This window comes from Sapajus apella, unplaced genomic scaffold (assembly GCF_009761245.1).
Source record: "Sapajus apella isolate SASKATOON/1434 unplaced genomic scaffold, GSC_monkey_1.0 scaffold30, whole genome shotgun sequence".
Classification (NCBI taxonomy): domain Eukaryota; kingdom Metazoa; phylum Chordata; class Mammalia; order Primates; family Cebidae; genus Sapajus; species Sapajus apella.
This window is the reverse complement of record NW_022436970.1, coordinates 4,576,981-4,700,591: the sequence shown is the minus strand read 5'-3', so window position 1 is coordinate 4,700,591 and position 123,611 is coordinate 4,576,981. Positions and strand designations below refer to the sequence as shown.

Here is a 123,611-nt window from a genome sequence, read left to right as displayed (position 1 = left end):
TTTAGTAACTCACCTTTAGAGCTGTTTTGCGGGGTAGATACATAACACAAACAATCGGTATCATTAAATCTGTGTGCTTTTTGAAAAGTGATTCTGGAGTGAATAAAACTCAGCTGCAACTTACTTTAGAAGAGATACACTGCAGGCGGGGGCGGTGGCTCACACCTGTAATCCCAGCACTTTGGGAGGCAGAGGCAGAATGTTCACTCTGAGATCAGGAGTTTGAGAACAGCCTGGCCAACATGGTGAAACCCTGTATCTACTAAAAATAAAAAATTAGCTGGGCGTGGTGGTGTGCATCTGTAAACCCGCCCGGTCTGAGGCATGAGAATTGCTTGAACCTGGGAGGCAGGAGGATCACTTGAAGATGGGTATTTGAGACCAGCATGGGCAACAAAATGAGACCTCACTTCTAATAAAATGAAAAACACAGGAGGAAAAAAAAGCTTATGCCAATATCATAAGCTTATGCTATGTCAATGATCTAAGTTCTGGCTACATAATTGAATTTCTTGAATTTGACAAGTCAAAAATTGCGATTACTTTAGAAGCCACCTCACTGTTGCTTCATGTGCAAGTCAGAGATTTGAAAAGTAAGAGGCATTAGAGATGGGGGAAGAAGGCAGTGTCTAAATACACCTCTTCTGTGCCAGTATTCTTCTTGAAAGACTTTCTTTCCTGAAACGTCTTTTGACTTCATCATCACTGAATAAGGAACAATCCAGTGTCTTATACTCAAATTATCCCATGAGTTGAGATTTCATTTATTAGAAAACGTATCATTAATTTATTATTTGAGATGGAATTCCATGTTTGTTGCCCAGGCTGGAGTGCAATGGCGTGATCTCAGCTCACTGCAACCTCTGCCTCCCGGGTTCAAATGATTCTCCTGCCTCAGCCTCCCGAGTAGCTGGGATTACAGGCATGTGCCACCGCCCCCGGCTAATTTTGTATTTTTAGTAGAGATGGGGTTTCTCCGTGTTGGTCAGGCTGGTCTCAAACTCTTGACCTCAGGTGATTCGCCCTCCTCAGCCTCCTAAAGCGCTAGGATTTCAGGAGTAAGCCACTGCTCCCAGTCTGAAAATGTATAATTGTGACTTTAATTTTCAAAAATTACCTTCAGAAAATATCCCCTCTCAGCATGAGGTATTGGCTTTGGATTTAGGTGACCCTTTAATTGCTCAAACCTCTGCTATCCTAATTTATTACATTTTAATTGGTATTGATAATTACTTTTTTTTTCTAATAGATTACCTTTTCTGAATTCCACTCGTGTAAATCCAACCCTAATATTAAAAAGCAATTGGCATGAGAGATTCAAGTAAAATAAAAACATCGTTGATAAAAAAGACCAAAACTATGCCATTCTTCTTTAAAGACAGTTTTAAAATTATAAAGTTTAGACTTTAAAAAAATCATGCGATTCTCCTGTCTCAGCCTCTGCAGAGGCTGCAGTGAGCCAGGATTGTGCCACTGCACTCAAGACTCTGTCTAAAATAAAATAAAATTCTAATATACATAAGAATATAAAGGGGAAGGTAAAAATGTCCTCTACTCTATCTGACCTCTAGTCTCATTCTCTGTCACTGCATAGTCCAATATGGAAGCCAATAGCTACATGTGACTATTCAAACAAAAAAAAATGTTTTTTTGTGAGATGGCATCTCACTGTTGCCCAGGCTGGAGTGCAGTGGATAATCTCAGCTCACTGCAACCTCCATCTCCTAGGTTCAAACAATTCCCCTGTCTCAGCCTCCCTAGTAGCTGGGATTACAGGTGTGTGCCACCAGACCCATCTAATTTTTTTGTATTTTTAGTAGAGGCAGGGTTTTGCTATCTTGGCCAGGGTGGTCTCAAACTCCTGGGTTCAAATGATCCACCTGCCTTGGCCTCCCAAACTGCATTACAGACTTGAGCCACCACACCCAGTGTGAAACTGCAATTTTAAATTCAGTTCCTCACACTAGCTATTATTTCAATTGCTCAACACCCCCACGAGGCTAAAGTCTATCACACCGATAGTGTAGATACCAAGCATCCCATCACAGGAAGTTCACTGGATAGTGCTGCTCTGTAGTAACCACAGCTGGGCACCTGCATGTTTATTATGAGATCTCTCTATTCTAGAGGCAAACTCCTTATCAGATACATGATTCTTCAAAAATTTTTCTCCCATTCTGAGGATATCTTCACCTTCTTAATGGTGTCCTTTAAGGTGCTCAAGTTAGTTTTGATGAAGTCCCATTTATCTATTGTTTTCCTTTGTTGCTTGTGCTTTTGGTGTTGTATCTAAGAAACCATTCCTAAGCCCAACACCACAAAGATCTACTTCTGTTTTTGCTCTTATACTCAGGTCTATGATCCATTCTGAATTAGAATTTGTAACGGGGTAGGAGGTAGGGATCCTTTTGCTATGCATGTAGCTACCAGTTGTCCCAGCACTGCTTATTGAAAAGACAACTCTTTCTCTATTGAATGGTATTAGCATCCTTGTTGAAAAGAAAATGATCAGAAATATACAAGTTTATTTCTGGATGTTCAGTTCCACTCCTTTGATCAATATGTCTATCCATATGCCTACATTGTCTTACTGTAGTTTTGTAGCACATTTTGAAATTGTCAAGTCTTCCAACTTTGTTCTTTTCCAAGATTTTTTGGCTATTCTGGGTCCCCTGCATTTCCATATCAACTTTATCAGTTTGTCAATTTCTGCAAAAAATACAGTTAGGATTTTGATAGGAATTGTGTTGAATCTGTAGACTAATTTGGGCAGCACTGCCATCTTACCTATATTAACTCTTTCAATCCATAAACATGGGTGTCATTCCATTTATGGATCTTAATTTCTCTAAACATTTTGTAATTTTATTCTTCTTGATGCTACTGTATATAGGATGTCCTTATTCTCGTTTTCAGAATGTTTGTTGTTAGTATAGCTATAAAACTGATTTTTGTATATTTGATCTTGTATTCTGCAACCTGTTGAACTCATTTATTACTTTACGGGTTCCTTAGCATTTTCTATGTACAAATATTTATGAACTGTGAATACATATAGTTTCACCTCTTTTGCAGTATAGACAGCTTTTCTTTTTCTTGCCTAATTGCTCTGGCTAGAACCTCAAGTACAATACTGAATAGAAGTAGTGTGAGTGAGCATCCTTGTTCTTATTCCCAATCTTAAGGGGAAAACATGGAGCGTTTAGTCTATCACCATGAAGTATGATGTTAGGTGTGGGCTTTTCATAGATGTTGTATTTATCATATCTAGGAAGATTCCTTTTATTCCTAGTTTGTTGAGTGTTTTTATCTTGAAAGGGTTTTGGATTTTATCCAGTGCTGTTTCTGTCTCTCTTAAGACAATCTATGTGGGGTTTGTGCTTGATTAAATCTGGTACAGTTGATCCTCATTATTCACGGTTATGTATTCGTCAATTTACCAACTTGCTTAAATTTATTTATAACCCTCAAATTGATATTTGTGACACTTTTGTGGTCATTTGTGGATATGTGTAAATAGGTGAAAAAATTGAGTCACTCAATTCACACGTTCCCAGCTGAGGATGAACAAGATGATGCTCTGCCTTCCTGTTTCAGCCTCATAGAGAAATAACTGGAGGATGGAAATGGCAGGGGTAATTCAGTGTAGTATAAGAAGCTCTGGTTCTGGGGTCAGCTGGACAGGGTTTGAATTTCAGTTCTGGCACATGTTTTAGTGGGGTGTGTCAGGTATGTCACTTAACACTTCTGATACCTCACTGTGACTTCTGTAAAACAGAATCTGCTAGAATGAAGCGTTTTAAGAATTCAAGCTCATAATTTGCATTACATAAGCATATGTATACACACACAAACACACATTCTCCTAAAAGCAGTCGTTCCATATTTAATTCAGTGTTGGAGAATATTTTGTAGAACATAATTACTGTGAATGAGAACTGACTGTATATTAGCTTATTATTATTATTATTTTTTTTTACATGTTGAACCAACCTTGAATTCCTGGGATAAATTCCACTTGGTCATGATGTATAATCCTTTTTATATGTTGCTAGATTCAGTTTGCTAGTATTTTGTTAATGTTTTTATGTTTGTATTAATAAGGAATATTGGCTTATAGTTTTCTTGTGATGTCTAGTCTGGTATCAGGGTAATACTGATCTCATAGAATAAGTTGGGAAGTGTTCTACTTTAGAAAGACTTTGTAAAAAAAAAAAAAATTAGTACTAATTTTAATGTTTGGTAGAATTCAGCAGGGAAGCCATCTAGGCCTGGGATTTTCTTTGTGAGACTTCTAACATTACAAATTCAGTATTTTTCCTTGTTAGTGCCAATTGTATTTTTAACCAACTTTTCGGGAAAACCAGAAATGATAAGAATATTATCTCATTAGGCCAGTAAATTTCAAGAAGAAAACACATATTATCAAGGAAGATGCTAAATATCTGGAAAATTCAGCGAGGCTGCTATGAAAATTAACCATTATATCTTGATTCTTAGCCTCTGCTAGATCTAGCTTTAACAAACATTTTGTTATTTCTCATGTGGTTTCATAATCTTATGAACAAGAAATTTCAGCCTGTTCTACATCAGATTTATATACAAACCTCTTAAGTAAAACTTGCAGCAAACTCCTATAATCCAAAACTAAAGTTTGTACATTCCTTAATACATAGATATGTATCTCTCTCTACTTATATATATATATATATATATATAAATATATTTCACTCTATCTACAAAAATAACACTTATCTCAGAAGCTGTCAGGAAGGCAGTGTGTAGTGGAAACAGTGGAATAGAATTCTGGTGCCAGCTCTAACTTAGATAAAATGCCTTTATGTGTTTCTCCCATTGAAGAAATTAGGTTATGCCTGGTGATCAGCAAGGTTCTTTTTGGTATTAAAAATACAATGACTTATTCTACAATAATGCTATTCCCATTGCTCTTACTTCAGAGTGGTCACAATGAAAATATTTTGCATATACATATAAACATACCCCCGAACTTCAATTGTACAGAACTAATCAACCCATTCACAAAATCTTAGAAGAGGAAGTCTGTGATTAAATAATATAATTCCAACATTTCAAAGTCCTGAAGTTTGCTATGAAACAGTTTCTACTATTCTTTCTCTACATATACAGATTTGCCTTTTCACAATGTCTCACTTTATGTTAAGTACAGTACTATTTCACATGAGGCATCTATAATTATGTAAACCTTCAAAAATGAGGTCATTTTTCAGAAATTCTGAGCCTGTCAGAGAAACTAAATGGTATTTCATCAGTTGTCTCTACTGGCACATTACTTCTACTAAAATGACATGCAGAATGGTGAGCAAAACTTGAAATAAATGCATCTGGAGTCCGGCTGCAGTGACAGCTATCTGCTGGCGTAACATTACTTGGATCACCAGGATGTGAATGGTAAACACCATGGAATGGGTCTTGCAATGAGTGATAATGCCCTGCTCCTCCTGAGGTGGTGGCAGAACTCTGGTAAGGACCATTAGACATAAGACAAGTTTGAAAGCAAGTCTTCCTTCCCAAACCTCGATGCATGTCTAATTTAGCAATGAGAGGTTTCCCAACATTCACCTCCTGCTTGTCCTCTACAGTATCTTCCAATCCTGAGTACTGATACGATAAACATACTGTGAAGACTAGATGTTCCTGCAAAGGCAAAAAAAAATCTGGTTTATTATTGGCATCAACAGGAAATATATAGTAATCTGAAAAAATATTATTCATTCCCCCACACCACACATCCACTTGCTCTCCTATCCCAGGTTCCACATCCTCAAGGCATCCTTTTTATCTCCCCTAAACTGAGAAACACCAGCTCTCATCACCTTCCTCTTCCTTCATGCAATACTTACAACAAATTTAGTAGAATTTCTAATTCTTACTATTGTTGGTAGTCAAAATGAAGGAGACCTGATATTCCAGATGAACAGTGAAAACATATTTTCCAAGCAGTGTGGCTTAGGAAACTTATCCTTCCCTATTATTAGAGATGGGGAATTATCCTTTAATTAAAAAAATGAACTGGGCCGGGTGTGGTGGCTCAAGCCTATAATCTATAATTCCACCACTTTGGGAGGACGAGGCAGGTGGATCATTTGAAGTTAGTTAGGAGTTCAAGACCAGGCTGGCCAATGTGGTGAAACCCCGTCGCTACTAAAAGTACAAAAAATTAACTGGGCATGGTAGTGTGTACCTGTAGTCCCAGCTACTTGGGAGGCTGAGGCGTAAGAGTCGCTTGAGTCCAGGAGGTAGAGGTTGCAGTGAGCCAAGACGCCACTGCTGCACTCAAGCCTAGTGACAGAGTGAGACACCATCTAAAAACAACTTTTTATTTTTTGAGACAGAGTCTTGCTCTGTCACCAGGTTGGAGTGCAGTGGTACAATCTCAGCTCACTGCAACCTCTGCCTCCCGGGTTCAAGCGATTCTCCTGCCTCAGCCTCCCGAGTAGCTGGGACTACGGGCTTCGCCAACATGGCAGGCTAATTTTTTGTATTTTTAGTAGAGACGGGATTTCACCATGTAGGCCAGGATGGTCTCGATCTCTTGACCTCGTGATCCACCTGCCTCAGCCTCCCAAAGTGCTGGGATTAAAGGCATGAGCCACTGTGCCTGGCCCCAAAACAACTGGTCTTATGCCAGTTTTATAAAAAAAAAAAAAGCTTAAGCTGTTTTTAAAGTATTATAATCTGTAATCATAGGTGGAAAATATAACTGAATCAGATAACGGGCTAACTTTTTAAGAGAAGAAAGGATTTTAAGTAGATGAGCTCTAAACAGCATTACAACAGGTTTATGTGTGTAATTCTTAATCATGCCCATTCCATTTCCTGAGTTTTGGCTGATACAGTTGTAAACAAATTAAAATCTCAATTTTTGCAAAGAAAAGCTTTCATTACAACATTCAACATGCAGAACTAGCTTCTCATTTGTAAGTCAACTAGAAATAAAAAAATTGAAATTCCAATTCTAATTTGCTATATATTTAGTTATAGAACTAGGAAATGATTACTTGAAAATCTCAACATATTTAAAAGTAGAATATGGAGCCGGGCATAGTGGCTCACATCTGTAACCTGAGTGCTTTGGGAGTCCAAGAAGGGAGGATTCCTGAGGCCAGGAGTTCAAGTTTGGCTTGGGCACCATAGTGAGAGCCCTTCTTTACGAAAAATTTAAAAAAATTAGTGTGGTGGCTCATGCCTGCAGACTCAGCTGCTTGAAAACCTAGGGTGGCAGGATTGTCTGAGACCAGGAGTCTGCAGTTACAGTATGCTATCTTCGTGCCACTGCACTCCAGACTGGGTGACAGAGTAAGACCCTGTCTCTAAAAAAAGAAGAATATGCTTTAGGCTGGTTGCAGTGGCTCACGCCTGTAATCCCAGCACTTTGGGAGGCTGAGGCAGGCGGACCACCAAGTCAGGAGTTCGAGAGCAGCCTGACCAACATGGTGAAACCCCGTCTCTACTAAAAATACAAAAATTAGCTGGGGCTTGTGGTGCACGCCTGTAATCCCAGCTACTTGGGAGGCTGAGGCAGGAGAATCACTTGAACCCAGGAGGCGGAGGTTTCAGTGGGTTGAGATCGCGCCACTGCGCTCCACCCTGGGCAACAGAGCAAGACTCTGTCTTAAAAAAAAGAAAAAGAATATGCTCTATGTTCCTAATTTTTCAGCAATATGGAGGGTAAGCACGAATAAAGTCCTCTGCCCACCGTCAGAAACAGAATATAAAAAGGGTCACTGATAGGACCTTCAGTAGATTGGTTATCTCTAGTTTAATACTCGATAAGGCAGCATATCTATGGTCTATGCCAAAATAAATTTCCAGTTTTGTAAAGTTCTCCATTAGAAGCTATCAACAGAAAAGGTAGTAACCTTTAATTTTTGCAGTGAACTGAGTCTGGTATAGAGGCAATGCTTGGGAAGATCCTTTGATACCAAGTAGCTGCCAGTTTCTTCAGGAGTGCCTTTATTTGCATCTTTTGGATCAATATCTAGGTCCTGTAAAAGAAAAATCAGTGACAGTTAATAAAATCAGTGAAAGCCACAATATAATCTAGCACATATGACGTCTTAACTGATACTGTTCTCTCATGAATTTTGGCCTCTTGTGAATTTTGGTAAGCCCAAAATTATTTATCCAAGACTAAATGAAAACAACAATCTATGGTTATAATAGGAATTCTCAACTCTGTACTAAGCCATTTAAAAAGTAAAAGTGAGCTCTGAAAGAGTTTCAAATGACTCCTAGAAATGCTTCTTGGGCTACTCAAGTTTCCTCTTAAGCAGAGAGTGTCCCATTATTGTTTGATGCTTGGATTCTCTCCTCTTAATCATCACTTTTGGGAAGGTGCAGAGAAATTTATATAATTAGAATATTTAAGAAAGATAAATAAGCAGACTTTTCCTTTTCCTTTTTTTTTTTTTTGAGATGGAGTTTCACTCATGTTACCCAGGCTGGAGTGCAATGGCGCAATCTCAGCTCACCGCAACCTCCACCTCCTGGGTTCAGGCAATTCTCCTGCCTCAGCCTCCTGAGTAGCTGGGATTACAGGCACGCACCACCATGTCCAGCTAATTTTTTGTATTTTTAGTAGAGACGGAGTTTCACCATGTTGACCAGGATGGTCTCGATCTCTTGACCTGGTGATCCACCCGCCTCGGCCTCCCAAAGTGCTGGGATTACAGGCTTGAGCCACCGCGCCCGGCCGACTTTTCCTTTTTCTTTAGAGCCAACCCCAAGGCCAAGAGGGTTCTGCTCCTCTTGTGAGAAGCCCACAGGGCTCCCCCTTGCTCAACACCCCAGGAAGCCTATCTGGGCTCTGTGCTGCTGAGGCTAGAGGTGTAGGGTGGCCACTGAATTCTGGGGTTTGGTGCTAGACCATGTACTCTCACATGAAGCAATACCCTCCACAAAGCCTCTATCAGTAATAAAAGTGATATTCTGGGTTTCTGCGGGTCTTACTCCTTGCTTGCATCTCAGTTTGTCACACTCATGTAGGAAACAGGGGTACTATTTACTGGCTTCTTTAGACTAATGTAAAATAAATATCATACCTAAATGTTTGAAAAGAATAGAACTAGATTTCTATTATTCCAGTGATCATAACTTGACAAGACTTAAAAACTATTGTTTCCAATATAAGTTATAACTGTTTAAAAGGAAGTTATTCTTGACATATTTATAGCACATTTTATTCCTTCACATTTGTTATCCTGTTTAAGATATGAGAAATTAAAGGCATCTTTCTTAAGTAAACTTTAGACATTTCTAAATCTGATAAGCTTTTTGGCCATTAGTAAATATTATGACCAGTGTTACTAAACTATGAACAAATATACACACTTATATATCAATATGCATATTTCCTATATGTTTAATAAGTGAATTTGTCACTGTATTTTAAATAAGAGAAAAAGAGAGACTCACAAGTGGGAAATCAGTAACGTAGGCATCACACATTATTATCTCCGGTGGTCTGTAAACTATACTTGTATAGATTATCATGACATTGGAAAACTCAGCTGCAAATCCTAATTGAATCTGAACACCACAGTCAAACTTAAGACACATACTTTCTGGAAGTTCTGAAAAAGAACAAATAAGAATAACTTTGGTAGATTTCCTGATAAGAGGCACATATTTATGAAAGAGAATATGGTTAGCCTTTCTTTTGCTTAAAAACATGAATCATATTGTTTAAACACACATTTTTAAACACACATTTAAAAAAAATAAAGCTCAATACTCTGCTGGCCAAACAAAATCTTTCATTTACCATTTGCTCATAGTTCTTACCCATCTGTATATATAATTTTTATTGTGGCAATCAAAAATATGCATACAATTATAGACATATTTTCACTGTTGCCTCAGTTTGTATGACCAGACTACATTTTTTTGAGATGGAGTCTCGCTCTGTTGCCAGGCTGAAGTGCAGTGGTGTGATCTTGGTTCATGGCAACCTCTGACTCCCTGGCTCAAGCGATTCTCCTGCCTCAGCCTCCCTAATAGCTGGGATTACAGGCACATGGCACCAGGCCCAGCTAATTTTTGTATTTTTAGTAGAGATGGGGTTTCACCATGCTGGCCAGGATGGTCTCGAACTCCTGACCTTGTGATCTGCCTGCACTGGCCTCCCAAAGTGCTGGGATTATAGGTGTGAGCCACCACGCCTGGCCCAGGACCAGAATTTTTAATAAAGCACAATGTCACTGAAAGGCCACACTGTAGTTTAACAATTCTGTTAACTCTTGAATTATAATACTTCCAGGTTTTATTGTTTTTCTATCATAGTTAATATTTGTTTGTGTATATGTAATGCTTTAAGATTGTTAGATATAGCTATGTGATTGTTCCTTTACATATGGGACAAATTATTTTCAATTTACAGGGAATATAAAGTTTTACCATAACACATCCAAAACAGTATTAATAACTTTTAAAATATTTGTCTAACTTGATGGGATTAAAAAGTAGAAAGATATAGTTTTAATTATTCCATAATTACTTAAATTAGCCATTTTTAAGATTTTTCTCAGTATACTTCTAGGAGTGTGGATTATTGAATTTGCATCATTTGCTTGCTTACTGAGGAGAGTCTTAATGTTTTTTCCTCTTACCTTTTTGTATGAGCTCTTTATTATTAAAAAATATTTAAAAACTACCTACTTAATTAAATTTGTTACAAATACTTTTTTTTTTTTTTTTTTTTTGAGATGGAGTCTCGCTCTGTCACCAAGCTGGAGTGTGGTGCTGTGATCTCAGCTCACTGCAACCTCTGTCTCTTGGGTTCAAGTGATTCTCCTGCCTCAGCTGCCTTGGTAGCTGCAACTACAGGTGCATGTCACCACATCCAGCTAATTTTTTTGTATTTTTAGTAGAGATAGTGTTTTACTATGTTGGCCAGGATGGTCTTGATCTTCTGACCTCGTGATCCTCCCACCTCAGCCCCACAAAGTGCTGGGATTACACCATGCCTGACCTGTTACAAATACTTTCTCTGACCTTTTCGTTTCATGAGGTTTTGTTTACTGTTGATCTTTACCGCTATAATTTTGTTATTGTTTGTTGTTTAGATCTTTTATAGAGAAAAGACAATTTCAATTAATTCTCCAGTTATCTGGAATGGTGAGATATTTATAGCATTTTACATTTTAATGTGCTTTAATATGTTAATTTACCAAAAATATATATTGGAGAACAATTTCTTTTCTTTTTTTTTTTTAAGACAGTTTTGCTCTTGCTGCCCAGGCTGGAGTGCAATGGTGCGAGCTTGGCTTACTGTAACCTCTAACTCCTGTGTTCAAGCGATTCTCCTGGCTCAGTAACCAGAGTAACTGCAATTACAGGTGCTCAGCTAATTTTTCTGTTTTTAGTAGACAGGGAGTTTCACCATGTTGGCCAGGCTGGTCTCGAACCCCTGACCTCAGGTGATGCACCCATCTCGGCCTCCCAAAGTGCTGGGATTACAGGTGTGAGCCACCAAGCCTGGCCAAGAACAAAAATTATTGTAAAAATAAAGATATTTTATGGAACTTCAATAAATACAATTATAAGAGACTCACAGAATAGATACTTGGACTCAGAAAATCCAAAATATTTCAATCAGTAATTTAAACATATTTTTTCAGTAAGCCATATACAGTTACCCAGAGGTAATTAAGCTACAGATTGATTTTCACCTCATTTTCTCTGTTGATCAACCTACTGATCAAGTGTCCAAGAAAGGATGCTGAGTTATATTAATAATCACAAGTACAGAGGACTTGCTGAGTGCCATGCTCATTTCTACCTGTGCACTCATTCAATCCCAATAACCTCTGAAGCAGGTACTATTTACTTTCTTTTTGAGATGGAGTCATGTTCTGTTACCCAGACTGGAGTGCAGTGGCACAGTCTCTGCTCACTGCACTGCAACCTCTACCTCCAAGGTTCAAGTGATTCTCTTGCATCAGTGCCTAGTAGCTGGGATTATAGGAACAAACCACCAAGCCCTGCTAACTTTTTGTGTTTTTAGTAGAGACAAGGTTTTGCCATGTTGCCCAGGCTGGTCTTGAACTCCTGACCTCAGGTGATCCACCTGCCTCAGCCTCCCAAAGTGCTAGGATTACAGGTGTGAGTCACCACACCCGGTCTGAAGCAGATACTATTTCTTATTCACATGTTATAGATAACACATTCATAGAGTGGTAGAGACTGGGTCAGAACCCAAATCCATGATTTTTGACAGCTACACACTTTAACAGGTCACAATACAGGAGAATCTAAGGGATTGTGTATTAGACAAATGGAAAATTAACCTATTTTTAAAATAGAAAAATTTTTAAATGGTCATTTTAATTTTACCAATAATGAAAATAATGGCCTAAAGAATTTGATATTTCCAACATCAAATAAACCAGTGTAATATCCATAATTGAAACATCTGTTTGGTTTGAGATTTGCCTAGCAGGCCAAAATATTTTCACTGTAAAACTGGGAGGAAAGTTAGTTATTCAGAAGAAAAAAAACTATACGATTTAACATAAGTATATTATAGATGAAACAAAAAACAGACTTTACCATACCATGAGCCTTGGCCCACTGTAGATTCCGCACCAGAGATTCTGCAGAATATTCTGTTCCCTGTATTGGATCAGTAAGTGCTCTCTTCTCAGATAAACTACTTCGAATCTCTAGAGCCTGTTTGCCTTTGGTAAGGTGACACTTACCCATATCTAAAAGATATGAAAAGAAATATTATTTTTTTGAGATGGAATCTCGCTCTGTCACCCAACCCAATCTGGAGTGCAGTGGTATGATCTCAGCTCACTGCAACCTCTGCCTCCTGGGTTCAGGCAATTCTCTGCCTCAGCCTCCCAAATAGCTGGGATTACAGGTGCCTGCCACCATGCCTGCCTAGTTTTTTGTATTTTTAGTCTTAAACTCCTGACCTCATGATCCACCTGCCTCTGCCTCCCAAAGTGTTGGAAACACCATGTTTGGCCAATACTATTTTTAAGACCACCAATTCTTATGTTTTAAATATTTAGGCTAAGAACTATCCTATGTTATCAGGTTACATTCTCAGTATCATTTATTCACTCAACAAATATTTCCTGAGCACCTACTATGTGCTAGACATAGCAGGCATGTTTTAATTTTTACTTGTGTAGGTATTCCTAAATAGTATATGCCAATGTTTTACATTTTTGAATTCAACAAAAATGTTACATGTATGTCTTTGTAATGTGCCATTTTCCTTCAACATGTTTTAGATACAGACTAATGTATATGGATACACATCAGTTTAAATTTAGAACTATCATTCTTTGTTATAGTTTATCTTACTTCTGTCTACTATGTTATAAATTAACAATAGTAAGGTTCTTTTAAAAAAAGAGAGACAAAAATATACAGTGATCCAGAACAAAGTCTAAGTTAAATCAACCTGTTAGGGGTTAAAAGGAGACACCAAGTATTGTAAAAGTACATTAAAATTAGTATTTGTTGGAGAAGAAAAGACATAAAAAGGAAAATGAGCCAAATCAAAAAATTAGATGGTAAAAACAAATACAAAAAAATAACAAATGCAAATGAACTTAATTTACTCATTAAAAGACTCAGATTGGATTTTAAACAATTTGCTATATGATGCCTCCAAAAGCTACAGTAAAGCAGAATGATGACATGAAACGTTTGAAAGCAAAAGTGTAAAAAATAACATATTAGGTCAGCAAAAAGGAAGCTGGTATGGCTCCATTATGATACAAAAAGACAAAAAGCATTATTTGGAATGGAGGCATCACTACATAATAATAAAATGTTCAATGCAGTAAGAAAATATAAGCATTTAAAGCACAATAAGATAGTCATGTATGAAGTAAAAATTGCCATAATTACAAGAAAAATTCAGTAAATTGAGAGATTTCAACATCTCTCTCAATTATTGATCAAAAAGAGAATCAGCAGAAATACAGAACTGAACAAAACAAAAATTAATACGCCAAACGTAATGGGCATACATAGAACTCTACAATCAGTTACTATAAAAAATATCAATTTTTCTCAAGTACACATGCAAAATTGACAAAATTTCATCTTTTACTTGGCCATAATGAAAACTCATAAATTTCAAAGCATGGCAACTAGACAGACTTTATTCGATCACAAAGCAATTAAGGTAGAAATAAAAACCAAAAAGCTAAATAAAAATTCCTGCCATGTTTGAAAATTAAAGACAGTATTATATAACTTAAAGGTCAAGGAAAAAGTAGAAATTAAAAAATCTAAACTTGTAGGATGTGATGAAAGTGATGTTTGAAGAGAGGCCTAGAAACTTAAATTGGAAAAAACAGGCTAAAAGTGAACGAACTATTTATGATGTTAGAAAAAGATTAAATACAAGGCAAGACACAAATAAACAGAAGTTAATGATACAGAAAACAATAAAAAAGTAGAAATCAACAGAGCCGAAGATTGGCTCTTCAATACAAAATAGCACAATGGGCCAAAGCTGGCAATAAAGGAAAAAGGAAAGCAGGTACAAGTAACGCTGATGAAAAGGGGTGCATAACTACAGAGAAAGCGGACATTGAAGAATACCATTAGAAATAGGGGCAACTAAATGACAACAAATCTGAAAACTGCCCAAATTCCTAGGAAAATATAACTTATCAAAATTGACTCAAAAAGGAAATGAAAAGCCTACATGGTAAAAGAAATATTCAAGATATTAAAGCAGTAGTTAAAAATCTTCTACCAAAAACAAAACAAAACAAAAATCCTAAACTGGTTTATGGGCAAGTTCTCCCATAAACGTTAGGAAACAGATCATAATTTACACAAAATTTCCCAGTAAACAACAGGGTATACTTCTGTATGAGACTTCTCCAGAGAAGCAGTGTGTGTCTACGTGCGTGTGTGTGTGTGTGTGTGTGTGTGTGTGTGTGTGTGTGTGTACACATAGAGGGAGAGTGAGAAGAGGAGATTCACTTAAGGTATTGGTTCATGAAATTGTGGCGGTGCAAGTCTGAAATCTGCAGGGCAGGCAGGCAGGGTGGGGAGCAGAGAAGAGTTGTAGTCTGAGCCCTAAAGGCAGGCTGCTGGCAATCTCCTTGCTTGTGGGAGGTCAGTCTTTGCTCCAGTAAGGCCTTCAGCTAACTGGATGATGCCCATCCACACTATGGAGGGCAATCTGCTTTACTCAAAGTCCATCAATTTAAACTTTAATCTCGTCCAGAATAACGGTGGATCCATCACATCTTGAATAATCTAAATAACTAAATAAATGAAATATCTAAATAACTAAATAATTTAAATAAATAAACTAAATACCTTGGCACTGAGGCCTGGCAAAAGTTGACATAAAATCAACCATCACAACCTCCATCTCATTCTACAAGGCCAGCATAACAATGATACTCCATATGCCACTGATACTGCTAACACTGATACCACTAAATACTAATTTTTTTTTCTCATAAAATTAAACCAAATACTATAAGAAAGTAAAATTACAGGCCCATTTCCCATATGAAAATTCTAAACAAAATGATAGCAAATTAAATCTAGTAGTGTATTAAAAATATATCCCAATGAAAATGATTTATCTCAAGTTGGATTAATGTTAGACTATCCATTAATTTAACTCACCACATTAAGAAACTGAAAAAGAAACATCCTATCATCTTCTTCATAGCTGCAGAAAAACCATTTAATCTTGTTCAACATTTATTCATAATAAAAATTTTCAAAAAAATTAGGTGAAGACAACTTCCCAAACTCAATAAACAGTATTAATAAAAAACTTACAATATTATTCCAAATGTGAAAATATTAGCAGTATTCCCTTTAAAGTCAGAAACAAGACAAGGATGCCCACAACTACCACTTCTATTTCCATAGTGTCTTAGAGGTCCTAGCTAGTATCATATTAAGAACCCAGATAACATTCCTCTAAATCAATAGGCCAAAAAAAAAAAAAAAAAAAAAAAAAGAATCCCACACAGTAGAAAAATGGACAAATGACATGAACAGATGTTTCACATAAGATATACATATAGCTATTAAAAATAACAATGTTCAGTATCACTAGTGGTTAGGGAAAACCAAATCAAGACCACATGAGAAACTATTTAACATGTGACTGGCAAAAATATAAAAGTCTGACTTTCAAGTGATGGATAGAGTACAGATTCACGTTATCTTTTGCTGGCTGAGGGGAGTGGGGTAAATGTGAACTCGGCAACCACTTTACAAAACTGTCTGGCATTCCCTCTTAAAATTGAATACTGTCACACCCTATGACCCAGCAATTCCAAGTCCTAGAATTACACTGCAAAGAAATTCTTGCATACATATTCCAGGAGACATATACAAGACTGTTACAATAGCACTGTTCACAACAGCAAAAACCCGCAACTAGCTCAAATGCTCACCAACAGGTGAGTAGTTGAAAAAAACTGTAGTATGTTTGCATAATAGAATATTACATAGTAGATAAAATGAAAAAACTACAGTCATGCAACAATGTGGATCAATCTTAGCAAAATAATAACTAGAAAAATTCTAGTCCCAAAAGACTACATACAGCATAATACTGTTTTATAAAGTTAAAAGCAAACTTTTTTGGGGTGTATATATAAACTCAAAAAAACTAAGAAGAAAAAGGAATGTAAGTTTAGAATGGTGGTTATCATGCAGTGGGAGAAGGGAAGAGGGTTTCTATAATTAAATGTAGATTACTATCAAGGTCCTATATTCATACTGAATATCCACACACAATAAAAACAAAAGTATATTCAATACTTCTAATAATGCTGTCCTGTATAACACAAAATAAAAATCGGGGGTTACAGACTGATGGCTGCAGCTTTATAACAACCAATTTATCTCATATTTTGTTTTCCTAGCACACAGTTGAAATTGGTAAAAGGGCTGGCCAATGGTGGGTCACACCTCTAATCCCAGCATTTTGGGAAGCTGAGTTGGGTGGATCAGTTGAGGCCAGGAGTTCAAGATAAGCCTGGCCAACATGGCGAAACCCTGTCTCTACCAAAAATACAAAAAATTAGCTAGGCATGGTGGTGCATGCTGAGAGTCCCAGTTACTGGACTTGGGAGGTTGAGGCCAAAGAATCATTTGAACCTGGGAGGCAGAGGCTGCAGTAAGCCAAGGTTGTGCCACTGCACTCTAGCCCGAGTGACAGAGTGAGACTGTCTCAAAAAAACTAAAAAGAAATCAATAACATGTTTATTTTCCCCTTCGACTGCTTGGCTTATAAACTCTGAATACATTTTTCCCTCTTTTTTTTTGAGACAAGGGTTTGCTCTGTCGCACATGCTGGAGAGCAGTGGCATGATCATACTTACTACTGTCTCAAACTCCCAGGCTCAAGCAATCCCACCTAAGCCTGGCTAATTTTTAAAATTTTTATAGAGATGGGAGTCTCACAATGTTGCCTAGGCTGGTCTCAAACTTCTGTGCTCGTGATTCTCCTGCCTCAGCCTCCCCAACTGCTGGAATTACAGGCATGAGCCACTGCACCTGGCCCGAATTTAATTGAGATGGGGTCTTGCTGTGTTGCCCAGACTGGTCTTGAACTCCTGGGCTCAAATAATCCTCCTACCTCGACCTCCAAAAGTGCTGGGATTACAGGTGTGAGCCACATGCCCAGCCACAGAATAATTTTTAACTAATCCAGAAGATCCAAAGGGAGAAGCAGCGAAGTTTTGTTTCAAAGTTGAATGACTTGTGAAAAATTTTGCACAACTACTTTTTGCTCTTTGCTACTAAGACAGGGGTCAGACATAAAGCACACAAAACTTAAAATAAGGCCTGGATTTAACCATATTATTTATCATGATATATCATTGCACAAAAGAAGTAAGTAAATCATGATATTATTAGGCCTTTACTTATTTTGTACGATGAGTTGGCCATTCCCCACGAAGGGCACAGTGTGGACAGCACTAACTGAGTGTGCTCTGTGTACACTGCAGTGTGGTCTTGCCTGGGCAACTGCAGTTAAGCAGACATGGTGGAACTGAAAAAGATCAGCAAAAAGCAAAATTTTCCTAAGACTATAAGAAGTTCAAATATCCTCACAGCATATATCAAGATGCCATTCATTGCTATGACAATTTAGTAAATATCATATATGGGTGAGCATGGGGCTTACAGTTAAAATTATACTTAAAAATGAAATTGAAATAAAATACTTTAGAGTTTCTGGAGCACCTTACTGGATCTCAGTTTGAATATAACTGACATAATCCAAAAGTTTTCTTTTTAAGCAGCAGAACTTTTTCTTCAAATGTGAACTTAAGCAGCCCAACGTATAAACAAAAGTAGAACTTCTCTGGCTGAAGCAGGAGGGTGGCAGGAAGTCCAATATTATGTTGGTTATGTTAAATGCAAAGGCGGCTAAGTCAAGTGATATAACTAAAATAGCTACACAGATAAAAACATGAACATAAATATGGCTGACAGTGGTCAAACAACTTATACCCAAACTGCCATCACTGGGAACATCCATGAAAACTCCATTTTCTAGTGGTGCTAGTTTGTAAAAGAATTACCTTCTTAATGTTTTTTATTTTATTTTGGAGACAGAGTCTCGCTATGTTGCCCAGATGGCTCGTCTTGAATTCCTGGCCTTAAGTGATCTTCCTGCCATGGCTTCCCAAAGTGCTGAAATTACAGCTTGAGGACCATGCCTGGCCAAGGTACCTTCTTTTTGCTATGGCTTATAAAATGTTTTTTTTTCAAAAAACACAGTCCAATCTGTCGATATAATAGGTACTTATTCAGCATCTGACATGTTCATAGCATTATACCAGCAAGCAGGGAAAGAACAGATAGAAGATGTGGCATTAGACTCCCCTAGGATCACATCCTTAAATCATGATTTTAAAACTACTAAGTTCATAAAGGATAAAAATGAACTCAGCTTTTCCCAGCAGTGTGTAAACATTTCTGCAAAGTGTTCTCTCCCTCATCCTGGGAGAGACTGATCACTGGACAACTCTTCACCACCCCTCCACACCCCCTACCCAAAATAAGATTTGCTAGCACCAAGGTACTGGGCATAGAAACAAAGTAGAGCTCTAAGGGTTCAACTTCATTTCGTGACTGTGCTTGGGCTTAGCCTTGTAGTCTACATAATGCTGCACAGATGGTGGAGAGCTATGTCAACACGGAAGGAAAGACGACATCAAATAGCAAGAGTGTTGTGGAAAGTTATATTAATATAAAAATTGTTGTATAAAGTAGATACTAATTCTAAATCCACACAACAACAGTAAGAATAAAACAATCACCAGAGAGGGAACCCTGAATAGGTATATCTCCTCCTTTTTCTGAGTAGTTTTCTCTTTTTATTTACCTTCTGCAACTTCATCCAGTAACACGGTAATTTTCTTCTCTTCTAATAATCTATCTTTTAAAAATTTCATAAAAATTCCATTTGCCAATCCAGAATGCTGGATTTCAAAAGCTTCTGCTCCTTGACACCTTAAAAACAGAAAAAGACATTAAACCAGGCACAGAAAGGCAGATACTGTATGTTCTTGATTATATGTGGATGCTAATAAAAATGAACTCGGAGAAGCAGCCAGCAGAATTGTTACCAGAGGCTGGGGCGTGGGAACAGTGGGGGGAATGTTTCTCAGGAGGAAAAAATGGTAAGTATTTGAGGTGATATGTTAACTAACTTGATTCAATCATTCCACATTGAATATGTACATCACAGCATATCTTTGTATCCCATAAACATATACAATTATAACTTGTCAATATCAAAAATCATTTTTAAATAAGAAAACATTAGAAAACACTTGCCACATGGAACTTCTGTATACACTGATGAGCCTCATTTTCTCTTCTGTCTCTCACATGACATCGGTAATTGAATAATTAAGCTTTAAGCAGGAACTATATGCTTTTGGCTAAATAGTAAGATACCAAGATATGGAATGCAAAGTCAACGATTTAAAATTTTCTACAAAGAATATCGAGGAGGTAAATTTATGCCTACATGTTGATAGGTATTTTCTAGGCCTCTAATCTATAATCAAAAAGACCTCGGGAGCCAGGCACAGTGGCAAATGCCTGTAGTCCCTGCAACTCAGAAGTCTGAGACAGGAGGATCATTTGAGCCCAGGAGCAGCGAGCTATGACTGTGCCTCTGCACTCCAGCCTGGGTGACAGGGTAAGATCCCTGCTCCTAAAAAGCAACAACAAACAAAAAGACATCAAAGAATGAAGGAATCTTTAACATAAATATAAAAGTTTCTTACGTGGCATATCCAAACACAATATTGGCAGTGACTTTTAGTGCATCCAAGATTGGAATAGTATCATCGTAGTCATTTCTGTTTAAGGGAGGCAGAGAAGAACAGAAATATGAAAAGTTAAAGGGCGTTCTTAAAAGTATAAATAATGAGAAAATACAACACTATTTTAGAATACATAATTTAAAATTATAGATCTAAAATTTTTCATCTAGGTAGCCATGTATCTACCAAAAATAACCCAGGACTCCTAAACTATTAAGACAGCAGACAGTCATATTTTTTCTTATTAGCTTTAAAACGAGTTGCATTTGAACTCTGGCACTGAATTTTGATTGGTAAATGCTGAGCAAGCAAAAAATAGTTAAATCTAGAAGAACAGTCATTGGTTCTATTCCTTAGTAAGGCAATGGCAGACAAATGGGATCCAAACCTCCAAACATCTGCTTCAGCTACTCATTCTGTGTCTGCAAGACCAGAAGTCCTAACTCCATGGGTGTTGGTTTCATTAATTCCTATTTTAGTATATGTGCTGCCAAAGCAAGCACGGTTTCATTAATTCCTGAGGGAATAACTATAGTGATTATTAAAGACATTTGAAGACATTCTGGAGCGTTGAATCCCCTGTAGTATGAGTAAATGCCCATGCCAGTTAGTTCATTTGTATTCTATAGCAATAGGAAGAATTAAAAAAATTAGATCTACATGGAGTAAATGAACATATTTTCCTTTAGTTTTGTTCTTCCAGTTTCAATGTACAAACCAAAATTCATAAAGGCAAATGGCTGTTAGCATTTCACAGGTTTCTCTAGTTTGTCAACGTTGATATTTAACTCCCAACAATTATTAATAAAGATTAGAAAATTTACCTTTTCCTACACATATCCAACAAGAACACATTAAGTCCAGTTTCTTTTTCTTGCATCAATTTTAGTATATTTTGCACACACAGACAATTTTCAGACCTATATGGATTTGGAGCATCAACAGGGACCATGAAACTGTTCCCAAAATTTTCATAACCATGTCCTGCATAATACAACAACCCTAAAAAGAGGAAAAATAAGAGAGGTGGATGTCAATTCTAAATGTACTCTGAACATACAGACTACTTAACTTTTTGAAAAACCCATGATTTTGATTTTCTTCAAGTTGACGTGAGCATATGTAAGAAATATCCAATTATAAATAGACAATGTTTAAAATTATTGGCAAAGAGCCAGGTGCAATGGCTCACACCTATAATCCCAGCACTTTGGGAGGCCCAGGCGGGCAGATAACCTGAGGTCAAGGGTTTGAGATCAGCCTGGCCAACATGGTGAAACCCCATCTCTCCTAAAAACACAAAAATTGGCTAGGCGTGGTGGCGGGCACCTGTAATCCCAGCTACTAGGGTGGCTGAGGCAGGAGAATTACTTGAACCTGGGAGGCGGAGGTTGCTGTGAGCCAAGATCATGCCGCTGCACTCCAGCCTGGGTGACAGGGCAAGACTCTGTCTCAAAAAAAAAAATAAAATAAAAAAAATAAAAAATAAAAAAATTATCACCAATAGTCTGCCCTTAAACTTTGTGTTTTAAGACAATATTAGAATGCTGTCTGAAGTATATCCTAATTTATAAAATATATTTGTAACCAACGGTATAATATAAAATACAATTTTATTTCATGATATATAAAAAAGAATGCAGCTAGGATTTCTGTCCTGACGCCATGAAGCTAGGGTTCTGTTAGGGCAGACACAGTCTTAGGTTTATTTGTGAATTCCTGGCACACAGCAGGAGCTTAGTAAGCATTAAATGGAGGAACACACACAATTCAGATGAACAACAACTGCAATATAAAGTCAAGAAACTCTGCAGGTATTACCATCAACGTTAGTTAAGCATTATAAAAATATAAATGTAGATTTATAACCAGAGATGGGAAATCTGATTTCACAGATTACTATTTTTTCTTTTTGCTATGAGATATAAATATCATTAATCTTCCATCTAGAGTCTTTTGAATTAATCTAAAATTTGGGACAGTTTAAGGACTCAATAGACGAATCAGATTTCCTGAGAATTGATACTATAAAAACTAACCCAAACAACTCAATGTGTTCTTCAAAAGAAATTTGTTTTGGCTGTAACAAATAACAAAAATCAGTCTGAACTTCTTTATAAAAATACCGGACAGAAATACCTTTGAAGATATACTCCTCTCTGCTTATAATCTCTAGAGCTCATTAATTTTACTCTCTCAATATGCCGGATATGATGATTTCTTTACACGGTATTTTAAAGCAAATAGTAAAAGGCATTTAGATAGGGAACCAGAAATAGCTAATCCGTTGTAATTACAGCCCCAACTCCTAGCAGAGAATGTGGCTTTGAGAATTAAACACCATTTGCTTCATGTGGTCCTAGAGGACAAAATCCAGGTCTACTTTTTTCGAATTTCTATTAAAATAGGAAAAATGGTTCTTTGAAATACACCATTTCAGCTAAAATGAGAAAATGGATATACCCATTTACCAAGTGTGGATTTATACCATTGCTCATGTGCACACTGGAAGTTATCATGTAGCACTGAGGGAAACAAAGACAAAGATTCATGCATGGACATTCACGCATGCTCATGTTATCAAGCAACAATGAAAGTCATCATATAATTAAATGCCATAAATCATGTTGTGGGACAACAATGTATGTATGAAATGAGTAAAGTACAGAGAGGAGTATCAATATGAAGTGAAACAACAGGGGATGGTCTGAAGGGAGAGAATGGCTAGAATTTAGAAAGGCAGAGAGAGAGAGCAATGTAGATTATGGGCAGGAGAACAGAAATAAACATGGAATGGACCTGGAATGAAAGCTAGCAGAAAAGAGACTAGCCTAGCAAGAAACTACATTACTGCTATGAATGAAAATAAGAGTGCACACATAGGAAATTTTAAAAAGGAGTGCACAGATAGGGTTTTAAAAATAATGACCAAAGGAATGGATTTATTTTAACAAACCAAGAAGATCTGGTAAGTGAAAAGACAACCCACACAAGGAGAAAATATTTGCAAATCATTTATCTGCTAAGGAAAGCTTGTATCCAGAATAAAGAACTCTTCCACTAATCAATAAAAAGACTAATGACTCGATTTAAAACTAGTCAAAGGATCTGATGCTTCTCCAAAGAGGATATACAAATGACAAATATGTATATGAAAAGATGCTCAACATCATTAGCCACTAGTGAGATGCAAATCCAAGCCATTTCACACTCACCAGAATGGCTACAATAAAAAAGACTGACAAGAACAAGTGTTGGCAAGGATGTAGAGAAATTGGAACCCTCATTCATTTCTGGTGGCACAAATGTAAAATGGTGTAGGAACTTTGGAAAGACTCTCGTAGTTCCTCAAAAAGTTAAATATAAAACTGCCATATGACCCCGTAGTTTCACTCCCAGGTACACAGTGAAGAAAACTGGAAACTATGTCCACATAAGAATGTGTATACAAACGTTCATAGCAGTATTATTCATAATGTCCAAAAATATCTGAGATGATAAATGGATAAAATATAGTGGAATCATATAATGTAATATTATCTAGTCCTAAAATAATGAAGTTCTAGTTCATGCTACAATATAAATGAACTTTGAAAACATTATGCAAAGGGAAAGAAGCCAGACATAAAAGGCCACATATTGGGTGATTCCATTTATATGAATGTCCAGAATAGGCAAATCCACAGAAACAAAATAGATTTATGGTTGCCAGGGGCTGCAGTAAGGAGGAATGGGAGCGACTGCTAATGGATACCCCTGTTTCTTTTTGGGGTGATGGAAATCTTCTGAAGTTAGGTAGTGATGACTGATATCCAACTTTGTGAACGTACTGAAATCATTAAATTACACACTTTAAAAAGAGTACAATTTATACTCAAGTATTCAAAATATAACTCTATTTTCCATCAGGCTCTTTACTGCTTCAAGAGCAAGATAAACTTATTTTTAACCTCCACAACATTGCTCAAGTCACTCTATCTATTTTCTATCTACCCAAACCATAACCAGTCCTCAGGGGTTATTTCCAAAGTTCAGAATCCTTGGCAACTTTCTACTTGGTTTGTGGCTTTCTAACACACTTCAATCCCTACCTTGAAATGCTGTAGCAGCACTTTCTGACAATCACATACTGGCTTTTCCTGATATCGTAGAGTCCTAAGTCTACTTAGTTTTTCTGATAAGAAATCATCATAATGACACTCATCTTTTACATTTGTACAGTCTGAGTATCTCTTACCTGAAATGTTTGGGACCAGAAGTGTTTTGGATTTTTAGATTAGAGATAACCCGTATAACATTTTCTTGGTTTTCAAAGGACTTTCATACACACAATCTAATTTTAATCTATATAACAGCTTTAAATACTTTCCACTCTTATAGAAAAAATTATATAGATTAAATGATTTGCTTAAAATCACAGTTGATGTATGTTTCAACTCCATATGTAGTGTTTTTTCTCATAGTAGTAAGGGAGTATAATTTTCTTAGGGGGACAGATCATTATCTTTATGCACTATTATTTCCCTTAGTACATAGCATGCATTCTCCTTATCTGGACTATGGATGTAACAGGAAGAACTCAGTAAATACTTACTGAATTGCATTAAATTAATGCAAACCAATCAAGACAGTGTCTGATCTGGAGTTCTCTTTTCAGGGGTCTGACTTTCAGTAGAAATGGTGTCATTTCAACAACTGGTATTGCTTCGAAACAGCTGACCAGCAAGCCTGGGTGCTGGCTCCCTCGTGTCTGGTAACGTATCTGGCTTTACCAAGACTTGATTGGGTGATGATATAAATGCGGAGAAGCCTTAGTTTCCATTCATCCAGGGAAAAGCTGAATGTTGTTCCCTGACATTAATGCCACATGCCCAGCCCTGCCACTGCTGAATAAAATTACGGCATTTAACACCAAAATATTTTTTTTCTCTTTCCTAAAATGTCTTATGAAAAGTATAACTATTTTGTATTGAAGTCTGCAACCAAATTATATTCAGGGGAATTAAGTACTTCTGTGTAAAATAAACTAGTCCAAATCATTAAAATTTTTTTATTATTTATTTGAGACAGGGTCTTGCTCTGTTACCCAGACTGGAGTGCAGCAGTGTGATCATGGTTCACTGCAGCTTCGACCTCCCAGGCTCAAGCTATCCTCCCACCTTAGCCTCCCAAGTAGCTGGGACCACAGGCATGTGCCACCATGTGTGGCTAATTTTTAAATTTTTTTGTAGAGGTGAAGTCTCACTGTATTGTCTAGGCTGGTCTCGAACTCCTGGGCTCAAGCAACCCTCCCACCTTAGTTTCCCAGAGTGTTAGGGTTATAGGTGTGAGCCACTGTGCCTGGCTCAAATCATTTTTTTTAAAAAAAAAAAACTCCATCCTAGCTAGCACTGCTTATTTAATTAACTATCCCATTAATCAAGAATAGAGAAGAAAATAGGTTTTTTTTTTTTTTTTTTTTTTTTTTTTACAAATGTCAATAACATTGTAGAAATATAACATTGTTAGAAATATAATTCAGCAAGTTGGATCTTTGGGGAGTTTTATTTCTTGGGAGCATGATTCAAGAATACAGTCACAGGTATTTACTTTTGTCTACAGAGAAAATAATCATTTAAATGAAAAAACTTTTCCACTCAAGTGAACACGCGCTCCACCTAGCACAGTGAGTGGTTGATGAGCCACCCCAGCAGGCTTACACAGCACTGATTATGTACCAGGCACGATTCCAAGAAAGCTCACGGGTTATACTGCCCTACACAATCCTCATGACAAGGCAGGTAATATTAACTTTCCTCTTTTACAGATGGGAAAAGTGAGACATGAAGAGGTTTAAAAGCTCACCTAAACTGAAATGCCTAGTAAGTGACAGAACCAAAATACGGATGCAGGCCAGCCTCACCACTGTGCTAGATGATACTGTCTCTAAAATCTACTGCTGGCTTTTTAGGTAACTTTACTCTCAGACAATGTAAAATGTCAGTGTACTGGTTTTTCAATGTTCTGCTACACTATAGTTTTAAACCACCTCCTATTTTTCCTCCAAAAACACACACACACACACACACACACACACCCACCTTAGGTAGACCCTTAATATACAGAAACTGATTAAAGCCGGGTTTCTCTAATTGAGGCCTCAAGTATAATGCTACCTAGTCGAAATCTGCAACCTAAAGATGAAAAGGTGCTTGAATTTCTTTAATAAACTGACAGGAAATGACAATAATAACAGGTACAATACTTTGAGCATTTTTCATGTGCCAGGCACAGGGATAATTATTTTATCCTGTAAAATCTCATTAATTTAGTTCTATCCATTTTGTAGATTCCTTTTGGCTTAGAAAAGTTAAAGAACCACGGTCAACAACTAATCAGCAGAAAGCCAAAGCTTCAAACCAAGGCTAGCTACTCTAAGGCCCACTGCTTAACCACTGAGCTTTGTGAACTGAACAACTGCTCCACTGCAGGCTGCATAACACTTCTGCCATATTCTGAATAGACTCCTTTAATGTTCTTCTGCACAAAAGCACAGCTAAGATGCGGCAAGCAATGAAAACAGAAAGGCATTGGGGGATACATCAGGCCAAAGGGTTACTCTTTATCCTAGCCATCTATACAATGTAACTAGAAATCTTTTTCTTTATATAGCTGTAAGGACATGTAGTGTCAGTCAGTTACTTCTGGTTTTGGTTCCTGTTTTTTATGTTTACATATGTTTAAAATGGAATTATTTTCTGTTCTGTTGCAATTTTTATTTCTTCGACAAACCTGCATGGCAATATAACATAAAAAGGCACGAACTCAAGTTCCTCTGTTCTCCATATCTAAAGCTGTTCGTGCTGAAATTCCTGTTAACTCTGCCTTCCATTTTCCCTCACAGCCCTCAAGTACTGCGTCTCCTGGGAGTATCAACTAGAGGTAAAGGCATAGTCCAAAAGAAAAACTAAAGGTTTCTTAATGACAAGCCCTAAACCCTCAAGTCTCTACCACACTTACATTTAGTGTAGATGTGTCTGATGTTTGGAAAATTAACAATACTTCAAAATATAATGCAGCCACCCTGTTAAGACATGAATCAGTAGGATTTAAAAGTTTTCTAGCTTTCTTAAGCTGACATTTTGCTTTAACATGCCTCTTTATTTTGTACTCCAAGATGATGTTTTTATATTGGGGCAAAGCTTCATCCCAAACTGTAATCTTGTCACAAGTTTTAATATTTCTGGTTCTCTACTTCACAGGGTCAACTAAAGAATTTGTTTTTGTATTTTTGAGACACAGTCTCACTCTGTTGCCCAGGCTGGAGTGCAGTGGTGCGATCTCGGCTCATTGTAACCTCTCCCTCCCAGGTTTGAGTGATTCTCCTGCCTCAGCCTCCTGAGTAGCTGGGATTACAGGCACCCACCACCACGCTGGGCTAATTTTTGTATTTTTAGTAGAGATGGGGTTTTACTATCATGTTGGCCAGGCTGGTCTTAAACTCCTGACCTCAGGTCATCTGTCTGCCTCAACCTCCTAAATTACTGGGATTACAGGTGTGAGCCACCATGCCCTGGCCACAGGATTTGGTTTTAAAAGCCAAACAAAGGGTTTAAAAGCCAAGGTGAAAATATCAGTAAGAAACAAGAATAAACAACCAAGGTAATAATTCTTCATATAATGCTGTCAATCTTTAAATATTTCACCAATCCAGAAATCTAAATTGGTATTTTTTTTACACCTCATACTTCTAGTGAAGTTTTGGAAGCCTTTTGCTAATTTACGTCACGTAGGCACCTTAAAAGCTGAGATTAATTGTATAATATAAAAACAAACAACACACCTGATGCCAGCTTGAAAATATAGATTGAGTTCCTTTATCTGAAAGACTTGGGACCAGCAGTGTTTCAGATTTTTTTCTTCTTCAAATTTTGGAATATTTACATATACATAGTGAGGTATCTTGGGGATGCCACCCAAGTCTAAACACAAATTTCTTTTGTGTTTATTTTTTTCCTTTTTTTTGAGACAGAGTCTTGCTCTGTCTGCAGGCTGGAATGCAGTGGTACGATCTCAGCTCACTGCAATCTCTGACTCCCTGGTTCAAGTGATTCTCCTGCCTCAGCCTCTCAAGTAGCTGGGATTACATGCACATGCCACCATGCCCACTTAATTTTTGTATTTTTAGCAGAGACAGGGTTTTACCATGTTGGCTAGGATGATCTCGATCTCCTGACCTTGTGATCTGCCCACCTCGGACTCCCAAAGTGCTGGGATTATAGGCATGAGCCACTGTGCCCAGCCTTACGTTTCTTTTTTTTTTTTTTTTTTTTTTTTTTTCAGACTGAGAGACCAAGTCTCACTCCGTCACCTGGGCTGGAGTGCAGAAACACAATCTTGGTTCACTGCAACCTCCGCCTCCTGGGTTTAAGCAATTCTCATGTCTCAGCCTCCTGAGTATCTGGGATTACAGGCACACACCCCAACGCCCAGCTAATTTTTTTTTTTTTTTTTTGGACACGAACTCTCTCATCCAGCCAGAAGTGAATGGAGGGACGTGGTTTCAGCTTACTGCAAGCCATTCTCCTGCCTCATCCTCCCAAGGAACTACTATTACAGGTACCTGCCACCATACATTTTTAGTAGAGATGGGGTTTTACCATGTTGGACAGGCTGGTCTCGAACTCCTGACCTCAGGTGATTTGCCCACCTTGGCCTCCCAAAGTGCTGGGATTACAGGTGTGAGCCACTGCTTCCAGCCCAATTTTTGTGTTTTTAGTAGAGATGGGGTGTCACCATGCTGCCCAGGCTGGTCTCAAACTCCTGGGCTCAAGTGATCCACCCGCCTTGGCCTCCCAAAGTGCTGAGATTACAGACATGAGCCACCATGCCCGGCTTCATTTGTTTCATATTCACCTTATACACGTAGACTGAAGGTAATTTTATACAATATTTTAAATAATTTTGTGCATGATACGAAGTTTTAACTGCAATTCCTCATGACATAAGGTGTAAAATTTTCCACTTGTGGGATCATGGTGGCACTCAAAAAGTTTCAGACTTTGGATTTTCAGATTAGACATACTCAACCTGTATAAGCCAGTTACCAAAGCGGCATATTTGGATAGTGTATTCTTTCATATTTTCGTAAGAAAAATGGATGAATTCAACCAATAGTCATCATTTCATACACTTATAAGCAAAGTTATATGAACACACCAGCATAATGGCTGAAATCTCACATTTGAGGTGTTTACCTTGTTAACTTCATTTGCCTTTCTCTAAATCCTCATTATTTAGAGAATAAAACTCATTGGTAAGATTTTAAGACTTTTCCCCATCCCTTATACAACAGTGTGATAAATCTTAAAAAAAAAAAAAAAAAAAAAAAAAAAAACTTTTGTTCCATGAGAAATTCTACTTTGAGAACCATTAAAAATTCTAACCAAACTTGCCTTATATCAAACTTACAAATAATAAGAATAAATTCAGAAATTATTAAAAAAAAATAACTGGAAAGATACAGAAGCCAAATCGGCACTCCGTGTTTATCACTTGCATGCCCAACAACAGGCCTGGAAATGTCACTCCCCTGGCAGTCCGATGTTATTGCACAATGTCATGGAAGCACAATCCTGTAAAACATGGTTCAGAGGAGCTCGACAGCTGGCCTTCCCATACGAAAATCCATAAATCACCCAAGAAATGATTTGCTACTGACAGCACACTGTCTCTTTGAAATTCTTTACCATATATGTAGTGTTCTTAACATATTTGAGTGAAAGGATGGGAAAAAAACCATTAAATATTTACTGTTAGAATTTTTGTAGAGGTACATTTCTAAGCATATCTGTATAGAACTTTCATTTATAAATTGTTTTTATATGCCCTATCCACCAACATTTCCTTGTTAAATTCTATTTCCCACTAAAAGACTAGAAAATGCCATGCAAGAGTTAGGAAAAGGAGGCCGGGAGCAGTGGCTCACGCCTATAAACCCAGCACTTTGGGAGGCTGAGGTGGGTGGATCATGAGGTCAAGAGATCGAGACCATCCTGGTCAACAGGGTGAAACCCCGTCTCTACCAAAAATACAAAAATTAGCTGGGCATGGTGGCGTGCGCCTGTAGTCCCACCTACTCAGGAGGCTGAGGCAGGAGAATTGCTTGAACCCAGGAGGCGACGGTTGCGGTGAGCTGAGATCATGCCATTGAACTCCAGCCTGGGTAACAAGAGCGAAACTCCGTCTCAAAAAAAAAAAAAAAAAAGGAAAAGGAAACATACAAAATATACATTCTGCTAGAACCTTTTATGCTAACCCCCCAAAGAAAACTCCACATACTAAAGTATGTTACACATATGAATGTAAATTTTGCTATGTAGTCATCAAGCTTTACTATACTGTGGCTCTATCAATAAAAAAAAAAAAATCACAAAAGACAGGTAAGAATTCTAATAAGAACAATATGTTTTGACAAAACAAGAAACAAAGTAAAGACATGAAGCTAATTAGTTATTCAGATGGAATGAAGATCAAATGTATCATTTTAATAAGAAAAATAAAACTCTTCCATTCAACAGTGTGTTTACCTTCTATTTATCTGATTTTCAACTGTTAACCTAACTTGTATAGTGAAAAGAATAACGGATAATTGTAAAAACAAACATGATAAATATCTTACCATATACTCCTTTGTCTAAAAGGAGTAAAAACTCATCCACGGCATTACGCATCTCATATTCGGTAAGATCTAACAGTGAAACGACTTTGAAGTCCAGCTGTCTCAGTAAGTTAGTTAATTCATACACATCCACCAGAGGAGCTTTGAGCTTGGGGTGCTCCCAGTAATTCATATTTCCTATCAAAAGGGCAACCTTGTCCTTTGCTTTGGGAAAAAAAAAAAAAGAGGATGTTTAAAGAAGATACAAAGATTAAAATACAACCTATGGAAATGGTATCATACTAGAAAAATATGCTTTAAGATTGCATTATTTCATTTCAAGTAAGATTTCATTATTCAACTTCATTTTAGAACTACTTACATAGCAGACCAATATTCTCTGAGGAACAAAGAGGCTAAAAACATCAAACTGAAATTTTGGAGAAAACTTGAGGAGTATTTGAAATTGGGTTTCCATCAAATTAGGTTCTGTTTTGCTGAGAATGAAACAGGCTAAAAACCAGATAAATAGCTAAAAAAGGGACAGGAAGAATTTACATCAGAGTGAATGAGGGGAAATACCAAAGAGAGAGAGGAGTTGGTGAGTACTGTATTCTTGGTTTCTGCAGTCGCCATGTGGATGTACTACTGTCTCCTCTTAGCATCTTTTTAAAATACTCCCCATTTGACTCAGATGAGGCTATTTCAAGGGTATGTGAAGATTTTGTGTACAAGTACCTTAAAAGTTCATTTTTTTTAACTTAATGCACTGAGACTTTGCTCAAAGATAATGTATTCTGACAGAAACAATTTTTTTTTGTTGTTCGTAAGAGGAAATAAAGATCTACACTTATGCCTTAAAGAGGAGCACCTAGCTTAACCAGGTATGTAGCCCATCTAAAACAGTGTGGAAGGCTGGACACAGCTTAGTGCTTATGAGGTCTTCAACACTGTGCCTTTCTTTGATAGTCTAAAATGGGGTCAACGGTTAAAAACTCAAGATCTGCTGGTATGAAAGAGAGGAAAAACAATTAAAATATTAAAAAACACACACACCCCTCCAAACCTCAAGACCATCAATGACAATAAGAGGCCATGATGGCTTTTTTCTGGAGGGCTGACAGTGAGGCGTGTGTAGCACCTGTCATGGTAGGCAGCAGTGATGGGAATGCCAGGGAGCAGACAGACAGGGTGACGAGAGTACCTGCAGCACCAGCCAACTGGCTGAAGAGCTGCCTGGGTAGAACTGCAGGCCACCCCCTCTGACTCAGGCCAACCCCAGCCACAAAGTGCTGCTAAGTAGTTTTATTGTAAGTTATTATGAACACTACTCTTATGAAGTTGAAACAGGCATGAATAATCACATTGCTGACTTGATGTATACAGTATATAATTTCAGATGTTTCATATCATTGAGATGATTACTTCACCAAAAATCTCTTTGGTGTAATTTCTTTTCTTTCTATAGAACACTTAAACCTAGTGTTAAAAACCAGCATCAACTTAGAAGAATGTGACTCTTTCAAAGGACAAAAAACTCTACTTTGTTAAAAGCCTCAATAATTTTACATCATGTCATCTTTATATGAACATATTCAGAAATTTCTAGTAAACTGCCCAGTCTTATGACTATACACAAAAGTGAAATGATACTTAAGCCACATTTTTAATTCATTGGAAAAGCTGAGAATACTCAGCATGGATTTCAATAGGAAGCAGCGTAAAACTTAACATCACTTGTATTTCTTTTCTAAAGTTTCTTTTAAAATAAAATAGTATTCTTACACTGAAATACCCACTATAGCAAGACTGTTAGCCGGCTATTCCATAGCACATTTTTCCTGAGTCCATCAGCGCTATTAGAATCCAGACACAACCTCAACAGAGTGACAGAATCAGATCAATCTTCTGAAGGGGAAATGAGAAAACGCATTGTCTCTGGTTTACATCATTATAGCCCAAATCACAGGTTTACAGCAAGAGGTTACCAAGGTTACTGAGATGGTAAAATGCTTGTAAATCATTCCATTTTTTCCATTAATTATATACATCATAGATTCTTATTGGTAGAAAACAACTATAAGTATATAAGAAAAGAAATCACTGGGTCTTTAGGAAAATAAAATTAACTGCCAAACTAAGCATCATGGGATGTTTTTGCTGCTATGAAATCTTTATTCACGGGTTTTGTTATCTATTTGGGAAAGAACACTTGGTACAGTTTACAGAATGGAAGGGTTCAACAATTTGTCAACTACAGGTCTTAAAATATATGTATTGATAACTGTCCATAACACTTCTAAAATTTTTCTCCAATGATAATTTTTAATAGCTAGTTCCTAAGATGTCTTAGAGCATTTCCTTGACTTTAATGGTGAAAAGATGGTGAGTCAGTCAGTCTTACCTGTACAATCTACTTGATAAACAATTCCTGGGTGATGGGTGAACTGGGGTAGATGTAAGATCGAGAGGTAGTAGAAAGGCAGAGGAAAAATCAGACTTCAAAGACATGACACAGAAACAAACAAAACTTGAATTTGAGGAGGTAAGAGTGAGAAATAAAAAATGCTTCAAGACAGCAAATATAAAGCAATTTGTAATGGTTATCAAGTGATAACATAAATGAAAGTTTTTCTGTAGAAAAACGTTTACCGTAAGAACCACCTACAACTTCTTGAACAAAATCATTTGTTGAAAAAATGAAACAAAAATGCCAGTGGATTAAGCAAAAGAGTAATGAAGCCACTTCAGAAAGACATTTTAACTCATGATCCTCAACATCTTCCAAAGCTTAAGGTAATATATTCTTCAAAAACTGGTACAGTATTATATCATTAATCCCGTGTCTAATAATTCTAATTATTATACTACTTATCTAAAATGAGTTAATATTTAGAAGCACCTAGAAAAGGACCTGGCATGTGGTAAATGCTATTAAGTATGTGTTTTAAAAATCTCATGTATTGAATCTCTTAGTGGCTCTCCATGTCCTACAAAATCAAGTCCCAGTCTGTTGGTGTGGGTGAGGAACAGATAGCTGGGTATTGCTGGAAGGTAGAGGACTAGGGAAGCAGTGGCTGGGGGTTAGACTGCTGATGTAGTTGGGCATCCAAGGCCATTCACATTCTACTCCATGCCGACCTTTCCAGCTGTGGTAACAGGTGGCCCCCAACAAACCACAGTATTCTTGCCCTTGTGTAGTACAGTCACCCCTACCTGTGAATGTGGGCTGTATTGTGACTTTCTTTGAGCAACATAAGATGTGGGACACTCTGCCAGTTCAGGGTCTAAATAAGAATCTCTGACAGTTTCCACTTTAGAGATCCAGCCACGACATAGAAAAAGCAGCTACATGGAGAACCACTCAGGAAGAGAGAAGGAACCGAGGGAAAGAGGGAGAGAGAAAGGAAGAGAAAGAAGTTTGTGGGGGTGGGAGGGGAAGGGAGGACAGAGAGACAGACAGACAAGGGGGGGGGGAGAGAGAGAGAGAAAGGAGGGGAGAGAGAGAGAAATTTTTCATAGTCTTCACAGTCTTTCACCAATCCCCACTAAGGTGCCAGGGATGTAAGCGAAGCCATCTTGAATGCTGCAGTCCCAGCCACATCTGACTGCAACTGTGTAAGAGACCTCAAGAAAGACCAGCAGAACCACCACCTGCTAAACCCAGTCCAACCCACAGAACCGAGAGATAATAAAACTGATGCTGTTCTTAAGCTAGTAAATTTTGCAATGTTATTCAGCAATAGATAACTACATTACTAGTACAGCTCCTTCCCTATTTTCTACCTTCCAGCAATACTGAACTATTTGCTCCTCACACGCACCATCTATTTCATGCCTCCATCCTCACCATGTCTTCACCCTTTTTACCATCTCCTTCATTTCTGAACACTCATCCTAACTGCCTTAAACACGCATTTTCATTTTATCCCCTTGAGATCTCCCAATTCATCCCTGAAAATCCTCACCTTCACTTTGCCTCTTAGGTAAACTGACTCTGCTAGACGAATCTCATCACCATCTTCCATGAACAATTTCTAGATTCTTTACATATTTTTACCAGGCATATATCATGTACTGTATTATTTAATGTCCATCTCCTGTTAGTATCCCAAGGCCTTGAATTCACAAACCAAGGCTTGTTCTCTTACTTCAGTAAGCAGTGGTCCCCAGGCTTTCTGGCACACCAGGGACCAGTTCTGTGGAAGACAATTTTTCCATGAACGGTGTCAGGGGAGGGGTGCTTTTGAGATGAAATTGTTCCATCTCAGATCATCAGGCATTAGTTAGATTCTCCTGAAGAGTGCACAACAGGTTTCACGCTCCTATGAGAATCAGCTGCTGATCTGACAGAAGGCAGAGCTCGGGCAGTAATGTTTGCTCACTCGCCTCCTGCTCTGTGTCTTGGTCCTAACAGGCCATGGCCCCGTAGTGGTCCACAGCCTGGGGGTGGGGAATGCCTGTCATAAAGCACAGATGAAACATTAGATAAATGTTTGGTGGACTTCAATGATGGAAGTTGACCTGATATTCCATTTATCTTGTTATTCTTTCAATTGGGACGTGTTTGAGAAAGAATACCTGGCATAATGGAGCTAACAAAAGCTCTGGAATGAGAGACATCTGGTTTTCAATCCTGTCTCAACTACTAAATTATAAGATCCTGAACAAATTTTATTAAACAGAGTTTTAAATTTTCATCTACTAAAAATGAGGAAAGATATCTACAACTCAGGGTTAAATTATACATTTTTCTAGGTGAAAACAGTTTATTAATATTACTACTAAATGCATACTTGTGATTAAACCAACTTCAACAACTAATCCAGTTACATTTGAATCTTGTCATTTTGTGTACCTAAGACATATGTATGCTCCTCACTACAGAATACGATGACTATGCCTTTGTTCAGAACACTATTTTAGTAGGTATTTCTTAATCAGTGAGGTCTGGAGATCTAAAGAAAAGATCATGAAGCTGGAATACATGAAAACTTACCACTATGAATAAAACTTAGGAGTCTTTTTTTTTTTTTTTTTTTTTTGAGACAGAGTCTTGCTCTGTTGTCCAAGCTGGAGTGCAGTGGTGTGATCTCTGCTCACCAGAACTGCCGCCTCCCGGGTTTAAGCAATTCCCCTGCCTCAGCCTCCGGAGTAGCTGGGAGTACAGCTGCGTGCCACCACACGTGGCTAATTTTTTTTCTGTTTTTAGTAGAGTCAGGGTTTCACCATATTGGCCAGGCTTGTCTCAAACTCCTCACCTCAGGTGATCCACCCCCTTCGGCCTCCCAAAGTGTTGGGATTGCAGGCATGAGCCACTGCACCTGGACCTCATAGCAGGTTTTTTAAGGTAATAATTCACAGTCCCTTGTCCTCATCAACATCAAGCACCTTCCCCTTCAGTGCCTCCTGATTCCAAGAGCATGGCTTGGACTTTGCATCAACCTAAGCTGCTCCACCTCTGAAAACTAAAATAATGTATTTCCTTTCTGTAATCGTAACAACTTCCTATGCTTTTAACAGATTTGCCCTCTACTACTCGTTCTACTACTCTTCTAACTTGGTGAACTTTAAAAATCTGACTCCTTCATTTTCTCCTAGTTTATTAACTTTTTCAAGGCTTTTTTTTTATTTTTTGGAGACAAGGTCTCACTCTGTTCACGCAGGCTGGAGTGCAGTGGCACGATCTTGGCTCACTGCAACTTTGCCTCCTGGGTTCAAGTGAGTCTCATGTCTCAGCTTCCCAAGTAGCTGGGATTATAGGCGTGTACCACTACGCCCAGCCCATCTTCTCTATTTTAAAGCTGAATTCTGCTAAAAAACAAAACAAAACGAAAAACACATGCAACTGATCTAAATCATTATAAATTCTTAATTTTTAAAAGTCTCAGTTGGACTCTCTCAATACACATTCACTTGTAGATCAGACTGGTCAACCTTGCTTCCATTTTCTTCAGCTTCTAAGCCTCTTCCATTGCGTAAGTTCTATATTAAACCTTACTCTTTTTTCCTCACTCTTTTAAGCATATTACTATGCCTAATTACCTAGAAACAAAAGCCATAGACTAAAAATGTCTTCAGCTTTCCAATAAATCTATTTGTTCACCAATCTCTTTCTAATCTCAAAAGAGGTTTCAACATTCTGATTAAAGACAACGTCTCTTGTTTTCAACCTTGGCCCAAATCCCTACCATCTCTTCCAGGAACTTGCTCTATAAATTGTCCTCTTTTGATGGATCACTCTAACCTACAGTCTCAACAGATACGTCCTTTTCAAATGTAAATATCCTCACGTTTTCCCCTCCTACTAAAACACTTTGAATATATGCCCTATCTAATTAATTTCAAATCACCCTTTCTTTCCAACAAATTAACATGTACTGTCTTCATTTACTCACTTCTAAATCATTCTTTTTCTAGTATTTTATACATTGTATCCATGTTTAAATTCCCAGCATAACTCCATACTGACACATATTAGGCCTTTCAACACTTCACTCAAAGCCAACAATCACTTCTTCAGTAGCTGAATTCAATGGACAAATATTAGACATATTTTATCTGGCTTCTACCACCATCAAGATGTTAGCTATTTTTATCATCTTTAAATGTTAATCTGTTAAACTTTTATTGCTAAAGTTTTCTCCCTTACGTTTTCTTGTCTCAGGCATTCCTTAAATGCAACTGTTCATTTACATTTTATTCTAAATTCTTTTCTCTTCCCTTTGGAGAAGATAGGGAAGCAAACTCTAAAGCTACTGCAGCCCTTGTGATTTCTATCTCTTACCAAGAAATAGCACCAACCACTTCTTCCTCTATGCTAACCACGTGGCATGTACAGGTTTCTTTTTGTACGCATGTTTGCATGTTGTGAGAAACACACAAATCACTCCATAGAAGTTGACTTGGCCCTAGAAACGGAATTTGTAATCATTTTAAAGCCTTCTCTTCTAAACCTTTTACAGATACAAAAGATAAAACATTTGGTCCCAAAGTTATTTGTTTAAAATATTTGTTTAAAAAAAATCAAATGAAAATGTCTTAAATTCCTTCTGGGGTTAAACACAATAATTATACTATCATCATGCATTTTAAAGCTCTACTCACCCAAAGGCTGGTCAGTTGTTTGCTCTTTATTATCTATACAAAGATAAAAAAGCAAAACATGTAAGATGCTATTGTCCATGGTATAAATATTTCCAGAGTTAAAGATATATGAAAAGTATATAATATCAGTAGCATTGTTTACAGAATATAGTTTCTAACCTTCAAATTTTTAATAAAAACACTCTTGAATGGAAAAAATTGATGGTGGTGTTCACAATAAGACGTAGCAGTAGTTACCATTTCCTGATGCCTTAGCTGGTACTGTTCTACATGCTTTATAATGAAACCTCACTCTACCCTATGAGGTGCATACTATTATTAACCCCATTATATATATATAGGGAAATTAAGGCAGAGAGAGATTAAAGTCACTTGGCCAAAGTTATTAAGCTAGTAAGCAGCAAATCTGGATACTAACTTAGGGAGTCTTATTCTGGATTCTACACTTTCACCATCTACTATACATAAAATAAGATCCCTCCCCCGACCTAGAGCACCAAGTAGGGAAAGATGTATCATCAGTTGTGTGTCCACTACTGTTGAGAGATAACTTTGTACTTTTGGTAAAATAAATGCCACTGAGGTCTGTTAAAAGCTTTCCCTCTACAACATTCTTCTTTTAAATCTAAAGTTTTGATACTTCCTGAATTGTGGGAAATAAGGAGAAAATCAAAGAAAAGGCCATGGAAATTTTAGAATCTTAGTGGTGGCTATTTACAAAAGTTTTTCTGAAATGACTTTTCATAACGTTCATTAAAGGACAGCAAGAATTAATAGACTAAGTTAGGAAAGGGGATTCTATCCAGACCAAGAGAAACAATTACTAGGATGGTTTTTGACAGTTCAAGACCTACTTGAAGCAGGTCTCACCGATGCTTTGTTTGAATTTGAGGATACCACAAGGAGAATGATGCACAGGTAATGGGGACTTTCTGCTGTGTCTAATTTGCTTACATACAGTCAGTACAGCCCAATGGCATTCACAATAAGATGTTTGCTAATGCAGTATGAATATGACACTAAGTAAACTAGTAACGATGCTAAAATAATGAGAACTAAGTAGAGAAGTAACAGGGCTTTCTACAAATATTAAATGACATAACCACCTTTTTAGTCGACTCCTGAAAGGTTTTATTTTCGATCCATCCGCAGGTTCCATCACTGTCTTTCAAAAAGCCTACACTATGTTGATATCCCATGTCTTCATGTAGTTCACACTGTTGATATGCCTTTTATCTCAGTTGAAGGCTTAACTTGTTCAGAAATCTGTTCTGATTAACATTAGCCTACAGAGTTATGCATACTCTTGCCAATTGTCACTCATTAAGAAATGGTTACTGATCAACCCACCTGTACGGTGTCAACGATCCCCACAAACATACTTCTTACTTCAGATATAGGCACCCACCCAACTAGCTCAGATACGCTCTGTGACCGAGGAACTGAGAAAAAGGTCCCAGGGGTCTGATGAGTTCAGAAGTGTTACCCCAACACTCTGTCAAACACGGCTTCCTGCTTTCAGATTAAAGATCATGTACTTCCCCCATTAACTTCCTTGTTATGATATAAGCAGAAATACAAAATGACGAAAAATACATTGAGGTTTTGTTACTTCAAAGACTTCTTTTCTACCCTTAGTTTTTATAACCTAAAATATTTTTAATGTACCACCTGTATGAAACTGTACTTCATGTAAGTAGTTAATTCCAACCTTAAATTATATCATTTCAATAAAGAGAAAAAAGTTACTAGTATTACTATAGCAAAAGAGTACCTATGGTATCTTTACCATATTCAACAACTTAAAAATCTAAAACTAAAATGTTTGTATTACTCACCAGGATGACCAAGATTATTTAATTCATCTAAAACAAAATAAGAGAAAATAAATTAAGTAATCTAAATGCCTAAGACTAATCAAAGAAGTAGTTTTGAGCCAGTGAATCATGTTATGTTTTATCAATTTACAGCTTTTCAAAATAAATGAAGAAGCCATGCAAATACTGAATAGCAAAGAATATTAATTATTGCTGTGCTTATCATTTAGGACTTCTAAATTTTCATGAAGTGACAAAAACTAGGCTCTTTCATAATTTATTCATAGTTTTAGATATTCCAGGCAAATAAAACCAGTAATCTCAAATGATCTTTTTTTAAGTAAACTTTTAATTTTAGAACATTTTAAGGTTTGCAGAACTACTGTGGAGGTAGTGCTGAGAGAGTTCCTATATACCCCACATCTGGTTTCTCTATTAACATCTTATGTTAGCATGGTGTATTTGTCACGTCTTATGCTAGAATAGTGTATTTGTCAAAACCAGTGAACCATTAATGGTCTTTTTTGCTCAAGGGCTCCATTCAGGGTATCACACTACATTTGCTTGTGTCTCCGGAGGCTTGCATCTTCTTGGTTGTGACACTTGCTCAGGTGTTCCTTGTCTGTGATGACATTGACAGTTTTGAGGAGTAACTGTTAGGTATTTTGCAGAATGTCACTCAACAGATTTATCTGATGTTTTTCTCATGGTTAGACTCATAGTTTCTCAAGGTATAAGGTGTTTTTGGGAATAACAGTGGTTTGAGAATTAACCTGTACCCCCATGGGACATCTTATCATGGCCAACAGATGGGTAAAATAAGCAATGACACAGCCATCTATTTCTTTAAAGTTTTATGAAGATAAAAAATTAACATTAACAAATTAGAAATGTTATACTATTCATAAATTTTTTTATGTATAAACTTTATTCTTGTATGTGACATAAAATCAACTAAAGAAGGTCTGAATCAGCAGATGGATTATGTGTAATTTCTTTTGCCTTCAGTATTAGACTCAACTTATTCCCAGTTAGTTACTTAGGTCAGCAGCACCATGCTTTCACCCCTCTTCAGCGAGGCTGTATCATACATTTGCAATACAGTTAGGTTCTTTTCTCATAGTCTGTATTCCATCTTGAGTCCCCCTCCTCTGACCTCCTAAATGATTGTTTAAAATTTGTATATATTAATCACTATCATACAGAATAGTTCCACTGTCCCCCCAAAAAATCCACCTATTCAATCCCCAACCCTCATCCTGATTGAATTTTTTCTTTCATACATAATAATTGTACATATTTATAGGATACATATGATATTTTGACACATGCATAAAATGTATAATGATCAAATCAGGGTACTTAGGATAACCATCAGCTCAGACACTTATTTCTTTGTGTGGGGAACATTTCACTTCTAGCTATTTTGAAAGACATGGTAAATTGTTAAGTACAGTCACCCTACTGTGCTATCAAACACTAGAACTTATTCCCTTTAACTACAGGTCTGTACCTATTAACCAAACTCTCTTCAACCACCCCCAAGCCCTTCCCAGACTCAATCTACTCTCTACCTCCACGAGATCAACTTTTTTAGCTCCCATATGTAAGTGAGAACATAAGATATTTGTCTTTCTGTGTCTGGCTTATTTTCACTTAACACAATGACTGTTCCATCCATGTTGCTGCAAATGACATAATTTCATTCCTTTTTTATGACTGAATAGTCTGATCAAGTATCTTTACCAAAATACATAAACTCAAATAGAGGACACTTATGCTCTATAGGTAGAATATATATATATATATATATATATATATATGAAATAAAGGATACTGTTCATATGCAATTCTCAACTTTGTGGACTTTCATAGAAAATCTGGATCTAATTTTTTCATCTGAGACTTCTGGAGAAATGTCATAACTGGATTTTCATCTCTATGTGTTCTAAATAGTTATTTGAAAATTATTATTTAATAGTATGCTTGCTACTGCAAAAATTAGAGAGAATACTGCAGGTATAGAAGCAGCACAGCAAGGTGATAATTCACATGCATCACCCTGGAGCCAAACAGCAGTGCTAGCTTATATTTATTCTTAAAGGTTTGCAATGTTAGGAAGTTTTAAAAACCATGCATTAGGCAAAAAGGATTAAGAGAGGAAGAGGCGTTTGATTAGGATTTCTTCACATGGCTTCTTTCCCTCAAACAGGGTTAACAGATCATGGGATTAGAACTCCCTTACAAGAGAGAATTCTTGTTTGCAACTATTTTAGAATGAAAACAGTAATTATAGTATTCCAAATTGATACCATAGAGACATGAAGGACAGGAAAATCAGAAAACATAAAATTTAACATTATTTCCTTACTTTACCCAAGTGGAGCCTAAAGTTACGTAACAAAGAGGCAGAAATTGAAAAAAATACTTTGCCATCCACAAACCTAATTTTGCAAAACAATGTGACATCACACTAAGGAAAGATGATCCAAGTTTTAATATTTACTCATTACAATTGAAGTACAATGCTTTGGCTAATTAAAACAAATTAAAAGTTTATGTTGAAATAGATTTTTAGTTCTCTTTACATATTATGGTAAAGGTGACATGACAGGTTAATCTACAGTCTTGTAGCTTCAAAAAAATCCTGATTAATTTTATATTGAAACAGAATATTTAATATTTGCTAAAACATATGTTAAACAATAAATCTCTCTTGAAGCTTTTATAAAAACTAAATTTCATTTGAGAGCATCTAATCATGGCTAAAGGAGAGAAAAAATAATCTAAAACATATCCATGATCATATAGCCACCTATCTTTTTTACAAATTTTATGTAGATAAAAATTAACATTAACAATTAATTGCAAATGTTCACTACTCAAAAGACATAATGCAGGAACTTTGTTCTTATATGTAATATTAATAGAAAGTCAACTGAAGATTAGTTATTGTAATAGTGTGTCAATCATGTCTGTCTATTTATAAAACTTCAAAGATTAAAATACAATATTCTTCCATCAAAATCATTTCTTACAGCTAGTATTTTTTCCATCACTGCACTCAGTAAGCTAAGAGCACTCCACCAATCCCAAGAGCAACTAGCATGCAGGAGATCTGGTTTCAAACCAAAGAATTACACTACCTTCAGTGCACTCCACTGCCTCATTTGTTCTTCCTTGTTTCAGAAAAAACAAATTTGAATATATTGTAATTCATGATCTTAAGAAGGGCAGCCATAAAGCAAATAGAGATTAATATCATAGAGCTATGTTGACAAACCAACACATGCATCAATACCTCCTACTATGAACAATAACTACAAATATATTAAGCTGAAATAGAATAAATTCCCAATTTATGCAGTTAATAATGGGGACTGCTGATTAATAATCTTTCTTTCCTTTATAGCTGTATGTTTGTTTTTAAAAATGTTTTATTAAAAATATTTTTCTTTTATTATTATTTATAATTCTACCTCCCAGCCTGAAGCAATCTGCCCACCTTGCCTCCCAAGTAGCTAGGACCAGGTGCATGCCACTATGCCTAGCTAATTTATTTATATTAGAGACAGAGTCTCACCATGTTGCCCAGGCTCGTCTCAAACTCCTGGGCTCAACTGAACCATCCACCTTTGGCATCCAAAAGTAACTGGATTACAGGTGTGAGCCACTGGCCAAGTTGATTCCACTGAATCAAGTTTTTTGTAGCTAAAGCTTTAAAGAATACATATTTATCATATATGTTTAAAGTAAACTTTAACTAAAATGATCTAAATAAAATAGCTTTTTTTTCCCTGGTTCTTTTTGCTTTCTGTAAACCTAGATTATGATTTTAGTATGTATTCTTTCAAATTTCAATATAAACAATATAACTTCTAATACTTAACACATCAATAAATAGTATGGGGTAAAAAGTAGAATTTCCTTTGCATAAATGTTGCAGTTTATATAGCTTATCTTATAGTCCACTTGTCAGAACGTCGAGGAATACTTCTTACCTATGATGATTTCTACCTTCTTGCTATCTTGACTCTCTCGATCATTATATACATGACACCAGTAGGTTCCTTGGTGTTCCAAATCCACATAAGGCACCTGTATCAATATTAGAACATGTAAACACTTCTTCAGTTCTAACAGCTTGGAGAAAGTCATTTTGTGTTTTAAAAATGCCCTTCAAAACATAACATCTCAGAAGGCTTTAGACGTTGTTATGTTAGCTACATTCACCAGGTTAAATACCAACAAGTAAATGATGCAATGATTTCAACAGTGCTGAGTTCCATGCAATACTATTTGACATTTTACATATAAGCCTGAGTCGAATTCTAGCACTTTAGCAGATATATGAGCTAATTAATATGAAATCATAAGGGACTTTAAATAAAAATATTGAAAACATTAAAACATTTGAAAGGATATGTGTTTTAATGTTCACCATATATTTCAGTTGTACCATTTGTTATACATGTTAACTCCCCCAAATGCCCCCAAAATCAGCTTCCTACCATGTATAGTTTTTTGGTCTCATGTGTTAATGGTAATTCATTTTTGAACCACTGGTAGTGAGGAATAGGGCTTCCAACAGCAACACACTGTAAAACCAATGTGCTGCCTGGCATCAGCTTTTGGGAAGTTGGTTCAACACAGATTTGCAACTTGGATTCAGAGACGCCATCAACACTTCCTTAAATTAAAAGAAAAAATAAAATCTCTAGGTTAAAAATAAAAATAAAATTTTCCTGTAATTAAAAAAATAGATGTGTCAAATTCCCCTTTCATTTGTTACAATCTTTAATAACATTTCCCAAACTATGTTTCAAAAAACTATAGCACTCACAGAAATATTAAGAGATATTTTGTGGACAAAAGAATGCTGTGGACAAATAAATTGAGAAAATTCTGAGTTAAACAAGGTTAAACATATTTCTTGATTGCAGGACTTCTCAAGGCTTTCAAAGTGTTAGTATGCATTGTGAATCAAGGAGAGCAATATAGTTCAAGTGTCTTCCAAATGTGTTTGGCTGCAGAATCTTTTTGATGGAGGCTAACAACTTATCAACATCTTGAGTGATATTGGCATTCAACATGGAAAGCTCTATGTTCTGTTCCTTGGCATACTGAAATAAGTTTTGTTACCCACATTGAATAAATATGGGTGGGTTATTACCAACATTTTTACCCCAGGCAGATATTAGAAATCATTTACTTAACACTCATTTATTACTCTTTAAGCTCCTTGAAGGCAAAAAGCTTGTCAATTTTATGCAATAACAAGTCTCCATTATGAAACTCAGTGTTTAACACATTATAGGTGATCAGCAATATTCATTGAATATGATTCCATTTATAAATATATTATTACATGCACAGAAATAGTCTAGAAAGATATACACTGCTCTCTGAATCATTAGGATTATTTCTGCAGACTGCCCTACTCCCACACGGACATCTTACCAGGGCTTTAATATCCTGCTCTGGGTCATTCCAGTCCCTCCCACCCCATTCAAATGTCTACCATGTTTGGCCCCACCTAATGTCTTTAGAACTGAGTTGACAAGGAAGGGTAAACCAGCTGAATGTTTTACAAATCTTTAAAGGCACAGTGTGAGCATTAGGGTAACCAGTGGTCTTAGTTTGCCTAGGACAGAAAGGTTTCCCAGAATGCAGCACTTAAAAGTGCTAAGACTAGAAAGTCCTGGGCAAACCAGATGGGCGGTCACCCTAGCAGGCATGACCAATCAGATCTTCAAGGAACCCCAGCTACAAAGAGGTTCTGCCTCACTCACCAACTCCCTCTCTTGGGTCTTTCTCTAATGCTCTTGCAGAAGGCTAAGGAGGGGAGGAGAGCTAAAAGATCACCTGTGAAATGAGGGCCACCGGGCCTGTTTAAGGCTGAGGGCACAACAGAGGCCTGAGGGAAACTCTTGGAGGCCCAGGAGGCCCTCAGTGAATGCAGTGCCATTGCTTTTCAAGGTTGGCTAGGGGCAGGGCAGCTAGGAGTCTCAGACCCATCCCACCCCCACCGCCCCGACCTGAGACACAGAAGAAAGATAGGTGGGATTAGAAAACAAAAATGCCTCAGTGGTCCAATCAGCTGAGAGTCTGGATGTAAAATAGAGTGAGATCTCTTATAGTTGGCACTAGAGCTGTAAAATAGGGATTTCTAATATCTTCTTGATATGCCAATCTCAGTCCTGTCAAAGGGAAATCCTCATTCTACCCTCAATTCCATCAGCAGTAAACTGAATATATCTAATGCCCAGACCTAACGACTACAAATTGGATGGACTAATATGTCCATTGTAGTAGCCATTACAAGGGGTATGCCTAGTTCCTGGCCATAAAAATATTAATTTCAATCTCTATGTTATATGTTAACATATAGTATGTTAATCCTATTTTTCTTTTATACTCAATGTTCAGCATTGAATACATAGTTATGTGACTTATGCAGAAGAAAGAAAATGTAACCCCATTGGTGGGTGGCTGGGGTTGGGGGGCTAGGGAAGGGATAGCATTAGAAGAAATATCTAATGTAGATGATGGGTTGGTGGGTGCAGCAAACCACTATGCCACATGTATACCTATGTAACAAACTGCACATTCTGCACATGTACCCCAGAACTTAAAATACAATTAAAAAAAAATTTCTAATGTTGAAATAGTCTCATTTTTCTAAATAAACCATGTTTACTTGTAAAAAAAAAAAGAGCTGGCTTACATTCTGGAATAATCAGAGAGAGACTCATATTAACTCGAAGATAAACATCTTAAGGACCTGGTGAGAAAAGCAGTTAATCAACTTGCACAGAAGATGGTGATCAACTTACAATTTCAGCAGCAAGAAAAAAAAAAAAAAAAAGCCAAATGGAAATAACAGAGATTAAAAATATCAAGATTTTTATTCTTCAGTGCATTTGATGAACTTTCCAGCAGGCAGGTCATACCAGAGAAAAGAATCAGTAACCTTGAAAACAGGTTAAAAGAAATCCAACTGGAAATAAAGAGATAAAGTAAAGGAAAGAAAAAAAAGGACAGAACTTACAAGATCTGTGGGACAATATCAAATAGCCTAACGTATACCTAAAGACCCAGAAAGAAAGGAAAGTAGAAGAAAAATATTTGAAGATTATGGCTAAAAATGATTCAAAATTGATAAAAGATATCAACTTACAGGTCCAAGAATCAGAAAACTCCAAGCAGGAAGAATTCAAGGGAACAATTATAAAAGGGATAAACAAATTTCCATGATAAACAATGGAGGCCATTGAAAAGACAATGAAATGGCATCTTTAAAGTGGTGAAAACAAACCAACACATCTCTAAAATTCTATAAGCAACGATATCCTTCAAAAATGAAGACGATGAGAGATAAAGAATTCAAATGCTGAGATAATATGCCTACAAATTATTTCACAAATAATTTTTATAAATTATTACAAACAGTAGATCTGAACTATAAAAAGTGTGAAAAGGAATTCTTCAGCCAGAAGGGAAATTTTACTTGACAGCAACCTATGTCAGAAGGAAAGACTGAAGAGCACCACAGCAGGTAACTACGTCAGTGAATATTTTAGACAAAACCTTTAAAAATTACACACACATATGTATCCTTACAAGATTGCTTAAAAGTAAATGTAGAAGTAAAATATGACAAATATACAATGGGAGGGCACAATGAAAGCATACTATACAGGTCTTTATATTTTAAGGTAGAATACGTTTTGAAGGTTTACTATAATAAGTTAGAGGTATACTGTAATCTCTAAAGCAGCCACTAAAAAAATCACATTAAGACAATAAAGTCAATAAAAGAGATAAAATATAAAAAATTTTATATTTAAAAAACATTAAAAAACATAATATTTAAAAAATATTTAAAAATACTCTTTCATGCAAAAGAGGGCAGGAAAGGAGGATCAAAAGGGAACAAATGAGACTAACTAAAAACAAACACTAAGATGTCAGACTTAAACATAATCACATTACATGTAAATGGTCTAAACACCTTAAAAGAGACTTTTTTCCAGACTAGAGCAAAAAGCAACACTTATCTATATTCTGTTATCTGAAATAAAACTTTAAACAAAGACATTCCAAATTAAAAGAATGAAAAATATATACTGTACAAAAAAGCTTAAGAAAGCTACCACGGTGCTAGCCAGGCACGGTAGCTCATGCCAGTAGTCCCAACACTTCGGGAGGCCAAGGCGGGCAGAGTGCTTGAGCTCAGAAGGTCGAGACCAGCCTGGGCAACATGAAGAATCCCAGTCTCTACCAAAAATGCAAAAAATTAGCCAGGTGTGGTGGTGCATGTGTGTGGTCCCAGTTACTTGAAACACTAAGGTAGGAGGATTACTTGGGCCTAAGAGGCAGAGGTTGCAGTGAGCCATGACTGTGCCACTGCACTCCAACCTGGGTGACAGAGTAAGATCCCCCTCTCAAAACAAAACAAAAAAGAAACTTTCCATGGCTGTATTAGTATCATACAAAGTAAACTCCAAGACAAAGAGGATTACCAGAGATAAAGAAGCATTTCATAATGATCAAAAGGTCAATTCATCAATAAGATCCAACAACCAACATCGGCCAAGATAAGGAGCGAGTAACCTGAATTCTCATACCCTGTTGGTGGTAATGCAAAATGGTAAACTATTTTGGAAGCTTTGGCAGTTAAAAAAAAACACATTATCTACTCTATGACGCAACAATTCCACTTCCATGTAACTATCCAAAAGAAATAAAACATATGTCCAGAAAAGACCTTGTATGAGAATGTTCATTGCAGCTTTTTTCATAATATTCCAAAACTCGACACAAACTAAATGTCTATCAATAGCAGAATGAATAAACAAACTAGTCAATTCATACAATGGAATATTATTCAGCAAAAACACAGGACTGCCTAATGATACACTGAACGACATGGGTAAATAGGAGAATGAATAAACAAACTAGCCAATTCATACAATTGAATATTACTCAGCAAAGACAGGACTGTCTAATGATACACTGAACATGAGTAAATCTTAAAAACACTACGCTGGATGGAAGAAGCCGGACATAAAATATCTAGACTGGTCAGTGACTATATATATGTTAAATGGATACATATACCCATGTTTTATATATATGTTAAAACTCACTGGACTGTACACTTAGGACCTGTATATTGTACTGTACATACATTACTCCTTAATAAAAATGGGATAAAAAATTAAATAAAATTGAGAGAGGCTGATATGGGTTGGCTGAGTCCCCACGCAAATTTCATCTTGAACTGTAGTACCCACATATTGGCGGAGGGACCTGGTGGGAAGTGACTGGATCATGGGGACAGTTTCCCTTGTGCTGTTCTGATAGTGAGTTCTCAAGAGATCTGGTTATTTAAGTGTCTGGCATTTCCCCTGCTTGCTCTCTCTCCCTCCTGCCACCATGTAAGATGCGCCTTGCTTCCCTTTCACCATCCACGGTGACTGTAAGTTTCTTGAGGCCTCCCCAGCCATGCGGAACTGTGAGTCAATTAAGCCTCTTATGTTTATACATTACCCAGTCTCAGGTAGTATCTCTACGGCAGTGTGAGAATGGGCTAATACAGAGGTGCATGAGGTATTCTTTCTTTAAAGAAAATCGTGATATTTCTATTTCTCAACAACCTTAACGTTGAGTTAAGGAAAGGTTAAAGAGAGAAGAATGATAGCAGCATTCTAATTCTTTTAACAAAAAGTCTGTTTCCCTCCCTATTCTTCTTTTTGTCTGCAAATAACAACAGAAAACATGGTTCTTGATTGTGCACTGCATAAACAAAATAATATCTGACAACTCCTCTTTAGAATAGACTGGTTTTTTGCCTTAATACTAGCTACTGAACTAAAGATGGAGCACAGTGAGTCGCAAAGTAGACAAGCAAGTTTCCTTGCAGTGAATGATACTTTACATGGCCTTTAGTGCTGACATCAACTCTAGAGTTTTTTTTTTTTTCTTCTACAACATAATTTTTTTAGGAGCAATACAATAGTTTGGGCGAAAAATATACATTATGGAAAAGAATTGAAAAGTGAGCAGCAAGACTACTATATGAGAGTTTTTCTTCTGCAAACTGGAGACCACAACATTCAAATCCATAACAAACTGACCTCTTCTTGATTCACATCCTAAATACAGAACTCAAAACTATCAGGTCTCAAATGCTAGGTGTTTATGTACTCATCTGCTTTTTATAATGATCATATTTAGTATTCATGAGTAAGAGTAATTTCAGGAAAGGGCATTTTTCCATGATGTTAGTTTAACAATCGGTTTTTGTTTTTTCTTTTTTTTTTGAGACAGGGTCTTGCTATGTCACCCAGGCTGGAGTGCACTAGTGTGATCTCAGCTCACTGCAACCTCTGCCTCCAGGGCTTGAGTGATCCTCCCACCTCAGCTGGGACTACAGGTGTGCACCATCAGGCCTAACTAATTTTTTTGCATTTTTTTTTTTTTTGTAGAGCTGGGGTTTTGCCATGTTGCCCACGGTGGTCTTGAACCCCTGGCCTCAAGTGATTCACCCACCCCAGGACCTCAGCCTCCCAAAGTACTGGGATTATAGGTGTGAGCTACCATGCCAGATCCACACTCTGTTTCTTAAATAAGGAAAAGTTTTAGATATCAAGAATCCTTCAAAGATTTTTAGATAGCTTTGAATTTGTGCTTTAAATGTAAAAATATTAAAAGTTTTTGATGGAAATATTTCCATCTCTGCTTTGTTAAACAGAATTCACCCTGGTTCTTCATTTTGTCAACAACCATCTACTGAGTGCTATTGGTTATTAAGTGTTTGGTTTTATGAAAGATTAGTAAGACCCAGACTTTCCCTTCAGGAGTTTAGTCAAATAGGGAGACAAGCCTGATAACATAAACAACTATAATATGGAATTATGTTCAAAAGATTAACTTTTAGGGAAAAGAGGTGGTAGCAAGGAAGTCTTCCTGCTTTCTATTGCAGCAGATAATCTTTCCCGATAGTTGTGTAAATAATTTGGGGTCAGGGGCTCTCTTTTATGCTTAGTTTAAAATAGTTGTAACACCTAAGCCCAAGGCTGTGCCTCATGAAGGTGGCACTGAATTGCATAACTGATGAGGGACTACTACCTGCCAGGCTTTGTTCTAAGAACTAGAAAGAGAAAAGGGAATTCCTTACCCCTATACTGCTCAGACAGCTAGGCAAAGAAATAATTTTAAAAGCAACGTAACAAGTTCTGTAATGGAGGTAAAATCAGAATGCCAAGAGAGCAGAGGGAGCTGAGGCTTGAAAGAATCATAAGAATATGCCAGGCAGAAAAGGTATTCAAGATGGAAGGAAGAACTGATGCAAAGACATGGAGTGTAAACATGCAAGGCATTTTTGAGACAATGGAAGCAGCAGGGAGAAACTAAGTTGAGTATAGGTGTTGCGTGTGAGGGCAGAGTAATGGACCATGAAGAAAGGCTTGAAGAAGTCAGTGGCAGGAACCAGACTTAAGATCTGTCTATGTCATTGTAAGGGATCTGCGCACACACGTATAAATGTATATGTATGGTGTGTGTGTGCACGTGCATGCGTGCACACACACAGAGAAAAGGGAATTAAAGCAGGCTGGGTATGTTGGCTTACACTTGTAATCCCAGCAATTTGAGAGGCCAAGGCAGGCGGATCACCTGAGGTCAGGAGTTCGAGACCAGCCTGGACAACATGGTGAAACCCCGCCTCTACCAAAAACACAAAAATTAGCCGATGTGATAGCATGTGCCTGTAATCTCAGCTACTCAGGAGGCTGAGGCAGAAGAATTGCTTGAACCCATGAGGCGAAGGCTGCAGTGAGCTGAGATCAGATGGCACCACTGCACTCCAGCCTGGGCAACAAAGTGAGACTCTGTCTCAAAAACCCAAAAATTAAATTAAAAAAAAAAAAAAAAAGAAAGACAAAGCGCATGGATCAAATCTTAACAATGGCTGACATTATACTGGATGAAGTACATATGTGAAATTTTGCTACTATTTTTGATACTTTGAAATTATTTAAAGATAAACATTTAAAATAAAATAAATAAAATAAAAATAAATAAGGGTAATCCCCATCCCAACATTCAGCTTCTTTCATTACTTACTCTGGAAGCTTTCTGGAACATCACAAACATCCAACTGTGACCACTGGCTGAATTCAAAGGTGAAATTGTTATTAACTCGACAGACATAAAAGCCCGCATCTTTTACATGCACTGCATTAAAAATAAGTTCTGATGTATTTCCATCCGGAATCTGTGAAAGAATCAGTAAGAGAATAGCAGTGGATGATTCATCAAAAACACACCTTATAAAATACGCTGTACAAAAATCTGTGAGTTCAGTGTGGAGTTTTCCAAGTGTAACTCTTCCCCCCAAGTTCTAAAATACTTCTGAGTTAAAAACAGTAACACTTTGAGTTATTTAGGACTGAAGTATTATGAATCCAGTCTTTTATGAATCCATTAACCAGAGAGTTAAGCTGGCCCCCAAACATCTTCCGAAGGCTCACTAACAGAAAACTACCTGATCTGTCATTTAAGTCATCATTTGAGTACTGAAAGTATCATTAAGTACTGAAAGAATATAAAACTGCAACACTTATGAGTTTAGCAGTACTGAAAGAATCTAAAACTGTAACATTAATGAGTTTAGCAGTTTGTATGTTTGTACAACATACAAACACTACAGGGGCTTATAGAAAACACAGAGAATTAGGCCTGGCTATTGCTTTCAGCTCTGACCACATTAGCTGGGAGGACATGGGTAAGTTATTTTACCTTAAGAACCCATCTTCTGATCTGCCAAATTCTGTAAGAGGATGACTCCTTAACCAAAAAATATCCAATCTCTTTCAAGGTCTAGACAGAGAAGGGCTATGGAAAGCATATCAACGAGACAGTAAAAGATGGGACCACCATCCACAGGCCCCACCTCCAATACTAAGGTTTCTTTTATTACTGCTTTTATTGCTCCCAGCAATTTATCAGCTACACCAACTTCAGCACGTTGCCAAGGGCTTATTCAAGTGCCTCATTACAACAACTTCCTTGCAAAGAATAGGTCAATCTGAGGATTTAAAATCTGAAAGACCCCCAAATTCAAAACTCTTTGAGAACCTCCATCATGCTCACAGGAACATTTCAGATTGGGATGCTGAACTTTTAAGTATACAGTGCAAATATTTCAGCATCCAAAAAAATCCAAAATCTGAAACACTGCCGGTCCCAAGCTTTTCAGATAAGGGATACTCAACCTGTACTTTAACAAGCTCACCCCTCCCTCTCCAAACCCCAAGTAACTGAACTCTACTCTCTCCCCTCTCAGTACCTACACCAAAGCAACAGTATTTTGCTGAAGATGTGACAACTGGGACTATAGGCTGCTCTTAGAACTGCCTGACAATCCTACTGTATTGTCCTAAGGGTGCTTTCCTTCTAGACTACTGATGTATACTTTCTCCTCAAACCTCCTGTAATCCTACATCTCTCAGGCACTGACTTCAGATAGAAGTTATCTCCTTTTACTGCCAACAAATCACAAACCTATCCATGTCTGTACCTATTTACAATTGCTCTGTTCCCTCCTGTTAAAATGAAGATGCATCTTCTTAACAAAGGCTACTTGGGCTAAAGATGTGTGGGGACCCAAGCAGAATTCCAGAGTTGGTATGAAGAGTATATTAAACTGAAGACATCTGGGATTCAACAGATGCAGAAAGAAGTCTTCTCAGGCTTCCTTTATCTGACCCAAGACAGAAAGCTCTGGGAAATGAGGCTGCCATAAATTCTCTCGTCGGACTTTATGATCACGATGAAGAGGAGACACCACTGGTGCCTGCATGAATGAACATTACCAGAAACTTTGCTATCTCCCTTTGTTCTTCTCCCCTTTGTCTTTCCTGAAGAAAACCATTCATTCTTTTCATAGGGTCCCTGCCTTTCCCTGCTAAATTAGGCATATAACTTAACCAGTTAGCAAGCTACTCCTTCTGTAGGCTCTTTCATGCACACAAATAAGCTTTTTCTCTGTTAATCTGTCTTCTGTCAGTTAATCTGCGTGCCCCAGGCACTGAACCTAAGAAAGTAGAGGAAAAGTTATTCCCTTCCCAACAATCCCATCCTCTCTGGCCTCGCTTCTGAAATTTTCTCTCTCTTTGCTTTGGCATCTGTTTCTCCCTTTTACTGTATGTTTTACTGTATCAGACTAAAACGCATGCTCTAATACTTTCTATCTTAAATAAACCAAAAAGCCTAACAAACCTCTCTTGATCCTATACTCTCTTAGCAGGACTGAAGAAGCTGGCTATCCAGTTTTACTTGCAATACTTTCTTTGTTACTTTTATACCATCCTCTCTTGGCTAGCTTCCCATCTCCCTGGCAGACTCTTCTTAGTCTCTTCACTGGTGCCTCCTCCACTACATAAATCTCAATGTTGTCTCCCCAGATACTCAAATGGCCTAGCTGATTCATTTGGATGTGTACTAGGCTTCTGAAATGCAACACGTCTAAAGCCACACTTTTGATTTTTCCCCCTAAATCTATTCCTCTTCAATCTTTAACCCCTCAGTATATAATGTATCTCAGATGCTCATGTGGAAAGCCTAGGGGTCATCCTTGATTTCTCTTTCTTCTCCCCATGCTGTACATCTAATCTGTTAGCTTGGATGGCTACAGCTAGTGCTCGACTTACGACCACGGTCGGGACCGCGGACTGGTTGTAACACGATTTGGTCGTAAGTTGAGTGGGCTATATGTAAAGTTGAAATGGTACACGCGGAGATGGTAGTGCTGCCGGAAGCTGGTCCGCACTGTCGTATGCCCAGCTGGGCAACGTTTGCGCTGCCAGACGCAGAGCAGTCGTGGCTAGCGATTATGGTCGTAAAGTCAAATGGTCATAAGTTGCATAGGTGGTAAGTCGATCAATACCTGTATCTCTAAAACACACACTGAATTACACACTGTGATTCACCTCCTCTGCTCTGCCCTAGTCCACACTACTGCTACTTCCAGTCAAGCACAGGCATTAGACAACTGGTCACCTTGCTGTTCTCTGCTTTCTTCAAGCAGCAAGTTCATGTTTTAAAAACATGTTACTTCCCTTGCTTAAAACCTTTAGTAGCTTCTCACACTATGTCGCCGCCCTGTTGAATTTCCTCATAGTTCTTAACTCACAGGAATTGACAGTACTTGCTGTGTCCCCACTGGCGTGAAAGCTCTTTGAGGGCAGAGACCTTATGGTCGCTGCCATATCATCATGCCTAGAACATGGCCTGGCACAAAACAGGTGCTCAACAAGCACTTGTTAAGTAACATCTACAATACACTTATGATCATAAGAGTGGTTTGACAAAACTTGATTCGCTAAGAGTTTTAAGATCCATTACAACTCTTCAAATCTAAGATGCATCTTCCATCCCCTACATTTCTACCTTTCTCCAATCAGGACATAGTTTACAAATGATATACTTAATGTAGTGGGTTTTTTCCATTATTTCTCCTCAAAGGGCATTTATTAAAATTAAAGTAACTCTGCAATTGAGAAAATATGATTAAAAAATATCTTTAGTTACCATCTTTCAAGAGCCTAGGCATGAAAAACATCCTCTCTCCTTAATTCTCACAACTTCTGATGATAAGAATTCACATGGCTAATAATGGTAGTCAGGGTTCCAACACAGACCTATCTAGTGCCAAAGCTACAAGCAATCTATTCGCTATATTCCACAGTTGTTCTGTCTTACCTCTGTGTAACAGATGACTATAAAACCACAGAATTCTCCTACAGTATGAGGCAATGCAATTAAAGGAAAAGTCATTCTCAGAACAGTTTTTATTTAGTTTCAGATTTGCAAAGGGAGACATGGCATCAAGTATGGAAGAAGGCTGAATTACTGTGACTACCAGGGTGAAAAGAATATGGACTTTCAAGGTAGTGTGGAGATGGGAGGAGGCCAGAGAGGGATGAGGGAATGGAAGAGAAAAGCCCACAGAAGTGGTACACAACGCGGGCAGCCTGCCCACTGAAAAATCCAAAGTGCAGGATGGCTCAAGGAACTCTGAAGAAAAGAGAATTCTAAGATGTTATTTTAAATTATTTGTTGGGTGCTGCAGGGAGCCAATCACTCCACAAAAGGAATAAATGGCCCATTCTGCCAACCTGAATTTTACTTCAGGATCTACCGCAAAGTCCTAAATCTTCTGATACCAATAAAACAGTGATGTGGAATTTAAAAAAAAAAAAAAAAAAAAAGCAAATTAATTTTCCATATAGCCTTGAAAATCTTTTAAAGATTTTTGGACGGAACATAATCTGTTGTAAAGAGTTTTGTATATACAGGAAAGTACTGGTGATGTTTCACACTTGCTAACACTATTGCCCTAAGTAATCTCTATTTTCCGCCATTTTTAGAGTGAAGAGCTGATTTCATTATTGTTTACAATTGTTTTAATGACACAACTCTGGAACTGTCTTACCAAACTAATGATTATTGAATATTTCAGTAATAACCTAACAATGTCTATCAGACTCTTTTACCAAACTGTTAAAACTACATTTAGGACAATAATGTTAATTAATTCTCTGTCATTCTCTCTCCTTATAACAGAAGAATTAAAAGACATATTTAAAAAAATTACCTCTTTATTCATTTTGAACCACTGATATTGTACAAAAGGATGTCCAGTTGCCCGGCAACACAGTTTCACAAACTGTCCAGCCAAGACTGCCTTTGACTCTGGGTTTATAGTAATCTTTATTCCTAAAAAAAAGAAAAAAAGAAAAAAAATTAAAGTCACAAAAGAGGGATTTTCCTTGTTTATACATCTGAAACCAAAAACTGAAACATTTTACAAATAACCTGCATTTTTATCTTTGTCACAAATCACTCATTCACATCTCCTTTTCAATCAGATTTATAGTTTGTGAGGTGCAGGCTTTGTAAAATCAGAGGAAAGAAACTTACTTACAGAAGACTTTGATCTATTGTACTTCCCCCATGATTGGGTGGGGGAGAAAATTATTTACCACATTTCTTCAATTTTTAGAAGCTTTTTTCCTGTATTCTAACACTTCTGAAATCAGGATGCACCTTATAACAGATGCCTGTCAGGCAACAGCCGAAGGGTAGTTCTCAGTGTCAGCTCATGGAAGGAAATACCTGGTCATAAATGCTCATATGGCTGCCACATCAATTGAGTTACATGCACTGTTAGTATTACAAGTGTTAGGTTGCAATGCCTGCTGTGGTCTGAATGTGTGCCCCCAAATTCATGTGCTGGAAACTGAATGCCCAATGTAACAATGTTGGGAGGTAGGGCCTAGAGGGAGGCTCTACTCTTGTGAATGAATTAATGCCGCTGTAGTAAGGGGGTTTGCAGGAGTGGGTTCTCTCTCTTTTCTACCATGTGAGGACACTGAAAGAAAGCCTTCATCAGAAGCTGGTTCTTTGATGATGGACTTCCCAGGCTCCAGAACTGTGAGAAATAGATGTATTTTTTAAAAATTACCCAGTCTGTGGTACTCTATCACAGCAGCATGCAATGGACAAAGACAACACCATTGAAAATGTCTTCAAATGACTGCACTCTTATTTAGCACTGAAATGAAAATGATTTTGGAAGAGAAGGACACAGAGCAATGGGATACATATTTATATACCTGTGACACAAACATCTCTCCTTTGAGGAACAACTGCCAACACCAAAGCTTGGAAGACTTTGACAGGAATTTGGAAGAAAATCCTAGAGTCAATAACGGAACACCTCCACTCCTTCTCTTGCCTCTCTCTCTCACTCACTCGCCCCAGGAAGCACAGGACTGTGGCAGGAGGCCATTCAGGTAGCCCCGCAGAGAGGTCCAAGTGGTAAGTGTATTCGTTTATTTTCATGCTGCTGATAAAGACATACCCACGACTGGGCAATTTACAAAAGAAAGAGGTTTAGTAGACATATAGTTCCATGTGACTAGGGAGGACTCAACGATCATGGTGGAAGGTGAAAGACATGTTTCACATGGCAGCAGACAGGAGAAGAGAGCTTGTGCAAGGAAATTCCCCCTTATAAAACCGTCAGATCTCATGAGACTTACTCGCTATTACAAGAACAGCACGGGAAAGACCTGGCCCCATGATTCAATTACCTCTCACTGGGTCCTCCCATAACACATGGGAATTCAAGATGAGATTTGGGTGGGGACACAACCAAATCATATCACTATGGAAAGAAATAGACCTCCCACCACAGCCAGTGAGGAAATGAGGTCTCTTGACAGCACCTGTGAGTGAGCCATCTGAGAAGAGGATCCTCCAACCCTGGGCAAACCTTCAGATTACTGCAGACCTGGCTGACAGTCTGATTGCTGCCTCATGAGAGACCCTCAGCCAGGACTACCCAGCTAGGCCACTCCTGGACTGCTATCCTCAGAAACTGTGTGAGATAATAAATAGTTGTTTTCACTTCTGACTTGGATGTAATTTACTTATGCAGCAATAGATAACTGACATAAAAGAAACCAAAGATAGAAAAGCTTACATTTGCAAACGTTGTAATACATAAAACTAGGTTAGCTGGCTTTTAGGAAGTAAAGAGAAAAGATAATTAAAACTTAAAACTTAATTTCCTGCACCTACTTTTCCTTTCCTTGTTTATACTGAATGTCACCTCATAACAGCATCTTTTTCTTCTTTTTTCTACCACCCACCAATGCAAAGAAACAAAACAAGATTACAAGTAAGAAGGAAACAGAGTAAATAACAGTAATCTTAATACATCAAAGGTACTAAACTTTCTAGGAAAAAAATAATGTTCATAAAAGTTACAGCAGAAAGATACTAAATAAAACCAAAATTAAAAATGAGTATATGTTTATTATATACCTAGCACAACTGAGGGTCTCAAGAAGCCTGAGAAAATCTTTAGTAAATATAGTAGAGCCTCTGAGAATTTTAAACTCTTGCCAAAGGAGAACATTCATATTTACTAATCCTTTAAGTCAAGGCCAACTTAGTACAGGATGGATGAAATTCAGAATTTTTCGGAAATCTGTGACACACGTTGGTAGGAAAGTTGGAAAATGGGATCTTGTTGAAGCAAGCAAATTCATAACATGGAATTTTAACATCCCCACATTTACCATTTATCTGCCAGGACAGTTTTACATCACAACTATAAAATACAAAGATCCTGATTTCCCAGCTTTTGATGTGATAGGAAAAAAAAAAAAACTGTTAACAATGACAAAAGGGAACAAGTAATAAATCTGAAAAATATAGTTTTGGCTACCCTGGCTTTAAATTAGGATGTCCTATAGCCACCACAAACTTTGTATGTCCCAAATCCCTTCTGATGCAAAATCTACTTTTCTGCCAGTTCCCTACAGTTTGCCCATGTTAAAGATGGTAAACCAGGCTTACAGCCTACCACCATCCATCCGGCTACTCAGGACAAAAACTTTGCAGTTTTTAGCATCATTCTTAAGGCCCTAGGATTTTCAGAATGGTAAATGAGCACTGGCTTCAACTTAAAGTTGCCAGCTGCATTAGCCCCTTACAAGGGAGTCAGCCAGGCACTGACTTCTCTCTAGCTATCAAAAATCTAGAGGGCACCTTCTTCCAATAGAAGGCTGTTTCATCTGCATTGAAAAATCTGTTTATTATAGCCATTTTCTTTAATGATCTTAGCTAGATCTTTTTTTGTTTTTTGTTTGGAGACAAAGTCTCACTCTGTCACCCAGGCTGGAGTGCAGTGGCATGACTTTGGCTTACTGCAACCTCTGCCTCTCAGACTTAGGCGATTTTCTCACCTCAGCCTCCTGAGGTGCTGGGACCACAGGCAGGTGCCACCATGCCTGACTAATTTTTTGTAAAGACAGGGTTTCACCATGTTGCCCAGGCTCGTATCAAACTCCTAAGCTCAAGCAATTGTCCTGCCTTGGTCTCCCAGAGTGCTGGGATTATAGACGTGAGCCACCATGCCTGGCATTAGCTAGATCTTCGGGCAGACTTGCGGCAGCTTCTCCACCAGTACTTGCTGCCTCACTTTGCACTTTTATGTTATGGTTTCCTTAACCTCATGAACCAACTTTTCTTTTGCAGTTTCCTTACCTCTCTCAGCCTTTATAGAAATGAGGAGAGTTAGGGCCTCACTCTGGATCAGGCTTTGGCTTAGGGGCATGCTGTGGCTGGTTTGATCTATCCAAATGACTACAACTTTCTGCATCTCAGTAATCAGGCTGTTTTTGCCTTCTTGTCATTCGTGTGTTCACTGAAGTAGCATTTTTAATTACCTTCAAGAACTTTTCTTTTGCATTTGCAACTTGGTTAACTGGCACAAGAGGCCTAGCTTTCAGCCTGTCTCAGCTTTTGATATGCCTTCCTCATTAAGTATAATCAATTCCAGCTTTTGATTTAAAGTGAGAGACATGTGACTCTTCCTTTCACCTGAACACTCAGAGACCACTGTTGGGTTATTAATCAGCCGAATTTCAACATTGTTGTGTCTCACTATTCTTTCACTTGAAGAGTCAGAGACCAATGTAGGGTTATTAATCAGCCTAATTTCACAACTGTTGTGTCTCAGGGAATAAGGAGGTGCAAAGAGGGAGGGGGAAGGGGGGAGAGGGAGGGGAATAGGGAGGGAGAGGTGGGGGAAGACAGAGAGAGTGGGGGGAAGGGAGGAATGGCTAATCGGTGGAGCAGTCGGAATACACATGACATTTATCAATTAAGCTTGCCTTCTTATATGGGCATAATTCGTGGTACTCCAAAACAATTATAATAGGTTTTTTTTCCTTTGCAATGCAAGGGCTCTTTATTGTCAGCAAGACCATCAGGCCAGATGAGCACTGAGCCTCCAGGGGGACCCCAGTCCCTCTTCAGTGGGAGAAGGGAAAGTGGGGTTTCAGGCCTCAGACTGGTCCTCAGCTCACATAGCACCATGCAAATACACAGCTAAAAACTTCCTAGATGTCTCCACTGAAAACCAGTCAGCCCAACACATTACACAGCCATCCTTGTTTTTCTTTTTTGAGACGGAGTCTTGCTCTGTCACCCAAGCTGGAGTGTAGTGGCATGATCTTGGCTCACTGCAACCTCTGTCTCCTGGGTTCAAGTGATTCTCCTGCCTCAGCCTCCTGAGTAGCTGGGATTATAGGCACGTGCCACCACACCTGGCTAATTTTTTGTATTTTTTCAGTAGAGACGGGGTTTCACTGTGTTAACCAGGATGGTCTTGATCTCCTGACCTCGTGATCCAGCCACCTCGGCCTCCCAAAGTGCTGGGATTACAGGCATGAGCCACTGTGCCCAGCCCTATCTTCTTTTTGGTCATTGGGAGACACCAAAAATGCGGAGAGAGGGGCTGGTATGATTCCACTCAGACCAAACTCTTGTCACACTTGTTAGAGGCCAGGTCTGTGGTGTTCAGCTGTAACAACAGGAAATGGAACACATGTCTGTCTGTGCCTACAGTCCACACAACCATGGGCTGCTCTGAGATCTTGGTGTCATTCCCATAGAGGAGCTGGGCCTGAGCCAGGGCAATGCCAAAAGCAAACAGGATCATCTTTGCCCACAGCTGATCTGGCTGAAGGCTGTGTGGTTGTAAATTGGCTCTCTCCAGGAAGTGCAGGATATGGAGATGGGGGTAAGGATAGCCCTCCCAGAAATCTGTGTCATCTTTCACATCATAAACATTACATTCCTGAAGGTCAGCAGTGGGGGATATGGGATAGAAGGTCTCAAGAACATGATTTTTAGTAGCTTCAACCTCCTCTCTGGAGGAGATGCGGTGGGGGGAAGAGGATCGTTGGCACTCAGGATGGGCTCCACCAGAACCATGACCCTGCTTCGAAGAGACTCAGTTCCAGGTGGTGGATAATGTGGAATTTTGGGCATAAATCTGCCTGGCCAGAGAAGGATGCCTGAGAATCTGAGACTTACACAACTGTGTCAGACTGTCCACAATGACTGGACAGCAGGCCTCTCTCCTGGGGATGTCCTCAGTACAGTGCCAGAGACAGGCATGAGAGACCAAATTCAGAAGATGCTCATCTTGGTTCTCTATGTGGTTCATTGCATCAGAACAAGGCTAAGTACTTTCTCAGGAAGGCATTCTATTAACTTGGCCTGCTTGACACCCCTGAGAAGGTGGCAACACTGGTGAGAGACGTAGCAGGTGTGATCTCTGTACAGCGGTTGCTCGTGAATGGGGCCTGAGCATTAGAACTTTGGGTGCTTCTAGCCAGGGTGCCAGGGTCATGAAAAGGGGGTGAGCAGAACTTTGGGTGTTTCTAGCCATGGTCTCAGGGCAGGAAGATCAGCGGTGGTATCCCAGGCATGAAGTATATCTTTCCCACAGAGGTGATGGGCTCCAGTCCAGGGATCTCGTACACTCTATCCAGGGGAGCAGGCTCTGGCTTCCACATGGAGTGCATGTCCCACTCACAGGCTCCATATCTTGGGGCCCAAAGCCCCAGGGCCCCAAAGGCTGAGCTGTATGGAGCCAGCCAGCGCTTGCCTAGTGGGCCTCAGTGCCAACACCATACTGATTTGGTCTTCTTAAGATCGCCACCTGGATGCTGCCAATTACCACACACCAACAATCACAAGAGTAACATCAAAGATCACTGATGACAGATCACATGACAAATACAATGAAAAAGTTTGATTGTAAGAATTACCAAAGCATGACACAGAGATACGAAGTAAGCACATGCTGTTGGAAAAATGGCACCGACAGACTTGCTAGACACGGGGTTGCTGAAAGCTTTTGATTTGTAAAAAATGAAGTATCCGCAAAGGGCGGTACAGTGAAGCATAATAAAACAAAGTGTGCCTGTACTTAGAATAAAAATCCAAACTCCTTACCACGGCTACAGAGCGCTGCATGAACTGCTCCCTGCCTTCGGTCCCTCCCGCTCTCCAGCTCACCAAGCTCCAGCTGTACTGGGCCCCTTCCTTTCAGCAGTCAAGCTCTTTTCTGCCCTTCCACTCACCAGTCCTCTGCTGCTGGGAGTATCTCCCCTCAGGTTCCACTCTGTCACCGCCCCCCACGGCCACCCCACTGGCTTCCACTGTTCTACTGTTTCATGGCAGGTTCTTTCTTTTCTCATCATCCAGGTTTCTTATTAAAATATCACTAGCTTCTCTGGGAAATGTCTCCAAATTAGGTCTCCTCCGACCCCCCAGTTATCTATTATATTCATGCAGTTCAGTGTCCTTCATTCTCTGAAATCCCTGTTTCTTACTGTCTACCTTAGGCACTAAAATAGAAGCTCCATGAGAACAAGGACCTTGATGGTCTTAGTCACCAGTTCATTCGGCCCTTAGAATTGTGCCCAGCATATGGCAGTGCAGTGGGCACTAGTGGGTGTTCAACATGTGTTTACTGAATGAATATATATAATAATAATAATAGAAATTACTATAGCAAGTTACTGACTGCTTTAAATGCACCAGGCATTTTTATCACTAACCTCTGAAATAACCACACAAGGTAGATATTAATTAGATCTATTTTACAATGAAAAAAAGGTACATAATTTGCAGAAGGTATCCCAAATTACCTGGGCTAAATTAAACTCTCCGAGACTAATATTTTATTTTCTTGGCTTTAACACCCTTACGTTTTGCTTTCTCAGTGATTCTTTGTTTTCTGAGACGGGGTCTTGCTCTGCCACCCAGGCTGGAGTGCAGTGGCATGATCAGGGCTCACTGCAGCTTCAACCTCCTGGGCTCAAGCCATCCTCTCACCTCAGCCCCAGCAGCTGGCACTACAAGCACACACCACCATACCCAGCTAATTTTTGCATTTTTCGTAGAGACTGGGTTTCGGCATGTTGCCCAGGCTGGTCTCGAACTCCTGGGTTCAAGCAATCCATCCCACCTCAGCCTCCCAAAGCACTGGGATTATAGGAGTGAGCCACCACACCCAGCCTCTCGGTGATTCTCAATGTATCTCCTGTCGTAATCCCGCCCTCTGCCACAGCAAGCCTATCTTACTGAGAAAGCATACCACACAAAGAGCAATCCCTCACGAGAACACTGCTCATAAATATGCCATGGCAAACATTCTCTGCCATTATACAAGGATATAAGAAACAAGAATGATGGAAAGAGTTTTTCCTCTAGAGTATCTTACAAAGAAGTAGGTGACACTACTGGAAAGGGGTCAAATGGCCAGGTTCTAAAAGTTATCCTTCCTTTATGTGGGGCATAAGACTAAGTGATTTTTAAAATTAGTATTATTTTATATTTTGTAGAGACAGGTCTCACTATGTTGCCCAGGTTGGCCTCATATGTTGCCCAGAACTCCTGGCCTTAAGGGATCCTCCTGCCTCAACCTCCCAAAGTGTTGGGATTACAGGTGTGAGCCACCGTGCCCAGCCAAGACAAAGTGACTTTTAACATACATTTAAATTCACAGTTTATAAGCCTGTCCTGCACCAACAACTCTAGAAGTCTAGTCTTCAATAAGCAACTGTGTGTATCTGTGTGAGTGTGTGTGTGTATAAAAAATATATATATATAATTTATTGCATCAAAGACTGAGAATTGAAAGGCAAAATGTGATTTGGAAACCACCCCTGGTGAGTAGTAAAGAAAATGAGTTGCAATACCTCCCATGTTTTAACCACACAAATTTCCTTCCTCCCACAAAGCCTTGTGTGACAGGGACGCATGGTCAAGCCTTAGCCACCCCAATGCAGCACCCATAATGAGAAGGTGCTGAACAAAGGTAAAAAAAAGAATATGGTATAGTGCTATGTAGGATGTAAGAAGGCATACAAATGAAAGTTCTATTTTAAACGGCGAACACAGCTTCCTGGCAAACAAGCATATTTTTCAGATAACATCTACAAAGAAGTCATAGAGGTTACTTGATTTCCTGTAAGCCTGGGAGAATGTGACTAGGTACAATGGAACTAAGGATCGTGTTTCAACACACACACACATGCAGATAAACAAGTACATGCCATTAAGCAATAAAACAAAAGTTTAAAGCCTTGCTTGAATTACAAGAAAGATAAATTAGGATGACTTTTGACAAAAGGACACATCATAGCTCCCCTTGAAGTTATTCTCTCTCACAGTGCATTCAAATGTTGATATAGTTTATCAATAAATACTTTTTCTAGAAACAGATCTACTCCATACAGTGAAGTGCATCTACCTTCAGAGGTCATGAAACAAAAAATGATTTTCATCAACTTCCATCTAAAGCTTGTCCTCGAAGTTACTCTGCAATCTTCTATGCCATCACAGCAAAGTACCTACACACCCTACAGTGTGCCTGAATAAATATCATTCTTCTTCCTCTAACGATCTCCCCGACTATAAAACCAAAGTAGATCTGTGTGTCCCTCCTACAGCATTATACAAAGTATGTCCACATATGTTTCTCACGTGTCAACTGACATTTGTGTCAACTATAGGGAAATCTAGTTTCCCACAACACATCCCTTATTCTGCCACATTGCCTGAGACTCCCCTCAACACTCCACACCCAGAAAGACATTCCTTCAGCCCTGTCTCTCCTTCTACTTCTTCCTTCTTCTCATGCCCATCCATATCATCTTTTTCTCTTTTCACTTCTTGATATTTTTCTTTTAGGAATAACTGCCAACTTCCTGATGTTCATGAAATAAGAAAAGTCCCTTACAAATAAGATACAGTCTTTGAGTACTTTCTAAGTTGGCAAGAAGAAAAAAATCTAAGTCCCGGGGTCAAAGAGGCAACGGCGGTAATAATAATCCAGAACTAAGTTTCTTAATGCAGAAATTTCCTAGCATTATGGAAATGGCATTGAGTTCAAGTCAGGGTCGGCAGACCTGGTTTCTAATCCTTCCTTTGTCAATAACTGTGACTTTGGCCAAATGATAACTTCTGGAAATCTCATTTTCCGTGTAAGTGTTTGCTGATTGAAATCTAAATGTTCACAATAGTACTGTTCTGTCGCTTCACGGAATTATGAAGACAAAATGTGAAGTAAAGGCATTTTAGAAACTAAAGAATAATATTTAACAATCTTTGCAATTAGAGATAAAAAAGTGATAAAAATTAATAGCCAAAACATAACAATGTGTATGTTACAATGGATCTTAGAAAAAATGATATGAAATAAAAAAGAAGTAGAGGCAAATGGAAAAGATGCTACTGAAGAGACAGCACATAAGCCTGCCACAGACATTTCATAGGTACCCTCAGTGAGGCACCTTTCATATAAAGACCGAAATAAAACGGCAACATCGCAACACTGCAGCTGGAAAGAAACCTGGGATTCATCCTCATGAAACCCACATAAAGAATGCTAGTTCTCTCTAAACAGCTCCTATCGTTCAGTCTCTGCCCTCAGGTTAAGGGCATCAATTCCCCAGGCAACCATTTCGTGATGTATGTAACTAGGACTGACGGATCCTATAATTCTATACTCACAATGTTTTCATTTAAAACAAAAGAAACAAATAGGCTGGGTGCTGTGGCTCATGCCTACAATCCCAGCACTTTGGGAGGCCGAGGTGGGCAGATTACCTGAGGTCTGGTGTTTGAGACCACCCTGGCCAACATGGCGAAACCTCGTCTCTACTGAAAATACAAAAATCAGCTGGGTGTGGTGGTGCGCTCCTGTAATCCCAGCTACTCAGGAGGCTGAGGCAGGAGAATCGCTTGAACCCAGGAGGCTACAGTGAGCCGAGATCGCGCCACTGCACTCCAACCTGGGTGACAGGGTGAGATTCAAAAAGCAAACACACAACACCACCAAAAGAGACAAAAGCACCCTTGATTTACATATCTAAGTCTATCTACATTTGCCCATAATACAGATGTCAATATTGGTTGCTTTGGAATTACAGTCTTTGAAACTTAAAAATAAACAAAGATCTAAAAAAAAATCATTACAGACCTTTGGTTCAAAACCATTTCAACATGTTTAAAATTTAAACCCCTTCTCCAATTCCCACTGAGATGAATAAAGGAGTAAAAGTAGGAAAACAATTTATTAGTGCTGGAAAATGGGATGAACACCATCCACACGCAAAAACTAGAAATGATTTCTCTATCATATAATTCAAGTAAGACCAGATTGAGGGGCAAGTTGGCCAACCCATGTGCTGTGGAAATACTCGACAAGAGAGAAAGCAACAGAGAGTAAACCTTGATCCTCTGAGGCTCCTTCAGAAAATATACATTAAATTATACTTCCAGAGTGAGTTTACACTCAGACTTCATGCTGAGTGACTGTTGAAGCTGTATCCTCATCATGGAAACCGTTCTAGTTAGAGACGGATGGACACTGCCCTAGCTATTTCTGGGCACCAAAACAAATCTAGAAAAGAAACTTGGTCAGTTTCTCAAAAGGCAGAGAAACTCCACATCACATGACAGTTACCTCTTAGAGCTACCTCTGACTGTTGTTCCACCATCAACCTGGAACAGAATATGGCAATGTAGAACTACAGTTTCTCCTTTAATCAAAATAAATCTAAAGCATCACCTTCTCCCTGCATTTAGACCCAAAAGGCCAGTTCAGAGGCTCACGGCATAACCCAAACCAGACTTCTCTGTTAGAACAGAGAAAAATCATTAGACTTTCTGTGGAATAAGAACGTCCTCCTACAAAATAGTATTAATGCCAGAAAAGAGAAAACATTAGAATATTTCTATTTTGTATTTTCACTAAGACTAAGAATATAGCAAAGCGGTAAAACTGGAGATCAGATAAACCCACTATATATATACACATACACACACACACACACACACACACACATTTACAATTGTCTTGGATATGATCATTTACATATTTGTCTCCTCTACTAAACTATGATCGATCAGCAGGTGGAAACTATTGTTTTATTCATCTCTAAACTCACAGTACCTAGCATAATGCCTAGCATAGCAAAGGTATTGCAATACAGTAAACTTTACTGAATGCATGAAGCAAACCACCAATTAAGTATCAGAGCTTATATTTTTAATATAATTACAATAGTTTTTATGCTCAATATCTATTAAAATATTAAAATTCTTCTCTATAATTCTTATATTTCTTTATTCTATCTATAGAGTAAGCTTAGATTATTCGTATTAGATGCAGATAGTAAGCTAATAAATTAATTACTTCTTCCTAAAATTACTGAGCTTTATTATATCCTGAAATATTTCCTCTTAAATCAATAAGTAACATTCAAGCAACAACTGATTCCTAAGAATATTATATGGCTAACACGACATAAAACTTCACAGAAACAGTGCACAAGTAGTAACATAGAAACAGGCTGGTAGCTCACATCTGTAATCCCAGCACTTTGGGAGGCCAGGGCGGTTGGATCACTTGAGCCCAGGAGTTTGAGACCAGCCTGGGCAACACAGCAAAACCCCACATCTACCAAAAATACAAAAATTAGCTGGGTATAGTGGTGCGTGCTTGTAGTCCCAGCTACTCGGGAGGCTGAGGCGGAAGGATAGCTTGAGTCTCGGGAGGCAGAGGTTGCAGTGAGCTAAGATTGCATCACTGCACTCCAGCCTGGGAGAGAGAGCAAGGCCCTTTCTCACAAAAAATTTAAAAAGTAAAATAAAACAAATATTTCTCTATAGCTCACAAATGGACCGAAGAGAAAATTAAAAACAAAAAGAAAAAAACAAACTGCTTTCCTTTTCCTATTCTCTCCTCAAATGCAAAAAAGTCCTGTAAAATAATCTTGAAAAAGCCTGTAAGCCAAGTATCAGGATAATCTGCCCTGGGAAACACTGATAGAAAAGCGCTAATACTATTTGGAGAAAAACACGAAGAACAAAAATGGATTTTTCAAAGGAAGATTACCAATGTTTATTAGAGGGGCAGTTTATTAGTTCCTGGCTTATCAAAAATAAAAATAAAAATACTGTGTTATTTTTAAAATTCAGGCAAATTGTTACACCTAAATAAATATTATGACTCAATTTCAGTTAAGCCTGGTTTCACATATGGGAAACTTAAAAATCCGAAACCGTACATCTTAGGCTAGTGATCACACCACAAATCATGAGATATGAGGCCCCTGTCATTGTATAGATGAAATTCAACACCACATTATTTCATGTAGCTCCTATACCTCTTCGAGGTAGAGAATACTTACATTCAATTTATAGACTTGGCAACTAACAGTGAGAGTAATTAAGCATAATTATTGAAAAAGAGAATGAAACACATGTTATATTTACTTCCCAGAAAGGTTTCCTAAGCTTTCAGAGTCCCTGGTATTCCATAAAGTATGAGAACTTAGTAAAGTAAGCAAAGTAGACTTTACTAAGTATAAGACTTTATTAAGTATGAGAACATAGACTTTACCAGTATGGAACCTAGACTAGCAAATTTCAACTGTCACAACTCCTAGGTGCTACTTCAGGCACCAGCACTATAAAAATTAATAAATACCACTTTAGGAAGTCTACTGTTTCTATTGATAATGTGCCAGGTTTAAAAAAGAAAGTTTACTGTTTGGTGCCAGTCAACAGTTGCATTTGGGAGGGTGGCATGAGCAGCTAGTTATTCCCACCCAAGCCCTGTTGGTGCAAAGAGGCACTGGGGAACAGAAGGCAAGCATCCAATACAGTGTGTATCACATTCACAGGGCATTTATCAGAGGCCTATTTCACCATCTACAACGGGCCTTGTAAAGCAGGTGATGATTGGGAGTCTAAGTCTCCTTATTTATAAACCAGGGCCCTTTCCATTTGTAGTAAACTTTTTGGTTACTTCTCCAGTATTTGCTGCTTCCTTTTTCCTTCTAATAGTTCCAATTTTGTTTGGTGATCAATGTGGTTCCAGGAAAGCTGACTCAACCCAACTCCATTCCTGGCGTTAAGCCAGGCAAGTCAGTACATTCCATCTCCTTGGCACAGTGACAAGTGTAGACACAGGCATGTGACTGAAGCTAGTTAACTACAGTGAACCCTCTGGGTTTTGCTGGGACAAGGATGAAGGAGCCCAGAAACAGCAAACAGGCATCTTGGGCAATGTGGAGAGTCAGTCGTGGAAGGACACCAATGCCAAGAAAGGAAGAGCAAAGACAAAAACCAACCAACTCCTTGGGTACAGGGTTGTTCCTTGCTTCCCTTGAAGCCAAACCCGCTCTAAGCTTTTCAATTAGAAGAAATATATTCTCTTTATTATGCCTATCTGAGTTGGGGTTTCTGGTACATGTGACTGACAGCACACCACTATACCATGTGTTCCTAATTCCCTATCCCAGAACTAACAGTAAAAAATAAGATCTCAATTATAGTTTTAAGTTCCTCAGTTAACTTAAAAATATATCATAAGCAAGCTGCTTATATAATGAAATAGTATAAATCAAAACCACGTAAAATAGAGCGCATCAGGCCCTTTGTCCACTGCCCTTCTAAGCTCAACCAGCTTCTTTTCATCCAGTGGGACAAATAATGGTCCACTGGACCCCCGGGTAAGGAAGGAGGCCCGCAGTGCCGGACCCCTGGGTAAGGAAGGAGGCCTGCAGCACTAGACCCCCCGGGTAAGGAAGAAGGCCTGCAGCACTAGACCCCCCCCCACCCCGTAAGGAAGGAGGCCTGCAGCACTAGAGCCCCCGGGTAAGGAAGGAGGCCTGCAGCACTAGACCCCGGGGTAAGGAAAGAGGCCTGCAGTGCTGGAGCCCTGGGTAAGGAAGGAGGCCTGCTGTGCTGCCACAACCAGGCATGTCCCTCCTGCCTCCCATCACTGCTGTAGACCAACTCTATCTGCAGCTGAGAGGAGAGGAACTGAGTTGAAAAGAGAGACTGTTTCCTAACTTTCACCTGCTGTGGGAAGCGCAAAGCCTTACCCAATATTGGTAATTCAGGAAAAACTCATAAGGTTGAGTTAATCAACGTTCAAAAGCCTCATAGCAGCAAAAAAACTTAAACAATAAATATCTGTCATACTTGCCTTATCTCATCTATATACATACATAGGAATAAAGAAATGTTCGTTTTTTTTGGCTACACTCTTCCAATGTATGTTATAGGAATCTTCTCCCTAAACACTTTAAAACACATCTTCTTTTTTAAAAAAGGACATTCTCCTATAGAACTACAATATCATTATCATATGATAATTACTTATCAAATATGTAATTATATGCAAAATTTTCCAACTATCTCAAAAATGTCTCATGTGGCTGGTTTCTTCAACCACAATCCAATCAATATTCATGCACTGCATTTGCTTTTTATGTGTTCTTTAGTCTCAACCTGGGAAAGCAAACAAGGCACTACATCTTTACATTTTCCAAAAATACTTAACACAATTCACCTGTTCAAAAGAGGAATCTTCTTCTAAGTCTGACTCCATGGACTCCTGGAGAATATTCCTAAGAACAAGGCCTACCTGGGGGGCTGAGAAGCTGAAGAACATCAGTATGTGCCATAGCCTGCAGGAATTCACTCAGTTCTGTGACCGTGCAACCTTTTTCACCCATTAACTTCAGTAGACACAGGCTGGGGCTTCCTTCAGGCTCCAGAACCTTAAGAGAACACTGCTCCAGGTCTAGGCAGCTGAAAGCAACAGAAAGAAATTATGTCAACAGCTTTCTTCCACATGATACACTTGCTATGTTTCTGGACCACGGTGGTGCTGTACAGAATAAATCACAAGCGAGTGGGTGGGTGGTGAGAAACTATTCACAGAATGAATTTGAGTGTCCTTTCCTTCATCATGGGGAATTCTTCCTTATTCCCTTCTCCCACTCAGCTCCCATGATTATTAAATCAGGAGAATGAGAAATGCAGAAACAGGATGTGAGGGAAACTGAGCCTTGACACTGATGAAGGTTTTTGGCCTTTAATTGAGAATGGGGAACAGGAAGGCCAGAAAAATGTCCTTACTCGTTCTTCAAAAGCGCTGAAATACAGAATGACCCCAAATGAAGCCCTAGTAGGGTAGACTCTGTTGCCTCCTGAGTGAAAGGAATATGCATTCATTCCATTAGGGAGCCAAAATATCTTAAATCATAGCACATGCACACTCATAAAAGGTGTTAGTAGTACTCTGAATTGAAAGGAAGAGAGGCTAATGTCTAGAAGATGACACTACATAGAACAACCAATGTTGCAACGTTAGCAATCGAAAAATACTTAAAATATCCATTTAAATAAATTACGGTATGTACATCAAATGAAACAGTTAATTCATTAAACAACTGAGGCTGAGGTAAAGGCATAGGTCTTCAAGACATACTGAAAAATGAAGGAATTAACATAAAAACTGTATATAATACACTACTATTTGTATTAACAAGATAGTATGTCTATGTGTATTCATACAAAAAAGGAAGATACAGAAAAGCGTTTGTTATTACCAAGATAATTTGTGTGTGTTCTCATACACGCAGGCTAAATTTTGAAAAGATACCTAAGAAACTGGTAACTGTCATTGCCTCAGAGAGAGTAACTAAGGGAGTAGAGCTCACGGCTGGATGATCTACTTTACACGATAAACCCTTTTGTACTGCTGATTTTTTTATGTGCATTTATTTTTCGATAATTTTTTTTTAAATAGAGATGGGGTGTTGCCATGTCGGCCAGGATGGACACAAAAGCCTGAGCTCCAGCGATACTCCCGCCTCTGCCTCCCAAAGTGCTGAGGCCACCACTCCTGGCTCTTTCAATAATTTTTAAAAAGTATATTTAGAAAGAAAACTAGTACTATTAACATTCAAACTAATTAGGATGGGTGCGGTGGCTCACATCTGTAATCCCAGCACTTTGGGAGGCTGAGGTGGGAGGATCTCTGGAGGCCAGGATTTTGAGACCAGCCTGGCCAACACTGTGAAACCCCGTCTCTACTAAAAATACAAAAGTTAGCTGTGTGTGCTGGTGCACGCCTGTAGTCCCAGCTACTCAGGAGGCATGAGAGTCACTTGAACCCAGGAAGTGGAGGTTGCAGTGAGCTGAGATCGTACCACTGCACCCCAGCCTGGGCAACAGAGTGAGACTGTTTTAAAAAAAAAAAAAAGAAGAAAAAAAACCAAAGTACTTCTAAGCACCTAGAATATCCTATTGCAGGGACCATGGCCTATGGGCCAAATGTTTTCAGCTACCTGATTTCTATAAAGTTTTATTGGAGCACAGCTATACTCATTCATTTACATATTTATAAATGTCTACGGCTGCTCTCCTGATACAACAGCAGAGCTGAATGGCTGGCTGCATGGCCAAAAATATTCCCCATTTGGACCTTTATGGAAATAGTTTGCTAACCCCTGCTTTAAAGAATGTCTTATTGTCCTTCGTTGAAACTATTCTTTTAAAAATACCAATATTTAACATACATATACAATTTCCTTTTCCATGTTATTGTGTGCAGTAGTGGTATACAAGATTAGAAAGACAGGTTAAGATCAGATCATAGAAGGCCATGAAGAATGGAACAATCATATGAATTGTAATCACTTTATAGAAGGGGAAAATACAAGTATGAAACATTTAAGAGGAGACAAAAGAATAAAGTAAAACCAAGCAATCAACAGCACAAAAACTTTCCCAAAGAAACATAACCAACAACAGCCAACCAAAGTGTTTAGATAATCTGCCATGATATACTGCAGAATTCACACCTCATCTACTGCAGATCCTGCTCCTTTTCCTGCCAGTTAGAATTACAGTCCCATATAAACTTTAGCTTCTCTGTAAGGTCCTCCTAGACCACACCGGTCCACCAAACATACTTTATAGACACAGTCTCCTAACTAGACTTATTTTATAGACCAAAGGTTGGCAAACTGTTTTTCTAAATGGCCAGCAAGTATATATTTTAGATATCCTGGGCCACAGAGTCTCTATCACACATTCTTCTTTGTTGCTTTTATTTTACAACTTGTAGGATACAAAAATCAGTCTAGATCCTGGGCTATATAAAACAGGTAGCAGCCTGGATTTGGGACTTAAGAAGTCATGTGCAGAGCTGTTTCATGTTTTATCTGACATAATTTCACCTTAAAACTGTGAGCTTTTCTTTATGGGCATGAGGAAAAGCTTCTTTATCCAACTAGATTACAGTAAACTCCTTGAAAACAGAAACCCTATCATGTTAAATAAAATATGACATAAAATCCCTCAGTATGTAAAATTCTGTCTTGTCCATATCAATTATTCATAAATGATTACTGAATGAATTTCAATCATCACTGTCAAGGCTGAAAGCCTGAATAGGTGCAAGGGGTCAAACCTAACAGTGCCAGGGGTGCGACAGAATCCAGGTTAGCAAGCTATTTTATTGCTTAAAATATTAATCCTCATTCATTTTGAGCAGTCTTAAGATGCTATCATAACATTTATACTGTCATCCAAGGTTTATAATTCAGGGATAATGCTGATTATTTCATATGGAAAATATGTATCCAATCAAATCAACTCCATTAGTAATGTTATCTACCTCATAGGGTTGTTAGAATTAAATAGCTAGTCCATGTAAGAAGTACTTAATACAGCGCTGGGCAGGTAACAGATATTCAATAAAGGTTAGCTCTTATTATGCAGTAAGAATGTAGGGAATATTAAAAGACTATTAAAGTTAATTTCTTAACTATGCTTATTTCTGGAACAATTTTAGCTTTTCCTTAAAACATTTTTTTGAGTAACTATTATTTTGGTAACCTGAAAATGTCCTCTAAAGCCTCCTGTGATTTACTGAGTATTTTCTGAGTATTCTTTTCTAAGCATCCTAGTTCAATTTTATTATATTCAATATGCTATTCTTACTAAATATGAATCATACCATAGCTCAACCAGTCCCAAATTCTGGAATGTAGACCAGTGCAGCAGCACAAGCTGAGGTCCAAGGTAAAATGATAAAAATAAGGACAATAAAAGTGTCTTGTATTCTAAATTTGTCTTTTCTATTTTTAAGTGTTCATGTGTCCTTTCTTTTCAGAAACAATAGTGACTATGACAGAAAACATAAAAAGTTGCCTATTAGTGCTCTCATTTTGTAAAATTTTACTAGTTTCCAAAACGCCCAAGTGAAGGAACCTGTATTCAACAATATAAGGATTACTAGTTTTGTAAGTAATGAGATCTGTAAAAATAAAAATGCTGTAAGCTAAACAAAATTTTTATGATTCAGAAGTTTACCAGGGTCTGATACATGAAATTAAGAAGCCATCTCATCAAATGGAACCAAGTGATACTTTAATTAATGTCTATATTGATAAAGAGAAAATTAAAAACACTTGGCTTTCCTTTCCCCTAAAAGAACAAAGATCAAATTAAACTATAGATGACTTCTCTTCCAAGAGGCATAGGAGAAAAAGAAGAGTCTGCGTCTCCTTTTGTTTTACTGATTTTCCGCAAGGGTACTGGCTTTCAGCTGAGATGATGCTTATACATACCTAACTTTTCTTTCTTTCCTTTTTAAGTTACATTCCTGTAAGAGTGTGCTTTGAAGTGGTTTCTGCAAGTCCTAATTTAGAATTTTTGATTTAATTTAAAAACTGCTTTACTACTGAAACAAATGTACTTTGCTTTAAAAAAAAAATCTCTACTCTTATCTTCACTTTAAAAAATATATAATCAAATAGAACATATCCACACTTCAGGGGACAAGCCATAGTGCTGCTTTTAGGTTCTTCTGCTTCTCCTCTTGGTACATTTGCTATCTGGAATCTTTATTCATTAATTTGATCTATTTATCAATCACCTAAAATGGGCCACCGTTTTTTTCTAGGTGTTGAGGATACAGCAACAAACAAAACAAAATTCTGTTATCTTCCTGTATCTTTCACGCTAGAGACAAACAGAAATAAGAGTTATGTGTGTGTGTTTGCACCCAGCCAATGGTCATAAGTGTTTTGGAGAAGACTAAGGTAATGCAGGTGGACAGGTTAACACTGAGCAGAAATAGAGGGTAATTTTAAATATTATGATCAAAGAAGAGCTCAGTGAGGTGACTTTCAAACAAACACTTGACAAAGTAAAGGAGTAGGTCATGTGGTTACCTGTGGAGACCATCTCAGCCTGAGTAGGCAGCAAGTACAAGGACTACTGTGTCCAAAGGACAAGAAAGTACGTGTGGCTTTCTTGCTTTGGAGGTAAGAAGGTATCAGGATGAAGGGTGAACTGGTAGTTAATAGTGTTTTTACTCTGAGATGGAAAAGCAATAGGAGAGTTGATTTTTTTTTAAGGGGGTCTCATTAAGTTGCCCAGGTTGGTTTTGAAGTCCTAGGCTTAAGTAATTCTCCCACGCTAGCTTCCCAAAGTGCTGGGATTACAGGTGGGAGGCCACACGCCTGGCCACAATAGGAGACTTTTGAGCAGAGGAGGAGTAAGACCTGATGTGATGCTTTAAAAGAATAATTCTTAGTGCTATATTGAAAACAGACAATATATGGGGTGGGAGCAAAGTGAAGGGGGGAGAAGTTAAGTGGCTACTGGAATAATCCAGCTGAGAGACAACGTGGCTTGGCCCAGTGTGCCAGCAGTGGAGGCTGGGTTCTACCTACATATATAGTGAAGGTACAGCAAGCAGGAGGTGCTGACAAAAATGATGTGTGTGTAAAAGTGGAGTCAGGAATGACTTCGAAGTTTTTGTTTTCGTTTTTGAGACGAAGTTTTGCTCTTGTTACCCAGGCTGGAGTGCAATGGTATGATCTCGGCTCACCGCAACCTCCACCTTCTGGGTTCATGTGATTCTCCTTCCTCGGCCTCTGGAGTAGCTGGGGTTACAGGCATGTGCCACCACGCCTAGCTAATTTTTTGTATTTTTTTAGTAGAGACGAGGTTTCTCCTGACCAGGTTGGTCAGGCTGGTCTTGAACTCCTGACCTCAGGTGATCCGCCCGCCTTGGCCTCCCAAAGTGCTGGGATTACAGGCATGAGCCACCATGCCTGGTGACTTAGAAGTTTTTGGCCTGAACAACCAGAGGGTGCAGAAAACTGTGAAAGAAAGAGGTTTATAAGGGAAGATGTGTTGAATTTTGGACATATTACATTTAAGATGTCTCTTAGCCATTCAAGAGAAGATGGCAAACAGGTGTTTACATACATGAATCTGGGAGTTCAAAGCAGAGAAATGGGCTGGAGATAGAAATTGGGAGTAATCAACCTAAATAAATGTAAAGCCATGGGACTGAAGGATAAGACCAAGAGGGTAAGAAGGAAACCTTTTTAGTTTGTTTCAGAGACTAGGTCTTACTCTGTCGACCAAGCTGGAGCACAGTGGCATGCTTGTAGCTCACTGCAGTCTCGAACTCCTGGGCTCAAGCAATCCTCCTGCCTCAGCCTGCAGAGTAGCTGGGACTAAAAGCGTGTGCCATTATGCCTGGCTAATTTTTTATTTTTTGTACAAACAGGATCTCAGTATGTTTCCCAGGCTGGAAGGAAACCTTTTGTTAGAGCCTTTTACACATTCTCACTCCTATGATAAGCTGCATAAGAGCTGGGTTTCTGCAGCTAAAAGTACACCTCTACTCAGCAGGTATGCAATGACTGGTTTTCCTCGGTCCAGCCCCATTTCTAAGCTCCCTACTTAACAGAATTTTCGGCAGCATTTAGAGCCTCCTGTAAGGTCTGTCATCCTTAGGGCTCAGATGTTCCATGCCACCAAAGAATTTACATAGCTTGGGCAAGACCCTCAGAGTCTGTGCCTACCTACGCTAACAGCAAAGGGTGTCCAGGTCAGTCTTGATGGAATTAGGGCTAGGTTTGACTACAATGCGTTCCCAAATGTACATGGTTGCAGGAAACTAAACTATAAACAAGGATTAACTCTGAGTTATCGGCAATGAAAACATTTACAATTACTCCCAATCCCTTGTAGAGAGTTTGAACAGGTTCTTTTGCTTGTGGTTTACTTGTTTGTATTATTAAATTTTCACCTAGTTTGAGGGAAGATGTAAAGTGTCAGGAAAAAAAAAAAAAAGTGAAGAGAAGAAAAAGAAACAGAATGGGCAACCTTCTGAGATTTTAGGCTGCAGATCCAGCGACTGAAGAAAGCACCTCTCAGCCTCATGGGACTTGTCAGCCACGTGGACTAGACACTCACACAATTCCCTTCTTTGGCACTAGAGAAAAAATACCTTCAGGACTTTTAGTATCACAGATCTTCTCCCATCAGTATGAAATCATTTTAAAATAACTATTTTTTTGTCTTAAATAGAGTAAGCATCACAGCTGACCTGCTTCACTGTCCGGCCTCCAAGTTCCCAGTGCTGCTTATTAAAAAAGAGTCAGTTTAATTCTTATGATCTCAATAGGGATGAGCTTAATGTTCTCAAATTCTCCAACCCTTCTCACCCCAACCAACCTCCTCAAAATTAACCTTTACCATACTGAAAGATGGGTGAAACTCATCTACCTCTCATCAGACTTCCCACTCCAGACTCCCAGATTCCACAACTGCATGCCTAGATGCTTGCCACCTCTGGCTAGGCAACTGTCCTTGTCTCTGTGTGACTCCACAGAAAAGTGGCCTCAAATCTCTCCTTTAGTTCCCGAAACAAAGCTAAGACCATTCCACAGCCTTTAACAAAAAACAAACTGAAGGCAGGTGAGGAAAACACAATACCCAACATCAGGTATCCACTGCTTTTAGATTCCAGCAGCCACGCTTCCTACCTGGCAGGGTCTCATTGACTTTCTTCTCGCTCCTGCATGGTCACGTAGGATGCTCGGCTTTCTTCAGGAAGCCCAGAACCTTCCCTAACTAGAGTACTTGTTAATACCATAATACTCTGGACAACTGCCCCAAAGACAACTTTTTACATTATGGTAGGTCCAGAAATTCAGAAATTTATGGGCCTAGCATAACAGTATTTTGGATTTTTTTTTCCATAGCCAAAAGCCCAACATGTTTTTCCTAGATAAAAGAGAAAAAAATTATGCCACCTCTCTGCTAGATGTTACCAGCTATTCCCTCTTCACATCATTACTCCTTTTCATGAGCAATAATCCCAAATCACTATTACCCTTTACCTCAATCTCAAACTCTGAAACTCAGAGTTGTCGGGAGGGTCTAAGAAAATAACGTGTTGGTCAGGCGCAGTGGCTCATGCCTGTAATCCCAGCACTTTGGGAGGCCAAGGCAGACAGATCACCGAAGGTCAGGAGTTTGGGACCAGCCTGGCCAATATGGCGAAACCCCATCTCTATTAGAAAGAAAGAAAGAAAGAAAGAAAGAAAAAAGAAAAAAAAGAAAAGAAAAGAAAAGAAAAGAAAAGAAAAGAAAAGAAAAGAAAGAAAAGAATGTGGCTGGGTACCATGGCTCACACCTGTAATCCCAGCACTTTGGGAGGCTGAGGCAGGTGGATCACCTGAGGTCAGGAGTTTAAGACCACCCTGGCTAACATGGCAAAACCCCGTCTCTACTAAAAATACAAAAAGATTAGCGGGGAGTGGTGGCACACACATGTAATCCCAGCTACTCAGGAGGCTGAGGCAGGAGAATTGCTTGAACCTGGGAGGCGGAGGTTGCAGTGAGCCAAGATCGCGCCACTGCATTTCAACCTGGGGCAAGACTCTGTGGGGCGAGGTGGGGGGCAGTTAGCAGAAAGATAATGCAAAAATAAGAGGAATAAAGAAGAGGCATGTAAACATTTAGTACATTTTATGATACATACTGTATGCTCAATAAATGATAAAAATCATTATCATTCATACCCAACATAGCATTTAATGTGTTACTGTAAATGTCCCCAAATCATAGTCCATTGCTAGATAAACCCTTAGGAATAGGAACTGAATATTTGTTAGTTTATCTTCTAAAATTATTTGATGAGAGGGAAGTCATTCATTCAAAATTAAGTATTAAGTGCTTATTATTTGCTAAAATCTAGCAATCTAGATTTTCTTAAATAGAATAAGCATTTAAACTAAAAAAGGTTTCCTTCTCACCCTCTTCGTCTTACCCATGAGTTAAAATCTAGATTTTAGCAAATAACAGGCACTTAATACAATTTTGAATGAATGACTTCCCTCTCATCAAATATTTACTAACTTCTAGGCATCACAGAATATTAACAACAGTTTCTGCTCTTAAGGCATTTATAAAGATGTGTACAAATAAGACAAATCTTAGTCATTTGAGAAGTTTAACAGATGCTAAGAGGTTCAAAGGCAGGCCAAAATTATAACAATGGTAGAGAGTAATGGGAACCCCTAATGCAGTTCCTGAGACCTTTTCGCGGGGTTCACAAGGTCAAAACGATTTTTCATAATCTTAGTAAGACTTTATTTAGCTTTTTCATTCATTCTTTCAGGAGTGAACACTGGAGTTTCCAGTGTCCTGGGACGTGTAATAGTGCAACAGGCCGAATGCAGAAGTACATAAAAGAATCCAGTTCTGTGATTAAGCCAAGACATTAAAGAGATCTTCCAAACGAAAACCAATGCCACTTTTCTAATTAACTTTTTGGTTTCGTAAAATTTGTTTTTCCACAAAAGTATTATTTCTGTTATCCTGTAATGGGTTATTCTTTTCAAATAAATTGATATTTTTAAAATGTCTTAGCTTTAATTTCAAAGATGGTAAATATCCGTGTATATTACATGTATGTAATATCTCTAACCCACATAAGAGCTCTCTGGGGTCCTCAATAATTCTTCAGAGAGTAAAGGAGTCTCGAGACCGACAACTTCAGGAACCCTAACAGCCATTCCACACCTGACAAGGAAAATAGTTTTACTTCGAGTTTCATGTTCATGGTGAAGGCAGGAAGAGAACGTGGTAACCTGGTTTGATGGAGGGAGATGATGAGTCCAGCGTTGGTCTTTCCCAATACCTTGTAAAATGTTCACGAATTCCTGCACCCCACCCTCCGCTCTCATCACCTCCTCGCCTGAGCTTCTTCCCAACCTTCCTTAGGTCTCCCAGGGCTGAGTCCACATCCCATTCTATTGCATTCTAGGTCCTCTGGAGGACTGCCCCGTCCCAAGAGTCTCCTGACGGCTTTCCTTCTCTCACTGTCCTCCCGGGTCGACCTCGACTTCTCCCTTTCACCCGGGGCGGGAGTGGGAACAGGGAGTGAGGCAGGCGCTGGGCCACTTCTGCCTCCGCCCTCCGGAGCCCCGGGACCCGCTCTCGAACCCCAGGCGTTCCGGGGCGCTGCTGGGTTCCGCTTCGTCTCAGTGACCCAAGCCCCCGAACCCCTCCGTTCACTCACGCCGCCGGCGCCCCCGCCTCCCCGCCCGAGCCCCTTTCGCTCCGCCCGCGCGCCCGGCCCGCCGCGGTCCCGAGCTCACCTGAGGCGGAGGCGCCCGCGACTCCCCGCCAGCTCCGCCAGCCGCCTCCAGCCCCGGCCCTCGGGCGCCCGGTCCAGGCGCTCGCTGAGCCTCCGCAGCAGCGGCTCCCGCAGGCGGTTGAGGGTCGCGCCGGCCGGAGGAGGGAGCGGCGGCCCCGCGGGGATGGCCGGGGGCAGCGGGGCCTGCAGCGGGTCTCCCGGCAGCGACATGGCCCGCGCCGGCCACCCCGGACGGCCGCGGCTCCCGCCCGCCCCGTCACGGGCCTCGGCCCCGGGGCACCTTCCGCTAGCCTCCGAATCGCGGAGGCAGGGGCGGAAGAACAAATCTGGCGGCGCGGCACGGGCCTGGAGGAGGAAGCTCGACTCCCCGCCCCAACGAGACAGGTTTGCCTAGGGTAGCCAGCCCAGCCTGCCGCGCCACCCGCGCAGAGGGGCGGGCGCCGGGGAGCTGGGCCTGGCCCAGAGGGGCGGGGCGAGCCGCCCACTGTGCGCGTGCGTGCGGCCGCGCGCCTCCCTCGCCCTTCCCCGCGGCCCCGGGCTGGCCGCGGCGCGCGCTTCAAACCCCGGAGGTGGGGAGGTCCTGCCGAGCAGGAAGGGACGGGTGGGTGCAGCTGGAGGAGGAAGCGGTGGAGGAACTACGCCCCGGCAGCTCCTCTACGGCGAGGAAGCCTGCGGCGTCTGGGCTTCCCGAGACCGTGGGAGGCGGCCTGCGTGCTCTCGCCAGCGAGCAGGGCAAGCGGTTCTCCGTCGCCGGCCCCGCCCACAGGCTCCGGCGGCCGCTCTCCCCTGACTCCGGGACTTGCCTGTGTCCGGCGACCCACCAGCCTCCTGCAGTGGGGAACCTCAGGCGGACGCTTCCTCGTTTTAGGGTTAGATGTGTATGGCATTGCTAGAGGGAAGTAGTGCTGGAGATCCTGATACTTGAGTTGGACTTGGCCAAAATCTTTGCCTAGACTTTAAAAAAATTACTACTTTGCAAACTCAGCTGTGATATATTTAAGGCTAATCAGATCTTGGAGATGATTGTTTTCATCAGGAATCATCTGGTTTACACCGAGTCAGACTGCTGCCCGCAATCTTCGTCATCAAAGCAGGCAACCCTGTTGAGGATGCCCTTCCCTGGAATGATCCGGAATGGACGACACCTGAGCTCTCTCTGCCAATCTTAGCAACATCCAAGGCTGTTACGCCTTTGAAAACTGTGGGTTAGTTTGGGACAAAAAGAAAGCAACTTATGAAATGTGACCAGCCAGGTAGCCCGCTATTCAAGGCTTCCTGGCCCAATTTCTGTTGCCATTAGCTTTTCATTACCCGAGACAGCAGGATTTTCTGGACAATAATTTAGATACCTAAATTCTTTTGCTGTTGTTGTGAGACCGGGTCTCGCTCTGTTGCCCAGGTTGGAGTGCAACGACGCGATCTCGGCTCACTGCAACCTCCGCCTCCTGGGTTCAAGCAATTTTCTGCCTCAGCCTCCTGAGTAGGTGGGATTACGGGTACCCACCACCACACCTGGCTAATTTTTATATTTTTAGTAGAGAGGGGGTTACCTCATCTTGGCCAGGCTGGTCTTGAACTGACCTCGTGATCCACCTGCCTCGGCCTCCCAAAGTGCTGAGATTACAGGTGTGAGCCACTACGCCCGGCCTGGATACCTAAATTCTTATACATGTTGGCGAGTTAGGTGCGCCTTTCAGTTTCCACCACATTCCAGCACAAGCAGTCATTAAACTTCACTGTAGCATAAATTCCGAATTCAGACTGCAGTGCAATGGCCAAGAGCATGACCTTTGGACCTGGAAAGATCTGCTGGGTTTAAGTGCTATGAGCTTGAATAATTTCTCCGCTTCATCTGTTAACATGGGACTGAAATTACAGTTTATACAGGGTTGTTACTAGAATTAAAGGAGTTGATGTATGTGAAGCACTTAACTTGGTCACTGGTACCTGGTAGATACTCAGTAAATGCTATTACCCTTACACATACAAATGCCATCTCATACTCAGTTTGGCTTGGTAAACCTTTCCCAGTCACTTCAGGCGCCTTCCTGTTTTGTCCTCAATCATTGATTGTGTATTTTCTGAGCATCTATTACCTGCATGTGCCAGTTATGGAAATCAAGTCTTCTGGTCTTTACTGGAATCCTACCTTTTAATTTAAATTCAACAGATGTCTTCTAAGTTAGACTTCTTAGAAAAGCACAAACATGTAAATTGTTGCTTATGTGCCTTCTCATGTGTGGCTAAGAGTTAAATGGGTGCCAGTGTTATTTACTCTTAGCCAGCATAGCTCAGCTGGGCACTGTTTTGACCTCCAGTTGTAGAGGAGGTCAAAACCTCCCGCTCCGCCTTGCCGCTTCCCAAGTGACTGGCTCCCTCATTTACCCTACCTTTTTTTCCACCTAGCAATTTTATAATGTATCCGATCACTCTACCCACCACCCTCCATCCTCTACCCAAACTGACATTACATTTTTTGACTGGCCTTGTCTTCCCTCAACCAAATGTCTATATTTCCATTACATCATTTCACTCCTCTGGTTCTCTTATGGGCATAATGGTGTAGTAGAATGTGACTTTAAAGTTCTGAATTGGAAACTTGCTACTGCTGCTGCCCCTTACTAGTGGGGGGCCTTAGGGAGTTACTTAACCTCTCTGAGCTTCAGTTTCCACACCTGTAAAAAGTGGAAAATAGTATAGTACCTAATAGTACTATATAGTGTCAGGGAAAAGTATGTGCATTGCATATTAGTACTCTTCAAATTGCTACATCAATTTTGGGAAAACATAAATAGTAATTCAGCTTCCTTTTCTATGTTAATCATTATGTTTGTATAAAGATAGGAGAAAACTTGGGGGTAAAGAGCTGGCTTTTAAATGTTCCTTAAAAGTTCATGCACGTCTACAGATAATGGCCTTGAGAGTTCTTCCTCATTAGTCCAAAGTGAGATAGATCTTTGTAAATCCAGACAAGTTTGTGGTTTCAATACATGGAACTCCACTGATGTAATCTTCAAAATACTCATAGATCTGGAAACTGACTCATAGGATTTTTTCCTTTATACAATTTAACTGAAGATGATACTCCAACTAAAAAAAGAAAATGCCAGAATGACATATTATTTCACAGTTGGACAGGGTTTAAAAGACCCAGTGCAGAAGAAAATCTGTGGTCCCTGGATCTGTGTACAATGGAGGAAAGGAAGCAGGAATTATGTGGCTTAAATGACATTCATTATCTCCCATCCCTCATTCCATGCTCAGCCCACTTTGTGACCTTTCTGACTCAGCCTCTGTAGGGGCCACTCAGGTGACCCACAGACACAGCTCAGCACATCCCCTGCAGCCCATTCTTGCCACCGTCTTTCAAAGGATTAGGGAAGTTTTCTCATTTTGATTTCAACTTTGCAATAGTAGCTAAGCGTCATACCACACCCTTCCTTCATGATGAATCATCTAGACCTAAATACTTGATGCTGACCATGGAAAGACTACACCTACTTATCTAAATTTATTCATTCGCTCAATCAATCATTCATTCCATCATTAACACATATTCATGGGGCACCAGGCCCTGTATCAAATACATACTGTTAAAGAATAGTTTTTATTTAATTAATTTATTTTGAGACAGAGTTTCATCCTTTTTGCCCTGGCTGGAGTGCAATGGTGTGGATCTCAGCTCACTGCAAACTCCGCCTCCCGGGTTCAAGTGATTCTCCTGCCTCAGCCTCCTGAGTACCTGGGATTACAGGTGTGCACCACCACGCCCAGCTAATTTTTTGTACTTTTAGTACAGATGGGGTTTCACCATGTTGCCCAGGCTGGTCTTGAACTCTTGACCTCAGGTGATTCACCCACCTCGGCCTCTCAAAGTGCTGGGATTACAGGCATGAGCCACCACACCCAGCTTTAATAATAGCTTCTAAAAGAAAGTTTAAATCATGATGCAACAAATATACAATGAACACGTATCAGAGATTTTAACTTATTAACTAACTAGGGAATCAGAAAGGTGTTACAATTAATTCAGAGGAGAATCCAAAGACCAGATTAATATGTCAGCCCATTGAAATGAAGTTGCTGGGCCAGGTGCAGTGGCTCACACCTGTAATCCCAGCACTTTGGGAGGTTGAGGTGGGTGGATCACCTGAGGTCAGGAATTCAAGACCAGCCTGGCCAACATGGTGAAACCTTGTTTCTACTAAAAATACAAACAATTAGCTAGACTTGGCGGCATGCGCCTGTAGTCCCAGCTACTCGGGAGGCTGAGGCAGGAGAATTGCTTGAACCCAGGAGGCGGAGGTTGCAGTGAGCCAAGATCGGCATTGCACTCCAGCCTGGGCAATAAGAGCAAAACTCCGTCTTAAAAAAAAAAAAAGAAATGAAGTTGCTTCTTAGATGCAAAACTGGCTTCCTTGACAGTAGCCGAGGGAGTTCAATTGAATCTATACCTGACAGAATTCATTTAATTATAAACAAGATTCACTTGCATCACTATCAGTTTTCCACAAGTTCATTCCTATCTCAGAGTTGTAAAATAGCATAGCCATGAGACAAAGACGAAGACAACCCAGGCAGATGAGCTAGTCAGGATTCCCACACCGCAGTTTAGTCTTGACCAGTTTTCCCGTAGAGTTTGCAGAATATAGTGTTGACCAAACCCAATGTCTGCTTAAGACAAAGAATGGGAGTAGTGAGTGCTCTGTGGATAGCAAGAAGTATATAGATCCAAGAGAGAGCCCTTCGGTCCATGTGAAAAGATGAGAGGAGATGGCTTGGGAAACAGGGTAGAAAGAATACCATCCTGTAAAAGCACAGAGCCAGAAACATCACAGCGAGGTTGGAGAACTGCAGTTGCTTCAGGATTGCTGGGGATACTGATGGAAAAGGGACAGAGACCAAGATGTAAAAGGCAGCGAAGACCAGATGATGTCATGCCAAAATTCTGAGATTTTATTCTGTAGATACACGTCTACCACGGAGCCATCTATGCCCCACTAGTGCTATACAAGATGCTTTTAAGTCATACATGGATGAACATTTTTATCTTAGTAGTTACACATTAATTCAGAAAAGAAAAATAGCTGCCAGTCACAACTGCCCTTTCAATCAATAGTATTGATTAGGACCATGTTAAATTTACTTGTTAAAATTTGATTTTAAGCAAGTGTATTAAATACCCACAAGTACAGGTGGTGTGTGGATATGTCAAAACCCCTAAAGCTGTTAAATGTTTACAGTTTGAGAAACTCTGCTTTAAGTGATGGAGAGTAATTGAAATATTTTAAGCAGGATGGCAATTTCACTTTTGGGTTTTTGAAACATCTCTCGGGCAGCAATGTAGGGAGGGGAAAGACTGGAATCCAAGAAGCATTCTAATAATGTAGATGGGAAAAAAGGCCTCTGCCAAGAGCCACAACACTGGGCATGGAGAGGAGGGACACACTGAACAAATATTTGGGATTATTTTTCACTAGTCTGTGGTCGTATCCGGTTGTATGAATCACAATGCTTTAAAGAATGCTTAAACTTTTATTTTTTTGAAATGGAGTTTCACTCTTCTTGCCCAAGCTGGAGTGCAATGGTGCAATCTCAGCCTCCTGGGTTTAAGTGATTCTCCTGCCTCAGCCTCCCGAGTAGCTGGGACTATAGCTGCCATGCCTGGCTATTTTTTGTATTTTTAGTAGAAACGGGGTTTCACCATGTTGGTCAGGCTGGTCTTGAACTCCTCACCTCAGTGATCCACCCGCCTTGACCAACTTACGAATGTGTTATTCGACATTCTACTTGTTTAGTCAGAAGGAAATGAAACAAACATTTTTGGTGTATGGAATATAGTAAACGTGCAGTAGAGAGGGCAATGGTATTAGAAGATTTAGCCTTGTTGTTAAATGAGTAAGAGTGAAAAGCAGGGATGACAAATTATTCCCAAGAGAAAATTCATGTTACTGTATCAATCATTAGCAGCTTCTCTGTGATAAACTAGGATTAAATAAAGTAGAATTTAAATAACCGAACATTCCATGTAAGTGGACCTCTTCAGAAAAGGCTTCCTATAGTCAGAGTTTAGGGCTGGATCTTGAAGGAAGCGATGGATATGTTCCAAGTGGAGGAAATTTGAAGGGTCAAAGGTGCAGGAGGTAGATTTTAACAGGCGGCATTTAAGGGATGGGATACACATTGTTTTGGAAAGAAAAGTGGCTAATAAAAGGAAATGAGAGTTGTGAGAATCTGTGGTTGAATGAGGGCTTGGAACACTAGGAGGATTGAATAGAATTTGAAGGGCTGGGCGCTGTGGCTCATGTCTGTAATCCCAGCGCTTTGGGAGGCCGAGGCAGATGGATCACTTGAGGCCAGGAGTTCAAGCCCAGCCTGGCCAACATAATAAAACTCTGTCTCTACTAAAAACACAAAAAGTTAGCCAGGCGTAGTGGTGCATGCTTGTAACCCCAGCTACTTGGGAGGCTGAGGCAGGAGAATCGCTTGAACCTGGGAGGCAGAGGTTACAGCGACCTGAGATGAGATGGCGCCATTACGCTCCAGCCTGAGCAACAAGAGCCAAACTCCATTCAAGATAATAATAATTATTATAATAGGGTTTGAAGGTCCAGGAATATATGAACAATGGTTGCAAGAGTGTCTAGTTGCTCTAAGGGCAAAATTCCCCAAGTTATGTCCTGGGGAACACCAGTTCCTTGAAACACATTATTAATGCCTTATTTTAAAAAAGAGCTCCATGGCAAAACTAATTTGGTAAATCCTGTGTTAACGTTTTCAGGCTTCTTTTCTGTATGTCTCAGAGCCTTTAATAAACTGCAATATGTTGTGGCTTCACCGGTACATAGAGTGTCTCCACACTTACTTACTGGGTCTGTTTTTGCTAAGTGTGTCCCAAAACTAGTGTCCTGTGGATTTTCCTTTAGAAAGTGCTATCTTAGAATGTATCTAGTAGATCTCCAAACACAGGCGCTGCCCCGTCTCCTCTCAGTTCAGTCAACTGTCCAGGCAGCACTGACTCTCCTCTGCTCTTCCTACCCCCCGACCTACCCCGGCTGATGCCGCAAAACACTATTGTTTCTCTCCACATCCAGAAATGGCTGTAAAACTTCAGACACGTTTTTAAAAAATAGTACAGCAACAAGAAAAAGGGAAGAGGTCGATCAATTATTTGAGACAACAGTGGTTTTCACTATTGCTCAGACTGGTTGTCAAATTTTTCTTTCTTTTTTTTCTCCTAAAATTCACGGTGGGATTTCTGTATTTGATACATGTTTATGCATGTATGCATTTTTACAGATTTGTGTACATTGAGGTCTGAGATTGAAGAACCTTGATAGGGGGACTGCATGTATTTCTGTCACTCTCTGCGCATCCCTGTCTCTACATGGAGCATCCCACCTGGCTTCTACATTGACACAGAAGTTGTAAATTCTGAAGAAACTGTCCAATTTGCAGAAAAAGTGATAGTGCCTTGAAAAAGGTGGTTGACATCTTAAAGCAGGCACCGCTTGGATAGGAAGGGCATATTATCACGTAGTAAAGCATCCTTGCAGTTAATTTTCAGGTAGAAATTTGGGGGCTTGATTAAAAAAAAGGATAGTTTAGCCTTGCTTTATGAGATGGAGGACATTTATATGTACTTGATCCTATGGATATAGCCAGCTTCGCCTTCCTATTCAAGAGAAGCTAGCTGAGCATTGGTATTACAAGAGGAATAACATCGGGCATTATGATAAAGATAGCATTGTGATAGAACAAGTCTTGAATCAGGCCTAATTTATTATCTACAAAGCAAATCATTTAGAAACTCTGATACTTAGATTATCACAGGGGATATTTCAACTGCGGGTAGAAACTTCAGTTGGGATGTTATTTCTAATGGAAAATGGGATTTCAACAGGGTAATAAACTATATTAATTCACATAATAGTTTTTAAATGTGTGACAATAACAAATGCATTGGGGCTATAATGTAATTTATGAAGAAATTTATTCAGTCATGTTTAGCAACTACCAATCAGTACACTCTTAGGTTTTAAGAGGAATGCTGGTCATATCAGTGTTTCTTCCTCTCCCTTGGCCACACCTAAGAGTTACACGAGGGAAAAAGAATTCCTCAAAAAGCTAAGCATAGAATTACCATATGATCCAACAATGCCACTGCTAGCTAGGTACATACCCCAAATAACTGAAAATTCTTTTAAAAAAGTTGTATATCCTTGCAATGGAACAATATTCAGCCATGAAAAGGAATGACATTCTTTTTTTTCTTTTTTCAAAAATAAAGGTCTTCTCTGGGCATGGTGGCTGACGCCTTTAATCCCAGCACTTTGAGAGGCCAAGGTGGGTGGATCACTTAAGGTCAGGAGTTTGAGACCAGCCTGAACAACATGGAGAAACCCCATCTCTACTGAAAATACAAAATTAGCCAGTCGTGGTGGCAAATGCCTGTAGTCCCAGCTACTCAGGAGGCTGGGGCAGGAGAATCGCTTGAACCCAGGAGGCAGAGGTTGCAGTGAGTCGAGATCGTGCCATTGCACTCAAGCCTGGGCAGCAGGAGCAAAACTCCATCTCAAAAAAAAAAAAAATTAATTAAAAATAAATAAATAAAAAGTGTCTATTTGTTGTTTTTATTTTTTGTTTTGTTTTTGTTTTGAGACAGGGTCTCACTCTGTCACCCAGGCTGGAGTGCAGTGGCGCCACCTTGACTGATTGCAACCTCTGCCTCCTGGGTTCAAGCAATTCTCATGCCTCAGCCTTCGGAGTAACTAGAATTACAGACGTGAACCACTACACTCAGATGATTTTTGTATTTTTTAGTAGAGATGGGGTTTCGCCATGTTGGCCAGGCTGGTCTCAAACTTGTGGCCTTAAGTGATCTGCCCACCTTTGCCTTCCAAAGTGCTGGGTTTACAGGCATGAGCCACCGCACCCAGCCTTTTTTTTATTTTTGGAGATGGGGTCTCCCTTTGTTGCCCAGGCTAGTCTCGAACTCCTCCTGTGCTCAAACCATCCTCCCACTTCGGTCTCCCAAAACCATATGATCCCTTCCACACCTAGGATTATAGGCACGAGCCTTTATGTCTGGCCCATAAAAAAGGAATGATATTCTCAGACATGTTCAGCATGGATAAACCTAGAAAGTATTGTGCTAAGTGAAATAAGGCACAAAAGGACAAATATTGTCCAACTTCACTTATAGGAGGTACTTCGCATGGTCAAATTCATAGAGACAGGAAGTAGAATAGTGATTGGCAGGGCTAGTGGGAGAAGGGAATGGGGAGGTATTGGTTAATGGGTACAGAGTTTCTGTTTGCGATGATGAAGTTCTGGGGCTGGCTGGTGGTCATGACTGCACACACTGTGAATGGACGTCAGGCCACTGATTTGCACACTCAAAAATAGTTCAAAGGTAAATTTTATGTTATGAATAGTTTACCACACACACGAAAAGAATCAGACCAATAGCTTGGCTGCAGTCCTCAGAGACAGTGATTTTAATTAGTCTGGGTGGGGCACAGGCAACAGTGGTTTTAGAATTTCCTCAGATGAGTCTGATGTACAGCCAGGCTTGAGGAGGGATGGGCCATCGCCAGGGGAGCTGGCTCAGCCTTGACTGCATATTAGAATCAATTGGGAAGCTTTAAAATATACTCAGATCTGTGGCTAAAGTAAAAAATAATTCATTGTACACTTAAAAATAACTAAAAGCATACTTGGAATGTTTGTAATACAAAGCCATGAGAAATGCATGAGGTGATGGACACCCCATTTCCTCCGGTGTGATGATTATACATTGTCTGCCTATATCCAAATAGCTCATGTGTCCCATAAATATAGATACCTGCTATGCACCCATAAAAATAAACAAGTAAAAAATTACACTCAAGTCTGGGTCTTATACCCAGGATTCTTAGTTAATTGGCATGGAGGTGCTGCCTGGTCACTGAGATTTTTTTTTTTCTGATTCCTCAGCTGATTCTAAAATGTGGTTAAGGCTCAAAATCATTGCTCTTGAGAAAGACCAGGATCATTTCACCTTTGGAGAAAAAGTACTTAACATATATCATTGAAGAAATCAGAGGCATGGTGGGGGAGGGGCTTCTGGTGAGAGTCAAGGGGCCACATTCTCTATGTATTGTCGTGTATGTTTATGCAGTCAGAATGTGAAAAACAAGAGACGCAAAGACCAGTAGAGGGCCCAGGAGAAAGGGAGTGAAGACGATCCGTTAGGCTCACTCCTAAGGGAGAAAGGCTCTTTATTCTTCCAGGCATCCAGCTCCTACCAGCTGCTGCTGCTTTTTTTTTTTTTTTTTTCCCGAAACGGGAGTTTTGCTGTATTACCCAGGCTGAAGCGCAGTGGCACGATCTTGGCTCACTGCAAACTCCGTCTCCCAGGTTCAAGCAATTCTCTTGCCTCAGCCTCCTGAGTAGCTGGGACTATAGGCACATGCCACCATGCCTGACTAATTTTTGTATTTTTAGTACAGATGGGGTTTCACCATATTGGTCAGGCTGGTCTCGAACTCCTGACCTCAGTTGAGCCACCCACTTCAGTCTCCCAAAGTGCTGGAATTACAGGCGTGAGCCACTGCGCCGGGCCTTCCTACCAGTTTCTAACATAGGCACTGCTCCCCTGCTCCCCTACTCCATCCCCAACCCCCATTTGAATTCCTCTCCCTGTCCAGGAGCAGTTCAGAGCCGACCTGTCCAGCCAGAGTTATAAAAAGACAGGGCTGTTGAGAGTGACCCAATGAAGAGACCACAGGCTGGTGCAAGAAAAATAAGCCTGTTTACCTTTAAAGGACCACTGAGGTGGTAGACATACATCATTCCCCGATGAATTCTGACTGACTTCAGCTTTTTTCTTTTTTTTTTTTTTTGTCTTTTGTCACTCTTATCTGCCTTGGTATTTGTATGTCTGTTCTTCTGTATAGATGCTTTCTCAGTCTGCTTCTTAGGTTGCATTACGTTCCTGCTGCCTTATTTGTGAAAACCCTACTCCAGCCTTAGGTCCTTGGAACCGAAGTCAACTAGACGAGGGGTGGGGTGGGGATTTAGACCTGCAGCTGAAAGGCGATGAGGGATCAGGGTGGCACCTAGAAGACAGGACGTGTGGAGACAGATGACGAGGCCAGCTCTGCTCTTAGCCTTGGGGTAAGTGTGCTTCCTCGTTAGTCCAACCCATTTTACCGAAGTAGAAGTCCATTATAAATATTTCAGCAGATGACTCAGCCAGTGGTAAAGAGAGCACACTTTCCAGCGGTGTCTTCTGTGTACTCTGCCCCTCTTCCATTTACATGTGTCCTGGGGAACCCAGCAGACATTGAGAAGGAGACTTGGACTTCTGGATCCAAACTCCGTTCAGGTACAGCTGCCAAAGGGCAATGTTTTCTAGAAGCCTATGATCTAGTTAAGGAGATAAATTATACAAACAAAAAAGTAACAAGCAAGGTTTTGGACGTTAGGACTTCTGTATTGTTGATGTATGTAGTTCAGTAGTTTTCCAGAGACTTTTGTCAAAGGGCTTACGGATGAGCCAAGAGCAAAGAGAAATAATTTTCTAGGACTAGGAATGGTGGGTGCAGAGAGTAAGGAAACTTTGTGAAGGCTGATTATAAAGGCATGATTTTTCCTGCATAATAAATTGTGTACTTTATATTATTATTAAATGTGAAAACCTTAATCATTCCTGGTTAATATCGACATTACCCTTTGCAGGTATGTACACTCAGGTAGAAAGGTGGTTAAATACTATATTCCATGCCTCCAAGGATGACCTGTTCCCAGTCTTCTGGAATTCCTGATAGAGGGAGTTTAGCAGACTCTTCACAAAGTGTTAGGTGCCAAGAATTGATTCAAAGCTCCTGATTGTTGGGCTGTTCATTCAGAGTGTGGGAGTTCCTTGGTGTGGCACACTGTAGACACATTTAATCAGAGAGCAGTGTGGTGGCCAGGTTGTTCTCTGAGGTCCCTTTACTCCTGAGGTTCTAAGCGATAAGGGACTTTGGATAAGGGAGAAGGTCAAGAAAGTTACAGTGGCTGAAGCACGCCTAAGAGAAAAGAAGGGGCCTAAGTTGTACCCTGAAGGCTGGACAGAGTTGGAAGGGCATTAGTTCCTCCAGACAGAAGAACATATGATCAAAGACTAACTGTGGACAATTATCACAGATCAAAGACTAGCTGGGGACGGTGATCACGGTGACTGCAGGATGGTGAAATACTTATGAAGCAAATAATATGTAAATATGATTTATTTGTGTCAGGGAGAGGGGCAGCATTTAAATAACTGGCAGTTGAAAATTGTAACATATTAGTTATATGTCTAAAATTAGATGTCGAGAATACACATAGCTATTTCAGAAGAATGGACACAGTATAAAAATACAAGTAAGATTTATTTGTTGGAGGAAGGGGGAGAGGAAGGTACATGTTCAGTTGACTCAACAGTTTAAATCATACCCAAGATAGTTACATATCAGTGATATGATAACCCTTATATGATAATTATTCATTAAATTCATTTTGCAAAGCAACATCAGTGAAAGCTTTGCTGTGAAACACTTTTGTAGGAGGCTAGTTGAAATTATTGTCAAATGCCTAGTTGAAAGGACATTTAGTTAAACTATGCTGTAATTCAAGCTTTTCACTAAGTGACTTAGTGAGTTATGTGTAATGAAGTTTTGCTGTATGTAGATCAGAAGTCCGAAGCTCCTGGAAACTCTTATGATATTTTAATAAAGTAAGCAGTCAAGAATTGTTTAATGATAATAAGAGTAGTCTGACACAGGTACATATTTAGTCACCTGTTTAACAATCACAGAACGTCAGCCCTGAAGAGCACCTTAGCTGAGCTAGGCCAAGACCTTCAGCATCAGACAGCCTTGAAATCTGAGATTTTTCTCTGTCTCTTCCTAAACCTCCACCACAGTGGTTCTCAAAGTATGGTCCTGTATCAGCATCATCAGGGACCTTTATAAGATGCAAATTCTGGCTGGGCGCACTGGCTCATGCCTGTAATCCCAGTACTTTGGGAGGCTGACATGGGCGGATCACTTGAGGTCAGGGGGTTCAAGACCAGCCTGGCCAACATGATGAAACCCCGTCTCTACCAAAAATATAAAAATTTAGCCGGGTATGGCAGCATGCACCTGTAATCCCAGCTACTCAGGAGGCTGAGGCAGGAGAATTGCTTGAAACAGGGAGGCAGAGGTTGTAGTGAGCCAAGATCTTGCCATTGCACTCCAGCCTGGGCAACAGAGCAAGACTCCGTCTCAAAAAAAAAAAAAAAAAAAAAAATTAAAAAAAATGCAAATTCTTAGGCCCCACCTCTGATTCCCTGATTCCCTGAATCAGAAACTGTCCAGTGGGCCCAACAATATATGGTTTAAAAAGCCCTCCAGCTGATCCTGATCCACACGGGGGTTGGAGAACCACTTCCTCATACTACAGCTTCAAAATATCTTGAGGCAATAACTTCTCTTAGATCACTCTTAGCCACACAGAAAATACTTCCTGTTTTATGTCTAAATTTATCTTCCCAAAGCTTTGAAGAGTGGAGCACACTATTTTCACAAATGTAGATACTTTTCTCACATTCCTTTATAAGCAACAGGCCAGGGTACATCTCAGCAGAAGGGGAGCCAAGCCTGGGAGGGGATGAAGACAGAGCTGGCACTGAGCAGGGACATGGGGAAACAGGGCTGATCTGAGCCGTCATTTGATTATTTGATAACCCAAGATCCACTCCAAAGAGGAGCACAGCATGGCCTGGTTTAGGACCCGGGTTTTTAAGACTAATAACACTGAGTCAGAAAAGTACAAGGTGGGGGGAGTGGGGGTGGGGAATCTTTGGAGCTAGGTAGTAGAGATAAGATGATGGGAATCATCTATACTGGCCAATGTTGTTCTAGAAATTGTCTGAATAAAACATGACAGAATAGGGAAGGGTCCAACCCTCTGGGGACGTAGCATTGACAAGGAAAAAATGGCCTCAGATGACTGGCTGCAATTTAGGGCAGGATTCTACTGTCCCCTTCCCCCTCATTTCTGCCAACCCAGCATTAGCTGAGAAATCCAGGGAGCCAGGATGTCCAAGTAATGAGGGCAGAAGGGAGCACGTAGGCAGTCCAACAATGCTGCTGAGGTCTTCCCAGCACTTTTTGTGATCTGTTCCAGAGAAGGGAAGGACTGTGCAGATGGATGTTGGCTACTGTTTTGTCTGCCTAGAGTGGAGTAGCACTCTGCTCTCAGAAATACTGCTTCCCACAGTGTGGTTTAATGGGGTCCTCCAGTTTCTGACTGATCTCCTTCCCTAACTCAGTAATTGACTCAAGGCAGGTATGTTCCCCAAGTTCAGCCCTGAGACGTTTGACCTTCAACCAGATGGAAGATCTTGGGTTTGCTCAGGTGGCAAACTTGTGAGGTATGAGTCTGAGCAGTTTGGTGGCCATGTCCCAGAGGCTGTGCAGAAGAAGCCAGTCTGTGGTGACAAAGAGTGGCTGGTACACTGAGAGAAGCAGAAACTAGAGACAGAGAAAGAAGTGGTGGGTGGCTTTCCAGTCCCAGGTGTGGTCATTCCTGAGGTCCAGCTCATACCTGCCCTTCCTGCAGTTCAGTTGGGTGAGCCAACAAGTCTCCCTTTTCTGCCTAAGCCAAATTGTCCCTCTGGATACAGCGTCTAACTTCTTGTCATCTTTCTGGAGATGTTTTAACTGGCAAAGGATCCATCAGGGTTTTGTTTTAGTTTTAGAAGCAAAAATGATTGTATTATTTTATCTTCCCGGTGGATAAACAATTATCCTATGTTATTTCTTATTGTGATGAAACACACATTACATAAAATTTACCATTTTAACCATATTTTAGCGTATAGTTTAGTGATGTTAAGTACATTCACGTTTTTGTGAAACCATCACCACCATTCACCTCCAGAACTTTTTCACCTTCCCCAACTGAAACTCTATACCCATTAAACAATACCTCCCTATCTCAGGCAACCACCAGAGGATTTCTAGTCAAAAGTAGAATGGTGGTTTTATTTGCATTCTAATACTTCTCTGAAAATAATTATTGAGGTCTTTGAGACATTGGGCAGATGAGAGATGAGACTCCTAGGTTCCTTCCCATGGCTATACTTTTCCAGTTGAAATTCACCAACTACTTTTCTGTCTCACCTCAGTAGTGTGGGGAACCTTATGTTGAACAGGCAGGACTTGGAGGGTCTAATTATAATGCAATTTTACTTTTAACTCCCACCACTACTTTAAATGTATTCTGTCAAATTAGTCTTTGTCTCACCTTTGATTAAATTTAAGGCAATATGACTTTTCCATTTATTCATATGTAATAAAAAAGTAATTAGTCTTACAATTAAAATGTTCAATCCTAGGTAATCATCACGTAATCAAATCTAGGAGACTTCTTTTCCTCTCCCAAGCTCAGATGAGAAGGCTACAGTGAGGAAAGAAGGAGGTAGATCATTTCCATATGATTCCACCTAATGCTTTAACCTTTTCTTCTGCAGTTTGCCAAGTGTGGTTTCTGACGCTGCAAACATGAACTGCAGGGAGGGAGAAGAGGTGTGGGGTACAAGGAATGCTTACCTGGCTGGTACTGTTATGTTGAGCTAACTAACAGTGGGCTCTAGAAACTTGGCAGATATTTAGAGCTCTCTGGTGGCCATATTAATAGACTCTTCTTCAAAGACCCAACCCTCATCACTGGGTATCTCTCATTCCTAATTTCCCTAGCTGGGGCAAATACTGCTCTATTTTGGATGGCCATTTCCTTCTTCTTCAGCCCTTAAGAACTTCAGGTTATTTATGGCTTACTCTACTGAGGTTTTGTTGCCCCTCTAAGTAACCCCCAGGACAAGACGTAAATTGATCCTTTGTGCTGGCTCCTCCTTGTATGAGGCCCCAAAGGGATTAACAACCCATTAAAATGGCATTAAAATGACTTTGTAATGAAAACATCTGAACAATCAGCAGCCACAGAAAAATATTAAACTTAAGCAGAGCCTGTCAGCCAAGAATTTTGCGTCCTGCCAGAAGCTTACTTCATAAATCAAGAAGAAATAAACTCCTTCCCAGACAAGGAGATGCTGAGGGAATTTGTCACCACTAGATCAGCTGTACAGGAAATGCTCAAAGGAGTCTTAAACATGGAAATGAAAGATTAATATTCACCATTATGAAAACATACAGAAATATAAAATTCACAGTTCATATAAAACAGTCACACAAAGGAGGAAAAGAAAGGTATCAAATAGCAACACAGCAGAATTTCATCAAACCACAAAGATAGAAAAACGAAAAGAAACAAAGAATGTATAAAAAAACAATTTGAAAAGAATCAGCAATATGACATGAACAAAGCTTCAAATATCAATATTAACCTTGAATGTAAATGAAATAAATGTGCCGCTTAAAAGGTACAGTTTGGCAGAATGGATTTAAAAAACATGATCCAACTATATGCTGCCTACAAAAAACTCACCTCAACCATAAAAACACGTAGACTAAAAGTAAAGAGGTGGAAAATGAGATTCCAAGCAAATGGAAACCAAAAGTGAGCAGGAATAGCTATGCTTCTATCAGATACAACAGATTTTAAACCAAAAACAGTAATATAATTTAAAAAATGAAGGCCGTTATATAATAATCAAGGAATCAATTCAGCAAGAGGATATAATAATTCAAAATATATATGTACCCAACATCAGAGCACCTAAAGTCACAAAACAAATATTACTAGACCTAAAGAAATATAGACAGCAATAAAATAACAGCAGCAGATTTTAACATCCCACTGACAGCACTAGATAACTCATAGAGAGACAGAAAATTAACAAAGAAACATTGGACTTAAATTGGACTTTAGGCCAAATGGACTTAATAGACATTTACAGAATATTCTGCCCAAAAACCACATACAACTACAATGTACATTCTTTTAATCAGCGCATGGGATGTTCTCCAAGATAAACCACATGTTAGGCCACAAAGCAAGTCTTAACGAATTTTTAAAAATCAAAATTATATCAAATATTTTCTCAGTCTACAGTGGAATAAAGCTAGAAATCAATATCAAGAGGAACTATGGAATCTATATAAATTAAACAACATGCTCCTGAACAATTGCTGGGTCAGTGAATAAATGAAGACAGAAGTTAAAACAATTTGAAAAGAATGAAAATAAAAACACCTCATACCAAAACATGTGGGATACAGCAAAAGCAGTGCTAGGTGAGAAGTAACACCAAAAAAGCAGAAAGATCACAAATTAACTATCTAATGTTACGCCTCAAAGGACTAGAAAAACAGGAACAAACCAAACCCCAAAGCTAGCAGAAAAGAAATGGCAAAGATCAGAGCAGAACTAAATGAAATAGAGATTTAAAAATACAAAGCATGGTTGAAATGAAAAGTGGTTCCTTGAGAAGATAAAAACAAAAATGATAAACCACCAGCTAGACTAACATAGAAGAGAGAAGATCCAAGTAAACACAATCAGAAATTACAAAGGAGACATTACAACTGAAACCACAGAAACACAAAAGAGCGTTAGAGACTTATGAGTAGCTGTACACTCACCAACTATAAAATCTAGAGGAAATGGATAAATTCCTGGAAACACATAACCTGCCAAGATTGAACCAGGAAGAAATAGAACACCTGGATTGATATAGTTTGGCTGTGTCTCCACCAAAAACTCATCTTGAATTGTAGCTTCCACAATTCCTGTATGTTGTGGGAAGGACCGAGTGGGAGGTAATCAAATCATGGAGGCAGGTCTTTCCCATGCTGTTCTCGTGATAGTGAACAAGTCTCATGGTATCTGATGGTTTTGTAAAGGGGAGTTTCCCTGCACAAGTTCTTTTCTCTTGTCTGCTGCCACGTGAGATGTGCCTTTCACCTTCCACCATATTTGTGAGGCCTCCCCAGCTACATGGAACTGTGAGGCCATTAGATCTCTTTCATTTGTAAATTGCCCAGTCTCAGGTATGTCTTTATCTACAGCATGAAAATGGACTAATACATGGATGGACCAATAATGGGAGGCAAAATTGAATTAGTAATAAAAAAAATTCCCCAAGAAAAAAAAAGTCTAGGACCAGATGGATTTATGGCCAAATTCTACCAAACATACGAAGAAGAACTAATTCTGATCCTCTGGAAACTATTCCAAAAAATCCAGGAGGAGTATCACCGATACCCAATCCAGACAAGGACACAACAACCACCCAAAACCACAAATCAATACCTTTGATGAACATAGACACAAAAATCCTCAACAAAATGTAGGCAGTTGGATCCAGTAGCACATCAAAAATATAATGCACCATAATCAGGTGGGATTTATCCCAGGCATGCAAGGAATATTTACCATATGCAAATCAATAAACATGATACAGCACATAAACAGAATGAAGTACAAAAACTGGTCATCTCAATAGACACAGAATAAACACTTGATAACATCTGGCATCCCTTCATGCATGATAAAAATCCTCAACAAACTAGGCATAGAAAGAATGTGCCTCAACAGAATGTAGGCCGTATACAACAAATCCACAGCCAAGATCATAGTAATTGGGGAAAAGATGAAGGCATTCCCTCTAAGAACTAGAAGAAGAACACTTTTACCACTCTTATTCAACACGGTATTGAAAGTTTTCACCAGAGCAATCAGGCAAGAGAAAAAAATGAAAAGCATCGAAATTGGAAAAGAAGAAGTTAAATTACACTGTTTGCATTATATGATCTTATATTTAGAAAACCTCAAAGATTCCACCAAAAAACTCTTAGATTTGATAAATGAATTCAGGAAAGTTTCAGGATCCAAAATTAATGTAGAAATTTGTAGCATTTCTATACATCAATAATGATCTAGCTGAGGACCAAATCAAGAAGGCAATCCCATTTACAATAGCTACAATTTTTCTTAATTACCTAGGAACATATTTAACCAGGGAGGTGAAAGATCTCTATAAGGAGAACTACAAAACATTGATGAAAGAAATTATAGATGGCATAAACAAATGGCATCTCATGCTTATGAACTGGAATAATGAATATCGTTAAAATGACTGTACTTTCCAGGTCAATCTATAGATCCCTATTAAATTACACAATCCCTATTAAATTACCAATGCCGGCCGGGTGCAGTGTGGCTCCCTCCTGTAATCCCAGCACTTTGATAGGCCAAGGTGGGCAGATCATGAGGTCGAGAGATCGAGACCATCTTGGCCAACCCCGTCTCTACTAAAAATACAAAAATTAGCTGGGTGTGGTGGTGCACACCTGTAATCCCAGCTATTCAGGAAGTGGAGGCAGGAGAATGGCTTGAACCCGGGAGGTGGAGATTGCAGTGAGCCGAGCTGGGGCCACTACACTCCAGCCTTGTGACAGAGTGAGACTCCATGTCAAAAAAAAAAAAAAAAAAAAAAAAAGAAATTACGAAAGCCATTTTTCACAGAATTAGAAAAAATAATCCTTAGGACCTTAGAAACTGGAGTGCAGTGGCACAATCTCAGCTCACTGCAACCTCTGCCTCTTGGGCTCAAGCCTCCTAAACCTCCTGGGAGGCTTGATTCTCCTGCTTCAGCCTTCTGCACAGCTGGGATTACAGGCATGTGCTACCATGCCTGGCTAATTTTTGTATTTTTGTAAAGATGGAGTTTTGTCATGTTGGCCAGGCTGGTCTCAAACTCCTGATCTCAGGTGATCTACCCACCTCGGCCTCCCAAAGTACTAGGATAACAGGCATGAGCCACTGTGCCTGGCCAACGATGACTTTTGAAAGGACTGTTGCCTTCCTCCCTTGAGACACATTTCCCTTCATTCCTACCCTTCATTTCCTACCATAAAGCCAACACCTGAGAAGTTGCATGTTCTTTAATCCTATGTTGACCATGTGTTTAGAAAAATTTGTTTTTTATGTGGAACTTGGCCAAAGAACTTTATCACTATAAGTAATTGATAGCCACCAATGAGCATGATATTAATCAATTATGCTTTCCTTTTTTTGGATACCATGTTACTATTCATTCTATAGATTGTTCATGCATGTATGCATGTGTATGTTCCCATATTTTTGACAGATCACTAAAGCTGTCCTCTGGAAAATTTTTGGGTAGGGTCATAGAAGTAGTATGGGCAGCCTGACAGCCTCCTAGCTCCGTGTTCATTTGTAACACCACATTGACTGATAATAACTGTTTTGTCCCTAGCTGTCTTCCTATATTTTCAATGGACACTAATCTGTTAACTTCATATTCAGGTGGTTTGACAATTGCGTTAAATAGCTTTTGTTTAACCAAATGCTTCAAACTTATTTGCTTCAAAAGACATTTGGGGGATAAGACTATTCCTAGAATATGGAGCAAAGACTAAAGCAAAGATAGCTTAAATGCTCCAATCCCATCCTTCCTGAATGCACATTTGCACTGCACCTATCTAGTCCAGAATGAAATGACAAGGACTCTAAGTTTTGACTGTAAACTTTTGGTTTCGCCCTGTTACATTTCCTCCCTTTGTGGTTAGCCACTTTGGGAGGGGATTTCCGGAGATGCAGGCTTTACAGTTTGTTTCCCAAAATATTTTGCATCATTTTGTGTGAGAGAACACATTGCCTACTCTGTGATACCTAGGCTGCAGAGATATGATTTATAAACATAGTCACATGATCATAATTTGTCCCAGTGATGAGAGGAGGTGCTTCTCCCTTTCCTAGGAAAGAAGAAACTTAAATTTTTTTATTGTAGTAAAATATATGTAACATAAGATTTACCATTTTAACAATTTTCTTTTTCTTTTTTCTTTTTTTTTGAGATGGGGTCTCGCTCTGTCACCTAGGCTGGAGTGCTGTGGCACAATCTTGGCTCACTGCAACCTCTGCCTCCCAAGTTCAAGTGATTTGCCTGCCTCAACCTCCCAAGTAGCTAGGATTACAGGTACCCACCACCATGCCTGACTAATTTTTGTATTTTTAGTCGAGACGAGCCTGGCCACCATGTTGGCCAGGCTGGTCTCAAACTCCTGACCTCAAGTGATCTGCCCGCCTTGGCCTCCCAAAGTGCTGGGATTCCAGGCATGAACCACCGCACCTGGCCCATTTTAACCATTTTCAAGTGTACAATTCAGTGGTATTAAGTTCACAAGGTTGTACAACCATCACCACTATCCATTCCCATTAAACCATCACTCCTTCTTCCCCTCTACAGGCCCTGGGAACCACCATTCTACTTTTTGTTTCCGTAAATTTGACGACTCTAGTTGCCTCATAGAAGTGAAGTCAAACAATATCTGTCCTTTCATGTCTGGCTTGTTTCTCTCAGCATAATGTTTTCTAGGAGGATTTATGCTGTAGCCTCAACCACAGTGTCATTAGGTTTTACGTATCACATCTTGTTTATGTGTCATCTGTTGAGGGCCACTTGGGTTGTTTCCACCTTTTGGATATTGTGAATAATGCTTCCGTGAACATTAGGATGCAAGGATCTGTTTGAATCCCTGCTTTCAGTTCTTTAGGATATATACCTAGCAGTGGAATTGTTGGATCGTATGCTAATTCTGCTTAACTTTTTGAGGAACTGAAGAAAGGAAAACTTTTGCAGTATCAGACTTTTTTACTTTTCTCTTCACCAAATTGTAGCTCCATGCCCCAAATGTGATGTGACAGAATATCTCAGGATACACCATGGCCATTTAGAATGAGGCTTGGGGTTGTCGGGATATCCCTTCAGCCTATCAAATGCTCTAGAAGCTGGTCTGGTATTTCTCACACAGGGCAATTCAGTTTGGGGTATCTTGTCTGAACCTGCGATATCTCTCTACAGAAGAGCCCCAGGTCCTTTCCCAAAAGAACCCTTAGTTTTTGGGCAACTGTAAAACTAAACCTATAACCTTGGATTGATGTGGACCGGGGTTTTTCTGGAACTGGACTGAAGTCTAGGACTGCTCTAAGCAAGACTAGAAAAACACCTGCATTTTCCTAAATTGCCAAATCACGTTCATCACCAAGTCCTGCCAATTCGTATTCCTTCGTATCACTTGATCTTGCTTTCTTTCCATCTCCACCGCCAGGACCCTGGTCCAAGGTCCCCTCATCTCTGGCGAACCTCTGCGTATCTTGCTGGTCTTCCTACATATACTCTTTTCTTCACACTGTAGCCAGAATGATCTTTTTGAAATTCAGATCTGATCATGTCACCAACAGGATTTTGGGAGAAACCTAACAAGATGATTATAAAGGTCAAATGGAAAAGTAAACAGGTAACACTCGGAAAGTTTTTGAAAAACAAGAGTAATGAGAAGGGGTCAGCCCCATCAGATATCAAAGTAGATTACAGGCCAAGCACGGTGGCTCACATCTGTAATCCCAGCACTTTGGGAGGCCAAGGCTTGGGTCCAGGAGTCTGACACCAGCCTGGGTAACATAGTGAGACTCTATCTCTACAAAAAATTAAAAAATTAGCTGGGTGTGGTGGTATGCTCCTGTAGTCCCAGCTACGCCGAAGGCTGAGGTGAGAGGATCACTTGTGACCAGGAGTTTGAAGACACAGTGAGCTATGATCATGCCACTACACTCTGGCCTGGGTGACAGAGTGAGATTCTGTCATAAAACAAACAAACAAACAAACAGATTGTAAAAGCCATAAGTACCAAACTGTTTTCACATCAGCTCAAGGGTAGGCAAATCAATGGAACAAAACAGAGAACTAAAAATGAGACCCAAAATAGATGAGAATTTAAATTATAATAAAGGTGGCAATTTGAATCAGCGGGGAAAATTTGTTTTTGAATAATTGGATGTTGAGACGATTGGGAAAAAACTTGTTTCCTTAACTCACACGTCACACCAAAGCAAGTTCCAAGTGTTTCAAGATGTTAAAAATATATTTTTCAAATGAAACTGTAAAAATTCAAAAAGAGATTTCAGGAGAATGCCTATGTTCAGAATACAAAGGGTTTTCTAAAAATGAAATATCTCAGAATCTTTCAAAGAAATGATTGGTAAATTTGTCTACGTACAGATTAAGATTTTCTTCCTGGAAAAATGGAAATGACAAGCTGGTAAATATATGAAGGACAAGGCCTACTATCTTTAATATATATAAAGTATTCTTACAAATCAATTAAAAAGACCAGTTATAAACAGGAGGGTCAACAAAGAACATAGACAGGCAGTTCACACAAATAATTAAAATCATCTGAGTGCCATGGCTCATGCCTGTAATGCCAGCACTTTGGGAGGCCAAGGTAGGAGGATCACTTGAGCTCAGGAGTTCGAGGCCAGCATGGGCAACATAGCAAGACCCTGTCTCTACAAAAAATACAAAAATTAGTTGGATGTGGTGGCATGCACCTGTAGTTCCAGCTCTTCGGGAGGCAGAGGCCAGGGAGGAGCGCTTGAGCCAGTGAAGTGAAGGTTGCAGTGAGCCAAGACTGGGCAACTGCACTCTAGCCTGGGCGACAGAGGGAGACTCTGCCTTAAAATAATAATAATAATAATAATTCAGATGGTTTCTAAATATGTGTATGAAAAGATACTTGACCTCTTTTTAGATAACAGAAATGCAATTAAATAATACAATACTAATCCTATCTATCAAGTTACCAAAGAAAAATTGCAGGTATTACATTGTGTTGGCAAAAGTATTTCAAGTCTGACATCTCATATATTTGTTAGGAAGAATGTAAATTGCCATTACTCTTCAAAGGACAATTTAAAAATATCTATTGAAATGAAAAATGTATTTCCTGTTTGTTCTAGCAATTTCATTTATAGGAATTTTTCTGAAAATTATGAAAGATGTCTTTATAAAGATACCCTGAGAACATTCTAGAAGCAATTATTAATTCTGGCAGGGGAGGATACACAAGTGACTTTCAGAGGGGAATCATCAGAAGAGTAAAACATCACACACTTTCTTAGCTACAATAAAAGAAATTCCTCACTCACAGCTGATGTGTGATATGGTTCATGTATGCTCCTATGGATGACTTAAAAAACCTAAGTGAAGCAAAAACTATTGCTTCCGGAGTTCTAAAGGTTGTGTAACTAGGGGAGCATATCCAACGGCCAAGAGATCCAAGGTTCTTGGCCTCGCTAACCCCGAAGAACCGGGAAAGGGGTCGCGGAGGCGTGGTGAGTTTGTCGTTTGTGGGCCCAAAGAGTTTTGCGGAAAAGGGATTAGACAGAAAGAGAAAGAAAGACTCCCACGCTGCCGTGGGAGGGGACGCAGAGAACGAATCCCCATAGGTAGGAGCAGCTGGAGTTTTAGCCCTTGGGTTATTTCCTCCCCATTCATGTTCTCATCCAATGAGAGGAGTTCTTTCAAAGTCCTCTGAAGTGATTGATCTTTAACTCTGATACCGAATTGGCTGCTTGGTCCACAACTCTTGAGTTACAGAGCCCCCTCCTCCCAGAGCTTTCGGGGGTTTTGGGGGAAAAAGGAGCCTCATCTCGTGGGAAACCCAGACAGAGAACTTTACATTTGAAACCCCTCTGGTTCCTGGATGGAGGCATGGAGCCAGGAAACTCCTGCCTTTGAAACCACGCCCCTTGAGGACCCAGGAACAGAAGCTTCTACAATACAGTCCCTCAGCTGGAGGAGGAGCTCTTCAAGATTTTTTTCTTTGATTGACATTAATTTTTACATGAATTCCTCTCCTATAAATACCCATATTTCCCTGTCTATGAGTAACTTGCCAGTAATCCTCGGCTTACGCATTTTCTGATGAAGGGTATTATCACATCTGCCCTCGGGACCAGCTCCATAATTGGCAGGGCCCATGGCACAATGAAAACTCAAGGCCTCTTGCTCAAAAATGAGTAACTTCAAGATGGTAACAACAGAACATTTTAAAAGCACAGAGTCTACAGCCAAGGAATGAGGGAGACAAGAAAAATAGAAACAAAGAATTAAAAAATAAAAATAAAAAACAAACAAACAAAAAACAAAATAAAAAGCACAGAGTCTGTACACAAGGGGCCCTGTGTGTCTGCACAGGTCACAGGCCCCTGAGGCCATCCCTGCCTGCTTCCCATTAATTATATTTCATCCATACTAAACTGCTTTTGCAGTTCTCTTAAACCAGCCAAGCTTTTACTCATCACTTTGTACAAGCTGTAGCTTTTATCAGAATTTTCTTCCACAGACCCTGCATCCTCCTCCCTGAAGCTTCCACCCATCCATCAAAACCCCTCAGATGTCATTTTCAGGAGGCATCCTTTGTTCCAATCCTGGTATGTGCCCCTCCCCTACCTCCCTGGCTCCCTGTGCATACCTCCCTAAAGGCAGGAATTTTGTCTCTGCAAGTTTCCGTGCCCAGCCCCTATCATAGTGTCAATTATCGGCAATTAGTGGGTACTTCCCACATAGCAAGTATGCTGTTAGGAATAGTGCATAAGCAACTCACTTAATCCTCACATCAACCCAAGGAAGGAGCTGTAGTCATTCACCTTTAACAAAGGAGACTGTGGGAAATAAAACATGTGCAGGTTCACACATCTTGGAGCAGAGGTGCTAATAAAAGTGAATTGAAATTAACAATATAATTTATTCTCACTAGTAGTCTAAACCATGATAGATTAATAACCTACATTTGAAACAGCAAGGTGTAAACAAACCCAAGACAACAGATAACTCCTTCGATGAGACAGCCTCCTTTATTTAAATAGTACAAGAGTACATTTGCATATTAAAGAGGGTGTCTTTTTACTGCCCCCACACCTCAACCCATTGCCCAAATTTTTAATGATGATGGTTGCAACTCAAAATCAACCCTTGGAGTTTCATTGCTTTGAATTAAACGTTTGCTGTCTTTGGGCATTCTCTTTAAAATGCAAATGTTCTCCAATGTTAAGGCATTAAATTCCTAACAGTATACTGAGTATGAATTTTTCACAGATTTACTCCAGCCTAAAGCAGGCTGGAAAAATACTGAGCAGAAAATGATTACGCAATCTGGCAAAATGTGGTTGATTGTCTATAAATGTCTTAAAGTAGTGATTCATGATGTGCTGTTCACTGGGAGCTTATTTAAAACGTTGATTTGTGGCCCTGTACTCAGATCTATTGAATGAGAATCTCTGGGCCTCTAAAATCTGCATCTGAATGAGAGCTTCGGGTGATTCTGACGCATAGTGAAGTTCAAAACTAACTGCTTTAAGTCTATTAAGCTTACCATAAAATGAGATGAAAATATCTTTCAGTCTGTGTTTTGTTCTTCTCACTACTTTTATAGCAATATGAAAATTACAGCGGAAAATAGTTCCACAATATTATATGATCAGGGCAGAGGAAATATTGAAAATGGGGAGAAAATGGGATTGAAAGAAAAGGCCTAGGAAATGACACTTCAAAAATTCAGTTTTTGGCTGGGTGCGGTGGCCCATGCCTCTAATCCCAGCACTTTGGGAGGCTGAGGTAGGAGGATCACTTGAGCTCAGAAGTTTAAGACCAGCCTAGGCAACATGCTGAAACCCCATCTCTACAAAAAATACAAAAATGAGCCCAATATGGTGGTGTGCACCTGTAGTCCTAGCAACTAGGAAGGCTGAGGTGGGAGGATGGCTTGAGCCCAGAATTTGGAGGTTGCTGTGAGCCAAGACCATGCCACTGCACTCCAGCCTGGGCAACAGAGCCAGACCCTGCCTGAAAAAACTATATATTTTTATCAGTTTTTCCTGGGGCTGGTGCTGTACCGCTTCTCAGAATAACTAGGATCGATTTTACATTCCACTTTAATCAGTGCCATTTGCTAAGTTAGTCTTTTGAGAGTGAATGACATATACTGCTGTGAGAAGACTGTGTATCTAAGATCCATCCATTCACTCACTCAAGGACTGTGCTTTGAGCCAGTGCCAGTCAAACACTGCGCTAACTGCTGGAGATGGAAGGGTGAGCAAACATCTCGTAAGACTTACAGACTGGCTGGAGAGGGAGGTAACAAAATTAGATGTTGATATGACATTTTTTTCAAAACTTTATTTTTGGAGTAATGAAATAAACTGCTATGTTAATGACAAAAACGGAAAGCGAGTGTGTTATTGCATTTCAGCTTTACTATGTGGGGAAAAGTTAAAATGGGGACTTGGAGGCTTTGGGACGTTTTTTTCTTTTCAGCCAAAAAATGGGTAAGAAAGCATTGTGGCACAAGTAATGGATTCATCAGCAATGTAAATTGTTCTCTGAACACCAGGAATTAATCTGTTTTAACGGCGTGGTTTTCAGAAGGCAGAATTATCGTTACTCCTTACCCCCACCAGGTCTTTGAATGTGTCTGGATCTTTGTTTGAATCTTGAAGTGAGTAAAATGAGGAAGTTGGATGGGGTAATTGCAAAGTGCTTTAAAAAAAAAAATATATATATATATATATATTTTGCATTTTAGGTTCTGGGGTACATGTGAAGAACATGCAGGATTGTTGCCTAGGTACATACATGGCAATGTGGTTTGCTGCTCTTCCTCCCCATCACCTATATCTGGCATTTCTCCCCATGTTATCCCTCCCCAACGCTCCACCCCCCGCCGTCCCTCCCCTAGTGCAAAGTGCTTTTGAAGTTATTCTTGTTCTTCTGTAACTGCCCAGTGTATTCTTTTGCCTGATGCCCAGATAGAACCAATTTATTGAGATAAGAGAATTGCAGTGGAGAAAGAGTTTTCTACACATAGAGCTGGCTAAACTCAGGAATGGCAAGTAGAGATATTTTAGCTTTATTCTATTTGCGATGGGGAATCACAGATTTATAAGCAAGAGAGAGAGAAAAAGAGAGAGAGAGAGACAGAGATACATGAAAAACAAGTGTCTAAGAAGATTGGCCTGATGGCTGTCTGGGCAGTCCCATGATAGTGGCTGTGGTGCTGGAAGAGATTGTGGTGGCAGATTTGGAAAGAGGAGATTGGGAGGCTATTGCTGAGGACTCATTACTGATGGGTGCTGTTGTAAGTAGAATTTTCGATGCCACAAAAGAAGTAGCACTCCAATATAAACTTCTGCTGCAAGGCAATTTACTTCTGTAGAAGGGTGTGTCTCACAGATGGAACAATGGCGAGTGCACACCTGGACAAGGAAAGGAAGGAAGGGGTCCTTATGCCTGATGGAGGTGGCCCCATCTGTGTCATTCCCCTATTGGCTAGAGTTAGACCGCACAGCCTAGTCTAATTCTGATTGGCTTTTTTAAAGGGAGCAGGGGTACGAGCTGGAGTGGCGGGTGGGTAGTGTGGCGGGAAGGACGGTTATGGGCAGGTTAGAGCAGGTAAGCAGGGGTCAAAGCAGGGGACCAGAGCAGGTGACCAGAGAAGGTGACCAGGATGACTCAGGATGGGGCAGGGGACGAGGGAAACAGATGTGAACTACTGATTAGAACTTGTGGAAAAGGTTGGTTACTGACACTACAAGGAAGTTAAACTTTAAAATACAGAATGAAAGAATAAGACAGCTGAACAGACTGACACACTGATTCTTTGAAGAGAAACTTGGGGTTCACTGTGTCTAACAATGCATGGCATTGGACAGAAAATAAGGGATTCATAAATGAACACTCATAAAGCAAATGAGGATGAGAAGTGATTATTACTGCCACACGCAGCCACATTTGCAGATTGGGAAGATAGTTTTTCACCCTGTAGGGAAGTTCGTTCTGTCCTCAGGAGGACAGGTTTGGACAGCTTACGAGAAAGCACGTGTGGAACACAAAAAGCAGAAAGGGCCAAGTTCTCAAGGGTGTCCTCATGGCCTCTCCTGGGGGCAATGAGGACGGGATTTTGCCGGGCTGGCAAAACTGAGCCCAGAACTCAGCCTTGTGGATCTGTAACACCAAGAAAAGGACTAACTGCATGAAGCTTGAACGAGACTTAGGTGCTCAAGAAAGGGAAAGAGGGCAACGGGATAGACTGCTTTAGAAAGCTGTGGCTTGAAGTGAACTTCCTTTGTGAAATTTTGCTCCAGGCAAGAAACTTACACTTTTCCTCCTGATTTATCCTTCAGGTAGAATTGATCTATCTCTTAATTGGCCATGTAACCATAAAAGTAAATGGTAGGGACAGGAAACATAATATTTTGCCAAGAGCTTTAATACCAGGTAAGTTTCATTATGCCTTTTATGAAAAAAGAATGTCACTCTTGCAGAGCTTGGGCACAGCATTCTTCAAGGCTCCCTGACCAGCCGGCACCAGGCAGCAAAAGAGTCCAGGACCCCATCTCCTGACCTTTGCGGGGCTCCTAGAGCAAGCTGTCCTCCCTGCCGCCTTGCCATCTGTCAGAGGACAGGCTCCACGCTGTCTTGGTACGTAAGGGAACAGCGTAGTAACACTGTCAAATGAGCAATGGGACATGAGGCAGCTGGTGATAATTCTTGCCTTAGACTTTTGGCTCTCTGGGTTTCTGTCACGAGGACTATCATGTTCAGGAGGCTTTACTCACTAGGTATCTGCTTCTGAAGCTCATGGGATGAAAATCTGAAGGAGTCATTTAAGTCACAGTTTTACCAAGTAGGTCTAATGCTTTTTAACATGACTTAAGAATAAAGGTCAGAAAATACTCTATTGGCCCGGGACAAGATAAGCAAGGGATCCACTAACTGTTTTATTCTGTTGTTTTACTTTAAAAAAAAAATTGACCCAGCACTTTGGGAGGTCGAGGCAGGTGGATCACTTGAGGCTAGGAGTTTGACTAGCCTGGCCAACATGGTGAAACCCTGTCTCTACTAAAAATACAAAAAAATTAGCTGAGCGTGGTGATATGCACCTGTTAGTCCCAGCTACTCAGGAGGCTGAGGCAGGAGAACCGCTTGAATTTGGGAGGTGGAGACTGCAGTGAGCTGAGATTGCACCACTGCACTCCAGCCTGGGTGACAGAGTGAGACTTCATCACTAAAAATAATAATAATAATAATAATTGAGACAGGGTCTCACTCTGTCACTCACACTGGAGCGCAGTGTGGCACAATCATGGCTCACTGTGGCTTGACCTCCCTGGTTTGAGTGATCTTCCTGCTTCAGTCTCCTGAGTAGCTGGAACTACAGGCGCATGCCACCATACTTGGCTAATTTTTTTGGTAGATTCAGGATTTTACTATGTTGCCCAGTCTGGTCTCAAACACCTGGCCTTAACTGGTCCTCCCGCCTTGGCCTCCAAAGTGCTGGGATTGCAGGCATGGACCACGACACTCAGCCATAAAATGTTTTATCGAGGCATAATTTACACAAAATTTTCTCATTGCTAGTGTACAATATAACAATTTCTACTATATTTACGGGTTTGTGCAACTGTTATCATAATTTATTTCAAGAATAGTTCCATCATCTCCAAAGATGCTTTCATGTCGATTTGCAGCTAACCGCCCGAACCCTCCTCCCCCCGCCTTAAGAAACCGCCGGTGTTTTGTCTCTGTAAATGTTTTGACTTTCATAAAATTGGAATAATTCAACATGTAGCCTCTGTGTCTGACTTTTTTGAGCTAGCACAGTGTTTCTGAGGTTTATCCAAGCTGTAACATGAATCAATTGTCCTTTGCTTTTTGTTCTTGAATTGTCCGTGGGCCATAACTTATCTTACCCATTCACTGGTTGACAGACATTTGGATTGTTTCTGGTTTTGGCATCCAGGCTGTTATTTGGACCTGTGTTGTTGTTTCTCATAGGCAGAGTTCTAGGAGTGGAATTGCTGAGTCATATGGCAAGCTTGTGTTTAATGCTTTAAGAAATGACCATTTTTCAAAGTGGCTGTGCTACTTTACATTCCCACCAGCGGTGTATTAGGGTTCCAGTTTCTTCTTCACGTCCTCATTACACTCGGTATTGTTCATCTTTTTTTGTTTTTTAAATTATAGCCATCCCTGTGGGCACTGTTTTTTTGTTTCAATTTAATGTTTTTTAATTTCATTTTTTCTTTGTTTTATTCATTGTGTTTTAATTTGCATTCTTTATTGATTAAAGGTGTTGGGTATCTTTTTTTTTTTCCCCAAAGTCTTGCTTTGCCGCCCAGGCTGGAGTACAGTGGCACTCCATGGCTCACTGCAGCCTTGATCTCCCAAGTTCAAGTGATTCTCTCACCTCAGCTTTCTGAGTAGCTGGGTCTACAGGTGCACACCACCATGCCCGGCTAATGTTTTGGATTTTTTATTTTTTGTAGAGATGGGTGTTGCCAGGGCTGGCCTAGAATTCCTGGGCTGAAGCAATCCTCCCACCTTGGCCTCTTAAAGTGCCTGTGTGCCTGGCCTAACATGTTGAGCATTCTTTCATGCGCTTATTAACCATGTATATATTTTCTTTGGTGAAATGTCTATTCAAATCTTTTGCCCATGTTTTAAATTGGGTTTTGGTTATTTATTCATTTATTAAAAGGTGGGGTCTTGCTCCGTTGCCCAGGCAGGAGTACAGTGACGCAGTCATATCTCACTGCAGCCCAAACTCCTGTGCTCAAGCGATCTTTTCACCTCAGCCTCCCCAGTAGTTGGGAGCACAGGAACATGCCACCATCCCTGGCTATGAGTTTTTAATCTTTTTATTGTTGAGTTTCATGGGTTTTTAAAATATATATTCTGTTCTTTCCCTCTCAGCAAACCAATGCAGGAACAGAAAACCAAATACCACATGTTCTGCCTTATAAGGGGAGCTGAATGATGAGAACACATGGACATATGGTGGGGAACAACACACATTGGGGCCTCTTGGAGGCTAGCAGGAGGGAGAGCATCAGAAAGAATAGCTAATGGATGTTGGCATTAATAACTAGGTAATGGGCTGATCTGTGCAGCAAATCATCATGACACACCTTTGCCTATGTAAAAAACCTGTACATCCTGCACATGGACCATGGCGTTTAAAATAAAAGTTGTTGAAAAAATAAAATAAGGCTGAGTGTGGTGGCTCATGCCTGTAATCCCAGCACTTTGGGAGGCTGAGGCAGGTGGATCATAAGGTCAGGAGTCTGAGACCAGCCTGGCAAAGATAATGAAACCCTGTCTCTACTAAAAATATAAAAATCAGCCAGGCATGGTGGTGCGTGCCTTTAATCCCAGTTATCAGGAGTCTGAGGCAGGAGAATCACTTGAACCCGGGAGGCAGAGGTGGCAGTGAGCTGAGATCATGCCACTGCACTCCAGCCTGGGTGACAGAGTGAGACTCTGTCTCAATAAATATAAAATAACATAAAATATACATTCTGGCTGTAAGTCCTTTGTGATAGATATGATTTGCAAATGTTTTCTTCCAGTGTGTGGCCGGTAATGATGTCTTGTGAAACACACATGTTGCATTTAAGTTTCTTCCATTTTCAAGCCTGCGCTGATATTCACTTTTTGTTGGGCCCTTTCCTGTCTCCTCTGAGCATGCCAGGAATGGAGGATGTGTGGATAGCTGGGTTCCCCATGGTCTGCCCCACACACACATGCGCCCGAGTCAGCCAGGCGCTTACCCCAGTCCCACTCCACTGGCCAGCTTCCAGGAGCATGTTCATCAATAAACACTGCTGTGCATAGGCGCTATCCAAGGCTTCAAATCCAGTGAACCCCCTTGACCAAGGCGGTGAAAATGCCAGTGCTCGCAGCTGGCCCTGGTGGAACCCCTGTGAGAGCACAGCAGGGTGGGGGAACGGGGGCAGTTCCAGACAAGAGCACTGCAGAGACTCACTGTTAGTACCCAAAGCCGAGATGTTTTTCAACCATAAATGCTTTTCAAATTGTTACATGCCTTTGGTGGATGTAAATATCAAAAAGTTTTAGTAATGAGTATGTTTTGCTCTTATAATCAGAAAAAAGGCCATGCAAAGTAAACTGTTCCAAAATAGTACATATAACATATGCAAATCTTTTTAAATTTTTAAATGTTCACACTGTCTCACTAATGAATTTTACTTAGCATTTGTGAAAGAAGGCCTCACATGTACAGCATTGGAATTTTGCTCCTGTTCTGAGAGTTGCAATGTATTTTTGTGGCTGTTCTAAAACTGAAACTGAAGCACTAGAATGAACCATGACAAACTTTAATCTTGGAAACTTGGGTACTTTTTGTTCAGGTACTTACTTAGATTCTCATATTTTGTTACATTGAATTTTGAACTGGTTTTGCTATTTTGATTTTAGGTAGTTCAAATATAGTCCTTCAGGAGCATAATGGATAAAATACTTCTGTGTCTGTGAACCTAACTACCATTTATAATTTTGTTTCTCTGGGGGAAAATGAACTCCAGATTCCAAACAACACTCATATGCCTGAAAAAGTCCCTCTCGGATGTATCAATTCTGATAACACTGCATTTTTATTGTTGTTATGCAATTTTTTTGTTTCAGACAGGGTCTCACTCTGTTGCCCAGGCTGGAGTGAAGTGGCACAATCATGGCACATGGTAGCCTTCGCCTTTGAGGCTCAAAAAGTCCTCCCACCTCAGCCTCCTGAGTAGATAGGAACACAAGTGCACACTACCACACCCGGCTAATTTTATGATGTTTTGTGGAGGCAAAATCTCACTATGTTGCCTAGGCTGGTCTTAAACTCCTGGGCTTAATTGATACTCCTGTCTCAGCCTCCCAAAGTATTGGGATTACAGACGTGAGCCACCATGCCTGGTCTGTTTTGTAAATATTTTTAAATTTCATCTTCTCATTAAGAATATTATAGAACCATGTAACCTGGGATGAAAAACATAATGAGAAAACAGAGTTTTATTCACATTAATATTTCTTTTGCCACTGTACGTAAGGGGGAAAATGCCTGTTTAGTTGACCTACCCAAGTGACTGGCAGCTATTGTAAATAGATGACCTGGGCCAGGCATGGTGGCTCACTTGTGTAATCCCAATACTTTGGGAGGCTGAGGCAGGTTGACCACCTGAGGTCAGGAGATCGAGACCAGCCTGACCAACACAGTGTAACCCCATCTCTACTAAATACAAAAAATTAGCTGGGTGTGGTGGTGCATACCTATAATCCCAGCTACTTGGGAGGATGAGGCAGGAGAATCGCTTGAACCTAGGAGGCAGAGGTTGCAGTCAGCCGAGATTGCGGCATTGCACTCCAGCCTGAGCAACTAGGGTGAAAACTCCCTCTAAAAAAATAAGATTAAATAAATAAATAAATAAATAAATGAAATGAATGAAGGTTGCAAATGCATGATTCAGGTCACATTTGCTAATGGGAATCCCTGGACCCCGGAAAGGGATGAATTGTTGGAGAGGGAGGCGCTCAGTGCTCAGGAGAAAGCTCCCCAAACACTGACAGTTCTCTCTGCAGCAGAAGTGACCTGCTCAGTTCCAGCCTGGCCCGAGGACCCTGGCAGAGTCCCTGATCTGCCACGTCATTGGTACTAAGCCTCAGCCAAGAATGTGCTTTGCTGGGACGAGTGTACCATCAGCCTTGCCACGAGCGTTCAAGGGCCTTCTGTGCCAGGAAGAATAAAATGAGCAGATAAACCCCTCATGTACCAATCCCAGTCCACGTAATAGGAGCAAAGAGCAGCATAAAAGCCTAATGAATTTGCTTTAACTGTTCAGATCAGCTGGAAACTGATTCAATCCCAGTCTCCAGCAAACCTAGGGTGCTCGGTGAACCAAATGGCACTCATTCTCTCAAGAAACTAAGAAAGTAACAGTTGGAACTTGGGAAAGCTGAAAAAGTCTTGCAGAGAGAGAATTAATAAATATCTGACACAAAAATACATTTCTAACTCCATTCCTTAGAAGGAAAATCTTCCTAAAAATTAAGTTTTAAGAAAATTCTCCCTATAGTTTCGGAAAAGTAGAGATTGAACATAATTTCTTATACTCTATACTACTTTACTCGGAATAATGCTAAACATTTTTATGTCTTTACTTTGAATCTCAAACTCACTTTTTTTTTCAATTGCAGTATTTTATTGAATTATGAAATGTCACACATAGGTCTGGGGAATCTTCTGGCATCTTCTTTGTGCAGCTGGATAACTCTTAGATCTTATTTACCAGGCTGCTGAGCTGTTCCTTGTTCAGAGATATAGACAACAGCTAAAAATTTTCTGATTTTTTTTTTTTTTTTGAGGTAAGATCTCACTCTTTCACCCAGGCTGGAGTGCAGTGGCATGATCATAGCTCACTGCAGCCTCAGCCTCCTGGGTTCAAGCCAGCCTCCCACGTCACCTCTGAAGTAGCTGGGGTTATGGACACGCACCGCCATGCCTGGCTAATTTTTGTATTTTTTTGTAGATGGGATTTCACCATGTTGTCCTGGTTGGTCTCAAACTCTTGAGCTCAAGGGATCCACCCACCTCGGCCTCCCAAGTGCTGGGATTACAGGCATGAGCCCCTGCTCTCTGCCAACATCCTTGTTTTTAACTGTTGTGGCTTGCTGAATTAAAGCAGCGGAATTTGAAACAAGTTCAATACCATTTCCTTCAAGGATTAACTCATCTTTCTGGGGCTTGAGATACCGAATGAGCAACATATGGCCTCATCCAAACCCTGCACGTGTATTTTTCACCCAAGAAATTTTCGATTTCAGCAAGAGACTCCTGGCTAACACTGTTGATGGGGAAGTGGGCACGCATAGCCCTCTCTCACAACACAAGGCCCGTGCAGCACCCTGGGTCATGCTCTGCTTATGACTACAAAAAGTGCCAATGGTAGCCAGCTACTTTGTACCTCCCTGCACGTTGTCAACCTGGAGCCTCTTCTTTTCCTTTCTAAGGAGACTGAATTCTCCGCTGATGTAACTGAAGTCCCTCCACAGGGTTCCTCTAGGGCCCTTCACAATAACCGTGTCTCTTCAGAGTGATATGGCAACAGTCTGCTTGCTAAGAATGGTCTTCATTCTCACAGTAGATGTGACAAAGAGAGTCATGTATTTTTTGATGCTATTACCAGGGCACAGAACTGACTTTCTTTTTCTCTTCAACGTCTCACTTCTTCCATCCCTCTTTCGATATTTACAGAAAATTCAGAACTAGTGTCCTGGTCTAATTTGAGTTTTTTTGTTTTTTTGTTTGTTTGAGACAGACGCTTGCTCTGTCCCTCAGGCTGGAATACAGTGGTGCAATCTTGGCTCACTGCAACCTCCACCTCCTGGGTTCAAGCAATTCTCCTGCTTCAGCCTCCTGCGTAGCTGGGATCACAGGCATGTGCCACTACACCTGGCTATTTTTATATTCTTAGCAGAGACTGGGTTTCACTGTGTTGGCCAGGATGGTCTCGAACTCCTGACCTCAAGTGATCCACTTGCCTCAGCCTCCCAAAATGCACGGATTACAGGCCTAATCTGAGTTATTTCCAAGATTTCTGTTTCTGATTTTCTTTCATGCCTCCTCCCCAAACCTAAGATTAAAACATAAATTCTGTGGCTGCAGATTCATGAGGCGAATAAAACAAATACAGGTAAATCCATTGTATGTATGTATGTGTGTGTGTGTGTGCGTGTGTGCGCGTGTGTGTATATATGTACACATACACCTTCAGCTCTTTATATTTATTTTGCTAGGAGATGAATGCTAGGAGTGGAGGGAGTTGGTTTTTCAAATTATTTTAGAGAAACAAAATTAAGTTTCATACTGAATTTCAACTTTTCCATTTAAGAACTCCCAGGCAACACTTCTTTCACAACCGTATCACATTTATCTACTGCTTTGGGACATTCTCTCACTTGTGGCTGCCCCCTCTCCTGTGGTGTGTGACAGCGTTTGTTTATTCTTTATCATCACACCTTCTTCCTCTCTTCATTCCCTACTTGAAGCTATCTCCTCTTTCTTATCTGGAAAAGACCTTACATTGTGAGGACCTCAGCTTTCCATAAAGCCAACCAGTTGCGAAGAATTAGTAATTTCTGTGTTCTGTTGCATTTCACAGATGTGTTCCCCAGGAGACAGTCATTCTTTTACAGTGTTCTCAGCTTTAATATATTTTTTTCTCATATAAAGATAAAACTGAAAAACGGAACACATCTGGCCAGGGGCAGTGGCTCATGTCTGTAATCCCAGCAATTTGGGAGGCCGAGGTGGGCAGATCATGAGGTCAGGAGTTCGAGACCAGCCTGACAAACATGGTGAAACCCCATTTCTAATAAAAATACAAAAATTTGCCAGGTGTGGTGGAGGGCACCTCTAATCCCAGCTACTCAGGAGGCTGAGGCAGGAGAATCGCTTGAACCCAGGAGGCGGAGGTTGCAGTGAGCCAAGATCGCACCACTGCACTTCAGCCTGGGTGACAGAGCGAGACTTCATCTCAAAAACAAAAACAAAAACAGAACACATCACCCCTATATTTCTTAATATTTAATGATTTTTAGATGATGATTTTCATCTTGTGAAAATTGCATTCCACCAAGGGATAGTGATGCACATTCTGTGCTACGTCAAAACAATTTGCTTTTGAGGGTTGCAGTGCTCCACACAGAGTGAATATTTATAGCTATGCCCCTTTCAAAGTCACCCCTGGCGCTGCTAATTTGAGCCGTCTCCATGAATCTCAAAAGAGGTTTCTAAGCTGTCCGTTTCCAGGTGTCATACATTAAAATACTTTTGTGGAGTGGCTAAGTGGTTACAGAATGAAGCTAAGGAATTCTCTATGTTTTTGGACTTGGATAGAATTCAGTAAAAGAAATGCTCACATTACAAAATCTGCTTTCCCAACAAGATCCATTCCAGGCAATTTGAAGGAGTAGGACCTGTGGTATTTCTTCTGTGGATTTCTTCTGATCTTTTTCCATTCTCTTCTTTCTATTATAGTCAAAATAGGAAGGGGAGTGTGTGTGTGTGTGTGTGTGTGTGTGTGTGTGTGTGTGTGAGAGAGAGAGAGAGAGAGAGAGAGAGAGAGAGAAAGGAAAGGGTAATGGGGGTAAGGAGGGTGAGGAGGGTGGATCCCGCCTTCCTTCTGTGGCTTCTGCCTTTCTCAGAGAACTTCAGAGGACGGCTATAATATCTGCTCTAAATGATCAACATATGACTCTTATTTCCACCTCCCCGCCACCCCCTCCGTGGGTTTCCTATGTGTACTTCAAATGCCTGATACCCTTGGTACGAGAGCTGGTTGTGTTACTTCAGCCTTAACCACTTCATCAGGCAGCAAGTTTTTCCTTTCCTAAGGGGCGAGCAACTAAGCCCAAGGTCCAGCATGGGCTTTGTAAAGAGCTGCTCGGTCTCCCAAGCAGCAGCCAGTGACAGCTCGTCTGGGTTTCATCAGCTCCCTGGGGCTGCATTTCACCAGGCCCCCTTGCCAGGGCCTCCCCAGCGGTGTCAACAAGTGTCGCACCTACTGCAGAAACAGCCCTCAAGTTTCATCACAGGGATGCTAAAATATATTCTCCAGCTTCAGCAATGACCTAGTTCATTCAAGGGCAGGGAAAAAAATGCTCTTCTTCCAGAACTTCCCCGGGCATGGAATTTCCTTTCTTAGGAAGATATGAACTTTTTCGAAGCAGACCCATCTGTGCTTTGACCTGATCGTGGAAAAGACCCTGAGCCCTGTAACTCCTTTGAATCCCTGTCCCGGGAACAGGGACACCCAATCAATGCCTCACACACAGCCTGGGGAATCCACAGCCGAGCCAGCCCTCCTATAACGTTTTTTGGACAAAGAGTATTGAAAAGTAAGTATGTAGACTTTGGCTTTTACATAAGGAATGGCTGTGTTTCAATATATATAGTTGTTTACATTTTCTGCAACAAAGAACAAAGCAGATGGTTTCCTTATTAAATAGAACAAGATGAAACAGGGGCTATACGGGATATTTGGGCATATAAGATTTTAAAGTGGGCAAATTCTCATGGTCTTGTAGTTTAAGTCCATTTTGACCGTTTTTGAAAATTATTGCTATTTTTAAATGTGTGCTTATTTTGGCTTGACAATAATGAATGAAAATAGTTTCTTTCACATCACGTCTATCTTGACAGTTAGGAAAAATATAGAGGATGACTCAAAGGAGTGATATGTAAAGCTTTGCAAAGTAACATAAAAAAATGAAATCAACCATCCAGGTGACTCCGGCCCCAGATACTTTTGCCTGAAATATTTGAGTATTTTAGTCAAGAGTTACTCCTTTTATTGTGGAGTAACTGAACAATTGAAAATCTCTCCTATGTCGGTAGACACAGCAGTATATTGTCTGACAACAGGTAATGCAATTTGCTGAAAAGCTATCAGGCATTTCAAAATGGCTGATGTAAACATTTATCAGGCTGTTCAATAGAGGTTCTAAAAATTTTAAGGCAAAAAGCCAAAAAAATCCATCAATTAAATGCCACCACTGTCATATTACATTTTAATGAACACATCTAAACTTTGAAAACCCTGATTAAGGGTGTCAGTTACAGACATTTGGCAATCATTTAAAAATAGATAAAAGCAAGAACGGCATTTAGAGCTGCCTCTGCTGTAATTATTTCCTTTCCACAACCTTTTCCTTAAGTAAAGGTAGCCTTTATTTCTAAAGATTAATTAACCAGGAATGATAATTCCAGAGATACATGATATGTTTTACAATTCTATATCAACTAAGGACAAATTGAAGGAGGGTTTTTGCTGTGTGGCTTCTGAATTGAAGCCCAGGATGTTGAGGGCTACCTTCCGAGTCAACAACCTCACAAATCCGGTATTAAAAAGCAGGGATAGCCAATGACCATGTTCAGATCTTGGAAATCAGGATTTGAAACAAACTAAACGTACTTTAGCTCCCAAATTACATTGTCCTTTCGATGTTTTTACCAAACAGTCACAACTTGGGGAAGTTTTTAAGTAGGGCAGGGTTCCTATTGTCGTTACCTGCAAAGTTTTTTTCTCCTCCAATTTGATGAGTTTTTAGCAGCCTCATAAACACTCGCGTGTAGCTATTAGCTCCTGTGATGAGGATGCAGTTGAGTTAGTATCTTACTCTGGATGGAGGTGGGAGAAGCAGGGGAGGTTCTGAGAAAGGCAGCCCAGGCTTCAGAGTCATATTTGGAATTGACTCCTAACTTTAGCACAACTTTTCAACCTGTTTGAACCCCAGTTTACTCATCTGTAAAATGGTAACAGCATTCACTTTAACAAGATTGTTGGAGGATTAGATGCATGAATACACCTACAGTATCTGTCGAATCATAGTTTCTCAACAAAAGATAGTTATTCACCTTAGTTAATTAAAAGCTTCTCTTTTTTTTTGCTAAAACTTTAGAATACCACCATAATATAAATATATAAATAAAAACTATACAGTATCAGTATCAGTGCAATAATTAAACATAACACAGACAATTAGATTATTTGAGAAAAATTCTATGCTTGAAAACAATGTGTTTGAAAACAAAATAAGAAAAAAGATTATCTTTTAGAATGTATCCATGATAAATAAGAAAAAAACTTTTTTTTTTAACTGAAAATCGTTGATGGATAATTGATGCTTATTATCTAAAAGCAGAAGTAGAGATTTATCAACATCTGGGAATGCTTTTCAATACATATCTGTACCGTATTTAAACATGACTGTTTGGGAATCCATAGTAATGAAGGTCTGTGATTATGATGAAAACTAAGGCACGCACCCAGCCTTTTTCCAAAGATTATAGTCAAGGCTTGCATTGAGAGAGGTGGGGGTGGGAGTGGAGGTGAAAACTCTCCGAAATGGACGGGCCATAGGCAGAGCTGAGCAGGGACAGAAGCTCTGGGCCAACTCAGAAGTGTAGTTTCCAGGCTAGGGATTGCACTGTGCACTAGAATTGCGCAGGGTCAGTGATAAAAGCACACAATGAATAGGGAGAAAAGCCAGTCAGTGATGGGAGCGAGCCAACAAGATTCACAAGCAGGCTTATGGGCTAGCTCCAAGAACTTTATCAGACGTCTTTCTTGTTGCCCCTTGTTTTTACTGAGACACCCCACAGCTTTTTCCCAGGCACATCAGAACACCTTGATACATTCTTCACCTCGGTTAGACAGGTTCACAGGGAACTCAGGATATGTGATTCTGGGTTGAATGCTGCCGGGAAGAAAAATTGAAAATGCAAACATGTAAAGCAACTTGGGAGAAAGTGATCATATTGTCTTAGGGTTGGCGAAAACGAAAGAACAGACACTTGACCTACATCCAAGAAAACATTTCAACTTGTTTCAAGCCCTTATTGGGATTTCTGCTTATGCATGCCCACCTGGCATGGCCTAAATAGACAAAACTGATCAGATTTCAGACATCAGCTTGAAGAGACAGGCAGCAACATCAGCTTGAAGAGACAGGCAGCAAACTGAAGAGAAGCTCAGTCCCAGAGAGTTCAGGTCTGGATCACTGCACCCTCCCTATCGGGGGCCAGCCCCTCCACTGCTGTCCTCACGTCTCAGCTGCACAACGCACCTTGATTTTCACTTGATCTTCAACCCTGCTGTTAGACAACCAGGCTCATGTGCTCCCCAACCTCTAATTTAAGACCTTCCTCTGAGTCCAGTGGGTCTTAAACTTTCAAGTGCAACAGAATCTAAAGAGCTTGTTAAGATAAATGCTGCTGGGCTCCACCTCCAGAGTTTCTGATTCTGAAGTTTCAAATTCAAAAGAATTTGCATCTTTTCCTTGTTCCCAGGTGATGCTGATGGCATGGCCCAGGTTCATTCTGAGAACCATGGCTGTAGCCATTTCTTTGGCCTGTAGTTCCTGAAGAAAACCTATTCGTACTTAATCTTTTCAATCACCACATTTGCCTTACTTCTCAGGGGGTGCCGGAGACACAGATACAGTGTGCTAGTGCTGTGGACGGAAAAGGTTAGCCCATCAGGTGCCTTGAGGCAAGCAGTTTACAGTCTAGCTGCCGGGGGTGACAATGAGTGTGGGGACAACACACTGAAGCTAATGTTCTCTAGTTTTTAGGGGGCTTTTTTTTTTCTTCTTCTTCTTTTTTCTGCAGCTGAGGATATCAGGGAAGCCTTCAAAGAGAAACTAGCATTTGAGCTAGGGGTTAGAAAACCCGGCGGGGTTTTTGAACAGATTGAGATGGAAGGTGGTCCTTCTATGTAAAGAAAATCCAGAAAAACAAAATAAAAACGCAGAGGGCAGAAAGAGAAGGGATGAATATGAAAACCAGAAATTAGATTGGTTCGCTATGCTTTTCATACTTCTTCTTCCCCGCCTTCTTGACGATGAAAGAATTGTTGAGAATTAGATGGCTTTGTTTAAGCCATTTACTCTTCAATTCACTACTTCTGTCAATTGCTTGGTCATAACTTGGTGTCCAACATAGAGATCTGGAATGGAGAGGCAAACAGTAGGAATTTCCGGCACTGCGGGCCAACGAGGAGAGGATATGCCTTCTAGAAGCAAAAAAGAAATCAACTTGGCCAGGCCTGGTAGCTCATGCCTGTAATCCCAGCACTTTGGGAGGCCAAGGTGGGTGGATCACGAGGTCAGGAGTTCGAGACCAGCCTGGCCAACATGGCAAAACCTCATCTCTACTGAAAATACAAAATTAGCTGGGCATGGTGGCATATCCCTGTAATCCCAGCTACTTGAGAGGCTGAGGCAGGAGAACTGCTTG

At 39.9% G+C, this 123,611-nt stretch overlaps 2 protein-coding genes across 7 annotated transcripts in view; one reads left to right on the top strand and one right to left on the bottom strand.

Annotated features, from left to right (window-relative positions):
* Positions 1–2,102: 2,102 nt before the first annotated feature.
* On the bottom strand, positions 2,103–81,593 carry MALT1 (MALT1 paracaspase). Of its 5 annotated transcripts, none has more exons than XM_032293603.1 (17): positions 81,146–81,593; positions 71,302–71,468; positions 56,578–56,699; positions 52,044–52,194; positions 44,423–44,601; positions 43,913–44,009; positions 43,058–43,090; positions 39,933–39,959; positions 38,095–38,127; positions 31,009–31,212; positions 21,173–21,350; positions 20,310–20,384; positions 19,397–19,524; positions 12,597–12,746; positions 9,457–9,614; positions 7,902–8,027; positions 2,103–5,676 (listed from the first exon to the last, which is right to left on the bottom strand). In XM_032293603.1, the coding sequence occupies exons 1-17, from the start codon at positions 81,352–81,354 to the stop codon at positions 5,239–5,241; spliced, it is 2,475 nt and encodes an 824-aa protein (XP_032149494.1). In that variant the 5' UTR covers positions 81,355–81,593; the 3' UTR covers positions 2,103–5,238. The 5 variants fall into 5 exon arrangements, with proteins under 5 accessions (XP_032149494.1, XP_032149496.1, XP_032149497.1 ...); XM_032293605.1 differs by having other exon boundaries at positions 12,741–12,746; positions 81,146–81,576; XM_032293606.1 differs by lacking the exon at positions 31,009–31,212 and having other exon boundaries at positions 81,146–81,576.
* A 37,421-nt stretch (positions 81,594–119,014) lies between these two features.
* ALPK2 (alpha kinase 2) overlaps positions 119,015–123,611 on the top strand; it is a 137,494-nt gene continuing 132,897 nt past the window's right edge. For both annotated transcript variants that reach the window (XM_032293601.1, XM_032293602.1), the window contains exon 1: positions 119,015–119,710. The gene's annotated coding sequence lies outside the window, so the exon portion shown is untranslated. The remainder of the gene's footprint in view (positions 119,711–123,611) is intronic.

Excerpts from the sequence above, each read along its gene's own strand:
- MALT1 (XM_032293603.1), bottom strand. The coding sequence starts at position 81,354 with ATGTCGCTGCCGGGAGACCCGCTGCAGGCCCCGCTGCCCCCGGCCATC. Across the intron at positions 43,091-43,912 it reads GAAGGTAGAAATCATCATAG|GAAGAACAAATGAGGCAGTG; the intron begins GTAAGAAGTATT and ends TTCTGAAACAAG. Across the intron at positions 39,960-43,057 it reads GGCAGTGGAGTGCACTGAAG|ATGAATTAAATAATCTTGGT; the intron begins GTAGTGTAATTC and ends ATTTTGTTTTAG.